Source organism: Aethalodelphis obliquidens, unplaced genomic scaffold, assembly GCF_003676395.1.
Source record: "Aethalodelphis obliquidens isolate GAN/ISIS:26980383/991018 unplaced genomic scaffold, ASM367639v1 scaffold1, whole genome shotgun sequence".
NCBI lineage: Eukaryota > Metazoa > Chordata > Mammalia > Artiodactyla > Delphinidae > Aethalodelphis > Aethalodelphis obliquidens.
In genome coordinates, this window is record NW_020837945.1 from 54,868,562 (window position 1) to 55,012,740 (window position 144,179).

A 144,179-nucleotide genomic window follows, 5' to 3' on the forward strand; every position below is an offset into this window, starting at 1 on the left:
ATAGGAAGCTGCTATACAATTAAATGGATTAATGATGCAGTGAACCGAATTAGTTGTTTTCTTACAGCCAAGTAATTGAACTCGTTGTGCATTCTACATATTTTTAGTTGTACAAGCATGATCTTTGAATCTATCATGTAAGAAGATGCTTGGGCTGCTTTAGCCTACTGATTCGAGAAGCAGTAAAAGGAACTGGGTTTAGTTAGGAAGGCAGTAAAGTAACATCAATAAAATGGTGCAGGGGATGCACATTTGACACACTCAGTAGGTTTATGGAGACAATGATTTTTGAGAACAATTTGCAAATCTGGTCTAATTCAGTTAGTACTATAATAATCTACCTTAAAATATGGTGGAACATTCAGTTGTCTATTCACTGCATTTGGTTCTAGTCTATGGAACATTATAATACTTACTATCAGCGGTGTGCTGGTAAACCGGATCTCTGTTCTGTTTTCTTTTTGTTTTTTAAAGCCCTGCTTTTTAGTGTTTTCCTATTTCTATGGTGTAAGTACTCCCATTATGGGCTGGTTTTAAGCTACCAAGTTTAACAAATGCCCTCAAAGTTTCTGAATCTCTGACAATCAGCTCTTAGGAGATGGTACACCATTGTAAGTTATCACAAACAGTGGAGGAGAGCCTGTTAAAGTTTTAAAATTATGCAGTCTTAGGACTAGAAGTATCCAAAATATTCTAGTCCTACTGCTAACTTTTCAGAAGAAGAAAATTGACACTAAGGAGAAGTAACATCCTAAAAGTCATGCAGGCCATTACTAGCAAACTTGGGATTGGAATCAAAGTGTCTGGACTCCCCATGCAGTATTCTATGCAAAAGCCTTTATATAGGGAGTAGAGAAAAAAGTAGTCATTGGATATAAATGGAAATATTACTGTATAATCTTGCATTGGGATGTGGATTGGGACAGGATGAGTGACAGGGGCTGTGAACGAGAAGTTCCCTCAGAGCTGTTTCAAGCCGTGTTGAGAATCACTTAGGAAACCGTGAAGTTTTTAATCTTGGTTTGTTAAATGGGCAGGCCACTTAACCTTTGGGGGCTTAGGTTTTATGATTTTTTTAAGTGACAGTTTTTGATATTAGTATGTCTTAAACTCTAGTGTTTGTTACATAATCTAGGGTACTTATTAAAAATCATTCCAGGCAGGGCAAATTTTGAGATTGTATACAGGCCATACTTTAAAAAACAATAATTTAGATCCTCTTTAAAGACCCTTTTCGATCTAAAATGGTTTACCTGTTTACTCGCAGCCAGGAAACATTTCTAGAGTGGTAGCTCCTTAAAGTAGTTCTTCCATTAGCTGCATCAAAGTCACATGAGGAGGGCTTCCCTGGTGGCGCAGTGGTTGAGAGTCCGCCTGCTGATGCAGGGGACACGGGTTCGTGCCCCGGTCCGGGAAGATCCCACATACCACGGAGCAGCTGGGCCCGTGAGCCGTGGCCATTGAGCCTGCGTGTCCGGAGCCTGTGCTCCACAACAGGAGAGGCCACAGCGGTGAGAGGCCCGCGTACCGCAAAAAAACAACAAAAAAAGTCACGTGAGGAGCTTTTTAAAATTTCTGATCACCCAAGGTCCCACCAGAGACCTGTGAAGTAAGAACTGAGGGAGAAGAGGGCTGAAAAATTGGGTATTTTTCTAGAAGTTGCCTGTTTGATTTTGATTCCCAATTAGAGTTAGGAACTTCAGCCGTTTCTAGCCTAGAGACTGCTGTGTAAGGTAAGAAAGCAGTAATTAGTTGTTAACTACTGACCCATACAGTAGGGGCTATGTACAAAGACTTTATCCAATAGGTTCTCAAGTAGGGGATGAGAAGAAGCAGGTGGGCTCTAGGGTACTGTCTGAGGGTCAACTGGAAAATGTCCTTGTAGTACTTAGCAATGCAAGGACAAAGTATGGAGGGGACCAAGGTGGGCCTAAAATAAAGCACTGATGGTAAGTCAGCAAATCACAGGTTTGAACTTTGCATGTCTGTATCAACAGCACCCAATTATGGAAATCCAATGCTTGAGACCTGCTATTTAGAACATATTAAGATGAGCATGGTTCTTGCCCTTCTCTTCCCTGTATTTTTAAAAAGACTTGTCAAACAACAGCAACAACAACAACTAGTGAACCCCAAATTGTTTTTACCCTTTAGAAATGCCATTACACCTCTTCAAATATAAAGTTTTAGGAATTACGACCTGGCTGTTGGGCACACTCAGTTTTAAAAAGGTAATGCTTTGACAATGGTTGCTATTTGATCACAAAGTAGAGGGGTCCTTTCTAACTACTATAATTGCATTGTTATAATGAAGACTAAAGAAAACACAAAAAGCCTTTTGGGCTGGCAGAGAAGAGTTTTAAGAAGAAAAGCACTTGGCCATTTAATCCCATGTTCTCTACAAAGTTTCCCAAATCCTCAGTCTACTGACATTCCGAGAGCATCCATCCCATGCTTGTTAACCATCCACGCAGCAGAGCTTTGAATCAGAATTACATGTTTTCTCATATTCCTACACAGGTCCACCAGTTCTAATAAAAGGTTGGAAAATAATCTCAGATTTGTATACTGATTTTCACATACCCATTTAATTAAATCTGCATTCTTAAAGCATGTTCTGAGTGAACAGTGTCTGTGATTACATATTTGCAAAAAGAAGGAATTACATTTGTTGCTTGCAGATTCACAATGTAGATGAGAAGTCCTGAAGAAAATGAAACTTGTTTCACGTTTCTCAAATTTACTGGTTACAGAGAATTTTGCTTTTGTTTAAACTCATGGGAAATGCTGACCTAGATAAATTAAGAGGGCAGTAGAGAAAAACTTCCTTAGAGGTGTCAAAAAATTGTTCCTACTTGGTCAGTGAGTAAATGATTATATAAGCTTAAGACATGTTCACCAGGCCATATAATTTTATTGGAGAGGTTATATGATTTACACAGTTGATTGTCTATTTGATTCAGAGGGGGACTAAATTCTGTATAAAGCATATCATTTCCAAGAAACATCATTTTTTTTAACCTTTGTATTTTGTAATAATTTCAGATTTATAGAAAAGTTGTAAAAAATGTACAATGGATTTCTATATATTCTTCTCTCAAATTCCCCAAAATGTTAACGGTTCACATTTTAAAAATCATTCTCCCTTTCTCTCTATATGTGTGTGAATATACAAACACACACATATGTATATGTACATTTTTTTCCCTGAACCATTTGAGAGCAAGTTGCTGACATGATGCTCCTTTACCTCCAAAGACTTGTGTGTATTGCTAAAAACAAGGATATCCCTTTATATAACCACAGTACAAATATCAAAAAATTAACATTGATTTAATACTATTATCCAGTCTACAGACCTTACTTGAATTTTACCTGTCTCAATAATGTCCTTTTCTGGGACTTTCCTGGTGGTGCAGTGGTTAAGAATCCGCTTGCCAATTCAGGGGACACAGGTTTGAGCCCGGGTCCGGGAAGATTCCCACATGCCGTGGAGCAACTAAGCCTGTGTGCCACAACTACTGAGGCTGCGCTCTGGAGCCCGCGAGCCACAACTACTGAAGCCCGTGCGCCTAGAGCCCGTGCTCCGCAACAAGAGAAGCCACCACAATGAGTAGCCCGCCCACTGCGATGAGAAGCCTGCGCACTGAAACGAAGAGTAGCCTCTGCTCGCCGCAACTAGAGAAAGACTGCGCGTAGTAACAAAGACCCAATGCAGCCAAAAAAAAAAAAAAAGTCCTTTTCTAACAAACAAAGTTTTGTTTTGTTTTTTCCTGGCCCAGGATCCAGTCTGGAATCACTTGTTGCATTTAATTATGTCTCTTTCACCTCCTTTAATTTAGAGCAGTTCCTCAGTCTTTGAGCTCATGACGCTATCATTTTTGAAGAACACAGGCCATTTTGAACAGTGTCCCTCCATTGGATTGTCTAATGTTTCCTCATGACTAGATTCAAGTCATACATTTTCAAGAATGTGTGCTCTTTTCAGGAGAGACACATGATGGCTATTTGTTCCACTACTAGTAAGGTTAACTTTTGATCACTTAAACTGATATCTGCCAGGTTTCTCTACCATAAAGTTACAATTTTTCTTTTCATGTAATATCTTATAGGCTTTGAGATTATGTAAATATTCAGTTTTTCATTAAACTTTCACCTACGAGTTTTAGCATCTGTCACCCTAAATAAAGAGGTAAATTGAGGCAAGCTCAAATTACCAGAAATATGGGTGCCATTTTTCCATTTGCTCATTTTATTCTCTGTGTCCGATTTTGGTAATTATTGCAATATTTCACTTTATTATTAATTATTATTATATTATTATATGATTGGTGATCTTTGTTGCTACTACTATGACTATGACTCACTAAACCTCAGATGATGGTTAGCATTTTTTAACAATAAAGTATTTTGTAATTAAAATATGTACATTGTTTTTTAAAGACAATGTTATTGCACAGTTAATAGACTACAGTATATTGTAAACATAACTTTTACATGCATGGGAAACTGAAAAATTCATGTTACTTACTTAATTGTGATATTCACTTTATTGTGGTAGCCTGGAATTGAACCTGCAGTGTCTCTGAGATATTCCTGCATGGTAGTTTCCAGATGGTGATTTCTAAACGCAGTATTCCTTTTACTTTAACTGTCATTCTATTGTAAGGAAGACCCTTCTCTTCTGCTGTTGATTCATTTATCTCTATCTGTATGGACTTGTGGTTTCTTGTTTCATTCTGTGGGTTATAATTTATTACTATAATTATTTGTTTTGACACTCAATTATCTCAGATTGGCTGGTGGGATACCCCTCAATCTGTGTCCTTTAGTCATATCCCCATCGTTCTCTGAGCACGTCCTTACTATCTGGCAGAGCAAGGTATTCCAGGCTTATCTTGTGCTTTCCCTGCCCCAGCCCAGGAATCAGTTGTTTTTCTAAGAAGTCTGGGTGTGTTTGTTGGGTTTTTTTCTTTAAGTAGAAAATTTAGAAACCAGGATGTGTTAGGTATTCTCATTGTTTTTGGGCTGTCACTGCTTCTAGACCCTCTTAGAGGACAGAACTAGTAAATACATGTATATGTGTATATGCATATCTGTATCTATAAATATTTATATTTTCTATTCATCTATATGTATGAAAAACCTATGAGTTCATACTGATGCTGCCAATTCCAGTCCTGGACCCACCATTTATAATTACTATCTTGAAACTGTGTCAAATCTCATAGACTTGAAGACATTAAATTCACCTGCTGTAGAATAGCAGCTACGAGATATTCTGGAACTGCATAATTCCAGTCATCTACCCATTCACTTACTAAGTCATACCCTATGTGCTAGGACTTGGCTAGGAATATGGAAATGAAAAAGACTTTCTCCTTGTCCTCAAGCAGCTCAATCTACTAGAGACAGTTGAGGAAAAAATAATTACAATATAGTACAATAAGTTCTGTATTAGAGTTATTCACAGTGCTCTATGGAAACAGAGAGGAGGGCCCCCCAACCCAACCCGAGTAAACTGGGTTATTTCAAAGGACGTAAAAATAGGTTGCTTACAGTAGTTATTGGAAGAGTTCTTAGATTACTGAATTTGCATGAAACGAAGAGTGCACTTTGCTTCCAAGCAAAAGTACATTTTGTGGAGAGCTCTGATTTATCTAGAAGGGTTCTCTGCATCGATTGAATTCATCACAAAACTACTCAGCCCTGACAATACCTATGCAAATAAGTTCCACGGGAATCACTGTTAGTTTGTGGGTCCAAAGGTTAGGTTTCACACTTTCTATTCTGCCCCTTCCTCTGACCATACAGGAAGGGAAAAATTTTGGACTTTTTCAAACTGCCTGTTATCCCAAATTAAATAAACTGACTTTGCCATTGTATCGATTGCCACCCTCTTGTGTAATAGTTTACACATACTGATTTTCTTTTATCTAAACTCAGTCTTGAACTAGAGAGAGTATGAAGGAAAGAAAAAGATTTGTGTGTGTGAGGGTATATATCTAGAAGGTAATGGCTAAAAAAAGAAATTGGGGTGGGGATAAAATATTAAGATAAAAATGAGAAAGGGATTTTATTATTTTTGTTGTATATATATGTATTCTTATCAAAATTTATCACATGGTAAATTTATTTTCCCCTTCTTTTCAAAAAATAAATGTGGACTATCTTGTGGTTTGAGTGCATCTCACCAGTTTCCCCCAGTTCCAAGTTGGTCACTCTAATATTACTTATTTCACCAATTTAGAAATCCCAGACTAGAAAGTTGCTCAGTAATACGTGTAAGTAAAGATCACCAGCATCAGGAGGTTGATCTTGACATGACTTGCTGTCTCTCCTTCTGCTACAACATGATTCCTTAGTATAGCTGATACCATAGAAAAAAGTAGAACTGAGAAATGTATATACATTTTCATCACTATAGGAGCAAAGCCAAACACGACTGAAATGTTTATTTTTTATTAGGTGGCCTTAGATCATAGAAGATATAAAATCAGTTTAGTCATGAAATGCTTGTGATAAATAATAAACTTCAAATGTTAATAAAGATACTGAAGATTTTTCTGATGCTTTCTTTTTAAAAAAATGTAATTTTAGGTAACCATAAAGCTGAGGCAAGGGTAGTTTGGGTTCTTGGAAAGAATCCCCAGCCATCACTGGGTGCTGCCTCTGGGTGCAGAAGTACTTGTGTGTGGATCCAGTGGAAGGGGCCAGGCTTATGTCAAAGGTCCATGTGCTGACAGCAGCGGCAGCACCTGCAGAAAGCACGGGTCCTACACATTTGGCATCATGTACCTCTTCCTCAAGTGCACGGAACCATAAGGACAGTGAGCCACCAGGTGGGGGCTTTAACACATGTAATGATTAGTGAAAGCTTCTTTGAAAGTGAGAATTTTTCATTACTTTATTAAATATTATATTCAATTCAAAGGCTTTGACCATCCATAATCATCATTGTATGTATACACACATACAATATGTGTGTATATATGTAAAAAATACCCGTTCAACATGCTTTTAAAGGAATAACTGTGTTTTGAAGTCTATGCAACATGAAATATGATTTGATATAAAAAAACTAATCAGAAGCCTGAAAAACGATATGTTTTAATAAGAGCCTATTGCAGATTCTGGAATGATTGTGGCATGCATGTCCCTGGTCATGTTGGACTTCTCCTTCAGTTTTGACTGGAGTAATGTGTGTTCCACAACACCGATTCTAATGTCCATCTGAATAGTTTCTTGCTTTAGCTTCGTTAAGCTCTGTTTAATCTTCACCAAAGGAGCTGCAGAATGAAAATAACATGGAATAAAAATGTTCATTTGGAGTATCAGTGTATTACAAAATGGTATGACATTTTCCTCACTTTGTCTTAAGCCAAAAGTGGGGTTAAAAACACAGCCAACAATTTACTGACATTCACACAGTTTTGCTGTGGCATTTTAAACACCTGAGATTTCTAGGCTGGGAAATGATGCAGCATTTGAGGTACTGAGGCTGAACTTCCTTTCTTTTCTAGAGGAAGAGTTGCTAAAGGTGTGTTTAAGAATGTCTTCTATATATGTATATATATATATATATATATACACACACACTTTTTTTTTTTTTTTTTTGCGGTACGCGGGCCTCTCACTGTTATGGCCTCTCCCGTTACGGAGCAACAGGCTCCGGACGCACAGGCTCAGCGTCCATGGCTCACGGGCCTAGCCGCTCTGTGGCATGAGGGATCTTCCCGGACCGGGGCACGAACCCATATCCCCTGCATCGGCAGGCGGACTCTCAACCACTGCGCCACCAGGGAAGCCCAAGAACGTCTTCAATATTTTTTAAGGGGCTAGTATATTTATCTAAAGGAAAAGGGGATACAATGGAAGAAAAAGAGAAGGAAGAACTACCTTTAAGACATAGCTAATGGCTCATTCAAACATTCTACAAACCCCCTATACATCACCTTCTGAAAGATCACTCAGTATATTCTGTTAGAACTCTAGAAAATCTTTCTAGAGCAACGAAGGGCCTTAGGCAATCACCACTGGGCCATGTCAAAGTAACTAGCTCACAACAGAGGATGATTACTGCAGGATTATTAATTCTTCTCTATTTGACCCTTGCCCAGTCTTTGACCCTTCCCCAGGGAAGAGGGGAAAAAAAGGTCATCACATCACCACCTTTGCGCTGTTTGGGCGTACACTTAGTGCTTTTTTTGTACATAAAATGGAATAATGAAGCTCATTTGATGAAAACAGAACAAAATATTATTTTTTTAAACTGGCATAACAAAGTGCATATTTAACTATCTCCTACTCTATTTCTGAATTAATACAGTTTGAATTTTTTTAAAAATCCTAAATGATAGTAAAAAAAATTATGACTCTTCTCAGTTCATTTATAAGGAAAACAGTATACTGATTATCAGACCTCATTTTTGCACCATGTACCTCCCCTTCAAACAAATTCATTTTAAAAAGCAGCCTTCCTATTTATTAATACCTCTTTAAAAAATAGATTTCTTAAAGATATATTCTTCTTTTGCTCATTTTCTTCTTAAAATGAGTGTGTACTTACCACCATCAGTCATACTGCTGCCTTTTTCTTCCATTTCTTGTTTTACCTTTTCTAGCTCTTCTGTAACCTTTCATTGAAAACAAAAGTTTTCATGAGCACTGTATTTTAATAAACTTTCAAAATTTTTGTATGATGTATTAAAAAATTAATTCAGATATAATACATACATAAAGGGATACAAAGATATTAGCAGTATTCTGGACATAATTTGAATAATAAAGTATGCAGACATGAAAAGCTTTTTATCTTCTGAGAGTGCTCCTATTGTTAAACTTCACCAAATTATTCTTTTATTGACTGTCTCAGGTTGTAACATGATAGAATAAAAACGATCAAGTTGTTTTTTTAGGCATCAAGCACTCAAGCTTTGCAGTTATCTCATAGCATCTACCATGCCAGTCTCTAATGATCAGTTATTAACTAAAACAGCACAAACATCCTAAAAAGATTTTAAATTTCTAGAAGTTTACTACGTATCTTTAATATTACAGTTTTATAAGAGAATATGCCACCTTTTCCTCTACAGGACACTAAAAATAACGTTTATACCATATGGGTATATATAAAAATATTCTAACTGCTTTACTTTATCTAATCCATGAACTCCAAGAGGCACACTGGGCTGTTATATTGGCTCTAATCTGTACTCTATATCATACTCAAAATTATACTCCTATAGCCTCTATAAATTCCAAACTAGCATAAATGTAGGTAGAAAATATCTTTTAAAAATTGAAAAATTTTGATATGATCTAGAATGAAACCATAATCGTAACTTAGTAGGCTTTATTTTTATCATGCTGGTGAGTAAAAACTTCCTTGGGAATAAAGTGCTCATCCAAGTAAAAGCAAATTAACTTCTTTCAGGCACCTGAAATGTTACAACTGGGGATAACTACATACTCCAAAAGAACTAAATGGTTCCCTGGACTCCCTTCAAGTGTTAATTTACCTAACATAAGTGAGCACTTTACTTCTGTATAATGTTTTATCTGCCTAGAAGCACCACGGGGTTAGAGTCTAAATATTTCTAAAGTTATATTTTTAGTATTTTAAAATAACTATTTACTCTTCAAATAATCTCCATAAAAGAAGCTTAATTCTATTATACAGAAAAGTTTGTGACAATTATACTTGATTGTATCCAAAGATAATCTTGGACTTTAGTCCCATATTGGCTACTGACCTTGTTGTAAGGTTTTTTTTCCTCTCAGCTCTTCAGTGAAAAATGGGAGTATATATTATTAATATGCATATATAAATATACATGGGTAAGATCTAATATATAATATATATGTATTACTAATATAATTCATGTAGTATGTTATATGTTAGGTCTTACATCTCCTGCAAGATGATGAAAATAAATACACTATATGTAAATATTCCATAAGTTTTTAGAAGGGAAAGGGTTACAAGCCATTCCCAATTTGTGGACAGAGAAATACGCAGGATCACACACAAGTTACTAACAACAAGCACTAAAAACAAATCTTATATCTTAAAGACTAACATTAAAATTTATTATAAGACATTTAAGTCAATGCTTTACCTACTCTTCTATATATTAATTACAATTATGTTTTAAAAAAGATTAAGGAAGATTATAAATGTGCTAATATTATGAGCATGTGTTATGTTACATTTAGTAAAACAACTTCAGGCATTTTTGTGGAAACAAGTAGTATATAAATAGGTAATTGATTCACTGATAAGACAATTTAGGGATTTTCTCCTGAAGGAAAGGATTTAAGAGCCACAGGAGGCAATTACTAGAGGAAACAACCCACGGCAGTAGCAGATTAAACCATTCATGGCTCTGAACCATGGTACCCCGCTGACAGGTGAGAATCTGGCAGGAGCACACAGTATGTACCTCAGACAGGAGTCTGGTCCTTTCAGTTACTCCACCGTTTCCCTGCTGGTAACGCTCCCTTGCCTGAGGGAGAAAACATTTTGTTTAATGGCAAGTTCAAAACAGAAGCCCATGACTTAAATATGACCTCGTTGTGTTTGTAATTTTTGCATATCATTTTATGACAACGCCCCTCCTTGTTTGTGAATACTATTGTGAAAAGTGACATTTTAACGGTAGCTATTTTATGTCCCTCATAGGCACCATGTATTTAACAAGAGCCCTATACAACGATGAACTACCTTAACCTTCATATAATAATTGTGTAACTCACAGGGGCATGGTTCACAATAAAAACTGTCCTCAGCCACTCCTAAACAGTTTAGACAACGGCTCTTGGTCGATCTAATCTGCGTGCTATGCAGAGAAAACATGTTCTAAAAAATAAATCATAATACAGCATCAGAGTCAGTAAGTAATAAGGATTAACAAACAGTATGACAATATGGAATATGTCCTTGGGAACGAACTTAATCAATTATTTAATATCAATGTTTGAGAGATACAGGGTGGCTTTAATCAGAGACTTTTTATAGCATTTTAGAAGTAAAAACATTTGCAAATAGACGTGTATATGTGTGAATAACTAATTAAACAAATAATAAAACAGTGAAGGTTACTTTCTGCTTGGTCTTTGAGAACTTCTGAAAGTATGGAAGTATCTCAAGTTTATTTCCATTTTTTTCTCCTTCTAACCTTGTCTGCTGAAAGAAAAAAATATGCCTTCAACTGACATTCGCAGTTGTTGAGGAAGACATTAGTAGTCTTCCTCAACATCAGGGAAGAGGGGGCATAAATCCCAAAGGAAAGCCTTTAGATCCCTACTGTTGGAACAAAGCACTGCTGCTTTCAAAGGCTGAAGGTTTTATTTTATTTTGGTAGAATTTCTAAAACTTTGAAAAGATTAAAAAATTTGCTCATTTAATTAAACTGCTTGCCTTCGAACGTGTCTTGCTTTCATATTCCTTATTATGTGGTTGTAAGCCACAATGGCAAGGATGTCTTTTCTCCCTGACACATGTAAATGCATACTATTCCACTTCCTCCTACTCAGACAGTAAATTAACAGCAGACTTAGAAACAAAACCAGGTGTCCTGACACTCTGTTCCTGTTCTAAGCCATGTTTCTCAGCAATATGACTTCTTTTACTTAAATCAAATGAAGAAATACATTTAAAGACTTCTAGGAGATAATTTCTATCACATGTAAAATGGAGATGACAAGTTGTATTTGCTTCCTAAAGTGGGCAGAGAATCAATGTGCTGCTGTTTGTGAAAAGTATTTCATGATTCTCAAATGAAAGGTCCTGTGTCGGGACTTCCCTGGCGGTCCAGTGATTAAGATTCTGCCTTCCAGTGCAGGAGGCGCAGGTTCAATCCCTGGTCGGGGAAATCAGATCCCACATGCAGTGGGGTGAGGCCAAAAACTTAAAAAAAAAAAAAGTGCTGTGTCAAGTTTAGGGATTAGGGTCATTAATTGGAATGAACCCTGGATATCATTCCTCAGTTACCTCACTCAGCTGGGCTTGAGCTGCACGATATTCCTGAACCAAGTGCTCAAGCTGATTGTTGATGTACTTTTCCCGGCTGCCAATCTTCTCCAGAGTCCTGCTAATTTCACTATGAAGTTTGTCCAAAAGTCCCTAGAAATTTTAGTAGACAGAGAATTCACAAATATATTCTTCAAAAGTAGTTTTAAATGGGTTAAATCTCCCTCAATTCATCTCACAAATTCTCAACCACCAATGAAAAAGTAGTTTGAAATTTTCAGCAACAAAAAAGTCTGTAATGAAAATTATTTTAGTCACACTTTGCAGAATGTTAAAATAAAAAAGCACCTGGTAGTGTTAGTCAATTTATTTGTCCTTACGCAAATCTAAAATATATGTGAGTGGAATGTGCTTTATATAAAGTCCACAATCAAAGTAGGTAAGGGAATAACACAATTTTCTTATAGCACAATTCAAAGATGACTGGAATATTCCAGTTGGAAGTAGATCATTAAACTTATAGTTCTAGGCTGGGACCCATAACTTCTTACTCCAGCTTTGCTTCTTTGTGGTATTCTCCAAAAGTCCCTATTTCTGGCAGGGCAGCAAGCCTGGGAAGCTGTAGGTTCTAGGCGTTGCTGGGCTGATGCTGTTATCCCCTGAGATTCAGTGCGGAAAGAATGATGAAATGATTCTAATGTGCCTAACCTATATATCTAGAGTATGTAATAATATACTAGGTATATATCATATTGCTTTTATACAGTTACCTTTCTTTAGTTGGTTTAAGTGTTAGGGCTGTTGAAACATAATATGGTACATTCAATCAGGAAACTCCTCAAGGGCAAGGATTGGGTCTTTTTTCCTTTCATGTTCTCTCTTAATAGGTATTACACAGATGAGTAAATGTACTCATGTACTCATCTGAAGTAATTCACATACCTTGGTCTCCTTTAGAGCAGATTCAATTCCACTTTTGTGCTGGTGCATTTGGTCAACATGGATTCTCCAATCCTATAGGCATAAGAGCATACAGGAACGAGTAAAACATACTACATTTCCACTACTTTTTTGAAGTTGTATCCTTTATTTTAATTACTTTGGTTGCTGCCCTATTTCAGGTAGGAGAGTCCTATATATAGCTTGCAATCAGATTGTAAAGAAATGTGTGTAGAGCACTTTACGATAAAAGGTTCTAAATAAATCTAAATTATTTTATGTATTCACAGAGTGATGTCTCACAATTTGAATGTAAATTATCCCTGCACTGCTGGTGGTTAATAGTTATGACTACCCATCAAAATGAAAAAAATTCTAATTGCTAGAAAAAAATACCTGTTTAAACAGTAACAATTATGTTTGCCAGAAGCAACTCTGGAATCAAGTAACATATATCAAATATTAGCTTGTCCCTTGAAATTAAAGTGGGACGCTTCTTTGGACTTTGGAATCTCTTTCTTAAGAAAGGAAGTCTGTAATGATAGTTAGAGTTCATATATTTGAGATGTATTGTACTACTGCTAGACCGATCTGAATTTGTGTGCATATATATATATATATATATATATATATATATATTTTTTTTTTTTTTTTCGGTACGCGGGCCTCTCACTGCTGCGGCCCCTCCCGTTGCGGAGCACAGGCTCCGGACGCGCAGGCTCAGTGGCCATGGCTCACGGGCCCAGCCGCTCCGCAGCATGTGGGATCTTCCCTGACCAGGGCACGAACCCGTGTCCCCTACAACGGCAGGCGGACTCTCAACCACTGCGCCACCAGGGAAGCCCTGTGTGCATATTTGAACTCTCTAATCTAACATTTTAATTTCCTACAAAAGATCCTCAAAATGTTTTGGTTTACATTACTAAAGGTAACAATTTTAAGACTTGAGAAATACTCATCAGAAGAGAAAATATATTAAGGTGAGTTGGAGTAAGTGATGGAGCCAGGATATCCCTCAATCACACACATCTGCTTGCATGCCCTGACGCTCCACTTTGCTATCTACACTATTTAGTGAAGGAAAAACAATTTTGTGAATAATCCCATTCTACTGACTTCTTAACTTTGCAACGTGGGCCAGTGACCATAGGGTAAAAAAATCCTTGGGTACTTCACACATACCAGTTATACAATTACATTACAGCTGCAAAGAACCTCAAAGAATATCTAGCCTGACCTTCATCATTGCAGAGATAGGCAAACAGAGGCCCAGCGACAGAAAGGGGCACACCCAAGGCCACAGAGGTGGTGGTACACCTGGATCAGAAGCCAAATGCACTAATTCCCATGCAGTACCTTTTGGCAGTTCAGAGTTAATAAAAGGAGGAATTGGCTGCGTGACACCAGTGAAAGAGCTAGAGCAGAGAACAAACAGCACTTTCCTTTGTCCTTAAGCATTTTTCTGTCTCATGAGCGGAAAGTATCTCAGAATACAGAGCGTGGAAAGGACCTTGAAGATCACCTACTCATCCGTCTAACAGTCATCTAGAAAAATGCCTTCATTTTGCAGTTGAGGGGACTGTTCACCACCTGTGACTACGGCTAGACAGATGCGGCCAGGAAACAGGCCCCTCCAGTTCAGCCAGTGAGCACTGAAACAGGAAGGAGAAGCAACTGGCTGGCCTCCTGTGACGAGACCTAATATGGTTAAGCTTCAAAATGGAAACCTGCTTAAGCCCAAGCAAGCATCTTTATGAAAGATAATAAACCTAACAAGTATCATTATGTTAATCTTTTAAAGAAGTACTCATCCTGCCTGATTCCAAAAAGACTTTTAGAAGCTTAATAAACACCAAACTCAAGTATTCCTATCGGTCTCTGTCTCTGTCAATCGATATATATGTATATGTGTGTATATATACATATATAAATGTATAAACATACACACATATATATATATCTATACATATATTATATAGTTTTAAAATTTATTGTAATTGATGTGTTTAAAATAGTTTGTGTTCTGCTTTTTCTACGCAGCATTATTTTCTATCCAGCAAATGTAAAAAATGTATTTTTTTCATGTTTTGATATCCAAAGTACTTTGAGAGAAGAAAACATGCCTGACTCATCTAAGAAGTATAACTATGATAATTTACATTGATGGTAAGCTCCACGGAGGAGCTGGCATTTCAGTGGCACCTTGAAGCATGAGTAGCATTTCAACACACTGGAAAGGAGGGGGAGAGTAAGGGTATTTTAGGCTGAGGGAGTAACAAGAACAAAGAAAAACAGGAAAGTATATAGGGAACAGGCAGCCTAGGCTGGCTAGAATATAACACAAAAAGTTCTTGGGGTGGGGTGTGGAAGGTGAATCACAAGGAAACAAAGCTGGAGAGGTAGGTTGAATTAGATCAAGGGCTTTAATTAAGGAGTGTGGATTTTATCCTGTAGATAATGGAGAGCTATCAACGACTTTTGGTTTCAGTTTTAAAGACAAGTCTGTGTTTTGGGAAAGTACAGAGTGAAGGACTGATTAGAAAGGCAAGAGACTGAAGACAGATAGCAGACCAGTTAGGAGGTTGTGTCACGGTCCACATGACAGATTAGCAGGGGTTAATTAGAGCAGCGCTTGTAAGAATGGAAGGGAAAGGATGGATTCGAGGGACATTGCAGACACAGACTAGCAGCACTTGATTATTGACTAAGGGGAAGTGAGGGGTGGCTGAAGTGGAGGTGGGCCAGTAGAGAGAAGATGTTTGTAAGGTTTCTAGTCTGAGGAACTGAGAGGATAGTAATATCACAGTGTGACAAGAACAGAGTAGATTTCAGGGAGTCTGAATTATTGAGGAATTTGGTTTTGCACTTTTTAATTTGATAAGCCACTGGAACACTGTGTATTCTTATTGCCTTTCAAAGTGGAAAGCTAGTAATGATTTATAATTATCCATCAGGCAAATCTGAATGTTTGTTTCATTAAAATCTTCTAAGTGGACACACTTCCTGATGTACAGCTATTTTTATATAAGCTTTAAAAGTGTTCTTACCCTTTAACCCAGCAATTTCACCTCTAGAAATTATTTCCAAGGAAATAATTGGGGATACACACAAAGATCAATGTACAAGTTCTGTGTAAAACAGCAGAAGACTCTCTATCTAACAGTAGAGGACAATTTCAACTAATTTTGTAATGTTCATTTCATCCCTAAAAATAATGGGGTATGATACCGTTTTTATAAAGCTCAAAGTAAAACTCAAGGATACACACTATTTGGAGATACACACATATGTGAAAACACACACACACACACACACACAAACACGAAGAAGAAGAGGCAGCAGCAGCTAATGACAGTACACAAACCAGGGGACAGTTGTTACCTAAAGGTGGGAAGGGGCAGCCGCAGAGCAGCACATAGGTAACTTCCAGGATGTTGTAATGGTCTAGTTCTCAAGTTGGGTAGTGGTTTCATAAGTGATCGCTTTATTACTGGATTTTATAATTCTATATGATTGCATATTAAATACATTAGTATTATATATTGAAATGTTAAATTCATGTTCCCCAAAATATTTCATAGTCAGAAAAAATGCATGTTAACAACATACAGTAATGTGGAAAAACACTGCCAAAGAGTATATTCATTAGCTGTCTAATTTAGTAAAAATTAATATTTGTGTATATCTGTATGTGTGTATTAACACAGGGATTTGAATACTGGTGTTTTTAATTTCTTCCTCATCCTAACAACATTTTCCAAATTTCCTATAAGAGAATTTTGTCACTTTTAATCATCCGGGGAAAAAATGTCAAAAACTTTCTGGGTGCCCAAGACGTTTCCTAAAGGGGTTTAATATAGTTATAACAGAGAACATAAATGACTGTACTTGTAACAGTTTAAAGACATGAATACACAGCTTTTAAAAAACTGCAACTGAGATGGTTAAAAACTTTACAAACGTTTGTGGTAAGAATGGAGAATATAGGTTTTAATGATATGTAAGGATTTGATCCTCCAAATAAGTAACAGTAAAAGGAACTGTTAATAATAACTATTCTTAAATAAGAGAGAATCCATTGGGTTACAATGCACTTTTAAACATCTTTCCTTACTTGAGACTCACAAAGATTTGGAGCACTAAGTACATATTCTCATCCCTTCCTTTTCACCACTATCCTTCCCTGTAAGAGGGTTATGTGACTTGCTGGCTGGTTGTGGGAGGACTGCACTTCACTGCTCCAGTGATGCCGGCCTTGGCCATGTGCTTCTCTTTGGCCAGTAGAATGATGATGGACATGGCCTATGCCAGGACTGTGCAGAAGCTGTAAGAGGCATCCACCAGCTCTCTTGCCCTTTCTTTCAGCCATGATAATAGGCATGCCCCACAGAGGGGTTTATCCTTTAGGTCTGGGAATATGAAACATGGAACATAGCTGGAATAGAGCCACAGCTGTGCCACGCTTTGGCAGATGTGTATCTTGAGTGAGAATAAATGTATGCTATTCTTATTGTAAACCACTGTGATTTGGGGGTGGTTTGTTATACCAAAAAACTGAGTATATATACACAATTTAGAGGGACAAAAAAGAATCAGATAGGTTAAATGACCTTTCCAAAGTTTTATGCCTGGAAAGCGGAAAGCACTCCATACCAGTGCTTTTCCCACATATTATATGCTGCTTTTCTTTATGATAAAATGAACTACCAAAGAGTATCTAAGGTAAACCAAGAATTCTTTTTGTTATATATCAAGTGAGACCACATGGGCCACTGGAGGTTACTAGTCACCTATCCCAAAGTGCTCTACGTGTGTGTCTATTAAGCATCATTTCTGATCTCTGTTGAAGTTGAGTTTTTCACCTAATCTAGCACATTTCCTCTCTATGGAAATGAGAAGACTAATAACGATATAGAATATCATTTCTTTAGACTTTCTATTTTTAAAAATCCTTTCATACAAACTCTCATGTGTAATTCTCTCTGTCACCTGTGAGGTAGATGGCAAAGGTATTGTTGAACTATAACTCCCCTCCTGGCTCCAAATTCTTTAGCACCAAATTATATATCTCCCTTTTTCAGAAACTGGAGAATTGTGATGACATCTCTGCAGATGGTGATTCACAGTATACTGTAAAATCACAACGTATGAGATCTTTTCGCAGAAGTTAAGGTGACTGGAAGACTATATGGATCTCTGGGTTTTCCTTCAACAGAACAGCACCTGAACAGTTTCCTTTGCGGACACAGAGACATTTTGTTTCTTTGGCTGGATCTCCAGCTCAGTGCTTAAAGTACCTCTCTGAAACTGCAGGGGAAAGACAGACTGAAACATGAGCTAAGCATGGCAAATGGAACTTCTATCTGTGTATAAGTTACACTAATTTACAACTTGTGAAATGTCAAACTCTCAGGGTTTTTTTCACCCAAGTTTGAGCTTCTTTATGTGTGGAGAGGCAGAGTGCCAAAGGACTCTTGATACAGAAAAGCTGAGGAAGGCACCTTCATGTGTACTGGGATGGTTTTCTCCTGGGCTCACGAAAAGTCCATGCCAGAGCACAGCTGACTCTGGCAGCAGGGGCCCTGCCTCTCTCCCAAGGGCAGGCGCAGGGCCCCAAGGCTCTGACGTGCCTTGAATTGCTGTCCATCACAAAATGCAACTTCTGCCATATACCCCACTTTTCTCCTCTATTCTTACTGCTCCTCCCTCAATTCTGTTATGAATAATTAGTGATGAAATCTTAATTCATTGTTCTGCTTTTGCAGTTTTATTTTAATGAATATAAAAATATTTACAAGGGCTTTTATGGGCTCCCTCCATTAAAGGTGCCTAACCCATTTTTTTCTTAATCATCTTAGGCCTTTTTTCTTAATCATCTTAGGCCTTAATTTTCTTAGGCCTTTGTTTCAGCTCTGAATTCACTTTCTCTAGGGATTTTCAAGATCACCCTGGGGAGGAAATCCTATGTACTTCACATCCATTTTGATATCTTTTTAAGTCTAATAACAACAACTTCCATGTTAACATTGAAGGAAGGCTTCATAAGTGTCAGGCACTATGCTCAGCACTGTTCGTACATCATCACATACGATTCTCTTAAAAACTTTATGAGGGTATTGAGATGCAGCTACTTTAAAGTAGGCTTCCCAAGCCCACACAGTGGTAGAGCCTAAACCTGCAAAGACCACTATATCATATTATGTCATTCCCCTGAGGAAATGCAGTAAAGCCATAACTAAAAATTTTAATGGGGCAATGGTTAAAGGAGACTTTAGTTTTATCTTTAATATTTGAATTTTTATAAGAATGTATTTATATATCAACTGTATAGTGAAAAAATATATTTAAAACATTTTAGGATAAACATATATATATAATTAAAAACTTTCTCACAAAGAAATAGCCACACCTACATGGCTTTATCAGTGAATTTTCTCAAACATTTAAGAAAGAAATAACAGCAACCTTGTATGAATTCTACCAGAGAACAGGAAAAAAAGGGAGAGCAATTGCCAACTTGTTTTACAAGAACTGCATAGTGTTACACTAAAACCTGACAAAGTCACCTAAAAAACAAGAAAATTAAAGATTAATATCTTTTGTAAACAGATATAAAAATCAACAAAATACCAGGAAATAGAATCCAATAATATACAAAAAGGTAATATAACATGATTAAGTTGCATTTATTCCAAAATGCAAGGTTAGTTTAATACTCAAAAATCAACCATTATATACAGTATTGTAAGCCATATTCATACTGCTTTACATTAGATCTCCAGAATGTATTCATCTTGCATAATGGAAACTTTGTATCCTTTAATCATCTCTCTCCATTTCCCCTTATCCCCAACCCCTGGCAACCACCATTCTACTACATGCTTCTATGAATTTGACTATTTCAGATTCCTCTTATAACAGAGATCATACAATGTTTGTCTTTCTGCGTCTGGTTTATTTCACTTAGCATAATGTCTTCTAGCTTCATCCATGTTGTCACAAAAGTCAGGATTTCCTTTATTTTTAAAGCTGAATATTATTTCATGTCTGTATAATATTGCATTGTATGGATATACAATGTTTACTTTATTCATTCATCAATTGATGGACATTGGTGTTATTTCTGCCTTTTGGCTATTATGAGTAATACTGTTATAAACCCACGTATCTGTGGTCAACTGATTTTCAACGAGGGGGCCAAGACCATTCAATGGGAAAAGAACAGTCTTTCCAACAAATAGTCATGAGGCAACTGGATATCCATATTCAGAACAATGAATTTGGACCTGTACTTCACACAAAATGTAAAAATTAACGCAAAATGAATCAAAGACCTAAATATAAGAGCTGAAACTAGAAAACTCTTGGGAGAAAAAATGGGTGTAAGTCTTCATGAGTTTGGATTAGACAAGGCCTTTTAATTATGACATCAAAAGCACAAGCAACAAAAGAAAACACAGATAAGTTGAACTTCACTGGAATTAAAAACTTTGGCTCAAAGGGAACCATCAAAAAAGTGAAAAGGTAACCCACAGAAGGGGAAGCAATGTTTACAAATCATATAATTGATAATGGGATAGTACCCATTATATATAAACAATTCTTATAACGCAAGACGAAAGACAACCCAATTTAAAAAATGAGTAAAAGTGAGTAAAATGAGTAAACAGACATTTTTTCCAAGGAAGATACGCAAATAGTTAACAAGTACTTGAAAAGATACTCAGCATCATTAGTCATCAGGGAAGAGTTTTAAAACCACAATGAAATACCACTTTATATCCACTAGGAAGGTGATTTTTTTAAAAAAAGGAAAAGGAAATTAACAAGTTTTAACAAAGATGTGGAGAAATTGGAATCCTAAATTCTTTGCTGGTAGGAATGTAAAATGGTACAGCCCCTGTGGAAAACACTTGGTATTTCCTCAAAAAGTTGATAAAGTTACCATACAATCTAGCATTTCCACTTGTTGGAATTGCTGCCAAGTACACGAAGACAACTGAAGACATATGTTCATACAAAAACCAGCACCATAAACTTTCACAGCCAGTGACAAACTGTGTCTGCTTTAAGCCTACCTCCTTCTCCTTCCTCAGCTTTTTTCATGCTTCAATTTTCTTTCTCATTTGGGAGTAAAAGTTCTTTTTGTGGAAACACTTTGCTTTTTTATTGAATATATTTAATATATTTTGTTCTAACAAAAATTCATTTATTTGTGTTTTGGTTTTGCCTTGCTATATTGTAAATGATAACATTTATGGCCTGACATACAAACAATACATGTTATTGCATAAAAGTCAACTGCTTGTTAACAAATATATTGATTGTTTAGCAATAAAATGGAGAGAGTAAAAAAAAAAAAATCAACCATTATAATCCGCCATAACAAGAGAGTTTAAGAGGAGATAAGTCAAATGGTCATCTCAATAGAAAAAAAAAACAATCACTTGAAAAAATTTGACACCCATTCATAACAATAACTCAGCAAACTGGGAACCAAAGGAAAGTTCCTTAATCTACCTTATGATATTTGTGAAAGTCATAAAGCTAACATCATCCTGAATGGTAAAACTGAAATACTGAAAGCTTTCCCCCTGCTAATGTCACTTATAACCAACACAGACTAGGTATTTCAAGCAAGATAAAGGAAATAAAAGGGATAAGCTTGTAAAGAAAGAAATGAGATTGATGTTATTTGCAGATGATATAATTGTATACACAGAAAATGCAAAAGAATCTACAGGCTTACGGTTAGAATAAGTGAATTTAGCAAGTTTGCTGAAGATGTATACAAATATACACACACAGAGAAATGTATTTTTGTATAACAGCAACAAATAAACAGAAAAGAAAATCTAAAAGATACCACTGAAACAAATAGCCCGATGTAATAGAACAGAATGTCCAGATACAGACACTCACAAGCATGTTCTCTTTTTATGACAAAGCAGAGCACTGGTAAAAGGATAACCTTTTCAATAAACTGGGTCAACTGCATATACATATGAAAACCAAATAAATCTTGAGTTCTACCTCACACCCTCATACTGTACACAAGAATAAATGCTAGATGGACTGTAGATCTCACTGCAAATGGTGAAACAATACAGCATCAAAAGGAAAACAGGAGAATATGTTCATAACACCGGGCGAAGCAAAGATTCTTAAACATAGACTTAAATAAAGAGTAAACGAAGATTCTTTAAACAAAGATTAAAACATAAATATTAGCCATACTCCACTCCCTGCAAAAGAGATCATTTTGAGTATATTAAAATTAAGCCGCCTTTATCATAATACACCAATAAGAGTGAAAAGGAAGCTAAAGAGTAGATATTTGCAATACATATATCTGACAAGGGACTCATATCCAGAGTATATAAAGAACTTCTATAAATCAAAAGAAAAAGCAGATAAGCCAATAGCAAAAGACAAAAGAGAATATCCAATTGCCAGATAAACATATAGAAAGGGGCACAATTTCATCAGTCATCAGGAAAATTCATATTAAAATGACAGTGAGACATCACAACAAACCTACCAGGATGACTAAAATAAAAACGACTGAACCAATACTAAATGTTGATGAAGACGGGGAGCAACTGGAACCTTCAGATACTGCTAGGAGTATAAATTTGTGTAACCACTTTCAAATATGCAGACACTATGACCTAGCAATTTCACTCTCAGCAGAAACTGCAGGAGAAAGGTGTACTTACGTTTCCCAAAAGACACTTCAAGACTTTTCAAATCAGCATTATTTAAGTCACAAACTATAAACAACTCACATAAGCCAGATGTGGGCTCCCCTGGAAGGGCACAACCTTGAGTTAGGCAGCTCTGCACTGAAGGAGCAGACAGCTGGAGGTTGTCTGCTGACCGCACTCTCTGCGGCTGGGCGGCAAGTCCTTGTTTGGAAGGGGATCTGGACAATTCATCTCTGTTTTAACCACAGGGAGACAGACTTAGTTATTAAAATGATAACTGTAGCTGCAGTGGTAGAGAGGTAGGGCCAAGGGTGAGCTGCAGTCCCAAAGCGATCAGTCTCAAGATTTCACTGTGGAATACTGATGTTCCTGTGACATGTTTAATACTCCATCCACAGTGAATGATAAAATTCTCTGGAAATCTGATGGCAAGAAATCAGGCTAAATGAAAGAGGCAGAGAAGACAGCTTGATAGAAGGAGTTGCATATGTCTAAGCTCACTGTAGCAAATATTTTTGGGACAGGTCAATAATTTATCATTCTCTTTGCAAGGATATGAGCAGCATATTTCCCTCCTCTACCCAGAACACTCCTTTCTCTAATGACAGAACATTATTTGTATTCCCTCCTTTTGCCACTTTGCACAAGCAGTTTTGCCATCTCTTCTTCCTGTTCTAATTGTTCGATTAATTTGCAGCTTCATCACTGCTCACATTTATGTGTGTATTTGTGTGTGTGTACGTGTGAGAGAGAAAGAGAGAGACTGTCCATTAAATTAAGTAACTTTTTCATGAGATTACTTTCTTAATGAAAAATGCCCATCAGGTTGCAGGATAGTTGCAGAGTGTGGCTTTCCTAAATTTTTAAATGTGACATTTTTCTTTAATTGTCAGCAGCTTAAAGTCTTCTGTGGTATACACCTTTGTGGTGTGAGAGCATGATTTTTCTTCATAAGTGTTCAAATAACTAGACATACGACCTAGGAAGAGTTCAGTATGTACGTGTGCTGTATGCTGTATGTGTGTGTTTGTTGCAGGGGGTGTGGCAATCAAGCTGGAAACATATGTTTCCTCGGGAAAGTTCTTGCTTTCTAGATATTGTTCTTGTAGACAAAAATAATACGTGTGCATAGAGGGTAAGCAAAGGCTATCATAACAATCACTGGGATTCTCACACCTGCCTGTAATTGAACTGAAACTGGAGATCCATAATCTCTCCATAAAATACCTTGTTAGTAAAATGATTACATTTCTAATGTGTGCTCAGAAATTATCTTTACTACCATCTGCTACTAAGCATTTTCACATGTTGACTCAGACTTATTATTCATGCTTATTCTATCCACACCCCTTTTCTATGGGCCACACAAATCTTCCGAGCGAGGTTTTCCAGACTTTAGAAGGCATTGCAAGCCTTGAGAAGAGATTTGGCAAGGCAGAGATTGGGGGCCTTCTGAGAATGCAGGAACACCCTTAGGCTAACTCAGAATGTCACTGTTTCACAGGATGCTGAGGAACCATGGTGGAGAGCTGGAAGAGATGACCTCGCCGGTCCCTCTCAACTTTGAGAATCTACTAATCAAAACTTTGATCTCATACTGATACTCAAAAAACAAAAACTGAAAAAATGGAGTCATCTCCATATCTGAAGAACTAAGAAACATTAAGTCACTACCTTGGCCTAAAGAAACAATCACATATAATGGGAAAAAGACTATGGGGGTAACAATTTGTCCAAATATTAAGAAATTTGTAATAAAACACTCTGATAGTGAGAACCGCTCTAATACTGTTGATTGGAAAAATGAGTCAAGGCAATTAAAAAGTGCAGTTTATAGGGAGGTCCATACGATACATGGTTTCTGCTTCAATTCATATTTTATATTAAGTAAAAGGAAACATGAAATTATACTTCGTAATAATGATGTATTTAGGCTAGAAATTTCAATTATAATCAATGTATATTAACTCAATGCTCTCAATCACAAATGTCTATTTGAGGTATATCGACCGTGAGGCATTAGTAACTTTCCTCCTTAGCATTTACATAACATGCAGTCTTTATTGGTTATTTCCTTAAAAATCTACCACTGTTGATGCTCTTTAGTTAGAGATGATGGTAATCTCTAAAGCAAAAACACTTGTTCTCCTATTTCAACTTGTGATAAATGAAACCTTTACAGATCCAGCTGAAACATTTATCATGCTCAGGGTAAATAGGAAGAAAGGCATCATCAACTAACTTTAAACACAAAATACCCTGAATGTTCAACAAGACTGGGACAGAAGCAGCTGAAAATCATTTCCAGTTGCTTAAGGATGGCTGGGTTTTTCTACACCCCTATGCAGTATTTTCAAATGTATAATTTAAGCATAGTATTCTTTCCCACAACCCTGTCCATGACCTACATGCTACAAAGGAAAAAAAAAAAGTTGACCTTGAGAATACAACTTAAAGTCCACCAAATAACACCATATTTTAAAAATAACACAAAAATCCAAAACGGTATTCTGTTTTGTGTAGTCTCCCTTAAAGAAAGCTTGCCTGTAAAAGTCCATCAGTGAATACTTCCCCTCATTCTCTGAGACGACGTGGCAGTTGAGTAATCACACCGGCTGCTCTAAAAATGTATGTGTGTCTAGTTAATTTAGGCAGTTTATTTTGATAGCATTCACCTCTTTCTGATTACAGCAGGTGTTTCAAGGATAAATTTGCTGAAAATTGTATTTTGTTTAAACAACAGCAGCATGTACATTTATGGGCTTACTATATTAAAAAGCATTTACTGTCTGGCAGCAATGGATACAATTACAAACATTTGTGACAGTAACTGGAGCTATTACTCCTGCATGGAGTCTCATGAAGACCAACTTATTGCCACCTGTATTTACATGTGTTACTGGTAATTGCAAAAGCTGATTTTTAAAAATTTGGTTCCTTATTTTTTAGAAATTGTGTGACTATGTTTCAACAAAAGGTCTGTCTACCAGAACATCTGTAAGAATTATAAACGTGGTTTCTCCGTTATTTAAATAACAGGCAGAATTCCATTTTATGAGGAACATATATGTAAAAGGTATTCCTGTATCCTAGCCCACAGAATATATTATACTTTTTTGCTCATGACTGCAAGAAACCTATCAATATAGCCTATCCGGCAACCAGAGTACAAGTCTTGGGAAATGCTCTTTACTCCAAAACTATAATAATTTATAAACCCCTACAGGTCAGAAATATTTAGAAAGCTAAATTTTATTACTCTGCATCCAAACACAGTGATGGCAGAAGGTCAAAGCAAGTTGACCTTCCACTGCTTCGGAATGAAAGAAAATACCCTCCATTGCTTCCAGATACAGATTTGTCTACAAGAGTGAAAAGAGGAAGCCTACCATTGTCCATTTATGCATGATTTGGCTTCCAATTTCAAGAGACTTAGATCTAATATGGCAATTCTGTGGTCCTCCCAGGTTCATTTAAATGGAATTCCACCTGCTGATTAATGAAGGCCTCTCTATTCCCTCTTAGGTTTTAGCTCTCACAGTGACTAGAGAGCCCAAGGGCTCAAGACTATTGTCATGATTCCATCCTTAGCAGAAAGACTCCCAAAAGGTTTCCTGCTGTGAATTACCCAAGGCAACACCTGTACGGTTTATTTACATTAAAACGAAATCCAATTGCTTAGAGTTGAAATTTTAAGTTTAAGGTTCTTTTTACAACTGCAACCTTCAGAAAGTTGGACACTGAAGAACAGTTAAGGATGTAAAAAAGCAGTTCAGTGAAGCAAAGGCTTGAAATAATTAGACACACATGCTGTAGTACTTCCTAAGCCTTAAATAAAAAATAATCTCTTTATCTAAATTCCTTGTAATGAACCTGAAGATTTACATAATTACTAAAGACATTTTGGTGGAATGAAGGGGGTACCTAGCCAACTATCTTTTAAAACAACAAAGCAGGAAACATTTAATTATAATTTGGAAAAAAGTCTATTTAAGTCATTAATCAAAATTCTAATTACAATATCCACAGGGCATTAAAGCATGATAGAACATTTGTTCATTGCATTATATACCTAATATTAAATCATTACAATATACAATCTTTTAGGAATAAATACTGCATAATTGAAAAAAAAGGGCCTATGTAAGGTTTCGTTGAAAACTGATTTCACGCTTGCTGCTCTTCTTTAATTCTGGGGAACAGAAATAAATATTATTAATGATTACTTAGTTTCTTTGTAAAAACCCCTGACTTGAAAAAAATCATTCTCCTGATAAAGATTAATAAGAGTGACCATTTTAAGAAGACACTTTCCCTCGGTTCAATGAATGAAGTTGAGAAACTGAACATACAAATGGACAACAGATAACAGCTAGATCATTACCCAAAATATTTAGAATCCTGACCCACAATCTGTGGCACCTAGTCCAGGAAGCCAAATATAACCTCTGTAGCAACTGACTTCTGTAGCAAGGACTTTGTAATTGTCAGCTTCCCCAATTTTTGCTCAAACCGCACTCTCCCGCCCCGCATTTCCAATGTAGGACCAATTAGACAAAGCCAAATGTCCTCCCCTAACCAATCACATGAGAGGCCCTGCTTCTAGTGAGCCCACCTCCAAATTTCTAGTCACATATGAACATACTTGAAGCCTTCCCTTTTTTCCACTACACGTCTTTCAAATTCTCCTGCGTGCCTTAAGTTCTCTGCCGACGCAAGTAGTGATGGCTGACTCCCTTGCTATGGCAAGCTCTGAATAGCCTCTGCCTGTTCTCATTTAGGCGGCTTCTGTTTATTTCCACAAAGCCAAATAAAAGCTTGCTGTTTTTAATAGTAAAACAGAAACTAAAAAAGATAGAATAATTTTCCTCAAGAAACGGCATTAATTATTTATTTAGCAATCAAAATTAATCAAAAATACAGAGAGTGAAATCTATATGAATATGCATTCACATTTTCTTTCTATTCCCCTAGAAATAGAGGACATGCAGAATTCTTTCGCAGCTCAGCTTCAACCATTTTATTATTCAACTCAGCAACTGTCAACTGACTCACTTAAAAGTTTAAAAAATTACTATTATGGAATTTAAAATATTTCAATCAAGTAGGAAATATTACCCTTCAATAATTATCATAAAGTACCCTGAGGAAGAGCCCCTCACACAGTTAAAAACAGGTAAAAGCAGCTACAACCTACAGGCTGGTCTGACTGTACATTCTTGCAGCAATGAGTAAGTATACAAGATTTCTAAATTTCATTTTCTATTTAATCTTCATTTCTGCTTCTTGCTCTCCATGTTTTCTCTTTCAGCTGGATTTCCAAATTCAACAATCACTTGTTCTCTAAAATGATCCACTGGCCGATCCATTTCTTGCTAGTGGTCTGTGTTCTCAGATCTTCTGGTCCTTAGGCTTGCCCATATCCTAAGCATCAGTTCCTGCAGGACAATGCCCTGTCATTTCTCCACCCAGATCCTAGAGCTCCTGGTTTGACCCCAACCTGCTGAGCTTGGCCAAGCCATCTCCCTACCAAGCACTCAGCTGGAGACTGACAGTAACCTTCTAGCACTACAGACAGCCATCTAAAGGTATGGTTTGTAATTTTTAAGGATATGTGGAAAATGCTCATGATGAAATGATATGTTAAAAAAAGAGGTAAAATCTCAGCACCATACATAAAAGCCCACAGAAATAGTGGTCAACATATATTAAGTGATTCTTCTGGCACCATTCTAAGTGCTTTAGATATGTTAATTCATTTAATACTTTTTTTTTTTTTTTTTTCCAGTACGCGGGCCTCCCACTGTTGTGGCCTCTCCCATTGCGGAGCACAGGCTCCGGATGCGCAGGCTCAGCAGCCATGGCTCACAGGTCTAGCCGCTCCACGGCATGGGGGATCTTCCCAGACTGGGGCACAAACCCGTGTCCCCTGCATCGGCAGGCGGACTCTCAACCACTGCGCCACCAGGGAAGCCCCCTTTTTTTTTTTCATTTAATACTTTTAATAACTTTGTTGAGGTAAGCTTTATAATGAATTCCATTTTACAGATGAGGAAACTGAGGCACAGAGTGGTTGCGTAACCTACCCACAGGTTCCAACCGCTAATAAGTGTTAGACTCAAGATGAGTACTCAAGTGTCCTGAGTTTAGAATTTGTGCTTTTCACCAGTATGCTATATTGTCACTAATTGAATAGGTAAGAGCCTGGGTTGGAGGTTCAAATATCATATCTGTCACTTACTAGGCAGAGGCAAATAACTTCTCTGTGTTTCAGTTTCCTCATCTGTAGTAAAAGGTACCTGCATATCATAGGGCAGTGGAAAGGATTAAATGAGTCAATGTACGTAGTGCTAAGAACAGCACTTGGCACAATGCAAACACTTAGTAAATATCATTTATTATTATTATTTTCATCATATCATATATACCTTTACTAAGGAAAAAATTAGAAAGATTTACCAAAGTGATACTTATATGAATCCAATTACACCCTAGGTAAAAATATAAGGCTGATTGTTATCAATATTCCCTTAAGTGATGGAAGCATTAGGGCATGAATTTTGTAAATTCTTCCTGAATACCGATACAGATACAAACCTAAGAGAGCTATCATAGAATACAATAATATTACAAAACAATATTGTAACATAACAATAATTAACATTTATTAGGCAGTAACTATGTGTCAGACACTGTTCTTGTTTCTTTACAACTCCTCCATGAGGTAAGGAATATAATTAGTCCCATTTTACAGATGAGGAAAGGAGGAACAGAGAGCTATAGTAGCTTGCCCTAGATCACACAGCTAGTAAGTGGTAGAAATATGAATTTTGGGTGTCAAGGGAAGGTGTGTGAGATAGGCTCCATCCTCTCTGGGTCTTTATAGCTACCAAAGTTCTACTAAGTTTCTGAAACTCTGGGTCAATAAATCAGGATTTGATGGTGGGACTAAATGTGTAATCCCTAGCTTCTAATTCACAGTACACTACCTGCCTCCTCTCCCCTTGAAATATTACTTCTGTATTATTTTTATAATTAACAACAAAATTGTGTTTTAAAAAGACTCAGAGATTAGGATAATTCTTGACCAGTTACAGATTTAAGTCTAGTGAGTATAATCACAGATGTTTGCTCTTAGTGTTAAATTCCACCAGCGTAGTTATATAACACTTGTGGGCACTACTATGGGGTCTAATAAAGAACAATAAAAAAGAGATAAAAAAAATCAGAAAAGGAAAGAGTTAGAGAAATAAAGAGTAAAAAAAAAAGAAAGGAAAGAACAAAAAGTCCAGGATGTATTATACTCGTAGACGATTTTATTAGGTGGCACCGACATCCACTCTAGTTTAGGTGTCCTCAGACTGCCCTTCTAAGGAATTGATGCCTGAGCCTTACTCACTTGGTCAGAACTGAGGCCTTAACGAGGATTGGCTAATGACCTGGTTAATGACCCAGGATTTTGCTGAATTTATCAACTCTCTTGGCAAAACTTCTGACTGTCTTCAGATACATTATTCCAAATTGAGGCAGATCTGAGATGGGTATATAGCTACTCTAGAAGTAATCACCAGGAGCATTCTCTATACCCAGCTCTAAAAAGGGAACTGCTAATACAGTCCATTCAAGCCAGCATATGACAAAAATCCTTTATCTTCAGTTGTGGAATGTATTATTTGCAGTTTTGGCAACATACTTATTTTCCCAGTTGTAATTTGTTTAAGCTAATATTAAAATTTATTTGCATTCTTTGAGAACTGGTAATAGTAACAAGTAGTGCCAGAAACAAGAATAAGCTAGCCTAGCAATAAAAACCTGATTACATTATGAAGAATATACAAAATAAAATACTGGTGTATGACAGGATGTCATCAAGCATACAGACTATAATATGCAAAAAGAACGGAAAAGAAGATTTACTTTTTTAATATAATACACTGCTGGGAAGCATACAAGGACTAAAATGAACCTGTGAAGAAAAAAAAGCAAAACATTTGATCCAGTGCCAAATAAATATGGGACTTTTTTTTACTTCTAACACAAGGTAATTTTAAAGAAATTTATCATTGTTTTAAATAGTGCTGACCCTATATTACTTATCTCCTACATCTCTATGCTACTTAAAAATTAATGTAACAGTGATCAGTAAAACACATTGATCTGAAAGTAATTAATTCCTTTTCTTCCCCCTCAAACATGAAGTTGAAATCTTGAAAGGTCCTAAATGCCTGCAGTGAGTAAGAGGTTATTGTTTTGTCCAAAAGTAAAGGAGAGGGTTTGGTTTTGGTAGTTAGGAGTTGAGGAAGAATGGGATCAACCATGATTCTGGTGTCAACACTTCCTGATTAAGGAGGATAATGAGTCCGTGAGAAACCACATGTATAACCAGATTACTTTATTTCTGAGACATGAAAAACATTTCTCTATTCATTAGCCCCTTATTTTCTCAAATCAATGTATAATTTTATTTTTCTTAAGTAAGCTGAATAAAGAATTGACCCTAAAGCTGTAATTCCCATTTGCTACAGCTGAAATACTTAGGAGAAAGAAGGGTTTACGAAACACTGGACACAAGGACCAAATTATCTAGAGAAGAATTCTGAAAAAGCAATCAAATAGGACTCTATGTCAGTATTTTTACCACAAAAATCTAAACTCAAAATGACATTCACATATTCGAAAAAATACCAACCCCCCCAAAACTTTATCTGACATTTTCGAATGTTGCCTGTAACATGGACTGTATAATTAATGACACAGTATATCCTCATAAGGTCAAGGCTGGTAATGAATGGCATGAGACTAAGAGTCCAACCCTGAATTAGTTAATTCTTCCCCAAATCAGGAGAACATTGATTCTTTAAGAATCTAGGATTTTGACTACTGCAGTATTGGTTTATAAAACTGTATAGGTTAGCAGTTACATTTATATTCTCTCTTTCTTTATTCAGTTACTTCTACTATGTGGAGATCAATGACAGTTCTTAAAAAAAACACACACACTCGTGTGATCCTATTAGATTTTAAGTGAGATGTTTGATTTCAAGAGTTTACTTATCTTGAAAGTAAACAAATTAAACTTGCTTCCTCACGGGACTAAGATGTACTTGAGAGTTCCCAACTACACAATTATTTTAACATGTTGTTCTAACTACAGTCGCAATAATAGTGATGTTTAATTGTATGAAGAAAATTTGTTCTGACAAAACTGAAGAATCAGAAATTACATTTTCACAAAAAAATTCCATTTTTGAAAATTATGACTTCCAGCAGAGATCAAATCAGGAAAGAAATTCTTATTAATATGTATTTACATATGAGAGATACATAAACAGAGAATTTACCCCCAATGTACTCAAATAATAGCTGTCCTCCATAATGACTGGGTAAATATATTGTAAACAGGCTGTAGGATTTGCCCACTTACTCCAGATAAAGCTTGTTCCACAGCTGTTCACAGTCCAGGAAGACCTCTGTTGTCCTTATCTTATTTTAGGACTGCCCTAGGAGTCTAGGCTACTTCTTAGCTTCTCTAGGATACAGTTCTACATGCCCAAATCCAGGCAATTGAAGTATGAATTAGCTTCCAAGGCACTGAAAACAGCAATCTTTGTATAGCTGCTACTTTGGGGAGCAGACATACAACCACATTTGTAGAGTGACAAGTTTCCCTAGAACCTTGTTCCATAATTCTGGGGCTTGTCTCTAGCCTCCAAGGATAAAAATCCTTGAATTTTTTTTACCTAGATGTCTCTCTAGCCCCTTTTATAGAGATTATTATAATACTAATAAGAGTAGTATTGTCTAGTCACCTATTAGCTTGTTCTGAAGTTCTTACTCATAAATTGTAGGAAAAAAGTAAGCAGAAACTTGATTAAATGGGCCAGTTCATCTGGCCTAATCCCCAAATCTTTATTGCATATGATTTCTTGATTATGTTCTTAATATTAAACTTTTAATCATGTGTACTGAGTAGATTATGTAACGTAGCTTCCAGGATGTCTTCTGTTTTGTCAACCAGCAGAGTTCTAAACCATTTTTTAACTCTACTCAGTTAGTATACAGTCACAGAATTCCAATTTCATTCACTATTCACCTAAACAAAATATGATTGCCAAGAAAATATATCAAAATGTATTGAGAAAATACGCCTTAATCCTAGGGAAATGTGATGTGTTCCAAATCATTTTAAAGATACACTCCTTGCTTTGTGGGCCATATTACATTATTTATTCATTCAACAACAATTTATTAAATCTCTATTAAAATAAAACATTGGAAACTGAATCCCTTCTTAAATCACTTTTGTAACTGGGAGTACCCTTGACCCTGAAATGGCCTTATAAAAATCTATCTGAACAAAATGTGTTCTCTCTTCTATACCTTATTGTCAGTCCTGATCGTGACTTTCAGTTGTGGTAGTACACGTTCCACTTCTAGATTCCATTCCGCAGCATCTGTTGTGGATTCCAAAATATCTTCTTGTTTGGCAGACTCGTTCATATCCTAAGAAAGGAAAGATATCACAGGATTGAGAGTTTATAAAAAGAAATGGTAAAATTTTGAGGCATTTTAGCAGCACTGCACAATTTATATCAAGCATGGTAGTATTAAAATTACAGCGGCAGAAGAAATTTTTTTCTGTCCTCTTATCCATGTTGAAAGAAAATGATGCACCAACCTGGTAGAATAGAAAAGTTACTATTTATAAAAGAAGCAAATATGTGATTTAACTATTTTTACAAAGAATAATTTTTTTGAGATATCAGAGTGAACTCAATGGGAATACTGTCAAATGAATAAGCCATTTAGGTATGTTAATTGGTAATGGTAGAAAAGATGCAAACACTCACATGTTTGGTAACAAAACATTGCCTTAGTTTGAATTCACTGTACTGAAATACAAACCCAAAATCTGAAAGACAAAAAAGATAAGATCCCAGAAGTAAAGGGCACATTGTTTACAAATTTTGTATTTATAAGATGATATTTTGGTTAGGTCAAACCATAATATAGCTTAAAAATGTGATTTAATGCAGACCTATTTGAACTCAAATAGGGTAGAGGTCGACTTTCTTGCATTTGTTTTCTGCTGTTGAGTAATAAGCTCAATTCAGTCCTGTCTTTGAATCAGAAAAGGAAAATTTTTTTTTTCCATTTTCTCAGCCCTCCACATTTCGGCATTAAGTATGTATGGATCTGAAAACATAAAGAACGTAAAAATTAATGATTTAAAGATAAAGTTTAATGCATTAATTTTGGTAGTATTTTTCCTTTTATGCTCCCTTGAAAAATTATTTAAAAAGTAAGAAAAATATAAAAAATTATTAATATAGAAAAAAAGAAACCTGAGAGATACAAACAGCCAAATACAAGGTATAAACCCTACATGGATTCTAACTTAAACAATCTGTAAAAAGTTGTTTTTGAGACAATTAGGGAAATTTGAATACGAAGAGTATTAGATGATATTAAGGAATTATTATTAATTTTATAGATATGACAATGGCATGATGGATACGTTAAAAAAAGGCTTTATAAATCAGAGATAAATGTTGAAATATTGACAGGTGAATTTACATAATGTCTGAAATTTACTTTAAAATACTATGGGGCGAAGAGAAAAGGAGGGAGGGGCTTTAGAGGAAACACAATCAACCAAAGGTTAACTGTTAAACAAGGTACTGTTGCATAAGGGTTCATTATCTCATTCTAATTCTGTATATGTTTGCAATTTCCCATAATACAACATTTAAAAATAAAAGACTATATAAACAACCTCATGGTGAAATTACATTCTCATTGTGAATTTATGTCACTAAAAGATACTTCTTGTCCAGTATAACACTAAGTAGAAGAATAACCTTATATTGGGATTTAATTTTGGGGGGAGCTTGAGGTCTTCAGGGGCTTTGAACTGACTCCCGACTGAATCTCTAGGTCACTGCTGATGTGAAAAAACCTCTCTCTCTCTCCTACCTCCCAGCTCATATTAGCAAGTTCTAAACAGACTCAGAGCCTTAAAAGGAGCATATATTGCTTTCTGTTCAGAAATTCAGGGGGCTATACAGTTCTAACCACGCAATTAGAGAATGGGTAACTAATATATGCTTTTTGCATTTCACAATATGTGGTCTGAATTTATTCAGTTAGTATAAAAAATACAAGCATTAATTTAAGAAAAGTAAAATGTGGAAACTCCAAATGAAAAATGTCCAAGATTCTATTTTAAGCATTAAAGTGCTCATTTAAATATAGAAACATTGTATTATTTTGAGCACCTAATATAATGCTATAGACCTATATAAACTGAATCCAAGGTAGCACAATAGCATCATAGGGGACGGGTGGCAGTATTCACAAAGCAGACATGTGTGAAGTTATATAAGAATGTATGTGATGGCATGAGAAGAGATACTGGGTCTCCCAGTGGAAACCTAAAGCCACAGGGAAAATTCTCAGTCATGAAACTCCACACTGACATTCATTAATGTTCATATACTTGCACACTCACTGGCACATCCCAGTACCCATCCCTGGCTCTAGGAGGCCCAATTCTGACTGGCTCATTTTCTATAAAAAACCGGGTAGACTTATGAGGATGACAGTGGGGGTGGGAGGATGTACACACTACCAGTGGGATGTGAGCGCTGACATTTGGAGCGTGTGTGTGATATATACACAGGCTTGCTCCTTCCAGGGTTATGAGCTCCACATCCCAATCGCACAGAGCCAGACTGAGTCGAAAAGGGGCACGTCCTTTTAAGCAGCAGTTCTGTATGATTCCTAATAGAACGCAGGTGTTCTGGTCACTGATTTAAAAATAAGTTTGACTTACAGAACCACTGTTTGGGTGAATTGAAACTAGTGCTACTGATTAAATCCTTGAGCCACTCTTCCCCAACCCCATCATCCCCTCCATCCCATCCCCCCTTCTTCCCTTCCTTACAGGAGGGTGGAGTCCAAAATCACCAAACAAAGCCAGAGAGGGTACCCATCCACATTCCCACCTTCTTCAGGCCTGAACATCAGATTGTTCAAGCTGTGCATAACATACTTAAAATTTTCACTCAAGGAAGGGCACATTTTTCTAATTTTCATGAAGGCAAATGGTCAGTATTGGCTCTGTTTGAATCGGACAGTAGAGTACATGGAGATCAAACACCACATCAAGACAGCCCTGTGCATAAGCTATAATACTGTTTGGTTTTATATTGGGCACTTCAGTAAGTTACATTTACCCTTCTTAGCTTATTATTTGGTTCCTTCAGGCAATAATTTGCTAATTCCTACTCCCAATGTCCTGAAATGATTTAATGTAGCAGCTCAAAAATTTTCACTCATTCCTAGGCTATAGTTAATATACTGGGGGAAATGGCCTAGTTACTAAATGAAGAAAGGGCAAAAAAAGAGAACATTAGGCTTGGTAGAACAGCATTAACTTATTCAAACTATACAGTCCCTTTCTACTTCCATCTTTGCACATCTATTTCATAACCTTGTTCCTCACTCAGAATTTCCTAATGCCTAATAAGTGGATACATTAACTGAGCAAGCCCTACATATGAAGTATAAATCATTTTAACCACACCTTGGTTATAATACTTTGAGAAAACCTTTCCTTTCCGATTGTTTCTCTAATAACAAATGGTATTTTATGTGGAGCTATTAGTTAAAGAGAAATAAACTGCTGTTTCCATTTAATCAAAATTTTACATCATCATGACAAAGTTCCTTTCTGAAACAACATTAACGAAGATAAAGCATGGCTCCTGGGAAACTGCATTTTCCAGTTAATGCTGCTGAAGAAACAATTAGAAGCTCAATAAGACACAGGTTATCCCGAAGTCTCATTTATAATTAATTAATTTACCAATAAGCCATTTGTTAAGCTCCTACAACATTCAAGGTAAGAGTCCAGGCACTGTGCTTGGTATGGAGAGATAGAAGGATTTAATCCCTGCCTGCAAAGAGTTTACAGCCTATTAGGAAGAGTCTGAGGCTAGTTAGTGGGGGTAATAATTGGTCCTAAGAAAAAGAAACTGATGAGAACTGACCCTAAGACTGCCAAAGGGAGAGCTGAAGATAACAGTCCAAGGCATCCCCTAACGTAACCTTGAGGCATACTACCCAGGGTCAGTTCAAGGATCGAACATGGAAGGTTGGCGCTCCGTACTGCTCCCTCCCCGGGAGCCCCTGCCTCCCTACCTCCCTCCCGGAATGACTAAGGGCAGAGGGGCCCCACCCCCCAACCCCGCCGCCCAGAATGGAGCCCGCGTTTATGCGGAGCTGTAACTCCTGGCTCAGGATCTCTTCCCTCCACTGCTGCTGAGCCGCCCCAGAGCCCAATGGGAGGGTGGAGCGACTCCCAACCCCGCCCCCACCCACGGCTGCAGCGCCGCCAGCTCTGGAGGGGCCCCTCCGGCCGAAGCCGTGACCTTCCTGGGGACCGCGGGCCAGGAAATTAAATTATCAGTGCCCGAAGGAGACTGACCAGAGGCCCAAGAACACAGGAAATACCAAAAGTCATCACACAAACATCAGCCCCACAGAACCCCTAAAGCCCAGATCCTGAAGAAGCAAAAGGGGAGACAAACTGCCTCAAAAGGGATGTTAGTCATGTATACTCCCTGTAAGAGTACATCAAAGGGCTTGTTTCCACTGAGGATGACAAGAGATGCTACAAAGGCACTTTCAGTTTTCAATATAATGGAAATAAAAACTATTATACTGGCATTGTAATTTATTTTCCCCATACCATCATTGAGGTTGGGTGCCTCTTCATATGTAAAATGATCATTTTTATTTCTTTTTCAGCGAAATTTAATTTCATAGGCTCCAAATATTTTTATTTGGTCACTTCTATTTCTTCTTTTGATTGAGAGGCAATTCAAATATACTTTATATTTGTGGTGTCTTCTCCCACAGCATCCTTCCAAGCTAATTACTGTCCACACGGTCACTAAAAAATTTGTCAAGGAACTTGCTTTCACAGGTCATCCACCACTCAAGACACTTGATGTGAGGGCCATCTGCCTTGCACAGCCTTATATCAAGAGCTCTGTATGGAGCTCTCTGCACTCTACTTTTGGACCAGATAAAGGACAAGATGACGATATCATTATTTCCTCACAACCAGGTCAATGCTCAAACATCATTGACAAGCTGACAGACAACAGGCCTGGGATCTTCTCCTATGATTTTTCCCCAGCTTGCCACCAAGACATTTGATCTGAACCATGTCACCATCACCTTAGTCCTGAGAAGTTTGTTTCTAAAATGAACCTGAGGGACTTCCCTGGTGGCGCAGTGGTTAAGAATCCGCCTGCCAATGCAGGGGACACGGGTTGGAGCCCTGGTCTGGGAAGATCCCACATGCCCTAGAGCAACTAAGCCCGTGTGGCACAACTACTGAGCCTGCGCTCTATAGCCTGCGAGCCACAACTACTGAGCCCGCGTGCCACAACTACTGAAGCCCACACGCCTAGAGCCCGTGCTCCGCAACAAGAGAAGACACCGCAATGAGAAGCCCGCGTACCACAACGAAGAGCAGCCCCTCCTTGCTGCAACTAGAGAAAGCCCTCGCGCAGCAAAGAAGACCCAACGCAGCCAAAAATAAATAAAATTAATTTTTTTTAAAAATAAAATGAACCTGAAATACAACCCCCCCCCAAAATGCAATGTTACTTGCCTGCTCAGAATCCTGTTCCAGAAAGTAGTCTCCCCTTTTCCCAGGTAATATTAATGGGATAGTTAAGCATCTGAAGAAATACTGTGTTCTCTGTGTGTGTGTGTATTTATACACACACACACACACACACACACACACACACATAAATATACATAGTTGGTTGTGGTTGGTCTTATGAAGATAGGGGTGTAATAAGAGAAGGCCCTGCATTTCAGTAAGGGAGATCATGTGAGGATATATAAAGCCCTTTGCATTGGATAGCGTGCATAGTGCTGCAAAGCTGTTCTGGTCAACTAGGCTAAGTATGACTACAAAACCTGATACATTTTCAAAGTGCAAAACCTCTTACTTAACTCTGGGGGCTACAGGTAGGCCACGGCTACCAGTAGGGGGAGTAATGTATTAACAGAGAGAGACGGACCTATTAAGTATTAATACAGAAAACTGTTACAGTGGAAGCACTGGTCATGTTTTTGGTATACCTGTTGAGTTGCCATCTTAAAACAAAGAACTTAAAACTATCTCTTCGGGGAGAAACTATTCCTAATGGGTACTGCACACACATTACTGGAAAACCCAGTAAGAGAACAGGGACTAATCAGGTTACTGGCCAGAGAAATGTTGACTATGACTTCCTGATGTCAGCAAGAGTTAACTCCACTCATTTCAACTCTGCTAGGTCCATAACAACAAAAGCCTGGTACTACAGGATCTTTTTGATCCCAAGGGTCCAAGCCAGATTGGGCAGTTGGCTCTGGTTAAGACATCCCCCCATTGGGAATAAAGAAGAAAGCTGGGAATAGCGTAAGGCAGTATTTCTAAAACTTGACTAATTATGGCCACCCTACATCCCTTGATCACTGACTGAGACCTCGTCTGGTAAAGGGAACATATATGCCTGCATGGGCAGACCCAAGAGTGAAGCTCAAGGCTCAGGCAAGGAAATGAGAAGACATTTCCTTGGGAATGGAGTCCCCATGTCAGACATTACAGAGAGATCACAAGTTCAGATGGGAGCCTGCTGGGAGGACCTAGATCGTAAGGGCCTGGACAGAAGCTGGATTCACAGACTTCCAGGTGAAAACGGGAGATGAAGGGAGAGTTAGAAGATCCCAACACCGAACTAGTAATGAAATGAGAATAAGTGGAGGTGCTTACGTCTACAATTACCAAGCCAAAATCCCTACCTCTTAGGAAGATCAGACACCACTGTCAGACTGGATTCTGGATACTGGTAAATGCTGACATTTACTGGCTGTAATTTTTTTTTTTTTTTTTTTGTGGTACGCGGGCCTCTCACTGTTGCGGCCTCTCACATCGCGGAGCACAGGCCCCGGAGGCACAGGCCCAGAAGCCATGGCTCACGGGCCCAGCTGCTCCGCGACATGTGGGATCCTCCCGGACCGGGGCATGAACCCGCGTCCCCTGCACTGGCAGGCGGACTCCCAACCACTGCGCCACCAGGGAAGCCCTACTGGCTGTAATTTTTAAAAAATATTTGTTTATTTGGCTGCAGCGGGTCTTAGTTGCGGCATGCAGGATCTTCGTTGCTGTGTGCGGGCTCTTAGTTGCAGCATGCGGGATCTAGTTCCCTGACCGGGGATCAAACCCAGGCCCCTTGCATTGGGAGTATGGAGTCTTAACCACTGGACCACCAGGGAAGTCCCTTACATCTTTCTGATGTCTCGTATTGTATGTACTATTCCGTAATACAATGATGCCCTCAGGGCGGAGAAATCTGGATACGACTGATCCCACACTAAATGATCCCAGATAACTAAAGTTGCTCACATTCTGCCTGTATACTGTTCCTGTAGCTTCCTGTTATCAAGATGCCAGTGATCACCTGCGGCTGTCTCCCTGCTTGCCTGTATTACCCCTTCCTCCTCCTAGGCTGCTGTGGGTTTAGAAACCTAATAACCAAGCTTGTTAGAACGTAGGCAAAGTCAGAATACAGGGGAAAAAAGTGGGCACTCAGGGACAGGGGGCAGTGAGGTTAGGTCTCTTCATAGAATATTTTTAAATGGAAGTGTTTATACTTATTTTGGTTGCTCAGAGGCCTTTTTTGCATTTTTCCTCATCTGCTGTTTTTTCAAGATATGATAGGTGGCCAAAAGGCTAACATAGTATATACGGTCTTACTATGAATTAAACAGGGTTTCTCCTAAGGATATCTAGTGTCCCTGTTTCCTTACAATCTATCAATAAAGCTAGATAGAGGGATAAGTTATTTCAATCAAGAGTGTTCATCAAAATCCAATGATTTTAACAAACTATACTTAAGGCAGAGTTAAAACCTTTCATGTCCCTACAAGCCAATTCTTCTTCATGATTAAAGAAGCACAAATTGTGATTTTGGTTCATTATTTTCTTTCCAAATTAGGTTTTACATAATTTAACACTATATTACTATGAAGAAAAAAAATGTTTAATACCATAAAAAAAGTATCTTCAGATTTGTTCTGAATAACCAAATTAAACCCCGGCTAATCTATCAAAAGAAATAGATGGTAGCCTCTATCTTTAAATATATGAAGTTCATAAAAGGTTTTCTTAAGTTCAATTTTAAGACTATCAAAAGAAATTTTATTCTAAGTTATAATGTGAACCAAGACGAATAAATTATGCTCCAACAAATCAAAAAAGGTAAAAAGAAAGCTCCCCAAATTAACACAAAATAAATTTAATTTTCCAATAGGAAATATGAAATTATTTTTGAATGACAATTTAACCTCCTATATTATTTCTATTTAATACATCAAACTACCTTTGCTACTACTTTACTTTAGCTACATTGGTACACTAAGTGCTAAGATAAAACCATCTCTGACTTTTTATTTTCTCAAAATAAAACCAAAAGAAAGTATCCCTGGAAGTATGTCTGGAGGAACTAATGTAGACATTATACTTGGTGTTGCAGAGTATGCAAAATAAGTCTAACTTTTTATGGCATGAATTTCTAAAAGGCTTCTTTCCTTCGAGATGGCAACCACATAGATATACCAGTGCTCAAATACCATACTTGGTCAATATCAAGAGAAGGGGTCCCCAACCCCCGGGCCGCACACCTGTATTTGTGGCCTGTTAGGAACCAGGCAGCACAGCAGGAGGTGAGCAGCTGGTGAGTGAGTGAAGTTTCATCTGTATTTACAGCCACTCCTCATTGCTCGCATTACCACCTGAGCTCCGCCTCCTGTCAGATCATCGGCAGCACTAGATTCTCATAGGACCGTGAACCCTACCGTGAACTGCGCATGTGAGGGATCTAGGTTGCACACTCCTTATGAGAATCTAATGCCTGATGATCTGAGGTGGAGCTGAGGCTGTGATGCTAGCGCTGGGGAGCGGCTGCAAATACAGATTATCATTAGCAGAGAGGTTTGACTGCACAGGGACTATAATAAATCAATTGCTTGCAAACTCATATCAAAATCCTACCAGTGAGTGGCAATTGACTTTGTCCGTGCTAGAAGAGGATCAACTGCTTGAGATCGCAAATGACGGTGGCCTTAAAAGTTTGTTTGAGACAACTTCAAATCTCCATACGTTCTGGATTAAAGTCAAGGCGGAGTATCCTGAGATTGCCACAAAAGCACTGAAAAGCCTGCTTCCGTTTCCAACACCCTATCTTTGTGAAGCAGGGTTTTCTGCAGTGACAGCAACCAAAACGAGATCACGGAGTAAACTGGACATAAGCAACACACCTCGGGTGTCACTGTCTCCCATCAAACCCAGATGGGACCATCCAGTTGCAGGAAAACAAGCTCAGGGCTCCCACTGATTCTGCATTATGGTGAGTTGTATAATTATTTCATTACATATTACAATGTGATAATATGAGAAATAAAGTGCACAATAAATGTAACGCACTTGAATCATCCCGAAGCCATCCCACCCCCGCTCCCGGTCTGTGGAAAAATTGTCTTCCATGAAACCGGTCCCTAGTGCCAAAAAGGCTGGGGACTGCTGTTGTAGAGGGTGAAATAAGTCTAACTTTTTAATGGAACAAATTTCTATAAGGTTTCTTTTGAGATTGTAACCACATGGATATATCAGTGCTCAAATACATCTGAAGAACTCGATTCATATACTTACTGAGAGGAACATGAAAGTCCACTTAACTGTCAAGAGTAAATATTCCCAGGACTCAGGGAAAAGGGAACTAAGTTGTCTTGAGAATCACCACAGCATGATGTAAATGTTAAGTGGATGAAATCAGGAATGCCGTCTCTGGTCAAACCCCCCCTTCATCACTTACTAGCTGTCATTAAACCTCAGGGTTCCCATCTGTAAAATGGGAATAATAATAGTACCCTCTCCTCATTGGAAGGGTTGATATGGTGATTAAATTAAATGATGTATTTGAAAGGCTTTCACAATACTTGGTACGTAGTAAGCCCTCAATATATGTTAGCAGCTATAATTATCATTATTACATGCCACGCTTGGTACTAGATACCTTTACATATGGGTTAAGTGCCCAGTAATAACACCATGAATCAAAGGAGACTTATTCCTATTTTTTTCGAATGAGAAAAATGAGGTAGAGAGCAGTTAGGTAATTTTCCCAATGTCACATCATTAGTAAGTGGCAGGGCCCAGGCAATGTTACCCTAGAGCACAAGCTCTGAAACACCTTACTGTACGCCTATCAATCCTTTGTCATATAGGTAACAACTATATCCGCCCAGTTTATTACTTGTTTTTTAACTTTATGGTGTTCCCCACCCCTCCATATATAAGGTTTTAATTTTTATGTGTTCAGATTTATTAGTATTTTTCCTTTATGGTTTTTAGTTTCCTTGCCATGCTTTATCATGCCTATTTCAACCCATGAATATTACACTTGCCACTCATATTCTTGTGCCTCATCATTTTTTAATTTGTTGATCCATGTGAGGTTTATTTGGGTGTAAGATATGAGGGAGGAGTCCATCTTTTTTCTCCAAATGAATAGCCTGTTATCCTATCACCATTTAATTGAATAGTTTTCCTGATTGATTTGCATTGCTTCATATACTAATATAACTGTATATGTGGATTATTTTATGAACTCTGCACTACTTCATTAATCTATTTTTGTGTCAGTATAATTTTTTTCAGACTTACACAAAAAATTACACAAGTAGCACAAAGAATTCCCATATACCTTTCATCCAGATTCATTAAATGTTAGCATCTTACATGACCTCAGGGCAATTATGCATAAAAGGATATAATGTTTATATCCGGGAGCTGAGATTTGAAGAAATTTTTTCTTTGTACTCTTTTGTGCTTTCATTAAAAAAAAAAAACCAGGGCTTCCCTGGTGGCGCAGTGATTGAGAGTCTGCCTGCCGATGCAGGGGAGGCGGGTTCGTGCCCCGGTCCGGGAAGATCCCACGTGCCGCGGAGCGGCTGGGCCCGAGAGCCATGGCCGCTGAGCCTGCGCGTCCGGAGCCTGCGCTCCGCAACGGGAGAGGCCACAACAGTGAGAGGCCCGCGTACCGCAAAAAAAAAAAAAAAAAAAAAAACCAATGAATATACTTCCCTTTTAAAAACAATAAAGTTTTTTTCAATAAAAACAAGTAAAAATATATGTTTGATTAACTTCCAAAAACTAGCTGGTACAGGTGGTAAATGCTTCAGGAGTTGGAATAAGAGAGAGAAGTGCGTTTTAATGGCGATGGTGAGATTTAAGTTTAACTTTACAAGGAAGTTTGGGATGTAAACAGGCAGAAAAGGCAAGCCAAGGGTTTATATAGCCAGGAAGGCATCATAAGCCAAAATATGAAATATTGAATGAACACAGCTTGTGAAGATCACACGAGAAGAGAGACGAGGGGCTTAAAAAGGTGAATACTGGGGAGCAAAAAATATTGAATATATTGTGAAAGACCTTAGAGGACAGGCTGAGGAATGTGAATTCTGTCCTTTAAGCCAGAGGGGAGGCAAAGTAAAGTTACAAACAAGGTAAAATAACTTAGCCCACCAAACTTTATTTAGTACCTACTGTATACCAGGTACTGTGCTACTCCAGGGACAGTGAATAAAATGATAAAAAATCCTCATAAAAGAACATGCTAGTTGTGTTTTATGAAGATTTGTGGGTTGTACATTTGTGGATCATAGGATTAAATGGGGCTGGGTTAGAAGGGAAGGTATCACTAAGAAGGCAGAATTTGAGCTGAACCTTGAACACTGAAGAGTCAGGTAGAGAGATGATGGGAAGGCATTTTGGGTAAGAGACAAAGGAAGAGAGGATAGGATGAGAGCAGATATACTCCTGAGGTGTTTCAAAACCTACGAGAGGTCCTCTTTAACTTAACCTGGAAAAGTTATTCCAGTGAAAGAAAATAAAGTTGGCTATGTGGACAGTTGTCAAATTGCTAAGGGTTTTGAAAGCCAGACCAAAAATGTATTGCTTTATAATCTGTATAAACTGTCCTGAAGGCAACGAAAAGCCATCAAAAGTTACTGAATTCAGAATGATCTGACTAAAGTCACGTTTTGGTAAGTAAGACTGAGGAGCGAGATGAAAACTATTTTGGAAAAGGGAGGTGGGGAGATGAAGATGAGAGAGATTTCAAAGGCAGCATCCAGAGGTCTTAGTAACTAACTAGATGTCCTGGATGAAAATGAATCAGTCAGATATTCAAAGCACTAACACTGTTGGGGGGATGGGTGGGGGTGGGTGTATTTAAAGATTGTACGTTTGCAGAGGAGGACTGAAAAAAAGCACACATTCTGGGTATGCATCTAATATACTGAATTACATAATAAATATAGGCTGTTAGTGTTGATTTAGGAAATACAACCTACCCGTTTATAAAAGGACGGCTTTCAAATGATTCCTGGAAAAAAAATCATTGTATTACTTTTCATTAAATTCCCCTTAGTCATTTCCGCAGGGGAGACCCTACGTGACAGCAGATTGAGTCCAGTGGGACTTCAATAATAATTCACGTGACAGATTATGAAAATAAAGCCATGCTATCACCAGAGCTTCCTAATTTACAACAAAATGCAACCTTCTTGATAACTTATATGCTATGTAAGCTTTTTATTCAAAAATACTCATGGTGATCTAGAAATTTATTTGTATTGAGAGACTGGGGCTTTCTCTATTCTCCTACAGCACCTAAGAATGTTTGTAACTAATTCCAGTCTCTAGGAGAGGTAAAAAATTATACAAAATAAGAAATGCATCAAATGTATACTCTAGGCCAGCACCATGCTAGGTGTGGTGCACAAGTTCTATTAATCTTAAAATAACCCTTGGTTGAATTGTGTCCCCATCTTACAGATAAGAAAGCTGAGTTACAGAGAGGATAAATCAGTATGGCCACATGGCTAGTGACATGTGGTCAGGATTTTATCTAAGGCTGCTTTTCCACTGTAGCATTGACCTTGAAGGTATGGACTCAGAGCTAGAAGGGACCTTGAAAAGTCCTTGCTTCCTACTTCTTTCTAGGGTCACAGTAACACCATGAATGAAAATAAGGATCTTTCCTATTTCAAGTGTGCGTTCAAAAGCTACACTAAAGATCAAGTAAAAGTCTCTTTTACACCCAGCAAGGACTGCTGTTTGAGCCTCCTCTGAGCAGTGAGGAGTACAGCATTTTTCTCTAACCTACATTTCCTATTCACCTCCAGATGTAAAACTGATGGGGTGGTACGGGCTAGCTACCAGAGAAATAAAAGCATTTACTCAGCAATGTGTTCCATCACACTCGAACATGTGGCGTTTTAATTGTTTCTTCTGTGAAACACCAACGATAGACTTCCCACAGTCAGAGCCCAGATAGGAGAACTCACACCCAAATGTTTCAGGAAAAGAGAAGAAAAAACATTTTCCTCGAGCAGGAATCAGAACCAGGGGCCTCCTATGGGGCACGTTGTGTTGTAGAATGGTATTTTTTTCCTGTATTAAGAAAGGACATTTTGTTGAAGAGTAAAGTGTAAATCATATGTAAAATGAGGAAAATGTAAAGTATTTAAGATATTAATCGAAGTAGATCCATCTTCTCCCCCTTTTGATCACAATATTGCAGCCTTGCCACAATGACATCCTAAACTAAAACTGAAATGATGATTTTTATTCTACGCCCAGATTTTTACTTCCTTACAGCTTCTGCTTTTTAAGCTAAAAATTCTCTCATTCTTGGTACAATGAATTTTTTGCTAAGTAATTAGAAACCAATTGTGTTTAAACCTTTTGAGATAGTTGGTTTTATGCTGTATAACTCAGGATTTGGTTTCTAAAACCTCAAATTTAGCATCTCAAGTAAGAATGGTGTCTATGGCATGTTTGAAAAAAATGTTTTGAAATGAAGTGATGGGCATTTAAAAATAGAATTCAGAGAGCACACAGCTTCCCTCCCATCTTTTTTTTTTTCCACTGGGGGAGAAGAATGACACATCTGCATCATGCTGCCAGAACACTACTGCTGTGATTCTACTGAGCTTCAGAATGGAGGGGAGCTACAGAGACCACTCATAATTACAGCACAGTTACCATGAACATACAGGTACTTTCCAATCAGCATACTCAAGTTTGAAACAGAAATGACCCAGAACACCTGCCGAACACCTTGCCACCAGAGCCTTCCTTCCCTGCTCCCACCCCTCACATCTCAGAACATTCTACCGCACCCCTAACCCTCACAGGCTCTGCCCAACTGTCAGAGCTTTAATTCCACACCAGTGTCCCTCCCACCACGGCCACTCTCAGGGACGCTTCCGCTCAATTTCAGATTTCAAGACCATTCAGAAATCAGAGGGACAGAAAGAGTGTAGAACTTTGTGGGCTAGCTTCAAAGACTAATATCCATCCATATTTTTTTCTTTCTAAGAAAAAATTCAAAATTTCAATAACTAACCTGCAAATCAAACTCTGGAAAAATAAAGCAATCCTTCACTAATTGCAGAAGTTATTGTCTTGCAAAGTACAGGCATACCTCAGAGATATTGCAGGTTTGGTTCCAGACCACCTCAATAAAGTAAATACCACAATAAAGAAGCAAGTCACGCAATTTTTTTGGTTTCCCAGTGCATATAAAAGATGTATTTACAATACACTGTAGTCTATTAAGTGTGCAATAGCATTATGTCTAAAAACATAAGGTATGTGCTAATTTAAAATATTTTATCATTAAAAATGTTAACCATCATCTGAGTCCTTAGCAAGCTGCAGCAGTAACATTAAAGATCACTGATCACAAATTGCTGTAACAAATATAACGACAATGACAAACATTTTGAAACATTTGAAAACAATTTGAAACATTTCGAGAATTATCAAAATGTGACACAGAGACACAGTGAGCAAATACTGTTGGAAAAATGGCACCAGTAGACTTGCTTGATGCAGGGTTGCCACAAACCTTCAATTTGTAAAAAATGCAGTATCTGCAAAGCACAATAAAGTGAAGCGCCACAAGATGAGGTATGCCTGTATTATTGGTCAAACCACAATGGGGTAACAGAATTGGAGGAAGAAATCACAGCAAAAATGGCTTTAAAATACTTTTAAACCTCAAAGTAAATAACTATTCTGAAAAACACCTGCTTCCCAACAAACCAGTGCCAAACAATCACTATAAGCGTTCGTGATTGATAGGAAGCGCCATTTTCTTAGAACACCGGTTTCAGTGCTCATGAAATACTGCTGCTGCGTTAGTCTGATTAGGCAGACATCTTAAAGTTTAGTCAATGGGCACACAGCATCTCTTCACAAATTCTTCAAATTAGCGGTTACAGGCTTCAATTATGCAGTGGGAGTCAGGAAGCTAGACCTCTAGGGTCTCCCTTCAAGGAAGGACTTGCGCTCAGTTGCGGGCAAGGTGGCCAGCAGCCGGCTTCCAGCTGTCAGCTCCCTCGGGCTCTGTCCCACCTGCAGAGCCACCTTACCTGGGGCCGCGTCCTTCCCAGGGCAGACCGCCTCCAGCGACCGGCCCAGCAGGCAACACTTCTCACCCCGGCCTTTCACCATGAACATCTTGCATCCCAAACTCTGTCTCAGTGTCCACTTCCAGAGAACACAATCTGCAACATATGTCTCTTTCATTTACCTTTTCTCGTGCTCCATTTACCACAAATCTCAGGAAAATGCTCATGTACACCCAGCTTCTTGAGTCACCATGATACTTAAGGGCACACTTTTCAGGGCCTAGACTTTGCTTTATTTAATGAAAGAAAGGAATATAAGTAGATTTCTCCCTGTATTATCCTACACAGTACATAGAAGAGGACCCAATTATTGCTGAGTTCTTTTCTCTATGAAGATTAAACTATACTTTCTCATAAAGCTATAAATATAAAATAGCATTCATTCACGTGTGTATTCATTCAACATTATTCAGTACTGAGCACTTCCTACACACCAGGCACAGGTACAAAAGCAGTTAAAAAAGCTTCTGCTCTAGATGAGTTTGCATCCTACTGGTTGAGATAGACAATAAACAAATCAGATGAATACAATGCCAAAGTCTGTGAAGAACAATAAAATGGGGAGGATTAGAGAATGACTGGAGAAACATCTATTGTTTCAAAACCACAGGTAGAGGGGGACTGTTGTAAGCTGCACATTGCTAGGCTGGCAGTCACGTATACATTCAGTACATCAATTTCCTAGATAGTATCCATCATTCTTGCTCTAGTGCAGAATTCATCACATCAACTTTAGTAAAATAATATTTCTTCTGCATTGTGAGCCCACATGCTGCATGAAACACAAAATCTTAAATTTGTGTTACTAACCTATAGCGCAATTCTGTCTTGGGGAAAGAGCAGCCTGAGCCATCGCAAGCTGTAGTCAGATACAGCTGTCTCAGGCAGATGGCTTTAGTGGGCAACATCATAAACTTGCCAGATTTTTTTAAATATGAAAGGGTTTTCTGCCTCATTAGTACTTCATGGCTGACCATCCACAAACACCTGGTGTTCAGACTTCTTCCTCTTGTGAAAATGAAACTATACATAGTCTTAGTTCAAAAAGGTATATGTTATATAATCATTGTCCAAAGGATCTAATACCTAGATAATTATAAAGTCATACGTAGGGGGAAAACCCATCCTTACACAGCTTAATTGAAGTGAAAAATTGAAATCAGGACCAATAGGGACTTAGAGTAATGGTAAAGGCAAGTTAAATCACTTTGCTCCTTCCTAATACTCAAACTACTTAGCCCAGAGGGAATTACAGGTGGCCTTTACCGACCTCTATTTATATCATCAACATAAGAATGAAGAGTACAAATATCAGCTTCTTTCTAAGAATAACGGTGTATGCATCTCTACTTATGCTTTTTTCTTCATACTTTAGAACTCTGTCATCACATCTTCAACACATACAGGAACACCAAGCACCACAGTGTCCTTGCTTAAGATAGGAATCTACCCTGTTGAACTCTTGTTTTAAGGTAAAGGAGAAAAAGAAATAGAATTGGGAGTCTGGAGAAACTGAGTTCAAATTAAGCCACTGTAATTTATTAGCTTTTTAAAAGATCAAACTGTCCCAAGGTGATAAATTTCAGTTTTTGTATCTGTAAAATGAAAATAACATCTTCTCAAATGCCTTACAAGGTCACTAAAAAACGTGTTTTAAAGTACTTTGAAAACTACAAAGTGATGTGCAAATGTATTGTTACAACTGGAGTTTATCTGTTTGGATTTAAATGTTAACACATTATTCTGAAATAATTTTCAATTGAGCAACAAAAAATACATTCTTTCATTTAAGAAGCATTTATTCAGAATCTTCTGTGTTATACTATGGAGAATATAAAAAATGATAGTTATCCGTGTTAGCAAGAAGCTTGTACAAGTCAGATTTGAGAGAAGGAATGTGGGGGGAAGGTGTGGTTTGGTTTTTGCCAACACCTTTTAAGTACTTTCTATGTGCCAAACATCATTATAAATGCTTTAGATGTAGTAACTCTTTTAATCTTTAAAAACTCTACATAAAAGCTAATATTTTTATCCTCATTTTACATTTGAGGAAGATAAGGCACAAGAAGGTTGGTAACCTGCCAAAGGTCAGACAGCTAGTTAAGTACTGGAAGTCTCAAAGTCAACTCACACACTCAGTCAATTTTACAGATGAGGAAGATAAGGCACAAGAAGGTTGGAAACCTGCCAAAGGTCAGACAGCTAGTTAAGTACTGGAAGTCTCAAAGTCAACTCACACACTCAGTCAAATTAGCCACAGCATTATGTTATATTACATCTCAAGTTGGGCAGAAAACGCACACATATCATTAATAATACTGACTAATGCTGACTAACAATACTAAGGCAGTGAATGATAAGTGAAGAGATTAGCATGGGGTGAGGTGGCCAAGGAAGTCTTCATGACAGGAACCCAAAACTAGATCCAAACTTGTTGGTAGAATTGAGATAAGAATAATTAAATAAAGAACAAATAAGACGGTGTTTCATACGTACTTTTTTGAGCATGCAATAGGTATCACTTTATTGAAATATAACATACATATAGGAAAACAGAAAAATCCCAAATGTACTTTTGAAATATCTCATTGAGTGGGTTCTCTTTTATAGACTGGATTTATTTCCTAATTAAAACAGAGCAAAAACTGACTTGAAGCAACATATGACTACCTATCCATATACCAGTCTTAATATAAACCATTTTATTTCAAAGAATTACCATTTGAGTATTTCCTATAATCAAGACCATTCAATACTGCCCATTATAATGGAAAATAACTTGAATTATATATACATAACATATATATATATGTTTTTCCATAATAAAAAAAAAATATATATATGTTTTTCCATAATAAAAAAATAACATATATATATGTTTTTCCATAATAAAAAAATAACATAAGGCAAATCAATTATTTCCAGTTTACATGAGAAGCCCTGAGTTGATATTCCATGGTATGGACAGAAGGCTTTCCCACTTGCCCCTCTGATTTGTATATTTGCTATAATTATAATATTGTATATATAGAAAAACAGCTTCGAGAGCTACTTTTCAAATGACACACAAAGCAATGGCCAAGAATGATTTCTACTTGTTTCAATTTCTAGCAGAATATGTGTACTGACTGCTTGTTGGTCCTGTGTGTATCCCATGTAACTTACCAAGCGATAGGTCTGGGCCTTCAAAAGGCTGAGATCAATAAAGTTTTCTTCATTGTCTGTCTCCTCTTCCTTAGAAAAATAAAAGAGTTTAAAAGTTAATAATTATAAAAGTTGTAATTAAAAAAGGTATTTTCAGATTTCACATACTTAATATGCTAAGCTCTATAGAAAGACTAATGCAGGAAAGGGTATTTAAAAGCCTAGTAGTGTGCATAAAGTAGGGCATAATGTTATCTGTTTTTTGATGATGCCATTTAAAAATAGGACCTCTTTTAGAGTCACTGAAGAAAAGAAAAAAAGAGAGAAAGATGCCACTGCTGTGAAACTGGGGATAAATAAACATAAAAACATAACAAGAAACAGTCCCAAGTGGCATATCTGAAATAAAGAGACACTGGAAGGAGTTAATGGAAATTTTGAGTAACATGACTAAAATGGACAAAAATAAGAGGCTGACAGATATAGAATACTCTCACCTACTCCAGGGACCAATCACATTAACGTATATTTTTGACATCTCATCTTTTATATGCTCAAGTTTAAAGATATTAAATATTAAATGTATATAAGGATGTAAAATATATACATGTAAAATACTAAACTTGTATCTTAGATATTAACTATCTAAAAGAAAAGTTCAGGTAGATTCCAAGCTGGTCCTGATTCCTAGCCCAACTGATATGGGGAATGGGGTCAGAAGAGACCCTTTGAGAATCAATTCCCTCTCCAATATACAGTAAATACAGAGTCTGAGCAGGCTCTCTAAGCATATACAACAAAACTTTAGTTCCCCTTTCTCTTCAAATGTCTTTGTGGTGACAAGTGACATAGTGGGTGAAACAAATTTAACAAGAATATCCAAAGCTTAAAGACATGGTAATAAAGCAAATGGAACTTGGCCCTGAAGTCTTGTACAGAAAAACAAAAAAAATAAGTGGGTGTTGTTTGGTGGACACTTACACATGTAGAGTTGTACAAAAGCTGCAGTGGCAGATTTCAAAGATAACCCTTATCTTTAAGCATTTAGAAGTATCAAGCTTCTTTTCTGACCACAACACTATGAGATTAGAAACCAATTACAGGAAAAAAACTGTATAAAACACAAACATATGGAGGCTAAAAAATATGTTACCAAATAATCAATGGATCACTGAAGAAATCAATGAGGAAATCAAAAAATACCTAGAGACAAATGACAATGAAAACACGACAATCCAAAACTTATGGGATGCAGCCAAAGCAATTCTAAGAGGAAAGTTTACAGCAATACAATTCTACCTTAAGAAATAAGAAAAATCTCAAATAACCTCTCATTACATCTAAAGCAACTAGAGAAAGAAGACAAAACAAAACCCAAAGTTAGTAGAAGGAAAGAAATCATAAAGATCAGAGCAGAAATAAATGAAATAGAGACAAAGAAAACAATAGCAAAGATCAATGAAACTAAAAGCTGGTTCTTTGAGAAGGTAAACAAAATTGGTAAACCTTTAGCCAGACTCATCAAGGAAAAGAGGGAGAGGATTCAAATCAACAAAATTAGAAATGAAAAAGGAGAAGTAACAACAGAGATACAAAGGATCATAAGAGACGACTACAAGCAACTATACGCCAATAAAATGGACAACCCAGAAGAAACGGACGAATTCTTAGAAAGCTAAAACCTTCCAAGACTGAACCAGGAAAAAATATGAACAGACCAATCACAAGTACTGAAATTGAAACTGTGATTAAAAATCTTCCAACAAACAAAAGTCCAGAACCAGATGGCTTCACAGGCGAATTCTATCAAACATTTAGAGAAAAGTTAACACCTACCTTTCTGAAACTCTTCCAAAAAATTACAGAGGGAAGAACACTCTCAAGCTCATTTGACCACCATCACCCTAATACCAAAACCAGACAAAGATACCACAAAAAGAGAAAACTACAGGCCAATATCACTGAAGAACATAGACACAAAAATCCCCAACAAAACACTAGCAAACCAAATCCAATAACACATTAAAAGGATCATACACCCTGATCAAGTGGTGTTTATTCCAGGGATGCAAGGATTCTTCAATATATGCAAATCAATCAACATGATACATCACATTAAGAAACTGAAGAATAAAAACCATATGATCATCTCAATAGATGCAGAAAAAGCTTTTGACAAAGTTCAACCCCATTTATGATAAAAACTCTCCACAAAGTGTGCTTAAAGGGAACCTACCTCAACATAATAAAAGCCATATACAACAAACCCACAGCGAACATCATACTCAATGGTGAAAAAAGCTGAAAGCATTTCCTCTAAGATCAGGAACAGGACAAGGATGCCCCCTCTCGCCACTATTATTCAACGTAGTTTTGAAAGTCCTAGCCATGGCAATCAGAGAAGAAATAAAAGGAATCCAAATTGAAAAAGAAGAAGTAAAACTGTCACTGTTTGCAGATGACATGATACTATACATAGAAAATCCTAAAGATGCTACCATAAAACTATTAGAGCTCATCGATGAATTGGGTAAAGCTGCAGGATACAAAATTAATACACAGAAATCTCTTGCATTCCTATACACTAACGGTGAAAGATCAGAAAGAGAGATTAAGGAAACAATCCCATTTACCATTGCATCAAAAAGAATACAATACCTAGGAATAAACCTACCTAAGGAGGCAAAAGACCTGTACTCATAAAACTATAAAACACTGATGAAAGAAATCAAAGATGATACATATGGAGAGATATACCATGTTCTTGGATTGGAAGAATCAGTATTGTGAAAATGACTATACTACCCAAAGCAATCTACAGATTCAACGCAGTCCCTTTCAAATTATCAAGGGCATTTTTCACAGAACTAGAACAAAAAAATTTTTACACTTTGTATGGAAACACAAAAGACCCCGAAGAGCAAAAGCAATCTTAGAAAGAAAAATAGAGCTGGAGGAATCAGGCTCCGTGACTTCAGACAATACTACAAAGCTACAGTAATCAAGACAGTATGGTACTGGCACAAAAAACAGGAATATAGATCAACGGAACAGGATAGAAAGTCTAGAGATAAACCCACACACCTATGGCCACCTAATCTATGACAAAGGAGGCAAGAATATACAGTGGAGAAAAGACAGTCTCTTCAATAAATGGTGCTGGGAAAACTGGACAGCTACATGTAAAAAATGAAATTAGAACACTTCTTAACACCATACACAAAAATAAACTCAAAATGGATTAGAGACCTAAATGTAAGGCTGGATACTGTAAAACTCTAAGAGGAAAATATAGGCAGAACACTCTATGACATAAATCACAGCAAGATCTTTTTTGACCTACCTCCTAGAGTAAGAAAATAAAAACAAAAATAAACAAATGGGACCTAATGAAACGTCAAAGCTTTTGCACAGCAAAGGAAACCATAAACAAAACGAAAAGACAACCCTCAGAATAGGAGAAAATATTTGCAAATGAAGCAACTGACAAGGGATTAATCTCCAAAATATACAAACAGCTCATGTAGCTCAATATCAAAAAAACAAACAACCCAATCAAAAAATGGGCAGAAGACCTAAATAGACGTTTCTCCAAAGAAGACATACAGATGGCCAAAAAACACATGAAAAGATGCTCAACATCACTAATTATTAGAGAAGTGCAAATCAAAACTACAGTGAGGTATTACCTCACACCAGTCAGAATGGACATCATCAAAAAATCTACAAACAATAAATTCTGGAGAGAGTGTGGAGAGAAGGGAACCCTCCTATACTGTTGGCTGGAATGTAAATTGGTACAGTTACTATGGAGAACAGTATGGTGGTTCCTTAAAAAGCTAAAACTAGAGCTTCCGTATGACCCAGAATCCCACTCCTAGGCATATATCTGGAGAAAACCTTAATTCGAAAGGGTGCACACACCCCAATGTTCCTTGCAGCATTATTTACAATAGCCAAGACATGGAAGCAACCTAAATGTCAGTCATCAGAGGAATGGATAAAGAAGATGTGGTACATATATACAATGGAACATTACTCAGCCATAAAAAGGAACAAAATTGGGTCATTTGTAGAGGCATGGATGGACCTAGAGAGTGGCAGACAGAGTGAAGTGAGTCAGAAAGAGAAAAACAAATATCATATAATATCGCTTATATGTGGAATCTAGAAAAATGGTAGAGATGAACTTATTTACAAGGCAGAAATAGAGTCACAGACGTAGAGAACAAACGTATGGTTACCAAGGGGGTTAGGAGGGGTGGGATGAATTGGGAGACTGGGACTGACATATATACACTGCTATATATAAAATGGATAACTAATGAGAACCTACTGTATAGCACAGGGAACTCTACTCAGTGCTCTGTGGTGACCTAAATGGGAAGGAAATCTAAAGAAGAGTGGATATATGTATATGTATGACTGATTCACTTTGCTGTACAGCAAGAAACTAACACAACATTGTAAGGCAATTATACTCCAGTAAAAATTAATAAAAGAAATTTAAAAAAAGAAGTATGTAAGACAGTGGTTCTCAAAATGTGGTTCTTAGACAGGCAGCATCAGCATCAGCATCACCTGGGAGCTTGTGAAAATGTAAGGCTCCATCCCAGAGCTACTCAGAAAGTAGAATCTCTGGGAGTAGGGCCACTAAAATAAGATAGGGGAACTCTGCTAATCTTTGGGGAACTGGAAAGATTTTAGTAAAACATGAAACAATATAAATGCAGATTCCATACACTCAACTAACGTTCATATTTTTGGGGATGGGGCAGTGGGGCATAGAGGTGTAGACAAAACTGATCTGTTTACATGTTAAATCTTAAGCATACATGCAGAGCCACACCTTTGAGAAACAGCTCAGTCTATCCTGTGTTTGCACTAGTGATGGTCTACTTAACCAGAGCAAATGATTGAAATGCCAGTGACTTAGTGCCCATGGGAGAAGAGACAAGTTTATAATGTTTTTATAATAACCTAATCAGTACTATTAATATAGGTGATCAATAAATACTTGTTGAATTGTGGTGGACTGAACATTCATAGGCAAAAAGCTTTAAGAGTAGGTACTAGAAAAAGGATTTAAGTTACTAAATATTATTAAGAAAGCATTCGAAAGGAATTTGAATATAAACAGACTCAAAAATAGTTTTAAAATAAATTAAGAGGATTTTAATCTCAGTAATTTAGAAGGCACTCAACAATTTCCTGTCATTTCTTTGCCTAATATGTATCCTCTTAATTCTTTTATTGCCAATTACTAAGGATATGATTATATACTGTGAGAACATTCTGTGAGAATATTCTTTGAAAATATTCTGTGTCATGATCCCAATCCTCCCTCCCTTCCTCTCTGCCTCTCTCTCTCCCTCCTCCCCTCTCTCTCCTCACTTTCTTTCTTTCCAATGTGTCCTATCTTTATTTGGCCAGTCTAAAACTGAAGGTTTTGAGTTCCTTGTTGATTATAGACTAACTTTACTCTGTCAGAAATGATCTTTACCATCCTTGAGCTATCCCACAAACTGGGAACAAAATGAAGTACTATCCCACCAGCCAAAGGCTTTTTGGCACTGATCCAGCTCTCCTTAGCAAGAGGAATGGGAGAGGTAAGAGAGGGTTCCTTAGGATAATATAATGACAATAAGGAAGAAAGGAAAGAAAAAAATTCAACAGACATGACAGCCTCAGAGGCAACCCCCTGAGGAAGGCCTTCAGCTTGATCTTATGACAGCAGAAGGTCTCTACTTCACAGTTGGCAAGAAATGTGTGAAGAGGCTGCTTTCTAGTTTATTTCTCTAATTTACACAAACAATAATGCTGCTTTGAACTTTAAATGGTTCTCAGAAAAAAAAAAAAAGCTATAATTTCTAAAAGTTACAAGCAATATGCTGACAGGTGAGTTTTGGTCAAATATTTAATGAACACTTACTAAGGCACCAGGCACTGCATAATAAACTGGAGATACAAAAAATGTGCAAAATTGGTTTCTGCCCTCACAGAGTTTTCCTTCTGATTAGTAGGTTTTCTTCCTTTTTTCCCCCTGACGAGCAGTTTTGAGTTATAGGTCTTTGAAGCTAATTTTTTTTTTTTTTTTTTTTCCCGGTATGCGGGCCTTTCACTGTTGTGGCCTCTCCCGTTGCGGAGCACAGGGTCCGGACGCGCTGGCTCAGCAGCCATGGCTCACGGGCCCAGCCGCTCCGCGGCATGTGGGATCTTCCCGGACCGGGGCACGAACCCGTGTACCCTGCATTGGCAGGTGGACTCTCAACCACTGCACCACCAGGGAAGCCCTGAAGCTAAATATTGATGCACTAGGACCAGGTATCTGTAGATAAGCTATTAACTAATAACTAATAAACAGTAACTAAGAAGACAAGATGAGGAAGATACCCGAGTAAAATAAGTGAGATGAACAACTGGGACTATGTGAGGACTTAAAATTTTCTGAGCCTGAATGGAAAGATCTATTACACAAAGTATAAAGTCTAAACTTAAAACGCCCAAAATGATCTGGACCTGGTCTATCTTCCCAGTTAATCTTAAGCCACCCTCCCGCTCACTTAGGAGATACGGCCACTGTGGTTTTCTCTCAGTTCCTTGGTCATGCTAAGCTCCTTCCTGCCTCAGAGTTTTTGTACATCCAGCACCATCAGGTTCTTGCCCAGTGCCTGCTACATAACAGATGCTCAATGAACACATGAATGACTACATTTTTACCTTAACTTTAAAAATTTATCACATTAAGAAAGATACCTTTTAAATTGATTTGTTTTATAGTGGTCTTTTTCCTTCTATAAATAGCAGTCATCTTTTTAATACATATGGTTTAAAATATTTCTACTGCTAATAAAATACATGTTAAAAACTTTGAAGATATAAAGATGTATAGAAGAGAAAATAATCATCCATAATCCCTCTACCCATATATAACTAATGTTAATATATTAATATTTTTTCTGCATATTTTATATAGTTGAGTTTATGCATATAGTATAAGTTGTCATCCTCATGTCACTAACATTTCTTTTTTTTTTTTTTTTTTTTGCGGTACGCGGGCCTCTCACTATTGTGGCCTCTTCCGTTGCGGAGCACAGGCTCCGGATGCGCAGGCTCAGCGGCCATGGCTCACAGGCCTAGCCGCTCCACGGCATGTGGGATCTTCCCGGACCAGGGCACGAACCCGTGTCCCCTGCATCGGCAGGTGGACTCTCAACCACTGCGCCACCAGGGAAGCCCTTCTTTGTAAACAATTTTTAATGGGTATATGATATTCTACTATCTGATATAGTCTAATTTATTTAATGGTTATTTTCATCATTCACTATAAAATAATGCAGTGATTAATATCTTTGCAGCATATAGTACCTTAATAAATTACTTTAAGCTGAAATATAGAATATACTTTCTGTGGATTCAAAAAAATCACCTGAAAAATTTAATTGGTTTATGACAGTAAAATATACTACAAAGTTTTTTTCCCTGCCATTTTAATTTCAAATCATATGTACACTTCCTAAAACACCAGGGTCAATCCATATCTGGTTCTGAAGAAAAGTTCTTTTTCTCCACCATTTTCCTAGTCTAGTCTGTTGTAGAGACGTGAACATTTAATTTCACACTATGGATAGAATGTTAAGTATGTGGATAGGCCCAGATGCTGCCAAACAATTTAAATAATGTTGGTATGTATAAGTATTTTTTAAGTTCCTGCAGGGTGGTCTTCATCCTAATTTTAGAAGCATAAAGGAGTTCCTGAGAAATGAATGGTGTTCTTATGAAGCAGAATGTATTAATCCTAAATTCTATTGCTCTCTTCTAAATTCTTTATTATTTATGGCCTATTTAAGATCATGAATGGTTGTTAATAAAATGTTAACCCATATAACTAGTGGTCTACTACTTCCTGTCTACATTTGAAGAACCTCTGCTAAAATTCAGACCTCAATCATTACAGAACATGAGTATTAACTTAACTAAAGGTCTAAACAACTGATACTGATTAAGGGAAATGAATCCAATGGTGAAAATGAACAAAAAGTTCCGCAACACACATACCACAAATTCTTCATCCACTTTATTTAATGTTAATTCTGCATCATCTTCTGCAACAGTTTCTTCTTCTAATTCTTCCACTGGGTATGTTGGTCTAAAATAATAAAGCTTAACATGAGATGAGAGTAAAAAACAAAACATTTCAGCAGAGCAAAAAGGCATAATGTGAATATTAAGGATCCCCCCGCTACACCAGTTCTGGTCCTTTTTCACCTGCCCCCTTTTCCAGAATCACTGTTAAATGTTTCACGTATCCTTCCTGAAACCTTCTATGTAAAGAAGCAAAAATGTTTACCTCCAAATTTGAAGAATCAAGTACATAAATGGGATGATACCACGCATACTGTTAGCAAACCTACTTTCTTTACTTACTAATATACCACACTTAAGTATATATACAGTTGACTCCTGAACAACATGGGTTTGAATTGCATGGGTCTATTTACACAGAGATTTTTTCAATAGTAAATACTACACTGCTACACGTTTTGTGGTAGATTGAATCTGCAGATGCAGAACTGCGGATTTGGAGGGATGACTTATAAGGCAGGCCTACTACAAGTTATATATGGATTTTCCACAGCCTTAAGCTCTGCATCGTTCAAAGGTCAAGTGTACAACTTCTCCTCACCGCCCCCAACATACCTGCACTGTATTCCACTGAACCATAAGTCATATGACTAGCAATCTCTGGCTGAAAATTGACGTTGTTTCTAGTTTCTTTACTAGACAATACTGAAAAGATCATCCTTATACATTTATCGTTTATGTATATCATTTAAAATAAATTTGTACAAGTATAAGGGCTGGGTCGACAACTTTGTACATTTTATTGTTTTGCTCGATATTGCTAAAACCAGCTTCCAAAACGTTACCCTAATTTACACTCGCACAACAGGGACTCTGTTTCCATACATTCGCCAATATGGTAAACATCTGCCAATATGGTAAACAAACTTTAATCCTTTCCAATCATCTAAGTGAAAAAACCTCACTCTTGTTTTAACTGCATTTCTTTCACATGAGAGCGGTTGAATACCTCTTCATATTTCAATTGGTTATGTGTGTTTTTCAGTGAAATGCATATTTATGCCCCCTGCCCTTGTGTGTATATTAAGAAAATTAATGCTTTGCTTAACTGTGTTAAGAATATTTTTCCTATTTATTTCTTATACTCTTAGCTATTCAGGACTGTTACAATTCTTATTACATAGACTTAGCAACATTTTCTTGCATGGGTCCTAGCTTTAACATCATATACATAAGGCTTTTCCATCACATGACACATCCCACATCCCTTTGGTCTTTCAGCACTCCTATAGTTTCATTTTTCACATTTACGTCTTTGATCAATCTGAAATTTATTTAAAAAAATTTTAATGTATCTATTTATTCATTTATTTTTGGCTGCATTGGGTCTTCGTTGTTGCGCACAGGCTTTCTCTAGTTGTGGTGAGCAGGGGTACTCTTTGTTGCAGTGCGCAGACTTCTCATTGCAGTGGTTTCTCTTGTTGCAGAGTACAGGCTCTAGGCGTGTGGGCTTCAGTAGTTGTGGCTTGTGGGCTGTAGAGCGCAGGCTCAGTAGTTGTGGCACACGGGCTTAGTTGTTCCGTGGCATGTGGGATCTTCCTGGACCAGGGCTCAAACCTGTGTCCCCTGCACTGGCAGGTAGATTCTTAACCACTGCGCCACCAGGGAAGTCCTGAAATTTATTTTGATAGAGGTAATAAGAAGGACTCCAGCTTTGTTCTTATTTCCAAAATCTAAACAGTGGTCCTAACACTAAGTATTGAGCACTCTTTTCTCCATCAAGATTAATGACACACATTTCCCATACTGAAAATACTCAAAAGTATTTGGGGACTTCCCTGGTGGTCCAGTGCTAAAGAATCTGCCTTCCAATGCAGGGGATGGGGGTTCTATCCCTGGTCAGGGAACTAAGATCCCAAATGCCACAGGGCAACTAAGCCTGTGTGCCACAACTGCTGAGCTCGCGTGCCTTAACTAGAGCCCGTGGGCTGGAAACTACAGAGCTCACGCGCTCTGGACCCTGTGTGCCACAACTACAGAGCCCACACGCCCTGGAACCTGTGCGCCACAACTAGTGAAGAGAAAAAACCCGCACACCACAACTAAAGAGAAGCCTGCATGCCACAAAGAAAGATCCTGCATGCCTCAATGAAGATCCCGTGTGCTGCAACTAAGACCCAATGAAGCAAAAATAAATAAAATTAAAAAAATAAATAAATCTTTAAAAAAAAGTATTTGCATTTATTTCTGGAAAGTTATTTTAAAAATCCATACCTCAGGTTAACAAAATACAAAAATCGACATTTAATATTAAGGAAGTAAAGTACTACAAACCAAATCAATCTTCTTAAAGAATAATTCCCTTTTTTTTTTTACTGGTTTGTTTTAGCATATTTAGATATATAAAATAAGAATCTATAAACATGTAACTTCTACGTCACTTACATATCACATAGTTGATATATTCTCTAATCCCTATTTTCAATGTTTCCCCCTACTTTCCCCCCATGTATATACGGTCCCTATAAATTATACAAATCACAATCCGTGGCCAAGAATAAGATATGCTAAGAAACAAAGGAAGTACCAAATTATCTATTTAATTTGGTACTTTGTTTCTTAGCATAGCTTATTCTTGGTCACGCATTGTGATTTGTATAATTTATAGGAACCGTATATACATGGGGGGAAAGATACCAATTGGTTATCTTAGTGGTTAAGATACCAATAATTTCTGGTGAATTTAGAATTCATTAGGCAATAGATTTAATAATTTTTAAAAAATGCCAAATGCAGGATATCTCATAACATTTCATGGAATCTAATAAAGAAGTAATGTAGATTATGTACTCATTCTTCACACTGCACTAAGCGGTACTGTTTGGGTTGGAGCGTATGAAATTACCACTTTTTTTTAGTTCAAAAATAGATGAATATCGGTAATTTCATATGGTTCAACCTGATGATAACCTAAGCCAAGTACGTTTTTAAAAGTATTCATTAATAGAGAGTAGATAACTTTCCTGAGAGAATGTAACTGAATATACATTAAAATATACAAACAATATATACACCTTTCCAAGAAGGTAGTTCTAATCCAAATTCACTGCTTGCTCATGTTTTTAACCTGAATAATGCCTTCCACAGTCTCTAACCTATCAATAATCCCAATCTCCAAAGGACCAAATTTATATATTTTCTAATTATAACCTATACAAATTGATAGTTTCTTAATATTTTATTCCCTTATCCATGTGGTCAACATTTATTGAGCATCTATGATATATCAAATGCTATGTTAACTGCCATAGAGTACATACAAAGATTTCATAATTTCTAGCAAGAAAGCCAGACCTGTAAACAAATGACTTTAATACCATGGTATAGATACAACAATAGAAATATAAACAAATCACAGGTCAGAGAAAGAAGCAATGAACAATGTCTAACAGAGTGTCAGGTGGCTTCTTCAGTATTATTCTTGCCCAGTCACTATAAACAAAGGAGAAAATCCCACTTAAAATACTATATTAATTTCCATTTTTTCCTTAAATCTGTAGCTATCATTTACCCCCATGTATATACTATCTTTGGTTGTATAAATAAACATATGCAAAGAAACTTTTAAAAAAGTCCTAAATTGACCAGGATATACAGTTACAGTTAAATCCTTAATAATTATATATCTGAACTGGGAAGGGGCACAATATCAAAACTGGTTTTGAAGATACCAGATATTCCAATTTTGTCTATACTAAGTTTTCTAATTAAGTGTGGCATTTTCAGTTTAGAACAGTCAAGAAGAAATACTTCCTATCAGTTCAACTAAACAGCTCTGAACCCTTAGAACAAAAAGCTCCGCACATAAAATTACTGTTGCCAGGTGGGGTAATTTTTACCTTTTCCAAGTGAAACCAATATATTTTAATGCTTCTTCGGCTAAACAGTCAAGAACATAGCATACATGTGCTCCATAACCCGATTTTAATTTTGAAGGAGCAAAATCTGCAGTTCTCCCCTGAAATACAAAAGATAAACAGGGTATAATTTGTTATTTATATTGCAAATGTCAAAATATTTTAAGCAAAGTACTGCTGAATAAATGTATCACTTCTCTATTCTTCAAATATGATTTAAAATAACTAATTACATTGCTTCTTAGAAATCCATCTCTTTAGTCTTTTTTTTTTAATCCATTGGTACAGAAATACTAAAGGAAAATGAATATGTTTTACTGTCAAAAGTATCAAATTAAAAGGCAATAACCTCATGACAGCAGAAAAAATCATCGATCTTGTTAGGGTGAAAATTCAGTATAACCACTAGGTTGGTATCATATCATTAAACAACCATGCGAAGGATGAAGTGATTCACTTGTCAAAAATCAATAACATGTGTGCCAAAAATTCTTACTGCTTGTCCCCAGGAAAAGTCAGAAAAGTACAACTGTTATCATGGTCTATTAAATCAAAGTTCCCTTTCAAAATACAGTGTTCCAGCTTCCTAGTTTTTAGTCATTTTTTAGAAGGAGAACTAAGTATCCATAAATTTATCTCAGAGACATATCAAGATTAAGAAAAATATTATTACTTTGGGCTATAATGTGTGCACACTAAACATGTTTAGAAGTGGCATTAATGTTATAATATCAACCATTCTGAGACGATTTTACCTGAAAAATAAATCTAGATATAATTATATATATACATATATACACATATATATGCATGTGTATATAGTTATTCAAAGAGAATTCTTCTAAAAGGCTAGCATTTATGTGGCTGTATTACCAATATTAAAAATGTCCTAACTTGAGAACATGCAGAAAGAAGAGAGTTGTTTACACTTACGAATGATCGAAGTTCAGATAATATGTTAGAGATTGTTGCATTAGGGTCATCATATTCTTGAGGCTGCTCAAAGGGGTGTCCTGCTTTATTAATCAACCAAGCAGCAAGAGTGAAAAACATGTAGAACTGTTCCCCAGGATTGGTAGGCAGTGCAAAATAGTGTCTGTTTCAAAAGAAGGGGAGAGGGTAGAATATGAAATATTTCAAACAAGTCCATAGTAGCTAAAGGAGCTAAATCCAAAATTGCCAAAGGATTTTTTTTTCCAAATGGCTTTAACAACAAAACACATTGATAATTCACTCTTTGAAGTTTCTAGTAAACCACAACACTCACATTAAAGTTTTTAATCAACAGGATAAGGGCAATTACTACTGGTCACAAAATATTAGATCAAAGACTTTACATCCAGAAAGTGCAGGTCATGTTAAAAAACCGAGCATGTAGAACTTTGGCCAAAATCATTTATGTGTCAGGAATAATTAATAAGAGAGTACCTCCAGAAAATGGTCATTTGGGATTAAGAGATGCTCAGAGTTTAAAAAAAGACCTTAATGATTATTCACTATGCATTTTTACATTTTTTACAATGTCACTGTTATCTTTGCTTACTGATTCTAACCTATCCTCTAGGTTAAACAGTTGTTCTCATCTTGGCTGCATATTGAATCACTTGAGGATCTTGTCAAACTATTGCTACCTTACTAAACATTGCTTCTTCCCTCGCAGATTAAATCAGAACTTCTGGGAGTGAAGCTCCAGTATGGGCATGTTTCAAAAGCTTCCTAGGTGGTTCTAAGGTGCAGCCAGGAGTAAGAACCACTGTGTTTTATCACATCCCCAGTCTAACAAACATTTGTTAACTTTAGGTTAAATCCCCAGACTACTAAAAATAGCCCTATGAGGGTCAACATGATTTGTACCTAAACATATCAGGAATAAAACCTGCTAGCAACAGTATTCGTCAGTTTGATCAAAGATCTTATTTTGCTTTTATGTGTAGCCATCACTATTGTGTTTACATTTGGATTTATAGATATTATAACTATTTTTCATAAGAATCAGCAGTCTACTCCTTCCTGTTTCCAAAACTTTTTCCTGCAGGGTAAGTGTAAATGTTCTCAAAGATAACAGAAAGCTGGAAAGAAAAAAAGGCCATGAAGTCCTTCCAGGTAGGTATCAATATATGTTCACCCACTACTAACAACCCATCTTTTCCGTATCAGCTGCTAACAACTCCAAGACAGAGGAATGGATACTGTTAAATACTGTAGACCTAGGACAGTGGCTCTCAAACTTTAGCAGGCATCAGAATCACCTGGAAGGCTTGTTAAAACAGACTTCTGGGCCCCGGCCCCACCCCTAGGATTTCTGATACACTAGACCAGGGAAAGGGCCTGTGGGACTGCACTTCTAATAAGTTCCCAGGTGATACTGATTCTGCTGGTCTGTTGAATGCACTTTGAGAACCATTAAACTAGGATATTTCCATGCAAATCCATGACTCAAAGTACCCTGCTAACCTGCTGAGGAAATAGTATACAGATTATATCTATAGAACCTTAAGGCCTTTCTTTTAGTTTGAAAAATATACTTGGAGAAAAAAACCACATTTTTATTAACATAGAAGATGTTGGTTGTTTATATTATCCTATTCATTTAAGTAAAAACTTCCAATCCTACAATTTCTATCATGAATCAAGCAACAATGATTCTTCCTCTAACTTTTCTCCTATTATGGACTGGCTTAGCAATATGGGCAGTTTACATGAAGCCTACATATCTTCTAATGTGAGTTACTGGAAGAGAGCAAGAAATGAGATTCAAACTGTCAAGGGAAATTATTTGAGACTAGCTGTAGCCTTTAAGAGAAAGTACTACAAATTCTTGATCTAAAATAAACACAAAAAATTAAGTAAGTACTAATGTGAAGGAAAGCTATAAAACTTATTTATGAGGCTATCACTAAGCTACACTGACTGGAAGAGAAAGTGCTGGCTGTCCACTACCCTCAGTAACTAATGCCAGTGGCTTCAGGATGATGGACTTATTCCCCACCAGAACAGGGCAGGCCTTTGGGTTCTATGAGAAAGAGACAATTCCAATAATTGTCATTTCATTTGTCTTTTTCACTTCTCAGTTTCCGAGAATACTGTTACTGCAAAGGCGGAAGTCTTTTAAACCATAGCAATTAGTGAACAAGTTTACTAACTGCATACAAAGTGCTCAGCAAGGTCCAGGTACCCACAGTTACAAGTTGTAGGGACAGGCTCTCAAAGAGAAAAACAAAAACTAGAGATAGATCTAAATTGATAATGGCATTCATCTTTCGGGATGAGATTATGAGTGACTGCAGTACTATTTTTACACATTTTCTTGTTTTTTCTGAGTTTTCTATGAGGTTGTTTTATTACGTTTATAATCCGAAAAAAAAAAACTGTGTTTTATGGAGCTGCGTGTGTGCTCTAGGCAAGCTGTCTTCCAATCCTATCTGTAGTTCCAAACCTTTACTCTTCCTACAAAAATACGAAGCCTAAGCTCCGTGAGTAGTCCGGCCCTCCGTCGCCAAGTTTGGGGTGAAGTGCCCTTTCCTGCGAAGGAAGACAGAGGCAAGTGTTCGCTAACCCGCGCTTGGCGTTCCCCCGAAGGCCGGAGGAAGGCATCTCCCCAGAGCCCAGCCCGTATCCAGGCGCTCGGGGGACGAGGGCACCCACCTGGACGGGGGCTTCAGGTTGTTTTTCCGGAGGAGATCCTCCTCATAGCGGAGCAACTTCAGCTTCTCCACCAGGTCCTCCATCACCACGAACATGTGGTAGGCCGCGCCGGGGCCCCGTTCCACGACCGCCTCCCCTGCCCCTTCGCCACGGGACCGAGAAACCCCATCCTCTAAACCCGACGGCGTGACCACTGCCGCTGCCATCGCGGAACAGACAGAAAGAGCCCAGCGTCAGCCCCGGCCCACAGACCTCCGCGGCCTGCGCTGGCTCAGCCAAGACCTCCGCGGCCGGTTACCAGGCGACCGCCGGGCAACCCATCACCAGGGAAACTAGACTCCGCCTCCTTCCCACCTTGTCTCTTCTAAATTCCCTCCAACCAGGGAGGGCTCCATGGATGACGTCACGTGTGGCCCCCGCCCCTTCCCCGCCTCTAGGGAGACGGTGGCTGTGAGACAGCCCCGCCCCGTGGGGGCGTGGCGTTCTCCTACTCACGTTAGGCCACGCTTCCTCCCGCTGAAATTTAAACACCGAGGAGGGTCTGCGGGCGTTTCCGCTGTGCTCTCTTGGTGGTCCTTAGCAGTCTTTAGGGGGCTTGGGCTGTTGGTTGCCAAGGGCCCCTGAGTCGGAGTGTGAGTCAGCTGGTAGCAGTTAAAAAGAGTAAAGGAAGACGTGCTGCAGTATTGAAGGCTACGCTAACCTGCTGGTATCTTTTTTACTTTTCTTTTCAAAACTGAAAGTTTTTCACAGTTGTAAAGATAGTCGATATCATAGGTTTCCCCTTACCTCAGGAGCTTTCCAACGAGAGTTTTCATTAATCTTTCTCTCATTCGGGAATGCTGTGTTTAACAATATATTGTAAGATTTGAAGTATTATAATTCTCCTCTGTTATTCCAGGGCTGGGAAAAGTTGTTGGTTGGGAGGGGGTGGGGAAGAAGAAAGGCTGAGGATAAGCAGAAAGGAGGCATGAGGAACGATTTGTTCTACCTCAGAAATAAGAACTCTAAACTCACATCCTGCTGCTTAATCTGTTGCAAGCCCATTACACGTAGTGTAAAGTTTGGGGGTTCCTTGTTCAAAATCAACAAAATAAAGGAGATAATCTTGAAAGGAATTTCCCTGCGCTATAACTCTTAAGTGTGGCTAAAGACAGAGTGTTAACTACTGTACTGCGCAGCTGTTGACCTGGAAAATACAAGAAAGGGCATAATTGACCACAGCTTTACAGTTGTCAAAAAGAGTTTGTGTATCAAGCAGATTTCCTACCAGCTACATAAAAAATGAGGTAAGTGGTGGATGCTGGAGGTTTCCTGGGAGAAGAAAATGTATGGCAAGAGGTTGAATGTATGTATTTATGTGATTTTTGATCTCTGATCTCCTGTATCTGCTACTAGAGAACATAGAAGAGGCCCATTTTTTGACAGAACTGAAGTTTAAAATTTATTTGTAGTATCTTTTTGTTAGAAAAATGGGCAGAAGAACACTTCTCATTTTAATATCAGTCTAGACCTAACTTGCTTTTGATACCAATAAAGGATCAAAGTGAAAAACCAGAAAGGCAAATACCTTTTTCTATTTACCAAAGAAAAGGAATATGTAAAATGACTGATTTATGTAGAAAATAACCCAAAGGGGAAGACCACTGAAAATTTTTTTAGATAAATGACATCATTTGCCTACTGCAGGTCATTAACAGCTGCTTTTAATAAAAACGAGTGGAAAATTTGGATTTGATTCTGCACCACTGCCGAACTGTTGTTTTTCTTTGCCTCCGTAGAACAGTGTTTCTCCCCCATACATACCAACAACAACCACCATACCTGTGGGTAAAGGGTACTGTAGTATGTCTATATAACTTTCAGAGAGCAAGATAGATGCATAGCTTTTTAGGACTGAAAAAAAAAAAGTATAAGCTCAGTTATATGCTTTGAGGTCCTTGATTAATCCACAAGTAACCTGTGGCTTTTTAGATGACTCTCAGAACAGTGTCAGACTTTACAGGTAAATTGATTATAACCAAGGAGATGTTCACTTGAAATCAGGCTGCCTACATAAGATATTCTGACATTTTCAGAAAGTTATATATAACACTCAGAATGAAATAGTCAAACATTGTTTTTTGGCTGATGAGAAATCCTCCAACAACATATGTATTTTGATTGGGGGGAGAAAAAACCTTTCCCAGAATCTACCCATTTCCTTCCCAGGTACAATACTGATGCAGCCTGGCTTGAAACCAGTATGAATAATTATTTTCCCCTTTAACTGTGTGAAGAAGAAAAGATGAAATTAAAATATAAACTGTCCCCCAGTAACTGGCACAGAAGAAAATGAAAGAAACAAAGGAAAAACCAACTGTTCAACACTGCATATTTTCTCACAGAAAGAAAAGATGGGAAAGAACACTGAAATGTCATTTTATTTTTATAAGACCTAGGGATTATTTTTGCTGAAGTTTTGTTTACCCATAACAGTTTAACACTTCAAGAGGTCTTTTGCCTGATGGAGGTAGTTTCCTTCACATGTGTGAGAGTACACGCTCAAATCCTCTTCCAGCTTCCTCAGCCACCCAGGAGTTTTGGGGTACAGTTGTGTTAGTATTTTGGCAGGACTTGCTCACTGGTTGACTAAGGAGTTAAATAAGAGCTTGAAGAGAATGGAATGTTGAGGCATGTGTATGCTTTCAAGAATCTTAAAGATTTATCCCTGGCTCTATGTGTTGACCACAATTGATAGCTGGGCTTCTAACTCTTTTATCTCTTGCAAACTATCTGTGAAATGATAGGAGGTAGTTTTTAGGGCCCTTAAGATATTTCTGTGAATGGATTAATCTCTGAAAACTAAAGAGCATCCCAATCAAAAGTGATTTAAGCTAAATAGATTTTCCTGGGAGATGCTGAGCAAGGCTAGGGGTGAAAAGGAGGCAGGTTCAAAGATGGAGGAAGGCTTTCCAGCTGCATCTCCTAATATAAGAAGTCCTTCAGGAAGACTGGGCAGACTTAAAGAACAAAGCTGCTTTGTGTTATAAATGGTCTAGTACCACCCATTTGGGATGTTAAAAACTTAGAAAACCACTAACTGAATAAAATTTCCTTAACCTGATAGAAAGTATTGGCCACAAATCTAGAAAGAAAAAAATGTTTAAATGTGAAGCATTAGAGGCAAAGCCTTTTAAAGTCAAGAACAAAGTGAAGACATCCACTCTTCAAAACTGTGCTAGAGATCAGAGCCAGTACAATGAGACAAAAAATTAGTAAGTATTGCAGAAGAAAAAACTGTTGCAGGTAATATGATTAAGTGAAAAATCCAAGAGAATGTACAGACAAGCTATTAAGACAGTTCAGCAAGTTAGCCATATATAAGATCCAAACTAAAGAAAAAATATGTAAAAACCAAAAACCTCAAAAACAAACCATATATAGCACCCAGGAATAAGTCTATCATTATGATTACAGAGAAATTGTTAAAGTCATGGAAAATCCAAGTAGGGATACAATATTCATCAATGAGAAAAGTCAGTTATCTTTACCTAATCCATAAACAATTTCAAGTATAATTCCAAGAGGGCCTACACTGAAATTCATGTAAGAGTAAATTTAAAGAAGCAAGAGAAAGGAATCATATCAGGTAGTAAGTTCCCTAATAAAAGTATAACTTAATAGCATCACAGGAATAAATAGAGAATAGCCTGGAAACAGCTGAGAGTTTACATGGAAACTCAGTATATGACAAAGTTGGTGTTACCAACTAGTGGAGAAAGATGAACTGTTCAATAAATGCTGTTGATGCTATGGGTTATCCATATGGAAACAAAATTACATCTCTGAATTCCAGCACATAAATTCCATATGGATTGAAGACATAAATGTGAAATACTTGTAGGATGGTTAGAAGGAAGCAAAATAGAGTATCTTTAATCTCAATGTAAGGAAGGATTTCTTGAAGGAAATAAAGAACAAATTTTAAAGAAAAGAGAAACTCATCAAAATTTAAGAAATTAAATACAAATGAGGACTCCATAAACCATGAAGAAAGGAGATACTTGTGACCTATTTAATGTAATGGATTAGTTTCCAGGATACACAAAGATGATAGATCACTGTAAGGCCTCTGTGCCGTGTTGGAGGGTTTTAGATGCATTCTTCTAGGTCAGGATTTCTTGGCCTTAGCACTATTGACATTTTAGGCTAGATAATTCTTTGTTGTTGGGGGCTATGCTGTGCACTGTAGGATTTTAACAGCATCCCTGGCCTCTACCCACTAGATGCCAGTAGCACCCACCCATACTTGTAACAGCCAAAAATGTCTCTAGACTTTGCCAGCTGGCCCGTGGGTGACAATATGCCCTCTGGTTGAGAACCACTGCTCTAGAGACATGGGTTGAAGTAGCTAATGCCTATGTAAAAACCAGGAATGTAAAGGTAAATGAGTGACTGAGCGATGCGTGTATGTGTTATGGGGAGGGACTGTGGTGACCTAGAAAACTCATGAACCATCTCAAGGAGGGGACATTTTTGTCATGCAGGAATTCAGCTCAATTTTGTGATGTTTTATGATTTTGCAAGGATCTGAGCTTGGATTTATATGTCACTGTGAGATCCTAATGACTTTGAGGGTGACCTTTCTAACCCAGAAAATACTATTTCAGGGGCTACTTTAGTTGTTAAATGTATTTAATTTATTAATGCATTGAAGTTCAAAATGAGAAACCTTATTCTTTTATTTTGATATTCAAATCTTATTCAATTTGTAAATATAGTAAATTTGTTACAGTGGAGTTTAATGAGGGGATTTACAAAAATTCCTATAGAGGTTTTAAACTGTTCATAAGCTTATTATATTGTTTTAATATTATCTGACAAACTATTCTAGATACTATAAAATCTCCTGACTCTAAAAGTAAAAAGTGAGAGAGGAGGGAAATAAGTTCTATTAAATATTCCATTACTGGTTGTAAAGGTAGATTTTAATGTAAAACCAAAAGTCTAATCAGTTACTCAACTGTGTATTATAAATGGGAATCACAAGTCAGTCTGTTTCTCTAACAGGCAAAACTTTCAAACATTAGATACTTAAGTATCTATAGGCACACATTATTCTTTAACATAATTATACTACTGTAGGTTTGACTTTCATCATTAGTTACCCACTTAAGAACTAATCATCATCCCAACCTTAACCTGTGAAATTTCACATCCAATGTTCCAAGAGATTCCTGGGCCAGAGGTCCAGGAGGTTATTGCCCAAAACACCAGTAGGACACACTCAGTCCTAGCTTACTGTAATAAACTCCCTAACTTAGAAAGGGAAGTGAGTGGTTTTGTAACCCATGGATTTACTTAGTCTTTTAGTTCTTCTCTACTAAATGGAAGTCTTCTAACGCCTCCAAGATTATAGTTAACTGTTTCAGCTAACTTTGGCTCTCAAGGTAGATAAATGCCATCAAGTTGCATTGTGTTATATGTATATCAAGGCTTTTCTTTGCTCCATGGTCTCATTTTCTTGGAGGAGAAACAAAGTGCATGGGTGAACTGAGTTCCATTTAATACCTCTGTGTAGGTGATGGCGATGGTTATTGAAGGATTTCAAGTAGAGGCACCTGTTTCGTGGGAGGGGAAGTGGAAGGTGATTAAATTTGCATCTTAGAGTGTTCTGACAATATTGTAGAGAAGGGACTATGGAAAGATGAACATTGATTCAGAAGGCAATTCAAATAGTCAGGTGAGAGATGCTCCTGAACTGGGATGAGAAACAATTAGAATGGTGAGAAAATCATAGATATTCGGAAGGAGATTCAACAGAACATAGTAATGGGCACCATGATATGTTCTCTGGGACATGAATGGCACCATAAGGTGCCCCACTGTGGGGCAAAATGGCTGGTCTTTATACCCTTGTCTTCCTGGGTCATTGGCTGTGGGCTGTCCCAGACACCTCTGGGTGAGGTGGCCTCTATTATCAAGGGTAATTTTCTGGAAAAGGATGCAGCTGTGAACACTGAGTCCCCAATATTCATAGCAACTGGGGAATACATATATCAGCCTGGTGAAAAGGGATCTGGGCAGGCACTGGCAACTTTTACTACAACAGTTGACATTAAAATGCAACACTTCTGAATTTCTTATGTGGTTCTGAAGTAGTGAAGACAGTCTTAAGCTTTTGTTTTTAAAGAGTCTGCTAAAGATTGATCAGCTGTAGTATATACTGTCAGATGGCAAAATAGGTAACTCTGCAAATATTGAAACACTCATTCTAGTTTCTTGATAAAGTCCTATTCCATCATATACGTTAGTAACACTTAATTTGACACATGTTGGGTACTAACAAGAAAGATTGATTTTTCAGAGTTTTAAAGGTTAAATAGAAATAGGTTTATTCTTTAAGGTCTAGATTGAGAAGATTCAGTTTATTTATGGGACAGCATTTTTTTCCCTCAAGGAAAAATTAAATTCAAGATGGAGGGTAAATAATAAATGTCCTAAAATCTTTCTTAATGGGGGTCCCTAGAACCTAATAAAAGCAAAATCTGCTAGATGCCACACTTTGCATTGCAATACACAGTACACCAGGCTCTCTGATGGCCTGTTTTTCAAATGGTTATTGGCACCTTGTCTTGAGGTTTTGGAACCCATTGCTCAAACCATTACGTGGTAATCAAACATTAAATCCAAACACCTTATTTTTATTCCTAGCTATTTAGCGGAGATGATTTCCTACACCATACCTACATATTTTGCTTCATGAGTAGAACAGGTAATCCATTCTGCCTTTGCATCTAGTGAGATTTTGACGAGAGAATTTTTTTCTTTCTTTCTGGAGGTGTGAAGGAGAAAGCCCAGACTAATAGGTCCAGAGATCAGTATTTTGCTTTTGACAGCCACAGAGTATTTTCTGAATTTTTTTTCGCAGTAAATATTTGAGTACATACAATGCGTTAGGCACTATGCTTGGGCATGGTGATACAAAGACTTATGAGCCTCCTCTCTGTGCTCAAATAACTCATACTCTAGCACGGCATACGTGTGTAAATTGGCAAGTGCAACCTAGGATATAGAAGAGTAGAGTGTATTCTTTTCTCGTACCCCTCCATAAGACAGTTGGTTGTGCCTCCTCTGTACCCCCATGGCCTGTGATACTTTCTCTCTCTGGAGTCCCATTTTTCTCCTATGCTCTGAAGGGTTGCGAAGTTTTAGGGGAAATTGGTAGGAGAATTCATATGATTGAGGTAGATCTCTTGCTTGGAGAGCTAAACTTCAGAATAAAGGTGATGGGTCCTCTCCTTTGTGTCTAGTATGGGGGACAATGCCCTTTAGCCTTTTGCTTAAGGGTGCAGGGGTGTATGAGCTGACTCTCTACCTAGGAACTTTAGCAAGGGGTCTGCCATTTAGAGTCAGGTATTTCCAGAATCTGGAGAAGAACATGCACCTATGTCCCATTCACTAAGAATTCGAATTGGAAAGTGTTTAAGTGCATTCCAAAGAACTCACCCCAATGTAGTCCTGAATCAAGAGCATAAACTAAAAATGCTTTTGACTTTCTAACAACTTATTTTCAGTATGTCTTTGTGCTTGATCTGCACACCCAATATACATTTCGAAAACTTGTAGCTACCGAGTTCAGAGGAATACTCATAAACTCTGTATAAAACTTTTCTTCCTTCTCTGCAGTACCCCAAGGCAGAGTATGGATTTGTCACAGTAACCTTCTGGGAGAGTAGACAGTTGTTATGGTACATAGCCTGTGTGATTGTCTAAGCCCTCAGGAGGAAGGAGAGACCTTCCCCACAGCTCCCACATAGAGCAGGAGTTGCTGGTTTCCCAGAGAGCTGTGAAGAAAATGGCTAGCCATCTACCAGCCCATTCTTACCCTATTAATGTGAAAGATTTATACTTGGTCCATTTTCAGACTTCAGACTTTGAACAGACTTCTCCTTGCTTATTCTCATGCCTGTGAAGAAAAACTGTTTTTGTTTTTGTGGCTTTAAAATAAGATTTTCCCTCAGGTAGAACAACCCACCTCTAATTCTCTCAGTCTTCTTGACTATGATATATTCTTCTTCTTCCAGATGAACTCTAAAATGTATTCAATGTGAAAATATGTACTCTTAGGATATTTTTTGTAATATTAAGTTTATCATCCAGGGATATAGCATATACTCTATTTGAATCTCTTATTGGGTTAAAAAGGTCTCTGAGAATCTGTTATATTTTCAATTTTTAAACTGACAGGTAATTTTAAAACAAACTGTTGCTGTTACGTTACTTACTTTTGCTAGTAGGTTAACACTGTTGAGTATGGAAACTCCATATTTTACTTTCTGAAGGCAAGGAAAGATTGTTATACTGCAGAAGGTTTGAATCTCCTCAGCTTCTTGGAGGAAGAATAATACTTCTGAAATGGGAAGCCAGAGCTTTTATATGTAAAATTAGAAATGCCCCAGAGGATCTTGCTCTTTCAAAAGGAACATGAAGTCCTTTCACAAAATAAAAAGGAAAAAGGTCTTTATTCTTGCTTGAAATACAATGACAGCTTCCTTCTGTTTTCCCAGCAGACCTAGTCCTCTTTCACACTTTGTCTACATTGTTCCCAGAGTAATCTTTCTAAAATGCAAATATGGACACATCGCTGTCCTGCCTGACATCCCTACATGACCCTGCATTTGGGACAATGTCCGCACTTTTTAGCCTGCTATAGAAGCCTCTAGGGGCACATCCTGACTTTGTGGGGCTTGAAGCTTATGCAATTCGGGGGTGGGGATCCTTCCTAATATAAAATTTTGAATTCAAAATGAGCCTCAGGGTCTTAGAAGGGGTAATACAAGGGGCAATTCTCCTTGAAACATAAATTTTACTAATTTCCTAGGGTATCTGCCTCTACTAAGGGAATTGCTTTATTATCTCAAATGAGTTGCAGTTACCAGGTTAATAAATCATGACTAAGGTAAAGTGTCCAATAAGCTAAAGTTGAAAACTTTTTCCTCTGCCCTTCTAGATTCTTTGGCTGAGGCTCTGTGAATTAGACTGAAAAGACAGATTAACGAGAGAAAAATAAACAGTTTATTAACGTGCAGTGAGGTCACATGCAGGAGAGAAACTCAGTGGTGAGTAACTCATACGGGTGGTTAGAACTTGGGCTTATGTAGCATTTTAACAAAGAACAGTAAATGTGTAGAGAAGAGACAAGACAAAGGAAAAGGGTTTTAAGCTTCCAAGGTAAATATATGGGGGAACCAATGGAAGATGAGGGTTGTTTTGGTAAAGCATGTTATGTAGATTCCTCTTAGCGCTGTCTCTGGGCTGGTAAGAGTCTCCAGTGATTTACGAATCTAAGTTTGTTTCAGGCAAATGGGGAGGGCAGAGCACATTTTTTTTTTTTTGGCGTCTGCTATTTCTCAACTGTCTTCAGCTCAAAATAATCCTTATGCTGAAGTGGCTTATTTTTGTGTGTCATATTCTGATCCCCTACAGACTTGAGATCTGACTAGAACTCAAGACCCAGTGGCTGCATATGGCCAGGATGGTTCTTCCTAAAATGAGACGTATTTTGAGCCTTTTTAGAGTCACCACAATAAGGAAAATATTAAGCGCATAGTTTTCATACTAGGTTTATTTCAAATAGGTTCCAGTTCAACCCTTAAATTACTAAATTAAAGTTAGTTAAATTACTTCCCTCTGATTTGAGATTGCAACTCTCTACACGGTAGTAACTAACTTCCTTCGCTAATCCTTAGCTACATGGTTGAAATATCTATTTTAACAGTCTTCTTGTCTGACTGAGCCACCAATCTTAATGATGTTTTAACAATGGCTGATTGGATCCTATATCTCTTCTGCCTTTGTCTGGCTTTGTATTCAACACCACCAAAGTCGTGCTCTGATTAACTCTTCCTCACACCAGATGATGGTTCTGGTTTCTTTTCAGTTGAGACTGAGATGGTGGAATGATGAGAACGGCTACACATACTTTCATTGTTTCCTACCCCATGTGACCATCCTCTCTTCACTCAGTAAATTTGGTTCCTCCCTTTTCTTTCCTCTAGAGCCTCTTTTTAAAGATGGCAGTGATTTCTTATTCTTTAGGTGACTTTTCTCTAAAGCACTTGTGTTAGTTTGAGTCTTCCAAGAATCAGAGGCCAAAATGTGATTAGACATGCAATCTCATTTATTAAGCTATATACCTGGGATGGAAAATGGGAAGGGAGCTGGCAAAGGCTGGATCAACAGTCAGATCTTGGCACAAGAGAGACCCAAGTGAAGAATAAAGGGAAGAAACTGTGTATGGAAGTGTTCGCTCCTCACTGCCATGCAGTCCAAGGACCTCAGTCAAAGCTGGCAGCCTTTTGTATCACCCTGTATATGGGCAGGGTGAATATTCCTAGGTTTCTGCCAGAAGCTGAAGAGAACTTCCACGTGTATTGCTTCCTTCTTTGTGCAGGGAATTCGAGATACAGTGATTTGTCTTCTACTTTGGAGCATGTCCCAGCATACCTATGATCACTGGATTCTTAAAACTTCACTGAAGGGACTGGCACCTGAAAATTTGTACTCTCACCCTCTAGAGTGCATGCATTTTACCATGGCCTCCAGCCTACCAACCACCTGTTGTTCCTGCTCAGTCAGTATTATATCATGGATATAATGGATAGGTGTGATGTTCTGTGGCATGTCCTGAAGGTCTAGATCTCTTTGGACTATGACAAAGGACAGGAGAGTTAACATAGCCCTGAGGGAAAATTTTAAATGAATATTGTCGTCCATCCACGCAAATGCAAACTTCCTGGTTCTCTTTCCTGACTGGGATTGATTAGAATACATTCACTAGACTAATGGCTGGGTATGTGTACCTGATGCCATATTAATTTGCTCTATCAAGCATACCATGCCTGGTACGATAGCTGCAATCTAGGATACGTCTTGGTTGACGTTGTGACAGTCTACAGTCATTCTCCCAGAGCTATCTGGCTTTTTGGAGAGGCCAGAGTATCAAATTAAATTGAGATATGATAGAACCCACCATTCCTGCATCCTTCCGATATTTATTTAATGCTGGTACTCATCTTTGCCACACCCCTCCATGGGATATGATAATGCTTTTTTTAAATTATTTTGGGAGGCAGTTTCAGAGGTTTCCATATGACTATCCCCACTATGACAGCTCTCACTCCAGAGGCCAGAGACAATGTGGAGATTACTCCACCCGCCAATTGTATCAACTTCAATCACACGTACAGGCACTCTATTGTCATGGTACATGCTTGCCATGGTATAACAGAGTCCTTCCTCCTGGACCCCCAGCCCCTTCTTTAGTCAGAGGGTTACAGATGTGAACATCTGGTCTGGGAACTGAGTAAGCGATTGTGACTTTGTTGGTCAGTCACTTTCAGCATCCTGCTCCTCTGTTCTTTATTTGGTTGTAATATTAAGCAACACCCTTGTTAGCTGCCCATATGTTTTGCCCCTAGAGACACCATGCTCTGTTAACCATTTTTACAACTCCCGGCAGGTCAAGCAGCCTTGGCTGCCCTCTGGCCTTGCCAGTCATTATGATAATTACAGCCTCCTGGCTCCTGACAGACAAGTGCTGCCATCTGTCCTCTATTACTTAAAGCCCCTTCATCTCCATGGATGGTAACCAGCCTAGCTATGCAACTGCCTCTAGTATCAACATCCCTGGCTTGTAGAGGAAAGCCATCACAGAATTTCATAGTGGTACTGGTGCCCCTCTAACCAGTGCATTCCTGATGGTGTTGGTAAATGGAGTGCTCTTTGTGCCCTCCTACAGAGCTCGATCTTCTGGTGGGTCTTTTGGCCTTACATATCCATACCACATGCCCTCTTTCCTCAGCTACTTAATTCCTTCACTTGCCTTCTGTTAGGGTAACCTCTTTGAGAATTAGCCGGGCTTTTAGGAACTACCCCAGCTGCTAGTTTACCTACTCTCTGGGGTCCTTGCTAGGGTGTTAAATCCTGGGTCTTGATAAAGTGTCTCTAAGTCCATGAATTCTGGCTTATTCAAATGTACATTCTGTCCCCATTGATCAAGCACTGCAAAATCCACTTCCAGCAATAATTTCCTGGCTCCTACTAGTGTATCCCAGGTCATTCATGTAATTCTTTAGGTGTATAGTCTCTTTGCTTCCTTATAAGGCCCAGCCCATCTTCAGCTGGGTTAAGCTGAGATTTAACCCTGTTTATTGTCCTGGCAGCCAAGACATATAGTAGGGGTAGCCCGTGTGTATATCACCTACTGCCTTGTCAGGGTGAAATTCTTGCTGTGCTGGGCTTGTTCTTACTGGGGAGGATTATGCTACCTCTGCAGTCCCAGAGGGTCTGGAAGGTTGCAGAATCAACATCCTCAGGACAACCACTCAGATGTCCCTATCCAGTTTCAGGGTTCTGGGTTTTCCCCACCAGGGCCCTGACCTTCACACAACTGACCTGCCTTGGCTGAGAATTAAAATGTTTCTTAAGCTCTGGAACTTTAATAATCAAGTCTTCAGCCTGCTGTTTAACTGTGTCTACCCTCCTAGCAAGAGACAGGCCTCTTAGTAAGCTACCACCAAGGCTTTCTGGCTCTTCTATTTAGTTTCTGAGTGATGTTTACAGCCCTCATCTCTCATTATCCTTCTGTAAAGTGTCAATGCAACTTAGCAGTAACCAGCCAACCCCTCTATCTTTGTAAGCATTGTTCCCCCCAGTTTTTTTCAAATGCCAGTATCATCCCTACCTGTCGCAGCATTCACCTCCTGAACATTTTCCAGAGAGCATTTACCAAGGCCATCATGAATGCACTGGTGAGAGGTCACTAAAATCTAGCAATTTAGCCACTATCTTTTGCCAGAAAGTGTGTGATCCACCTACTAAGGAGGATGGTGTCCTCTGTCTGCCTGGTGGTGGGTAAGCCAGTACCAAACCCCCATCTTACTGTGTGTTTTTTCGGACCATTTCTGGTACTACTGGTGTTTGTCTGGGTCCTCTGAAATCAGACACCAAGACTGGGTTAAGTGTAAAAGGATTTTATTAGAGAAAATGCCTATATGAGAAAAAATGATGAGGGAGATGGAAAAGGCTGGAAGAGCAGTCAGACCGTGGGCAAGTCTGAATGTGAATGAGGAAGAGATGGAAGGAAGGTTGAGTGGAAGCATGCCATTACAGTCTAAGGAAGGCTCAGCAAGGCCGTCAAGGAAGTCCAGTCAAAATCGCCCATCCAAGGAGGTGCATGTCTCCTACAGAACTCAGTCATTGCCTGCAAGCAGCCCTTGGGTGTGTTGCCTCTGTCCAAACATGTAGTGGTTTTTCAGAGCACAGCTGTTGGAGCCTCTGGTCAATTCTGCTCATTCTCATGACCCCCACAGCTTAATCAGTGTTCTAGTTACCATTTTTGCATCACAACATACACCAAAATTTTGCAGCTCAAAACACCATTCTATTATATTTATAGTGTTAAAGAAAAAACAAAATGGAGGCCATAGTTTGAATATACCCCTAAATCAAACACTCATATCACATAACCAAAATAAGCTGTGCTGATTTCCCTGAAATGCTGACTCTGACCTTAAACAAATCTTAAGCTTTCTTCATGTCTGTGTGACCTTACAGCTTCCTAGCCAATAAGCTACAAATTAGTAAACTTATACAGTGCTATTACCCTAAAAGGAATGTAAGTTTCTAGTAACCAGTCACAATAGAAAACAATCTACAGTTGACCCTTGAATAACATGGGTTTGAACAGTTTGGGCCCACTTATATGTGTATTTTTTCAATAGTAAATCCTATAGTACTACATGATCTGCAGTTGGTTGAATCCAAGGATGCTGAACTGTGCTGGAGGTTGGTGTTCCTAACCCTAGGGTGGTTCAAGGGTCAACTGAACTCTTTCATTCATTCGTTGTAAATTGAGGTGTAACTGCTGAGACCTGAGCTTCGTGTTACTTTTGGTTTTGAAGTCTCTCTGTTGCAAAAGGTTTGTCTCTTGCTCAATAAAATATTTATATCAAGTAATGCTCTCTGAATTTTCTTTTGAGAGTAGATTGGTCCAGAAACTCAAACAGAGCATAACAAGCATGTCTTGTCTTTGCTCTGTGATGTTTGAGGCCTCAGCTAGGAAGACTGGAAGGCTAGGGCGACTCCATGGCTGAGGACTGGGTTCCTCCGAAGGCAAATTCACTCATGACAGGCACCTCGACTGGGATGGTGTGACGATTAGGATGTCCAATAAGAGTTCGTACACATGGCTTCTCCATGTGGCTTGGCTTTCTTACAACATGATGATCTCAGGGTAGTCAGAGTTAAGAGTTTTCTTTTCTCCCTCATCTGAATTAAATCCAGGTTGATGAAAACCAGGAATTATCCAAATAAACAAACTACAGGGAGCTATTTCAAGATTCTTCCTTTTTCTGAGGTGGTTGATAAACATTTCAACTGTAGTCTGATATTTAATTCCAAAATAATAAAATCCTAACTTGCTTCCTGAAATGGCCTTTCTAAACTGGGAATTAGGGAAGAGTTCTCATCCAAAGGTAATTAAATGGCCTTAATAGGTAACTAATGACTTCTTAAGGACCTTCTCAGTGTATTCAAGTGCAGTGTTTACCACAGTAAGAAAACTATAAGAGAACTGGGAAGAATGACAGGACTTTGTCCTGAAGGACATATATCTTATATCTCCCTTTAAAAATATTACCAAAAAGTAAATGACAAATGTTAGATAATAAAATGGATTAAAGTATTTAATCTCTCTCTGCACAGTGGTTAAAATGCAAAGTAACAGAAGAAGCAAGAGGGAAATAAATGAGACCAACCAAAATACATCTTATGGCTGACTGTCAAATTACCCCTGAGTTTGTTTAATCTCTATGTGATTTATACATGAAGAGCTAGCTAATTTGTGATATTGTTTGGAGAACTCAGAGGTATCAGAGTGAAGGCAGTTTTTCCAAACTAAAATGAGTTGGGAAGATAAGAAAATCCGCCATTTAAAATAAATTGGCTTAGGGACTAGCAAAACTCAGTACAAAGCTCTATCACTAATGAAATCCTTATTGAAAACTTAGCTTTGACCTATCGCTAAATTTAAAATTCTTATTTTAGTCTTGTGTAGCAATAGATATCATTTATTTATAAATTTGATTTTGCCTGTGACAATTTGCATAGCCTGGTAACTTAAGAAATCTACACAATTTTAAAGAGAAAACAAACATCTACTGAAATTAGAAAAACAGTTTTCCTACCAGTCCATGCTTTTCATTATGTATTTGATAAAGCAATAGGTTTACCTTGAGTTGTACAGAATCTAATTTTTGGACTTGGGCCTGTCTTTCTCGAAGATTGGTAGGATTACACCTTTATCTTTATTATATTCCCTTTGTTTTTGTAGTCAGACTAGCATAGAAAAAAGTGGGTTGCTTTCTCCATGGTCTCTCTGGCTCACTTCTGATCAAAGAGAGAATATTTATTTAGAAATGGGGGGTAGTTCTTTTCATTTGTTTTAGCATAAACTACTGGGTTTTGAAAGCTTAAAATAATAATGAAAAATACCATGAATCCAGAAAGATCTGTTTGGGTAGTTATATCCTGATTAGAGATCAATTCTAAGTGTCTTGGAGAGAGGGGAAGTAGGGCACCTATGTTTGACATTAATTAAGGCTACAAAACTAGAGAGGAGATTCTTTTAGTCTGAGAAATTAATTGAACTTATCTGAGTCTTAAGATAATCTTTCAATATACATCAATAAAACATGTATTTTATAATACCAATTTGTCATTGGCAGTTTCTGGCTATAAAGTCAAGGTAATTAAGGATTAACATTTTAGATTACAAAAGTAACATTTGTTGAGAGTCTTCTTAAATATTTAGGGTTGGCGACCCTAATCTGCTAAAAACTAGTTCACTGAGCAGCAGTTATGCTGCTGCTCTGCAGATGCCTATCCCCAACCAATAAGGATGTTTTGATTTACTGCATTTGAAGGCGCCTGTACATGTACATGGTTAAAATCTCTACAGTTGAATCTGACATGCAGCTAGCAGCTATATCATCCTCTTGGGAAAGTAACGTTACTGCTTCTATCTTGCATCATGTTGCTGTGGATTAAAATGCGGAACTCCCTCCCTTTTCATGAAATACCGCTTGTTGGATTAACTGCACTACCCTGTGGCATTTTGCGATGTGAAGTTTCCTCCCTCAGTTATCACTTTGCTGTATCCATCTTGGGCTTCAACTTTCTATCAATATTGTTCTACCATACAATAAAGATTTTTTCTCCTTTATAAAGAAGAAACACAATCAAAATTAAGCAGTTCTGCCTCTTTTTACTGGATGATTTTTTAATCCTATTCTTCAAGTAGTAGGGTCTATCCTGTCTTTATTGCTTTTTCTTTTGAAAACTTAATTTCAACTTCCTGTTGCAGTCCTTTCTTGTTTTTTGATTATATGCCTGTTCCCTGAAACTATAATGTGGGTTGTTGAATTTATGTATATGTTTCCCTTTTTTCTTTCCTCTGTCACTTCCTAAATGATTCCAGAGTTTAGTTTGAGCCTCCGTTGCAGGCCTGAACTGTCTTTCACAATAATAGACTGTCTGGCATTTGAATGCACTAACTGCTTTGAAATAAACCTTCCCAATATCTGGTGTACTTTTCACAATGTACTTGACATTCTTTTCGTTGATTGTAATAGATTCTGAGGTGTTTTCACTTTCTTCCAAAGTTTCTATTACTTCTACTTTAAAAAGCATAATATACGTTGATCAAAGTGAAACTAATTCGAGTGGAACAAATACTTAACTTCCAAAAAAGCATCTTCTTAAGAATCCTGCTTCATTCCTCTCAGAAGGATTTGTCACGCAAATCAAGAATTTTATAGTACAAATTTCCCCCACTACCTGAAAGTAGAGCATTCCTATTAAACTTTTCGTAAGCCGAAATGGTGGAAAGCAAAGAAGCAATTATCTTAGGACACATTTTGCTAACGGATGCACAAAGTAAATCAAGATAAAGCACAGATGCTCACAGAAACAGTTCAAAGCTATGGCAGCTTGATGCTGAGATTCTGAGTGTAGTTCCTGGGGAAGGAGTTTAGCGGGGCCACTCTCACTGCCTTTATAACAGCCCCCTGCAAAACAAATGCTGAATGTAATTTTTGCTTTTCGCCTTTTTTTTGTAAAACCCAAAATCCTTTTTGGATTTCCTTCCATTAGCGAAAACAGGTACTAATGTGGGTAATTTATAAAAATGAAGTGGCGTAAAGCAAACTTTCAAAAAGGGGGGTGGTACCTGTATATTCTTTTTCTTAATATCCCCTCTATAGGAAGCATTCCTTTATCAATAGCCAACTTAGACAAAGTTTTATGTAACTAGAATTTTTCTGTTAGTTTTTACAGTAGAAAAAAATTGGAATCAACTAACATGTCCATTGGTACATAGTTAATATTCCATTGTATATATAGGCGCTAATTTAGGCAACATTGAAAAAGATGTTTTAAGATATTGGATGACATGGAAAAATATGCATGCAATCAAAAAGTAGATTTGAAAATGGTATATAAGCAGCATAATATCAGTGTTCTAAAAATATATGCATATAAAAATAAGGTTAGTCATGTTATTCTGTAATGATGATTGCATTATCTGTGTTTCTTTTTTAATTTTTCCAGTCTCTGTAATCATACACTCTTTAAAAATAAGGAAAATTTATTAGACAGTTTTTTAAAAGATCACATATACACTTCTGTTAACACATGTTTGCTTAGTTGGCATTCTATGTCTCTTTTATATGTTGTTTTATAATCTAATAATCCCTTGTCAAGTTTAATACAGGGACAGGGAAACAGTTGCTTGCTAAACAATTGTTCTGATTCTTTCTCCTTCATGATAGCTAACGTTTGAGTACTTACTGTGTGGTTAGACACAGTGCCAAGGGTTTTAAGTATACAGTGTTTTATGTATCTAATTTAGACACTACCTTGCTTAAGCCTCAAAAGGAATCTAGTGTTTTATAGATTAGGACACTGAAGGTCAGACTGTCTAAGGTCACACAGCTGATATGTGGTAAGCTATATCTCATCCAAGGTCTCTAATGACAAAGCCCATAGTCTTTCCACTACAAAGTGAACATTACCATGCTTTGTCCAGAGTACGTGGGTAATATAGCAGCCTCTAACAGAATTATTTGGATATACAATAAAGCTTCTCCATTGCCCTGATTCTCAATTAGATTTTTTAATTGAGTTAAACTTTTAAGATAATCGTAGATTCACATGCAGTCATAAGAAATAATCCCGAGAGATCCTTTGTCCCCTTTACCTAGTATACTCCAATGGCATTGTCTTGCAAAACTATGTGCAATAGCATCAGGATATTGACATTGACATAGTCAAGATACATCACCACAGGGATCTCTCATGTTGAACTTTTGTAGCCATATCCACCTCCCTCGCACCTCACTTAACCACTAGCATCTGCAAAACTGTTCTCTGTTTACATAATTTGTCATTTAAAGAATGTTACTTAAATAGAATCAAACAATATGTAGCCTTTTGGAACTGGTTATTTAAACTCAGCATAATTCTCTGGAGATTCATCCTCGTTGTTGTATGGTTCAACAACTATGTATAGTTGGTACTTTTTTTTTTTTTTCTGAGTAGTTTTCTATGGTACAGATGTACCACAGTTTGTTTAACCATTCGCGCATTGAAGGATAGCTGTGTTGTTTCCAATTTTTGACTATTATAAATGAAACTGCTCTGAATATTACAGGTTTTTGTGTGAACATAAGTTTTCATTTCTCTGGGATAAATGCTCAGGGGTGCATTTGTTGAGTTGTATGGTAGTTGCATGTTTAGTTTTTAAAGAAATTGCCATGATGTTTTCTGGACTGACTGTGCCGTTGTGCATTCCCCTCAGCAATGTATGAGTGATGCAGTTTCTCCACATCCTCACTAGTGCTTGGGGTTGTCATTACTTTTAAAACATTTTAATTATCATTTAAATTTTTTAATCATTTTTATTTAATTTTTTAATTAAAATTTTTTGTGATAGTTGTGTAGTGATTATCTCACTGTAGTTTTAATTTGCATTTCCCTAATGTCTAGTGATGCTGAACATCTTTTCATGTGCTTATTTGCTATCTAAATATCTTCTTAGGTACAATGTCTGCTCATGCCTTTTGTCTATTTTCTTTTGGATTCTTTGTTTTTTTACTTTTGAGCTTTGGAAGTGCTTCATATACTTTAGATACTAGTTCTTTACCAGATATGTGGCTTACAAATATTTCCTCTCAATCTATAGTTTTCCTTTTCATTGTAAAGAAACAAGGTCTTTCACAAAGTAAAAGTTTAAATTTTTGATGATGTCAAGTTTATAAGTATGATTATGGATCATACTTTTAGTGTCAAATCTCAGAAATTTTGCCCAGCTCTGGTTACTAAAGATTTTCTCTTATTTTTTTTTTTTTCTAAAAGTTTCACAGTCTTACCTTTTATTCTAAGTTCAGGCTGATTTTCTGCGTCAGTCCTAGAATCAACTATTCTAGCCTACAAATCAAAGAAATATGTGTTATGCTAACTCATACACTAAAACGTGCATGTACATATCTAGAAATATTTTTATATGTAACCATCTATATCTATAGTTAAGCTAAACTTGAGTTTATATTGATGTCTCAAACTCTAATCTATTACCATATGGATCACTCTAGCTTCCTTCCCTTGCTTATCTGTAAATTCCCAACAGTGAGAAAACTGACTCCTATCATCTGCCATCTATTTACTTAATTGCTCGGCTCCAATGTACATATATAGTGGTGTCAGAATTGTTAACCTGTACCCCAGTGGGAACAACTTTATCAATGAGAGTACAGTGCTTACGTACAATTTCTTTTGCTTTACTGTTAGAGACTCCACTCATTTCCAGAGTTACTTTGCTCAACACCTTTCCCCCACTTTCCACCTTTTCAGTAAAGTTGTTTCATACATTTGTAGTACAATTAGATTGTTTTGTCACAGTTTGCATTCCATCCTAGAATCCCCTGAGCTCCTGAATGATTTTTTTTAGTTTGCATGTATTAAGGTTTACTCTTTGTGCTATGGAATTCTGTGGGTTTTGAAAAATGCATAATTTAATGTATCCACAATTATGTTATCATACAGAATGTATGCCTTAAAAATATCCCCCGTGATTCACCTATTCAACCTCCCTCTTACCCCTCCTTCTTAGAAAACACTGATCTTTTTACAGTCTCTACAGTTATACTTTTCCAGAATGTCACATAATTGTACAGTATACTGCCTTTTCAGACTGGCTTCTCTCACTTTGTATTATACATTTAAAATGGTACTGGCACAAAAACAGAAATAGAGATCAATGGAACAGGATAGAAAGCCCAGAGATTAACCCACGCACATATGGTCACCTTATCTTTGATAAAGGAGGCAAGAATATACAGTGGAGAAAAGACAGCTTCTTCAATAAGTGGTGCTGGGAAAACTGGACAGGTACATGTAAAAGTATGAGATTAGAACACTCCCTAACACCATACACAAAAATAAGCTCAAAATGGATTAAAGACCTAAATGTAAGGCCAGAAACTATCAAACTCTTAGAGGAAACCATAGGCAGAACACTCTATGACATAAATCACAGCAAGATCCTTTTTGACCCACCTCCTAGAGAAATGGAAATAAAAACAAAAATAAACAAATGGGACCTAATGAAACTTCAAAGCTTTTGCATAGCAAAGGAACCATAAACAAGACCAAAAGACAACCCTCAGAATGGGAGAAAATATTTTCAAATGAAGCAACTGACAAAGGATTAATCTCCTAAATTTACAAGCAGCTTATGCAGCTCAATAACAAAAAAAAAACCCAATCCAAAAATGGGCAGAAGACCTAAATAGACATTTCTCCAAAGAAGATATACAGATTGCCAACAAACACATGAAAGAATGCTCAACATCATTAATCATTAGAGAAATGCAAATCAAAACTACAATGAGATATCATCTCACACTGGTCAGAATGGCCATCATCAAAAAATCTAGAAACAGTAAATGCTGGAGAGGGTGTGGAGAAAAGGGAACACTCTTGCACTGCTGGTGGGTATGTAAATTGATACAGCCACTGTGGAAAACAGTATGGCGGTTCCTTAAAATACTACAAATAGAACTACCATACGACCCAGCAACCCCACTACTGGGCATATACCCTGAGAAAACCATAATTCAAAAAGTGTCATGTACCAAAACGTTCATTGCAGCTCTATTTACAATAGCCAGGAGATGGAAACAACCTAAGTGTCCGTCATCGGATGAATGGATAAAGAAGATGTGGCACATATATGCAATGGAATATTACTCAGCCATAAAAAGAAACGAAATTGAGCTATTTGTAGTGAGGTGGATGGACCTAGAGTCTGTCATACAGAGTGAAGTAAGTCAGAAAGAGAAAGACAAATACCGTATGCTAACACATATATATGGAATCTAAGGAAAAAAAAAAAAAGGTCATGAAGAACCTAGGAGTAAGACGGGAATAAAGACACAGACCTACTAGAGAATGGACTTGAGGATATGGAGAGGGGGAAGGGTAAGCTGTGACAAAGTGAGAGAGTGGCATGGACATATATACACTACCAAACGTGAAATAGATAGCTAGTGGGAAGCAGCCGCATGGCACAGGGAGATCAGCTCAGTGTTTTGTGACTGCCTGGAGGGGTGGGATAGGGAGGGTGGGAGGGAGGGAGACACAAGAGGGAAGAGATATGGGAACATATGCATATGTATAACTGATTCACTTTGTTATAAAGCAGAAACTAACATACCATTGTAAAGCAATTATACTCCAATAAAGATGTTAAGAAAAATTAATCCACGTTCTTTCCTGGTTTGATAATTTGCTTCTTTTTTTATAGCTGACTAATATTCCATTTGTACCACAGCTTGTTTATCCATTCACTTATTTAGGAATATCTAGGTTGTTTTTAGTTTTCTGTGATTGTGAATAAATTTGTAATAAACATTCATGTGCAGATTTTTGTGTGAACATACATTTTCATATTAGTTGAGTAAATATCTAGAAGTATACTTGCTGGATTGTATGGTAAGTCTATGTTTAGCTTTGTACTAAGCTTTTAAACTGTCTTCTAAAGTGATTGTACCTTTTTGCATTCCCATCAGCAATGAATGAGTGTTCTTGTTGCTCTGCATCCTCACCAGAAATTAGGATTCTCAGTTTAAAAAAAAAATTATCCATTATAATAGATGGGTAGTGTAAATTACATTTTTATTCTTAAATATATACTGGAAACAGATTATTTTGCAATGCAGAAGAATTTCTTTTCTGTGTCTTTTTTTTCTCTTTAAATTGGAGTATAGTTGATTAACAATGTTGTGTTAGTTTCAGGTGTGCAGCAGAGTGATTCAGTTATACGTATACATGTATCTATTCTTTTTCAAATTCTTTTCCCATTTAGGTTATTACAGAGTATTGAGCAGAGTTCCCTGTGCTATATATTAGGTCCTTGTTTGTTATCTGTTTTAAATATAGCAGTGTGTAGATGTCAATCCCAAACTCCCAATCTATCCCTCCCCCACACCCCTCCCCCCGGTAACCATAAATTCATTTCTAAATCTGGGAGTCTGTTTCTGCTTTGTAAATAAGTTTGTTTGTATCATTTTTTTAGGATTCTGCATATAAGTGATATCATATGATATTTGTCTTTCTCTGTCTGATTTACCTTACTTAGTATGATAATCTCCAGGTCCATTCATGTTGCTGCAAATGGTATTATTTCATTCTTTTTAATGAATGCAGAAGAATTAATTAAAGGAAATGATACTCTTCAAAGACACTGATAACCATAGTCTTTACCTCCTCCTCACAGAATAAGGGTTGGCCTCACTGCTAAGGAATTTTCTTGAAGACCCCGGAGAGCCCATGTTTGTAAACATTCCCTGGAATCCATGATTCTCAGCCCTATCAGACCCAGTGCACCCTTACAACAAATGTTTGTAATGCCTTCTTTTCTATGCCAAAATGAAATGAATCAGTAATATAACCTAACTGCATAGTTTTAAAAAATCAATATAATTGTTAAATACAGGAGAAATTTTAAAAATTAAAAATTAGATATTCAAGCATGTAGATGTTCAGTCATAAATATATTAAAAGACAATGAAGTAGTCAGGTATTAGTACTTTCTTCCCAAATAAGTGAGAAGATCAGAAGTCACTCCATGCAAGACACAGAGGGAAATTGAAACATTGGTATGAGTGGACACTAGAATAAAATCTAGTATTACTCTTGTGCATAATTGAAAGAGAACTTATTTATATGTAATGAGGAGGAACAACCCCAGTTGAAGTAGGACTAATATGCCAAGATAAATTACAGACTGTTTTTTTTTTAATTTTTAAAAATTACAGACTGTTGAAGTGAAAGCAATGGTGAGATATTCTTGCAAATGAACTCAGTATTACAAGTATGGTGTTAAAATTTCATATATTGTGACATAAAGTGTTAGTGACAAAGTACACGTCTCCTGCCATTTTGAAATCCCATTACATGTTGGAACATACGTTCAGTCTCAGCTAAAACAGCCTGGGAGGCTATATTCTTCCATAAACAATAGGGACTATAGAATAGATTGGAAAGAAACTATAAATAAGAGGCTACATGTACCCCAATGTTCACTGCAGCACTATTTACAATAGCCAGGACATGGAAACAACATAAATGTCCAATGATAGATGAATGGATAAAGAAGATGTGGTACATATATACTATGGAATATTACTCAGCCATAAAAAGGAACAAAGTATACCAGAAAGAGAAAAACAAATATCGTATATTAACACATATATGTGGAATCTAGAAAAATGGTACAGATAAACCTATTTGCAGGGCAAGAATAGAGATGTAGACATAGAGAATGGACATGTGGACACAGGGAGGGAAGGAGAGGGTGGGACGAATTGAGAGATTAGGTTTGATATAAATACACTACCATGTGTAAAATAGATAGCTATTGGGAACCTGCTGTATAGCACAGGGAGCTCAGCTCGGTGCTCTGTGACGACCTAGATGGGTGGGATGGGGGGGGAGGTGGGAGGAAGGTCCAAGAGGGAGGGGATATAGGTATACACATAGCTGATTCACTTCACTGTACAGCAGAAACTAACACAACATTGTAAAGCAATTCTACTCCAATAAAAAATAAAGGCTGTAGAGAAATTATGTGATGAACCATAAGGGACAATATTGTAGTAAGAGCTGAAAACAGGCAACCCCAAAATAATGCCAGTGCTAGTTTCCCAATATAAGTGTTTGTCCCTGTACTACAAAGAAATAATGGAAGATGATAAGAATGTGAAATTTTAAAAATATTTTTATAATGAAATGTAGTGTTCTGCTAGTTTTATAATATTTGGCATGAAGTCGCAAAAGGAGTCCCAAAGCTATCATATATTTGCAATCTGCCTTGTCGTTTTTGCAATAATTGCATTTCTACACTGAAACCCTTTTTAACTAATATGCATTTTAAAATGCTGTATAACATTGAGTAGATAGAAAGTAGAGAGATAGTAAACTATTCAATCGTTTTAAAAGTCTCTATCCCATTTAAGCTTTTCTCTCTATAACATCCTTCTCTTAAATTATGTTGACTTCTTGCATAAATATATGAAAAATCTTTTTAGTATCTCATCTACTGAAGTATCATTAGTTTGTACTTATAGTGGGTTTGGCACTCTGGGATATTAAAACTGTGTTCAGGAAGATACTCCATGTGTGGGATTGTCCTTTCTGTTTAGAATATCTAACATTCTTTGCCCCTAACCACTAAATGCCTGAGCCTCCGTGTCTCTGTCCCCAGTCGTCAGAAAAGCAAAAATGCTCCCACATTTCCAAGATGTACCCTAGCCTACAGTACCTCCCTTGTTGAGAACCTCAACTAAATCTACGGTTCCTAACCTTTCATGAGGAATATTGTAAGTTTCAGCTGCTTGAGCATAGTGAGTGAAATCTGGATAAGTAGATTCTGTAACAATTTCGTGGTGACTGGAGAGGCCATCATGTGTTTGATGAAATGGGAGTTTCAGAACAGAGTTCAAATGATAAATGTCAGATTTTGCAAAGGTACGTGCAAAAAATGTCCTTGAGGAGGAAACAGGGTATTACAGAAGAAGAAAGCTAGGTCAGAAACTAATGTTGCTAATTTTTTGTTGTTTTTTTTAGTCCACAAAACTGGGTGAGGACATGGGAAGAAAGACGAAAAGGAAACTGACCTACCAGTGTGTACCAGGTACCAAGAGCTGTACTGACACTTCCAAATCTAATCTCCATAAAACTCTGAGGAGGCTACACTGTTCTCAATTAATTCTCAGGTTATGGTAGAGGAGACTGGGATTCTAAGAAACTGTGTAACTTTTCCTACCTTGTTTGAAGAACAGAGTCTACCAAACAAGAGGAACAAGAAGAAAACTGGATGTTGGAAATGGAACAGATTGGCATACTCATGCTGTTGAATGGGAAAGCAGGCTTGTTAGGTGACATCAATGTTTTGGGAGAAATAGAAAGCCTTTGTGAGATGGTAGGTCCAGACACTCTGTATTCCTAACCTGAGCTAAGGTCTTTTGTCCAAGTGGTAAGAACATACCACTGTTGTACTTTGTTCCCTGTAGGTAGGAACAAAATACACCACCCAAGCTTCAGGCTTTTTGATTCAGGTCTAGCTGTGGCTAGACCCCATTAAATATTGTGGCCTGTGATTTTACAATAATTAAACATTTCAAATTGAAAAATGGAAGAAGTTCCCATTAGCTCATGTTAAAGATTGAATGTGGGTGAAATGTGTTGCTTTCTACAAGTTTATGGACAGAAAACCTCTAAGTGTTTATGTGCCATTCTTGGTAAGATCTACATTTAAATCAGTAGGTCTTGTGCTTTAATTCTGGAGTCTCAAAGGTAGTGCTTAAAACATGCTCCTACCAGCTTGTGAGGACCAGTTGTTAAATTTTCAGGAGTTTTGCCATCTGTTTATTAAATCCTTGATAGTTTGAAATCAACTGTGATGGCAATATTTACATCTCAAAATCAGAAAACCCTACAAATCCAGCCCCTACTCCCTGCTTCTGAACTAACTGTTAAACATTGTATAGGTATACTAGTCTAAAGGTTATAAAATGATTCACCTGTGGTCATTGGCATTTACTTGTACTCAAGGGTATCTTTCTATGGCTTACAATCACTGGCCATATGACAACTACTGAAAAACTTATTTGCTCCTTTTACATAACACACTTTTGGTTGGGATGAGGTAAGTAACAAAGTTACTTATTTAGGGGGAGATCTCTAGTGCGGATAGTGGTGGTAATCAGGTTGTGCCTCGTTATCATTAAAGCTTTTATTATTTCCCTTCATCCTCATTCTTTTTTTCCCAAAGCCCTCTGCTGTCATTGGTAAACATTCTAATCGATTTACTGTCTATATTTTTGAATGTGTTCTTATAAAATGTGTACAGTTCTGCATACATATATTAATTTATAGAAATGGTTCATCTCAATCTGTCTTACACTGTTCCATACCTTTTACACCCAGAACTAGTATTAATGATTTTTAATTTGACTATGTTGTAACCAATTGTCCTCTGGAAAGACTTCACTAGTCACTTTCCCATCATCCATTCTTGAGGATCCCCATATTCTCACATTCTTGCCAATACTTGACAATTTTCCAACTTTCTATTTCCAGGCTAATAGGTGTAAATAATATCTTTTCTCAATTTACATTCCTTTGATTACTAATGAGTCTGAGCACCTTGTTATACAGTTGCTAGCATTTGAATTTTCTGTAAATAGCTTGTGGGTATATACTTTGCACAACTTTTTTTCTTTGGTGTTCCTGTCTCTTTATTGTATATTCTAGATATTAATTTCTTGTCAATTTCACATCCTGCAAACTTCTTTGGAAAAACAAATTTAAGTTCCTTTACTTAAATTAGGAACCCACAATCTCATATTTTTTGGTGAAAGTGTACTGAGAAGAAAATTGTGGCAATTGGTTCTTTCACCAGTCAAGATAGATTAGATCATGTTTCAGTATCAAACATTTTCCATATCTTTATGGTTTAAACAGGCAGCATACCTGAGAGAGAAATAAATATGTCAACTGTGGATCAGCAGAGGGGCTCCGCTTTTTACAGTAACACAGGGACTGTCAGATCAGCCACCACCTCAGCATTGCTGGTTGCTAAGACAAAGGGAAAGAGGGAATTCTGAAGCATTTAGCACCAGCAAATAAATGCTTGGCCAGGAGTTGGTCATGCGGCCTTACCCATTTCCAAGAGGTCCAGGAAGTACAATCCTGCCATTTTATGAGAAATAACCAAGATGCAAATAGTCAGCAAAAATCACTATTATCTGCCTTTCTGGCCATCAGATATGCAGGTTACCACCTTCTTTCCTGCCACCAAAACCCATTCCATCTTTCTTGAGAGATACAATCCAAAAGTCACTTAAAGTCAGTGCATCAGACTCAAAGCCCAGCATCTCTAAGTAATAAATAGCATTCTTTACATCAGGTCCAGGTGTGGTCCTTCATTATCTGGAAACCTGTGAATTAAAATGACAAGTTATTAGTTTCTCACACACCCAGTATACATCGGTGGAATAAAGGAATGGTAACTGAAACAAATAGTCCTGTTCAGATTGGGAAAGAATGGGAAGTCAATTTTAAGATCACCCCAGGAATGTGTTGTCAGGATCCTTTATGCTATGGGTGGAAGATATATATATATATATAGATTTATTATTTATTTTGGCTGCGTCGGGTCTTAGTTGTGGCACGCGGGATCTTCGCTGAGACATGCAGGATCTTCCATTGTGGCGCATTGGCTTCTCCCTAGTTGTGGTGGGTTTTCTCTTCTCTAGTTGTGGTGTGCGGGCTCCAGGGCACATGAGCTCCGTAGTTGTGGCACGTGGGCTCCAGAGCTCGTGAGCTCTGTAGTTTGCAGTATGCAGGTTCTCTAGTTGAGACGCGTGAGCTCAGTAGTTGTGGCACCCGGGCTTAGCTGCCCCGCATGTGGGATCTTAGTTCCCTGAACAGGGATCGAACCCATGTCCCCTGCTTTGGAAGGTGGATTCTTTACCACTGGACCACCAGGGAAGTCCCAGATATATCTAATGAGGACTCAATTCCAAGTTCACTGTTTTCCAAGTTCACTGTTTTCCAAGGTCCTTGGCTTAGGCCTTGGGAAGTTTCTCCTTTCTCCATTATCTTCTGTGGCTATAGTTCAGGAGAGGGTTGGAGAATATATCTGCCTTAGAGATTAAGAAACTTTCTCAGCTTGTGCTTTCAGGCCAAGAATCATTTTAAGTTTCAAATAATCATCAAATTTTGGTCTCGTCTTGTGGTTTCTTTGGACTAAAACAACATATTTAATTAGGTTCTCATCCGTTTGATTTCATTCATCAGCATGTGCCAGTAGACATCCACAATAGTTTTCAAGACTGGGCTAAGTTCAATTAAGTGCACAGCTTGAACCTATGAGGATTTGGTGGGAGAATCATAGCCTTTGTCTGTTTTCACTGAGTCATTTTGTCCTCTTTAAATGACATAGTGGATGCCATAACCTTAACTAGATCTATGCTTTCTGATAACAGAAACCATTCAGAAGTTTTCAGTTTTAGTCATGCCTTTGATTTGGTTCTTGCTGTAAGGCTAAATTTTAATAAGCCTTTTTTTTTGTATGAAAAGTCTTCTTATCTTTTACCAGTTGGGGTTGAGAAGTATTTCCCTTCCCAACCCTGCAAGTCCTAGACTTCCTGGATCCTCTCTGTTCCCTTTCATTCTTTCTTGTAAACCAGCCAACTCTTTCCCCAAGTTAAATGAGTTAATCTATTTCTTGTTTGTTGACAAATATAACCAATGGTAATTAAAATTCTCTCTTCCAAACTTTTCCCTCAGAAATGCAAGTTTATCAAGAAAATACATTACATACTTTCCAAGTGTCACAGATGACAACTTAACCAAATGTTTCACCACTGTATAACATGGATTGTTATTCTTTCAGCCTCCAAAGTTTATTTTCTTGCTACCTAGCCCCTAGGCCAATGCCAAAAAAATTGATATTTTTGTTAGGTGATACCTCCTTTTCTAAATACTTACTTGTATAATGATCCAGGCATTCTTCTAAGATGGGTGATGAATGTAGCAGGTAACTGTGAGGTTCTGCTGCTTACTGGACCATCTTCCTCTTGTTACTGAATTAGAAGGAGGGGACAATTAATTGGTTCATTGTCTCTTAAGTTCTAATATTTCTAAGTCAGTTACCAAATATAATGTTCAAGTAACACTAAATAAATATAAATATATAAATCATCAGTATCTAAAACTAATATATTGAATATCTCTTTTCCCCCTTGTTACAATTGTAGCAAGCCTGAGGATATGTCTCATATGATTTACCTTCTTGCCTGATTCTTTCACACAGGTACAGAGAATAAATGGGTAACTTGGTATTACCTGTCTTTGCATAATCAGAAATTTTTGAGGAATTGTGTTGAGGATACTCAGTCTCCAGCTTTGTGGGTTTGTCCTTTCAAGGGATTCTTGAGTAATTTTAGACACTACTGTATTGAAGTACTGATGTGGGGGAGATAGAGAAATGAACGATGCTCCTCTACTCTGGGGGGATGGGCAACAGACTCTTCCATAAGACTTGAGAGAGCTGACACCAGCTTCATGTTTAGAGTTTGTTGAGCAACAGATCTTAGACCCATCCAGAACTGCCAGGGCATAAGAGGTGGATGAAGAGGGTAAAGAAGTCTTGATAGGCTAGAGAGGGTCAAATATGACCCTGAATTAATCACACCACTGAGCTTGACATCAAGAAGACTCAAACTCCCAATGAACCCAGGTGGTTAACACCTGATTATTGGGTACCAGAGTATCAACTCTGGAAGATGGGCAGATGGAAGAAAGTGACTGCGTCAAAGAGAAATGTAGGCCAATTCATGAAATCTGTATGTAGAGAAAGGGTTGAAAACTTCCTCTAAAGAGCCAGATAGTAAGTATTTTAGGCTTTGCAGGCCATATGTGATCTCTGTCACATATTCTTTTTCCCCTCCTTCTCTCCTAACCCCTCCTCCTTTTCCACCACCACCTCCTTTTCCTTCTTTTACTTCTCCTCTTCCTCTTTCTTCTGCTATAACTCTTTAAAAATGAAAAAAAACATTCTTAGTTCTTGGATCATACAAAATCATGCCTGCAGACTATATTTGGCCTAAGGGCTGTCGTTTGTCAGTCCCTGGTATAGAGAAATTTGTCCAGATATCTATAGGACCATGGATACTGGGATGCTACAAGGGAGGTTAGGGGACATCTGCAGGAAAAACTCATGTCATATAATGGAGTCATTATTGGTCAATGACTATGCTAAAACACCAAATCCCTAGGCACCAGCAGTTATGCATAGAAAGGTGTGGATATGCCCTTTCTCCCTACAGCTGCATTGACATAATTACTGAACAAGGATGAGGAAGAAGACTGAAGAAGGATCTTTAAATAGGAGTGCAATTAAATGATTTTGAACTTAGCTGGAAATAATTATTGAATTGGACCACCTTTTCTACTGCTAAGCATACGTAGGGCTACAGAGCTAAGATGAAATTGGTTATAGAGATGGATTTTCAATTATGTCCTTAACAATTTGACTTTCTAATCTATACCTGGTTTATGAAGATGTTTGAACAACCACCAGTGAATTTGTACAATGTGGTTAAAAATAATTGGGGATTCCAAGATAAATAACTTTATCTCTTATCAGAGGTTTGGATAGGCATAGAGGGAAAGGAGTACAAAAGCTATATTCACAGACTAAAGGAGGTCTTGAATGTGCAAAAGATGTAAGATGTAATTTTTAAACAGTTTATTTGAGAAATTTTGTAGAATTTGAAAACTGGGTACTTTTCAAACCAGTTCTGACAACACCAAATTTACAGATACTATCAAAGTTTACTTGATTAGAAAAAAGTTTAGCACTATCTAGGCTATAAGAAAAAAAGGGGAAAATTCTGAATATTGGAGTCATTTAGGTTTTAAAAGCATACCAAAAGTTCAATTATAAAAAGAAATTTTAAAATGGCCCCTACGCTCATTCTTTGTGATTCCTGATGGGAAGATCTGTAGGACAAACAAAAAAGTCCTCAAATCTTGAGCTGATATCTAGAAAGGGTTACTTAGTTCTTTTAATGCTCTGTATGTTTTGGCCTAAGGAATTGCAGGTATCATGCCCACCTTTGGAGCAGTTAAACTCTTCTAACCACAGCTCTTGCGCAATAATCCTGGGAAAAGACCTCTTATGATCTTGAGAAAATCTAGTGCATGTGCTTTTGGTCTTTACATCTCTCCTTTTGAAGGTCTTACTGAGGTTTTGCATGGAACATGGCAGGTGTTTTGCATGGTACCTGACAGGCGTGTGCCAGGGCAGAGTTGTATAGGGTCTGAGTCAGGCTGGTACATGGTAGTATAAACCAGGTCAGGCATCATAGAATCCCCAGGGCCAAAACAAAAAGGAATCCCAAGGCTGGTGTATGGCTGTCGAGAACGTATGTTTGCATCAACTTCTTGATGGCTTTTGCTGTCTTTAACTCCAAGGCAGCCCAAGTCCCCTTGCCCAGTTCTATACTGCTTTTGTAGTACCTTAAATATTGGACATAAGGAGACTTCAAATTGTATTGCATTTTATCTCTTGGTCTAATGTCCAGCAAGACTATATTCCTGGAATGACCTGGGAGTCTTCAGAAAGTCTTGAGCCAGCCATTTCTCAGAGGTGGGTTATTGTCTTGGCCTAGTCTCCGTCCATGGGATAGGCAGGAACTCTGTTAAGAGGTCTATAGTAGGTACTAATGGGGACAGTTCTGTCCTGATAAGTCCCCAGTCTATCCAGTTGTCCTTTGTTTGCCCAGTCCTTGGGCAGTGGAGAGTATGGCAATCAATGGTTCTGGATATCTTGTTCGGATGATTTGGGGGCAGAAATAGCTACTTCATTCAGTTGTCTGCTTCCTCTGAGGATCTTGAATCAGCAGTTGACTTACAGTTGAATGTCATTTTAAGGTCTCTAATAGTTGTAACTTTCTAATTATGTTAAGAATATTTCTACTTTTACAGCGAATTGGGGATTAATAAGGACAGTAAAGTTTCTGAATTAAGGACAAAGCCTTTCATAAACCATGAAAAATTGCTCTCCACCAAAATGTCTTTCCCTGTCAATGGATAGGGATAAATGTTAGGTTGACCTAGGTAGAAATCATGAAGTCTTACAGTCTCTCTTTTTCAATTCTGCTCACTGCAATTGCTGTGTCTTCAACCATCCAGAAAATAAATGTTCGATTACTACTACATATTCACCTATGGAGTAAACAATTTGAGAAAAGTTATTTGGAGATGCTCAACCAATCCTGTCATTCATAGTTTCAGTCTGTATTAACTTTACAGTTTTTTTCAGCATTATGTAAATTACAGATTGAGGCGTAAACTGAGCATATCCTCTCTTATCCTAGAAAAGTTTCCCATTAATATTTAATGTCAGAAGCAATTTGTCTCAATTATAATTAATTGTATCATGGAGGATTTTAGCAAGGTTCTTTGGAAGTTATCTGGTGACACCAGGCATCCTTCCTCGATTCCATAGATCTTACTTTCATGAATTTTAAAACTTGATGATTTCCATTTTTGCCCTGATTTGAGGGTCTAATATTATGCTTCTATTGTGGACTCCTTGAACTTCTGCATACTTTTTTTCCTCTCTATTCTGTAAGAGAGTGTATTTGTATTAGAACTTTAGTCAACGCAATCTATTAAGAATGGTGGTCTGCTATGGCTATCTCTTTTACTGTAGGCCTCTATCTTGATGATAACAACTTTCTTGGGTAGAGAATCTTTGTGTTTCTATAACATTTCAAATTCATGAACTACTGAACTACTAATGAGCTATTCCAAAATCAAATCAGTGATGTGTGTGTGTGTGTGTGTGTGTGTATGTGTATCATTTACTAGCAATTTAACATGTCCTTTGTATGACCACAAGTTCAAGCATTTGAGCTGATTTGTCTTCTGTTAAGGGATTGGGTTCTACAAGAGAGTCTAGAGTAGTAATTGCATATCCATTTTGGTATTATTACCTTTCACTTTTAAGATAAAACCTATCAATAACAAAAAAGTCTGAATCTGGTATGGGCATGTCCAGAAGATCTGTTCTAGGATAGGCACTTTTCAAAATATAGAAAAAGAACCACGAGGTTGTCTTTCATTAGGTAAGGTTAATCATGTTGCTGGATTAAGAATGTTAATCAGTAGATAAGAATATGAAGGGAAGAAAATAACAATATTTCATAATTAGTTCAGCATCAGCAGAAAATGCTAGATGTTTTCAGTTAGCAATAGGGACTGTGCTGCATGTGATATCATCAGATTTATAGATGACTGTGTTAGTTCAGAACTTCTGGGAAAACAGATGTCAAAAAGAAGTTAGGGGCTTCCTTCGTGGTGCAGTAGTTAAGAATCTGCCTGCCCATGCAGGGGACATGGATTCGAGTCCTGGTCTGGGAAGATCCCACATGCCACGGAGCAACTAAGCCCGTGCGCCACAACTACTGAGCCTGCGTTCTAGAGCCCGCAAACCGCAACTACTGAGACCACGTGCCACAACTACTGAAGCCTGAGCACCTAGAGCCCATGCTCTGCAACAACAGAAGCCACCGCAATGAGAAGCCCGTGCACTGCAGTGAAGAGTAGCCCCCACTTGCCGCAACTAGAGAAAGCCCACGTGCAGCAACGAAGATGAAACACAGACAAAAATAAAAATAAAATAAATAAATAAATAATAAGAAGTTAGAAGTGCAAGAGCTTCATTGGAAGAAATGAGCTTGTGAAGTATAAAAGTAAGAGGGACAGAGGAGTAATCAAGTACAGTCTTTAGACTGTGATGCAGGTCTGATACTTGTGAAGGAAGAGAAAGAAGGAGAATTAAGAACAAAGCACCTCAAACTAGATAAATCTCAGAGAAAGTCATTTGGTTAACCCAACAGGGACCTCTAGAGCAAAGATTGCCCTTTCAGGAAGTCCCGTGTTAGGAAAAATGGCCAGGACCTTATACCAGAGTGACTGAGCACAACCTGCCTGGGGAGATTGTGTTCTCAATTTGAATGCTGTGGCAGATCTCAAAAGCACAGCTGTTGGAAGTTGTCAGCTAACTGTACTCCTTGTGGCAGGTTTTCTCTTTATAGGAGGCCCTAATGGAACATTACATTGCTGCCCTAGTCCATACTTGCACTACACAGATCCAGTGAACACAAGTTCAGGAAGCAGCTTCTCCAGAGTTCCCATGGGCCTCTACTCCTGAGTGGGGACTTGGAGGGAGTAACCATAACTTTACCACTGCAGTGGATCTTGTGGCTGTAACTGATGAGATGAATCCTAGATGACAGTCCAGATCTCTTGGACTGTATTAAGACAGAGAGCCTTATTAAGTGAGGACATTGTTAACTGTCTTTTAGGCAAAATTGTAAAGGAATTTTGTCTGTTTCACATGAATGCAGGTGTTCTGATTCTCATTCCTGATTGGATCAGAAAAAAAAAACTGTTAAATCTCTGGTTGCATACCATGTACCTGAGGCCTTACTAATCTGCTCTAGCAATGATACCACATTCAGCACAGTGGCTGTGACTGGGGCTACTAGTTGGTGAGCTTGCAGTGGACTATAGACACTCTCCAAGGTGCACTCGACTTCTCTAGGATCGGAGTGACAAATTAAACGGAAATATAATAGGGACCACCACTCTTGTATCCTTTTTGGAATGTGATGTTGTGTTTTCCTTACTCTTGTATCTGGTGTGAGAGTATTTCAGAGACTTCCACTTGACCCTCCTGATTCTGATAGCTCCTACCAATAAGGCAGGGACCCATTATGAGGGTTATGTCAACTGACAAATATGTCAATCCTAACTATATGTCTGAAGACTAAGAGACTGATGATGTGTAGCTCTACAAACCAAATACATGCACTCTAAGGCAGTGGAATCCATTTATTACCTGGTCTCTGCATGCCCCCCTCTAACAGGGGAGCCTTAATTCTGTTCTGTGGGTATCAGTGTCAGGAAGACCCTATGTCCCAAAGTCCTTGAATTGTCTGGGTATTCCCCTTTCCCCTATTTTCAAGTAAATGGCCATAATTCTCATCGGAAAAGAACTAGAGGAATCATTACAGTACATACCTACCATGTTTTTTCTTTTTTCTTTTCTTTTGTTTTATATCTTTTTTGGAGTATAATTGCGTTACAATGTTGTGTTAGTTTCTGCTGTACAACAAAGTGAATCAGCTATACATATATATATATATATATATATATATATATATATATATATCCCCATATCCCCTCCCTCTTGCATCTCCCTCCCACCCTCCCTATCCCACCCCTCTATGTCATCACAAAGCATCAAGCTGATCTCCCTGTGCTATGGTTTTGAAAAGTCCTTCATCATGAGGACTCAGCCACCTCTTTAGTCAGTGAGTTCCAGGTCTTAGAACAGATCAAGTCCAGGAACTACACAAAATAATGTGACTTTTAAATGAGATGACCACATTCAGCTTCCTGCTCTTCCAATCTTACCTTCTTTTGTTCGTATGAACTAGCAGCATCCTCACTAACTGCTGGTCTATTTTGTCTCTGGAAATACTACAACTCCATGTGGGCTAAGCCCCTTGGCTGCCCTTCTAAACTTGCTGGTTGTTAAGGGAATTTGGGGCCCCTGCCTTATGGTATTTAAGCACCACCACCTCTCCCCTATTATTTCCCACTAACCCCATTGCTGTGAATAAGCCAACCCTAAGACCACCTTTCCTACTCTTAGCCCTGGCCTGAAGAAGAAAGCAAACACTGACCCTTTTAGAGATGCTGGCATCATACTCTCCAGCACATTCCTAGCAGCCTTGTTGAGTGGCACATTTTCTAGGCCCTTGTGTGGAACATAATCCTGTGGTGGGTATTCTTTCTGGCCTCATATAATATATCCATTCCAGCAAGCCCACTCTCCTGAGCCCTTTCTCTACTGTCTGTCTCAGCAACTCAGGCATTTTTACTCTGCACGGTGTGGACCAGCACTGGGTTTCTAAGGCCACTCTAGCAGCATGTTCACTCCAACCCCAGGGTCCTTGCCATATAATAACCATACGTGCCCCCAAGTCAATAAACTCTCATTTATCCAGTCTGGTGCCCTTCTTGTGCAAACACCCTCAAAATCCTTTACAGTGGATTTTGTTCCTGTAAGTACGGGCCGACTAATTTTTGCAATTCCTTTAGGATCTAAACCCCAGCTGTCTTATGCTGGGATTTAACCCTAGTTATCAGCCTTAAAGCTAGGAAACAAAATGGGGGCATTTCTTAGGGTGGACACGTGATGCCTTATGAGGAAGAGCCCTTCAAAGTGTCTTCCTGTATGAGGTCAATATTAGCCTTTAATAGGGAGTGTTGGGCCACCTTTCTAGGCTCTGGTTCAGGGTGTCCACAGAGCCACAGTCCTCAGGGACACTCATCCAGACACCCTCCTGCCATGTTTCCCCAAACATGGCCTTGTCTTTGGCATAGTACCCTCTGTTTTGGATGAGCTTTCATTAGTCTTTGAATTTTCCCAACCTTACCTGTCAGATTTGGAGTTTGTTCTTCATTTGTACCTGCTCTCCTTCTGAAGAATGTAAGAGCCTCTTTGTAAGTTACTAAACAGGCCCCTATGGTTCCCATACTTAGTTCTGATCTTTTTAGCTGCCCTACAGTGTCTTGTTTCCCTTCTGTCATTCATCAACAAAACTTAGCCCTCTCCCCTTTTTTTTTGATAAGTCTGGCTAAAGGTTTATCAATTTTGGTTATCTTTTCAAAGAACCAGCTTTTAGTTTCATTGATATTTCCTGTTGTTTTTTTGTTTGTTTAGTCTCTATTTCATTTATTTCTGCTCTGATCTTTATGATTTCTTTTCTTCTACTATGGGTTTTGTTTGTTCTTCTTTCTAGTTGCTTTAGGCATAAGATTAGGTTGTTATTTGAGATTTTTCTTGTTTCCTGAGGTAAAGTTGTGTTACTATAAACTTCCCTCTTAGAACTGATTTTGCTGCATCCCATAGGTTTTGGATCATCGTGTTTTCACTTTCATTTGTCTCTAGATATTTTTGATTTCCTCTTTGATTTCTTCAGTAGTCCATTAGTTGTTTAGTAGCATATAGTTTAGCTTCCACATGTTTCTGTTTTTTGCAGTTTTTTTCTTATAGTTGATTTCTAGCCTCATAGTGTTGTGATTGGAAAAGATGCTTGATATGAGTTCGGTTTTCTTAAATTTACCAAGGCTTTCTTTGTGGCCTAGCTTTTGCACAGCAAAGGAATCCATAAACAAAACGTATTTTTTTTTGTCTTGTTTTTTCCCACTCCGTAAACAAAAAGTTTAGGGACTGGGAGAAAATATTTGCAAACGATGCTACCAACAGGGATTAATTTCCAAAATATACAAATAGCTCATACAGATTAATATCAAAAAAACAAACAACCCAATAAAAACATGGGCAGAAGACTTAAATAGACATTTCTCCAAAGAAGATATATAGATGGCCAAAGGACACATGTAAAGATGCTCAACATCACTAATTATTAGAAATACAAATCAAAGCTACAATGAGGTATCACCTCACACCAGTCACAATGGCCATCATTAAAAAGCCTACAAATAACAAATGCTACAGAGGGTGTGGAGAAGAAGGAACCCTCCTGCACTGTTGGTGGGAATGTAAATTGGTGCAGCCACTATGAAGAGCAATATGGAGGCTCCTTAAAAAACTATAAATAGAACTACCCTATGATCTAGCAGTCCCACTCCTGAGCATATATCTGGAGAAAACTCTAAATCGAAAAGATACATGCATCCCAATGTTCATAGCAGCACTATTTATTTATTTATTCGTTTTAATATTTTTATTGAAGTATAATTGATTTATGTTATGTTAATTTCTGCTGTACAGCAAATTGATTCCGTTATACATATATACATTCTTTTAAAATATTCTTTTCCATTATGGTTTATCATAGGATATCAAATATAGTTCTCTGTGCTATACAGTATGACCTTGTTGTTTATCCATTCTATACATAAAAGCTTACATCTGCTAACTCTAACCTCCCACTACATCCCTCCCCCAGCTCCCTCCCCCTTGGCAACCACCAGTCTGTTCTCTATGTCCATGATTCTGTTTTTGTTTCATAGATAGGTTCATTTCATAGATAGTTTGCACCTATGTTGCTGCAAATGGCAGTATTTTGTTCTACCTGAATGTCCATCGACGGATGAATGGATAAAGAAGATGTGGTATATATATATATGTGTGTGTGTGTGTGTGTGTGTGTGTATATATATATATATATATATATATATATATATACATACAATGGAATATTACTCAGCCATAAAAAGAATGAGCTAATGTCATTTGCAGCAATATGGATAGACCTATAGATTATCATATTAAGTGAAGTAAGTCAGAGAGAGAAAGACAAATATCATATGATATCACATGTGGAATCTAAAAATATGATACAAATGAATTTATTTACAAAACAGAAATAGACTCACAGATACCGAAAAGAAACTTATGGTTGCAGGGGTTGGGGGAGATAAATTAGGAGTTTGGGATTAACATATACACACTACTATATATAAAATAGGTTAACAAGGACCTACTGTATAGCACAGGGAACTATACTCAACATCTTGTAATAACATTTCATGGAAAAGAATCTGAAAAAGAATATATATATATGTGTATATATATATGTGTGTGTGTATATATATATATATATATGTATGTGTATATGTATATCTGAAAAAAAAACAAAATTTAGCAATAATCAGCCAATTCTACTTTCCTTATATGTATTGTTACTCTTATTATATTTAAATGCCTGAATAGTCCCACTGGCAAGATTATCCCTCCATTGAGCTGTTTTTGTTGTCCTAACCAGTGACATTTTTTGGCAATTGGGCCTCCACATTGTGCCAGGGAGTAGCCTTGCCTCACATGCCACTCAAGATGGAATCCTTCTTGCCACCCAGCTAGTGACTGAATCAGCCCCCAGACCCCATTTACCACCTACTCTCTTGGACCACTCAAGGTACCAATTGTGTTAGGTTGTATCTTTTAGGAAGCAGTCACCAAGACAGAGAAATGCGTGAGTTTTTGTTTGTTTGTTGTTTTGCTGGTAATGCCTGGACACATAAAGAGGAAAGTAAGCAGGAATAGGGAAAGCTTTCTGACTATGATGAAAGTCTGACATTTATGAAATAAGGCAGTGAAGAAAGGACAGTTTGGATAGGAAGAGCATGAGACTGAGATGTAGCTTTGAGAGTCTTTTCTAAAAAATTTTTATTGGAATATAGTTGCTTTACAATGTTGTGTTAGTTTCTATTGTACAGCAAAGTGAATCAGCTATACGTACACGTATATCCCCTCTTCTTTGGGTTCCCTTCCCATTTAGGTCACCGCAGAGTACTGAGTAGAGCTCCCTGTGCTTTACAGTAAGTTCTCATTAGTTATCTATTTTATGCATAGTATCAATAGTGTATATATGTCAATCCCCATCTCCCAATTCATCCCACCCCCTGCTTCCCCCTTGGTATCCATGCATTTGTTCTCTACGTCTGTGTCTGTATTTCTGTTTTGCAAATAAGATCATCTATACCATTTTTTTAGATTCCACATATATGCATCAAAATATGATATTTGTTTTTCTGACTTGATGGACCTGACAAAGAGCTCCAGAGTAAAGACAGCATATCACAAGATGGTTGCATTGGCCAGAAATGATTACATTCCAGTATCACTGTTTGTCTAAGTCACTGGCTGGGAGCTGTTTGGGGAGGATTGTCTTTGGCTCAAATACAACAATAGATTCTGAAGATGCTACAGCTGGAGGTTGTCAGTGGCTTGCACTCCTTGTTATAGTTTCTCCCTTAAAGGGAGATCTGAGCAATGTGCTTTTATACTTTTATGCTGCCGGATTAGATATGGGTTAGAGGTTAGACATTACTTTCTACATTTCAGACCCTTTATCTGAGATCATTTCCCTTCTCTTTGAATCGCATTCATTAGAATTTACTTAGTGAATTTATTGTGGTTGTAAAAACCAGAATAATTTAATGTCTTTTTCTTCAGAATGTCTTTAGGTATAGAATGATGTTATCTTATCTTACATGTATCATTTCTCTGTCTTCTGCCTTCCATGATACTCTTTTAAGTGTTCAACCATCATTCTAATTGACTTTATTTTATAGGCTATCTTTTACTTCTCTCTGACTGCTTTTACAGTCTGTCTTTCTTTAATATTTATGATGTGTCAATGTATGGTTTTATTTTTTACTGCTTCAGACTTCTAGGAAATCTTCGCTTTTTAATAATTATAAAAAATTATCAGCCACTATCTCTTCCTCAGGCTCTCAAGTCCTTCTGGACCTCCAATTAGACATGTGTTAGACTTTTCATTTGATTCTCCGTGTTTCTTGCCATCTCTCTTATATTTATATATCAATCCTTCTAAGATGCATTTTGGATTTCTTTTTCAAATTATACCTCCAGTGTACACAGAGCAAATATAAAATTAGTCAGCTTTTTCATTCATACTCTGAATTTTATATTTTATGCACTGTATTCTTCTGTTCTACATATTCTATTTGGTTGTGTTTTAAATCTCTTCGTTTTTGTTCTTTAAAATCTCTTGTTCCTAGCTCAGTCTCAAACATCTCATTTCTTTAAACATATATGCTTTTTATTCTTATTGGTAATTCAGATATTTGAAATGTTTATGGGTCTATTTCTGCCAGTTCTTACTCGTAATATGTTGTCATTATTATTTTGTGATTTGTCTTTTGGTATGTGTATGGAGGCGCTCAGTTTTCTTGGAGTTTTATCTGTGGTAATTCTTAGAGTTCTGGGTTATTGTTAGGTTCCTAAAGAGGATTGATATTTTCTTTTCTTAGTATCCTGGAGGTTCAACTAATCCAGGACAACTGCAAATTAAATTCTGTGCTTGGGATTTCCTTGGACCACACAGGTAACTTGAATGTAGGCAGTAAGCTTGAGGACTAGTTTATGTTTATGTGTTCTCTGGGAAACATTTATTTTCTTTTCCCTTCCCCTAGCACCAAGTTTGAAAAGGCATGTTTTCTTGATGTGATCTTTTGGGGGCAATGTTCTTTTTTTCCCTTATTTTCTGAAGGAGTCAAAGTTTTATGTGGGGATTTTCTATAAGATTCCCTAACTAGATGGACCATAGGATTTAGTTTTTCCTCATATTAGCTCACAAAGAAGATGCTTGAGAATCTCTAGGGTTCCGCAGAAACTGACAGGTCAAGAAACTGATTTGGTGCCTATTTGTCCAGCATTCCTGGCTTTAAATAATTTGAGGGATTTTTTTCATATTCCTTAATCTTGTCTATTGATATTTTATAGAAGATTTAAAAAATATTTATATTTATTCTCTTAGATTCAGTTGGGAAGTGTTGTTTATAATATTAATCCACCATACTTCTCAAACTATAAATAATGATAGCTCTTTATCTATTATGTGTTTTATTTAATCCCAATTTTTCCCCAAATGTTCCTCATTCAAAAGAAAGGTTGCGTATTTTAGTAACTGGATAATTTAAATAAAACCAACTTTCAGTAAAAATCTAACTTACCCAAAAATACTCCTGGGAGAAAACCTCCCTGTTGATGAGAAGGGAAAAAGTTTAACTGTAGTCCAGGAAGAAAAACCTATTTGTCTCCAAAACATTTTCTTTTTAAAAGCCAACTTGCTGCTTTCCTTTGCTATCTAATACAATCTTTATGTTAACAAAACTTTTATCCCTTTCTGGTTTATCCATAATCTATGCTACTTCTAGGGCCTTCATGTTTCTTTCTACTGATCTTCTCTCTTCGTCTCCTTTCCATCCCCACAGGATATTTTGAATGCTCATGGTAGGGCAGCATTCAATCCATTGGAACGTAGCAATATGCATTCCCAAGATTCCCATTTACATTATTTTTCCTGTGAAAGACACTGAAGGACTAAAAATTTTTCACTGACCCCTGAAAGACCTTAGCCTCAACTGTTCCTCTTCACCTCTTCCTAAACCAAATTGTCCCATCATTGGCTGCTAAACCATGGCCCCAATTTTGACGTCCCTGCATTTTGTCCTGTGATTAACACAACCTCAGTTTTCTCATACCTTTCAATAACTTATACAATGAAATTTGACTTTCCTTAATATAGCCTATAAAATCTTTAAGTGTCTTTTCCCCCCTAGAACACTCAACTTGAGCACTCATCACACTGTAACTTTTAAAATAAATGCTTCAGTTAACTCCTTTTGTTTTTCTTCTCCTTTCACTCCCCTTTGTTTAATAAATGCTTATTAGTTTCCAAGCAATGTGGACCTTAGTTGCTATGGTGACAAAGTGAATAAATATGATACCTGTCCTCAAGCCTTTTTAAAAATTATATAGGTAAGTAAATAGGTTCCATGTGATTTGAAACTTCTTCACATCCACTGGTAACTGAAGAAATACAATCTAAGTCTGGGTAAACTTGGCCTCTACAGATGAATAAGAGAAAAACTATGAGGGAATATCTGATTCATATGGAGATGGTAAATCTATGTTTCTGGGGATGGGAGTTCCTTGTATAACATGCAGGGAGAAAATACATTTCCACAGAGGAAGACATCTGATCTTCATATAAAATAGGCTCCTCTTAAGGAATTTATCCTTCAACTCTCTTCCAGAGTGGGGTAGGAGATCCTGGCAAATTTACATCTTCCAGAAAAATTTTGAAAAATGGGTATGTAAAAGTCAGATGGATTCATTTACTGTTTTTTAAGGAAATGTAAATATTTTAAACAGACCACTGGGGTGGCAACCAAATTGACGTATCTGAGGTTTCTCAAAACACATTAGAGAATCTTCACCTTCAGATTACTTTGATTGTTAGAACCTGGAAGCTGAACCAATTAACCTCAGGGTTATTGTCTCCAGCTCTAAATAACTATTTAATAACTTAAAGAAATTCTCATTGTGTACTCCATTGTTTTAGAATTCTAAAATTATTTTAAAATTAGTGTTCTTCACCCAATAACTTATATGCTTTTGGAATGTTATAGTTTAAATTTGATTATGCATAGCTCTCATCCAAGAATTTAATATGGAAGAAATAAGACTCTATTTATTACACTAGCTATGTCCTTATATTGCTGTTCTATAATGAAGGAAAGCCTGGTTTGTGACTGCTAGAAGAGAGGCCTGAGTTTTCCCTTGTGGTGGCTGTATGTAACTTCCTTACACGATAGTCCTTGACTCTGCTGGCAACTGTCTCCACTTCTGTTTTGCTGACCTCACTATAATCTTACTTCACCCTGCTGTGGAACAATGGGGCAACTGGGAATAAAGACAGGGCAAGACTGGTGATAATGGCAGGATTTTATTGCATTATTGCAGTAGTGTGCCTTTTTTTTTGTAAAAGGTGTGGATATCGTGCAGAAGAGAGGGTTGCCTTGTCTAACCACTCTGTTCCTATGAGGTAGATATCTGGTGTCATCCCCATTCTGTTACTGGGGAAATGGCCCTGTTGCGAGAGAACTGTCCCAAAGGCACTCTTAAAAATCACAATAATACAGGAGGAGCTTGCATTTGAGTAGTCGTTTGAGTGTCTACTATGAACAAGGGGCTTTGTTAAGGAAATCACGTTCCTGTACAGAGCAAAATCGCCAACTCCTAGGGGGAAAGTCAGGAATAGTCTTATCGGTATTGAGAGGATATAAGGGTCTGGCAGATACAGAGTCTCTCTGGAAATAGAAGATTCAGAGGAAGTCTTGTAAAATGCACTTGAAAGATCAGCAGACTGGTAGCATAGTTTCATTTCAAAGAGGAGCAATTCAATATTTCAGTGTCTACAGTGAGTCAAGCACCTTGTTTAATCTTCTGCACCACCCTGTGAGGTGGGTGTTTCCCAGGTCTCACAGATGAGGTAACTGCAGTGTAAAGGTCAAATAGCCAAAGAGACAGTGAAGGACTTCTGCTTCTAGGAAGACCAAGTGGAGGTACTTGTCTCTTTTTCTCCCACTAACTATCAATACAGTGAAAACACTGAACACTGTATGTAGAACAAATATAAGGCTCTGAAAGGTAGAAAGAGGAAGGACAACAGGCTAGGAAACCCAGGACCCAAGGAGCTACAGTTTGGAGAATTCCCTGAGTTTTCTCTCAGCCTTTTGTATCCTAGACTTAGCACTGAAGAGACTGGCAACCAGAAATGCCAACAAGCACAGAGCAAAGGGCCCAAATAAAAGCCTGATCTCTCTACAAAACAAACCAGAAAGGGAAAATCTAGCAAGACAGAAAACTTTTAGACAGTAACCTCTCCAGTCATACCAAACATCACAGAAAAATGGTGGTGGAAAGCCAAGACTTGCACCTTCTGGAGGCTGTAAGGAAGTGCCACGCCCTCCCTCAGGGGTGGTGGCAGAGAAGGCTGAATAGGAAGCTGGGACTTTCATCCTTTCTATGCAGTAAGGAGAACTTTGCCCACCCCCGCCGTAATGAAGTGACGTCCCTGCCTTTCCCCATTGAAGCTGTAGCAGAAAAAGCCAATTAAAATGTAAAAGTAAGATCTAGAGTCTCATAAATTAAAAACATTTGCTCTGCACAAGTCTCTGTTAAGAGGATGAAAAGACAAGTTACAGATAGAGAGAAAATATTTGTAAACCATGTATCTGACAATGGACTAGTATCTAGAATATATAAAGTATGCTTAAAACTTAACAGTAAAAAGACAAATCATTAGAAAATGGGAAAAAACATGAACAAACGTTTCACTTGAGTATATAAATAAATAAGCACATGAAAAGATATTCAACATTGTTAGACGTCAGGGAAATGCAAATTAAAACCACAATGAGATGTCACTACCTACCTATCAGAATAGCTAAATAGTGATAGCACCAAATGCTGGTTAAAAAAATAGTGACACCAAATGCTGGTGGAGATTTAGAGAAATTGGATCATTCGTATTGCTAATGAATCACTCATACTGCTGGAGGGAATATAAATGGTACAGCTATTCTGGGAAACAGGCAGTTTCTTAAAAAACAAAATATCCCAGCAATTGCACTCCTGGGTATTTATCCCCCCAAAATGAACAACTATGTTCACTCAGAAACCTGTTCATAGATACTTATGGCAGATTTATTCATAACAGCCAAAAACTGAAGTCAGCCCTGATGTCCTTCAACTAGTGAATGGTTAAACTAGAGTACCCACACTGTAGAATATTACTTAGTAATGAAAAGGGATGAATTACTGTTACATGCAACAACCTGGATGAATCTCCAGAGAATTATGCTGAGTTTATAAAGCCATTCCCAAAAGGTAATATACTCTCTGATACCATTTATAAGACATTCTCAAAATGACAAAATTAAAGAGATGGAGAACAGATTAATAAATGCCAGGGGTTAAGTAGGGTGAGAGGAGGGAGGTAAATGTGGCTTAAAAGGTCAATATGAGGTGGTGATGGACATGTTCTGTATATTGACTCTATGAATATTAATACCCTAGTTGTTACAGACTGAATTTTATCTCCCTCAGCAAAGTTCATATATTGAAATCCTAATTACCAGTACCTCAGAATGCAATCATATTTGGAGATTGGGTCTTTAAAGAGGTACTTAAGTTAAAATGAGGTCATTAGGGTGGGCCCTAATCCAATATGACTGTTTTCCTTATAAGAAGCGGAAATTTGGACACAGACATATACAGAGGGGAAGACATAAGGACACAGGGAGGAGATGGCCATCTACATGCTGAGAAACCAACCCTGACATCACCTTGAGCTGTTCAGCTCACCTGAACTTTAGCTTCTGAGGCCAAGAGGCCTCAGAAGGAACCAATCCTGCTGACAACTTGTTCTCAGACTTCTAGACTCCAGAACTATGAAGAAATAAATTAATGTGGTTTAAGCCACCCAACCTGTGGTACTTTGTTATGGCAGCCCTAGCAAACTAATACATTAGTTATGATACTATACTACAGTTTCACAAGATGCCACCTTTCAGGGAAACTGGGTAAAGGGTACATAGGATCTCTTTGTATTATTTCTTACAACTTTACATTAATCTATAATTATCTCAAAAAGGGAAAAATGAAAAACAAAAGTGGTTCTGAGGTTCAAATGCAGGTCTTTCTGTTGCTAAAGTTATGCTAAAAAACTGACACAAACTTTTGATACAGTTCTGTGTCAAAGGGCCATCAATTCTGAGGCTGAGTCAAAAATCCAAACTATGAATTCAGACTTAGGTGATTGAAGTGGGTGCTGACCTAGAGTCTTAGTGGTGACAGGTCAAAGGTAGCATTTTGCACTGGGGTTTTCCGATTTTCTTTATTGTGGATCAATACTTACTGACTACTTTCTTCCATATAGAAAGGACTCTATTTCATAGTCCCATATCTGAGAGTGGGGAGTGACCTCAAGCTCTGTTGCTTTCATATATAAGTGAATCTACATCACCAGATCTTAAAGGTATTTGACACCACACAGTGTTCTGTGACTTTCCAAAAGTCATACTGCATAGTTCTAAGTGCAACTATTTCATAATGATTAGGAATATATCGCTTGTTACAGACATTTTTGGTACCACATAGACCTGAAATGCATGTCAGCTACATTGGGTCTTCGACTGAAAATAGTAATCTGAACTAAAGAAATAGTAGTCTGTTTCCATGCTTAAAAAATAAAAATCTAAAAGACAAAATCTCTCTGTTGAACTCGGGATGCTTCTGTCTGTTTATTATGCAGTTAAGGGATTTTTGTAAGGATTTTCAGAGGTAATTTTGACTTTGTGAGTGTTTTGCTTTATCTGCTGACTTTAGAAATTAACCTCCTCATAAAATCCAATCCTACTTTGCTATTTTGACACTTCTTTTGTCTGAAAGTATTCATTAACATTTCACGTAATTGCCCCGTTTCAAGAGCAAGTATATAATTTCCTACAGAGTGAAGACTTCATAATGCATACCCAATAAAGTCCATCCCGTCTGCCAGTAGTTGATGCCTTAGTCTTACTATGGACTTCAAAGAGATTTTTCTGCCGTGGATCCTGTTGAATCTTGTTAAAAGGTTACCACCGTTAGTGGCTGTTTATAATATCTATTATTCCTCAGTCATTGTTCTTCTGTGAACTTCTGGCTCTTTTCTATATACTGCTAGTGATTGTTGCCAAGTCAACATATAAGATTTTAAGCAAAATTGATCAGAGTACTTTCAAAGCTTTGTTTTTACCAAGATAGCCATGTAAATATGAATCTAATTTTGATAATAAAATTGAAGAATAGGGAAAGCCGTGATAATGTACCTATGAGAACCTATTTTTTAGTGGAATATGAAGTCAAGGATGGGCTCATTGAAACAAAGATATTTTACTTTCTGACTAAGGAGTAAATTATATAGCACTTCAAGAAGAATTTTTTTTAAGCAGGTATACATTTTTTTTCTCAGAAATTAAAAGCAATCATGGAAACAGATTTCACTTTATTATTTTTTCCACTGACATGACCTATTATTATTTTTATCAAACAAACTACACTTTAAATGCTTTTTAAAAGTTGTAGTATTATTAATCATATGGATAATTCTGGTGTTCATAGGCTAGTAACTGATACGTTTTTATAGGTTTCTCTATTTCAGACTTTGAGAGAAATAGATTCCTTGGCCCCTCTATATAGACTCTATGTGTTCTTTAGGAAAACCCTGGAAAAAATTCAGTCAGTTTTTCCACATTGATGAATGTTTCAGCCAGTATATCTAAGATCCAGAAGCTGGGTCTTCATTTCTTTTTTTCATGTTTATAATGTAACACACTGGATCTCAATCTTTAGTGACAAACAATCACAGTAATGTTTACATACAGGCTGCTTGATTTCTGGTATCTGTCAAATATTATAAAATGAGCTTTGTTGGCTCTTAAATCAGAAGCACTGTGGCTAACTGATCTGATAGTCTGCATAAGCTGCATCGAATTGTTCCTTTTGTATTACTATTTATACTTAGATTTGTCCTTTCCAAATCAAAAATAGTTTCACATTTGGCAGTTGTTTTTTCTTAATCCTGTGCTGGTATGTGAAGTTGATAGCAATACGGTACTTCGTCCAAGAGATTTCATTAATTTTTTGTACCAGAAACAAATAAATATGAATGACCATGTTCCATCTTTATAAAATTAATGAAAGCAAATCCCCATTAATACATATATGTATATATAATTACAATGGGTAAATGTTGATATTATTGCTATTATAAACCTCAAAGCTATAAGGACATCATTGTATTTTCTCCATTCTGTGAGACTGTTTAAATAAGCCATCAATATATATAAAATCAGAAGCCATAAGAATAAAAATTTTACTTTTTAAAATTTATTTATTTATTTTTGGATGCGTTGGGTCTTCACTGCCGTGTGAGGACTTTATCTACAGCAAGTGAGGGCTACCGTTGTGGTTCATGGGCTTCTCATTGCAGTGGCTTCTCTTGTTATGGCTCACAAGCTCTAGGTGCACGGGCTTCAGTAGTTGCGGCACACAGGCTCTAGACGGCATGTGGGATCTTCCCAGACCAGGGCTCGAACCCAAGTCCCCTGCATTGGCAGGTGGATTCTTAACCACTGCACCACCAGAAGTCCTAAAAATTTTACTTTTTATTAGAAAACATAGGATGAAAAGAAAACAGCCAGAAAGGTTTATAGACATGGAACTCTATAACTGTTCTAGGAACTGATCCTATAAATGTCATTGGGTACAGATAGCTACTTCCAGCTCTTTTAAATCATCTGCAGAAGGGCAATTTATGTATTTCTCTTCATATTTACATATACATCATTCTTCTTAAATAATCACTACCTTAAAAGTAACCACAATTTTCCATTATTAAGCACCTAATGTGTTCAAGGCTCTATAGAGCTTATAGAAGTTATACTTGATATTCATATATTAAATCTTATAGCTGTTTGTGATTGTAAGTGGAAAAAAAAATGAGTATTGAGTTTTAGGTCTGGTGATTAATAGGGTGATAAGAAGAATGAACCAGAAATTGAAAGAATGTGTTTATAGCCTCTTGTAACTTGGGTTCCTCCAAGAAGCAGAGCCTGAAATAAATCTTTCATGCAAGTAGTTGATTTGGGAAAGGGACCCAAATAACAGAGGGGCACTGAGAAGAGTGAAAGAAGGAAGGAGGGAGGGCTAACCCAAGGGTGTGTTCTTGAGTTAGCTATTCCTGTGGGCAACTGGGGCTTAGTCTTGGTGGGGATGTTTTAAGGAACCATGTAGATGACCCTTCAGAATTGTCAACCAGAGACACTGAAGAAAGGAGCAACTTGGCCCCTACAGGCTAAAATTAACACTGGAGGGTGTTAATTTTTTTCTCCTTTGGGATTCTCTCTAGGAAGCAGAGAATTCCTGGGACAAGCAAGACAGACACACAGACTAGCTGAGATGAGGCACCGTCAAGAACACCTATGCACAGCTAGTGGTTGATTCAACAGTGGCCAGAGCCAAAAGGTGGGCTGATGGGATGCGAGAGGGGAATGTGATGCCCATCTCTGACATTTATTCACTAAGTGCATTACTTGTTCACTCTTAGCACCTGTTTCCTCATCCTTAAAGAGTCAGGGGGTAACCTACCCTGCCCCTTTCCCAGGGTTAAGGATTTGTGAAAGCACATGGAAGCAATTTAAATGATAATGCACTATAAAACTGAAAATAGTTGAGGCTGTTCTAGACATGAGACATGTAAAAATACAGGGAAAACAGAGAACAAAGTGGAGGTCACAGAAAGAATCTAGAAGGACACGAGAAGCCCCTGCATATGATGTGACAGTTGTGTAGCAACCATGGACCAGGACAGGGAGACACGCACAAATGATGACAAACGTCACATTTAGTATCTAGGAAAATAAGTGTGTGAATTTAACAGATCAAATTTTCTACTAGCTAGTATTAGGAGATCGTTTCTTGCTAGAAATAAATATTGATTGAATTGATTTAGCAAATGCCTAATACATAATGCTTAGTCTGCCTCTCAGACCAATTTAAGATCATCTACATTTTATTCATGTCTGTCTACCCCTCAGCTTTAGAGCTCAAATTCACTTTATTCTGCAGTGCTTTGACAATTAAAAGACTCTAGCTGGATTATTAATTTCAGTCCTGTTTGATCTCTGAGGATTCAGCCAGTAGCTACTCTCCCATCCTCAAGTTACATGACAGTTACACTTTATTTCTTCAGAACTTTTGCAAATGTAATAAGTGTTAAATGCCAGTGTTACTTTAAATTCTCTTCTGAGCCTTAGTGTAGGTGCACGATAGATATAATCAGTGTTAACCATGTCCCATGTGCCGTTTCTCCTCCCATCAACTGGAAGGCACTATGGAGGAACCAGGCAGAGGAGAGCCTAAACTGGTGCATACTTGAATGGCTAACAGATCTCAGAGCCTAACAGCTGAATCTCTTCAAGCAGAGTCCCTATGGGCTTCCCTAATCTAGGTTCCTAATGGCTCATCCTACTTCCTTCCAGGTACCCTGTCCTGGAGAGGTGGTGACAAATACATCCCAAGGGAAAGGTACATAACCTAAAGCTGTTAATCTAGTCTTCAGTCGTGGTGTAAATGTTGAGGTAACTTCATCTGTGACATCGACCTCAGAGCAAACCTCATCTCTCATCTACTGATATTCTTAAAAACCTTAATTCTATTTTTACTTCAGCTTGAACAGTCTCTGCATAATAAATATCTATATGGTATTTCATCTTAAAACTTCAAAAATGTTCAAAGAATATCTAGTTCTTCTATTTTGAGATTCTGTGAAAGTCTGTTCTCCCCATGTGTGGGCTTTAGGACCTTAGCTAATTCCTTAAACTAATATTAGAGTGGCTGTGATGTACTGGGAACTATGTGGCCCTGGGGATTCAGAGGTGAAAGCTGGGATTGGCTGCATCTTTAAAGGCAGTCCCAGTTTGATCTTATTTCATAATGGATCTTATTAAATAGTGATAAAAGGTGGCACGAGTGACTTTGGGGATCCTGGGAGGGGAGCAATGACCAATTCAGCTTCCAGGGGGTAGTAAAAGGCTCACTACTGATGAGTACTGAGTAGAAGGAGGAGGAGAAGAAAGAGAGGAAGGAGTTTTCCTCAATGTACCTGCCTTCTCCTCCAAGTGTCTCCACTGGCAGGAGGCTAAAGTGGATATGGGCAGTAATGCACGAAGGCTGGAAAGCTAGGCAGGGCCATAGGATCAAGGGCCTTTTTTTTTTTTTCCTGGAGCATAATTGCTTTACAATGTTGTGTTAGTTTCTGCTGTACAACAGAGTGAATCAGTTATATGTTTGTATTCCTTTTGATCCAGACAAAAGAGTCCTGTTGAAGTCCTGTTGAAGAGTCCAACGTTCTCGTGAAGTAACAAGCAAATACTGACCACCTACTACGCACTAGTGTGTAGTAGGCACAATGCTAGTTGTTGAGATACAGGGGTGAGTAAAGCATGGTCCCTAGTATCTACCACACATGTGAGTGTGTGTGTGTGAAAGAGACGGGGAAGGAAACACCCAATAATTATAATAACGATATGTGATGTGATGTGATAGAATAAAGCAGAGGCACTGCTAAGCTCTCCCCGATGGAGTCCAGGGAAGTCTTTACAAAGAAGCTATCCTCTGAAGCTGAGTTTGTTAATCTTGGGTATTCTAGCAACCAGAAGTGCAATGAGAATAGTAGGTGCGGATAAGCTATGACTCTGTGTACGGTTATGGCTCTTTTTCATGGAACCATCAGCATCCACTGCAATCAGCAGCAGAATTATGTTTATGACTGTGTAGCAAATTAGAGAGGCGTGCTCTGGACCTGGAGGTCAGAGAGCAGTCTGACCCAAGGGAGCTGCCTGAATCATACTGATGTTCAAGGCTGGCGTGCAGAGCATGGAAACCGGAGTGCACTAGCTACTCCATTATATTATCTGTAACTAGGCATTCTGATTTATGGACCTTAAACATCTGTACTGACCCTGACCTGGGTGGGGTCAGGAGTCCTGTGTAACATCATTAGTTTCCTTGATCTATTAGAGGTGAGTAACAAATATGCCTTTGACTTTACTTTCTGACTCAGATTGCATTCATCATCACAACCTCTCACACCTGAATTCAACCTGTATTCTTATGGACTGCTTAGCGTTTGGCTGGAAGGCATAAATTTCTAAGTAAGGTAAGAAATTTTTTCTAAGCTGCTTATATCTAAAACTGAAAATAGGGCATGAATGAATAAAAAAGTGTATGGTTTTACTTAATGCCTTATTTTTCTGTTAGAAAAAAACTGTGACTGGTTATGTAAATTGATTTAGTGCAAATATCTACAGTCCATACATGCAAAATACATGCTTACTAAAAGGTTGTCTTGAGGGATCATGCTGAAATATTTCAAATAAGTTACCAAAAATGATAAAATGCAAAGGATGGAAGTCATAGTGTTCTGATAAAATTGTGAAGGAAGGATGAGAAATGTTTGTTTTGAAAAGTATTCTGGGAAATTTATGTCTGAGGGTATATTCTTACTTCTAATTGTTCATCTAGTTACACTACAGAGGCTTGTTAGCTGACCCAGGAATACATTTTTCCCCATATGGGGGGGGGGGGAAAAGGACTGGTTTTCCAGCAGAATCAAGTGACCTTTGAATTCTACTATAAGAAGCTGAAGTCGGGTAGAAATTTACACTGTCTCAAGCGACAGTCATTAAGTAAATCTCATTTTTAATGCCTAAGAAAGGATTCAAAAAATTAAGATTTAATTCTCATTAGGTTTATGTTATTTGGGAGTTGGGACAATAGAAAAAATACTAAAAGGTAATTTAAGTTTTCTGTGTTATTTGTAACCTGACAAAGAAATCTAGAGTTTCCACATTTCCCCAAAACTTAGAGGAAATCATTTCTGTTAAAACAGTAAGCTGGTGTCATCTCCCACATTTATAAGCATATAAGCATGTTTTAATTAAAAGATGTAATAAGTTGTAGTGGTCAGGATCATAGTCTCGGGGTCAAATAATCCTTGGTGTGAATACCAGCTCCACCATTAAGCAATTGTGTATTTTTCTCTGAGCCTTAGTTTCCTAATTGGTAAAATGAGGTAGACAGGACCTGTGAGGTTTGCTGTGAAGAAATGAAATGTATTAAAGCATTTAGCAACATGCCTGGTATGTAGAACATGTTCAATAAATATTGATTATTATTATTTCAGAATATAGATATAAATGACAAGTAATTTCCTAATCATAGCGTTAGTGGGATATTATGATATACTATCATAATACTGAGTCTCCTAAAAGTTTGGTGGTTCTTAAATAAGAGTCCTTGGGGGAAGGCTCTGCTCAGTTTCAGTGTGCGGCCCCCCAGCATGCTCTAGCAGTGGTCTGTGCTGGGGAAGCTACCGATTCCTGGATTTAGTTTTCCTCCAGACACTTAGACAAGACCAAAGCTGTATGAATATTTTGATCAATAACTGGGGATCCTGGGTGGCCCGTCCCAGCTGTGGTCAGTAACCAGGTGTACATTGTATAGTAAGGAAATTATAGATATCTTACCTCCTGAAACTGGCCGATCAACTAGAAATTCCCAGACACTTGCCTAGGAGGGGAAACTGTTCTAAACTGTTACATTACAGCATCCTCTTTGAGGCTTTGAATGAATCTCTGTGACTGACTTCCAACTCCAGACATGCAAAGATTTCCCCAGCAGCAGCTCAGGGGCTACCAAAGTGCCCAGTTACTTCTTGACTTATTTTAAGCCCTGGGAAGACCAAATTGCCTACTCAGGAAAACTCTAGTCTTTCTCAGACTTCTCCCAGGTGAGACTGGCCCTTGGGTATACACTCCCTAGGGCTCTAACCTGATTTGCCTAGAAAAGAAAACTAGGGTCCAAGTTCATTCCACTTACTTGGAGCTATAAACATATGTCATCCTAAAAATCCTGCTATTCTTGTTTTCTTTAACTTTAGGTCCTCCTAACACCATACTCTCTTTCTCACATGTGTACACCTTTCATTGGTATTCAGTTGTTGTGTTAATGCATTCAAAATCCCTCAAATTTAGCCTAAAGCGAAGTTCCCAGTAAACATTTTATGGTCTCTTTTATGATTTTAAAAAGTATATGTATTTCTTTCTTTTGTGATAGACTTTACCCGTGGAGGCTTGCTTTTCTCTGGATTTCATTTCTAGCAGGTCTCTGTGATAATGCCCTTTATTGCACCCCTTTCTGTTGAGGAATAAGATGTGGCTAGCAAGGGCAGCTTTTTATCATCTCTTCAATTTCAGAATTTTTCTCTGTAAAGACTGCTAAATGTCCCTTCAGAGGTTTACTTTTAAATTCTGAGTAATGGGGTGGGTTGGGGGTTGCTCTTCCTTTGCTCTTGATCTTGGAACTTTGTAGTTTATAAATTGTACATCACTCCTTATCAGCCGTTTAGAGTTCAGACCACTAATCCCCAACCTACCAGATATTAAGATACAAACCAGAGGTACGTAAAAGTACATTTCCAGCTTTATTAATGTAATACTTTCTGTTTCAGATGTGTCTTTGCCATGGCCACCCAGATTCTGTCCTACGTACCATCTTTGAATAATGGGGTCCTTTTTATCTAATTTAATGTAGATTAGAGGCAATGTGGAGACCACTTTCTAAAGAGAAAAGCCTTCTCTTTCTGACTCATCTTCTATCTGCCTTAGCTGAAATCACTGGAATGTCCTGTCAATTATACAAGTTCAGTGTTACTAAGACTGACTTCGCTAATATTTGTATCTATTGGATGATAAAGTTTGACATCATTTCAAATTAGGGAAATAAGTATTTCTTCTCTTGGAAAATATCCCTGTCTTATACAAGTACTTCATTAAACATTCCATTCCCAGTAATATGTTTAAAATTTTATTCATTATTTTGGGACTACCTTAGCCATATTTTTTCTTTTAAACCTATTATGGTTTAACTGGGCCTTCCTCATCATGATGTCCCAATTCACCCAATCCCTACCTCGGTCTGCACTGAGTATTTTATTTTAATTAATTAATTAATTAATTATTTTCGTTGTGTTGGGTCTTTGTTGCTGAGCATGGCTTTCTCTAGTTGCGGCGAGCGGGGCTACTCTTCGTTGCGGAGTACGGGCTTCTCATTGCGGTGGCTTGGCTTGTTGTGGCACATGGGCTCTAGGCGTGCCGGCTTCGGTAGTTGTGGCATGTGGGCTCCGTAGTTGTGGCTCACGGGCTCTAGAGCATAGGCTCAGTAGTTGTGGCCCACGGGCTTAGTTGCTCCACGACATGTAGGATCTTCCCGGACCAGGGTTCGAGCCTGTGTCCCCTGCATTGGTAGGCGGATTCTTAACCACTGCACCACCAGGGAAGTCCCCGCATTGAGTATTTTTTATTTTTTATTAATTAATTAATTTATTTTTGGCTGTGTTGGGTCTTTTCTGTGCGAGGGCTTTCTCTAGGTGTGGCAAGCGGGGGCCACTCTTCATCGCGGTGCGCGGGCCTCTCACTATCGCGGCCTCTCTTTTTGCGGAGGACAGGCTCCAGACGCGCAGGCTCAGTAGTTGTGGCTCACGGGCCTCGTTGCTCCGCGGCATGTGGAATCTTCCCAGACCAGGGCTTGAACCCGTGTCCCCTGCATTAGCAGGCAGATTCTCAGCCACTGCGCCACCAGGGAAGCCCTGCACTGAGTATTTTTAAGAAGATTTTTCCATATTTAAAATGACTTTCTTAATTTATGTATTCTTTGAATCATTTCATCTAATCATCTGATCTCTAGAGAATTTATTATACCTCTTTTAAAGCTGTGCTATATTTTTAAAACCCTAAACATTTAATGATCATTTACCTATAATTATGTAAGCAATTTTTTTTTTTTTTTGGTGATACGCGGGCCTCTCACTGCTGTGGCCTCTCCCGTTGCGGAGCACAGACTGGACGTGCAGGCTCAGCGGCCATGGCTCACGGGCCCAGGTGCTCCGCGGCATGTGGGATCTTCCCAGACCGGGGCACGAACCCACGTCCCCTGCATCGGCAGGCGGACTCTCAAACCACTGCACCACCAGGGAAACCGCCCTGTAAGCAATTTTTACAATAACTTTTGATATAGTTGCCCAAATCCCCTCAAGCTATGTTTCTAAGAGACACAGGCATCAAGCTAAAATATTTAGCAAAGATGTCTCATTTGTTTAAAGCATTATAAATACAAATCAACACAAAACCAAGATGCCCCTTTTTATTAGCAAAGTATTTAAAATACCTAATGCTGGTGGTCTTGGGGTATGACAAACACAAACATAGCTAGGGTATATTACAAAAGCCTGTTTGAAAGCAATATCTTAATAAATATAGAGCATGCAGAATCCTAGAGTCAATTTCAAATTCGTAAAATGCTAACACATTGTAAAAACCACCTTATACCGTCAGTTACTGGGAAGATCATCTCCTGGTGGGTATATTGGAATAGAGTCCTAAGAACTAAGATGCTACTGGTTATTAACTTTTTTCCTCTGAGATACATTTATTTGCCTGTGGGACCTGTAGAGAATAAAAATATGTGTATTTTTTATTCCCAGTATTTTTATCCTTTTTGATTATAAGGCAAAAAGCCTTTGGCATCTTCTAAACTCCATTTGGTAATTGTGAGTAAGGGGGTCTCATTTCTGAGTTCCAAGACTTTTATAATAGTTAAAACTTTTTGTTTATATACTATATGCTAAGCATTGTTCTAAGTACTTTTATACACATTCATGTTTAATCTTCCAAACCACCTAAGAGGTTTTCCCCATTTCTATCCAATGCCACAGAGCCAAGTATAAGATCCAGGATCTGTGTCCCAAGTCTTATTCCTTATTGGTCTTTCTCAGTAAGATCAATTACGTTATGCTTATATCCCTTCTTCTCAGCTATTATCAGACACAGATACCTAGTCATAATGTGACAAACTGTGGTCTATCCTATAATCAGTTGCCATAATTATGTCTAGAGGGTTAAGTGCTAGGTTCCGTTTTCATCTATATAGTATGTATTTAATATTTACCCATGAGCAAGGGTATATTCAAAAAATTTATTAACCCTTAAGGCAGGGGCAGTAGGCAGTCAGTGGGGACACCACCCAGTCAGAATACACACAACATTAAACAACCAGTAGGGTCATATAAATGTAAAGTGAATAGGTATCAATCAATAGGTAAAGTGAATAGGTATCAATCTACTCCATGACTTGGTATCAACCAAGTCATCCAGGGATGTCTGTGTACCTCAAGAAAATGAGCAGCTAAGTTTACACTGACAATGTACATTATGTTTAAAGATACCATGTGGGATCAACCTTTGGAATTTGATAAGGACTCCATAATTACAACTGCAAGGCAAGCTCTTTCTACATCTTGTGTTGTTTCATCTGGGCCTAGGAATTGGAGATCCTCATTCTACTTGGGCCTTCCATTCACCTTTAGACATTCTTTGTTTTATTACTTTTAGTTTAAAGAACCATCTTTAAGAGGAATATACCAGCAAAATAAGAATTCTACTATCTCTTAATTGTTAAACACATGCTAAACAGTAGAGCCCATCCTTCCTCCAGTATAAGCTCCAAATGTGGCTGTACAAAGTTTTGTTCTTTCTCATACTTAACTCTTCTCATTAGCTTCACCTCAAACTGGAATTTATCTTTTCTGATATTTTATTTTATTTTGAATTTTATTTTATTTATTTTTTTATACAGCAGGTTCTTGTTAGTTATCCATTTTATACACATGAGTGTATACATGTCAATCCCAATTGCCCAATTCAGCACACCACCATCCCCACCCTGCCCCGCGGTTTTCCCCCCTTGGTGTCCATACGTTTGTTCTCTACATCTGTGTCTCAATTTCTGCCCTGCAAACCAGTTCATCTGTACCACTTTTCTAGGTTCCACATATATGCGTTAATATATGATATTTGTTTTTCTCTTTCTGACTTGCTTCACTCTGTATGACAGTCTCCAGATGGATCCACATCTCTACAAATGATCCAATTTTGTTCCTTTTTATGGCTGAATAATATTCCATTGTATGTATATACCACATCTTCTTTATCCATTCATCTGTCGATGGGCATTTAGGTTGCTTCCATGTCCTGGATATTGTAAATAATGCTGCAGTGAACATTGGGGTGCATGTGTCTTTTTGTATTATGGTTTTCTCTGGGTATATGCCAGTAGTGAGATTGTTGGGTCATATGGTAATTCTATTTTTAGTTTTTTAAGGAACCTCCATACTGTTCTCCATAGTGGCTGTATCAATTTACATTCCCACCAACAGTGCAAGAGAGTTCCCTTTTCTCCACACCCTCTCCAGCATTTGTTGTTTGTAGATTTTCTGATGGTGCCCATTCTAACTGGTGTGAGGTGATACCTCATTGTAGTTTTGATTTGAATTTCTCTAATAATTAGGGATATTGAGCAGCTTTTCATCAACTTCTTGGCAATCTGTATATCTTCTTTGGAGAAATGTCTACTTAGGTCTTCTGCCCATTTTTGGATTGGGTTGTTTGTTTTCTTAATATTGAGCTGCATGACCTGCTTATATATTTTGGAGATTAATCCTTTGTCCGTTGATTCGTTTGCAAATATTTTCTCCCATTCTGAGGGTTGTCTTTTCATCTTGTTTGTAGTTTCCTTTGCTGTGCAAAAACTTTTAAGTTTCATTAGGTCCCATTTGTTTATTTTTGTTTTTATTTCCATTACTCTAGGAGGTGGATCAAAAAAGATCTTGCTGTGATTTATGTCAAAGAGTGTTCTTCCTATGTTTTCCTCTAAGAGTTTTATAGTGTCCGGTCTTACATTCAGGTCTCCAATCCATTTTGAGTTTATTTTTGTGTATGGTGTTAGGGAGTGTTCTAATTTCATTCTTTTACATGTAGCTGTCCAGTTCTCCCAGCACCACTTATTGAAGAGGCTGTCTTTTCTCCATTGTATATCCTTGCCTACTTTGTCATAGATTAGTTGAGCATAGGTGCGTGGGTTTATCTCTGGGCTTTCTATTTTGTTCCATTGATCAATATTTCTGTTTTTGTGCCAGTACCATATTGTCTTGATTACTGTAGCTTTGTAGTATAGTCTAAAGTCAGGGAGTCTGGTTCCTCCAGCTCCGTTTTTTCCCCTCAAAATTGCATTGGCTATTTGGAATCTTTCCTGTCTCCATACAGAATTTAAGATTTTTTGTTCCAGTTCTGTAAAAAATGCCCTTGGTAATTTGATAGGGATTGCACTGAATCTGTAGATTGCTTTGGGTAGTAGAGTCATTTTCACAGTACTGATTCTTCCAATCTAAGAACATGGTATATCTCTCCATCTGTTTTTATCATCTTTCGTTTCTTTCATCACTGTCTTATAGTTTTCTGCATACAGGTCTTTTGTTTCCTTAGGTAGGTTTATTCCTTGGTATTTGATTCTTTTTGTTGCAGTGGTAAATGGGAGTATTTCCTTAATTTCTCTTTCAGATTTTTCATCATTAGTGTATGGGAATGCAAGAGATTTCTGTGCATTAATTTTGTATCCTACAACTTTACCAAATTCATTGATTAGCACTAGTAGTTTTCTGGTGGCATCTTTAGGATTCTCTATGCATAGTATCATGTCATCTGCAAACAGTGACAGTTTTACTTCTTCTTTTCCAATTTGTATTCCTTTTATTTCTTTCTCTTCTCTGATGGCCGTGGCTAGGACTTCCAAAAGTATGTTGAATAATAGTGGTGAGAGTGGACATCCTTGTTTTGTTCCTGATCTTAGAGGAAATGCTTTCAGTTTTTAAACATTGAGTATGATGTTAGCTGTGGGTGTATCATATATGGCCTTTATTATGTTGAGGTACGTTCCCCCATGCCCACTTTGTGGAGAGTTTTTATCATAAATGGGTGTTGAGTTTTGTCAAGAGCTTTTTCTGCATCTATTGAGATGACAGTATGGTTTTTATTCCTCAGTTGGTTAATATGGTGTATCGCATTGATTGATTTGCCTATACTGAAGAACCTTGCATCCCTGGGATAATTCCCACTTGATCATGTGTATGATCCTTTTAATGTGTTGTTGGATTCTGTTTGCTAGTATTTTGTTAAGGGTTTTTGCATCTATATTCATCAGTGATATTGGTCTGTAAGTTTCTTTTTTTGTGGTATCTTTGTCTGGTTTTGGTATCAGGGTGATGGTGGCCTCATAGAATGAGTTTGGGAGTCTTCCTTCCTTCCTGTGCAAATTTTTGGAAGAGTTTGAGAAGGATGGGTGTTAGCTCTTCTCTAAATGTTTGATAGAATTCACCTGTGAAGCCATCTGTCCTGGACTTTTTTTTGTTGGAAGATTTTTAATCACAGTTTCAATTTCATTACTTGTGATTCATCTGTTCATATTTTCTACTTCTTCCTGGTTCAGTCTTGGAAGCTTATACCTTTCTAAGAGTTTGTCCATTTCTTCCAGCTTGTCCATTTTATTGGCATTGAGTTGCTTGTAGTAGTCTCTTAAGATGCTTTGTATTTCTGCGGTGTCTGTTGTAACTTCTCCTTTTTCATTTCTAATTTTAATGATTTGAGTCCTCTCCCTCATTTTCTTGATCAGTCTGGCTAATGGTTTATCAATTTTGTTTATCTTCTCAAAGAACCAGCTTTTAGTTTTATTGATCTTTGCTATTGCTTTCATTTATTTCTGCTCTGATCTTTATGATTTCTTTCCTTCTTCTAACTTTGGGTTTTGTTTATTCTTCTTTCTCTAGTTCTTTTATGTGTAAGGTTAGATTGTTTATTTGATCTTTGTTCTTTCTTGAGGTAGGATTGTATTGCTATAAACTTCCCTCTTAGAAGTGCTTTTGTTGCATCCCAAAGGTTTTGGATTGTCATGTTTTCATTGTCATTTGTTTCTAGGTATTTTTTGATTTTCTCTTTGATTTGTTCAGTGATCTCTTGGTTATTTAGTAACGTATTGTTTAGCCTCCATGTGTTTGTGTTTTTTACGTTTTTTTCCCTGTAATTTATTTCTAATCTCATAGCATTGTGGTCAGAAAAGATGCTTGATATGATTTCAATTTTCTTAAATTTACTGAGGCTTGATTTGTGACCCAAGATGTAATCAGTCCTGGAGAATGTTCTGTGTGCACTTGAGAAGAAAGTGTAATCTGCTGTTTTTGGATGGAATGTCCTATAAATATAAATTAAATCTATCCGGTCTGTTGTGTCATTTAAAGCTTGTGTTTCCTTATTAATTTTCTGTATGGATGATCTGTCCATTGATGTAAGTGAGGTGTTAAAGTCCCCCACTATTATTGTTTTACTTTCGATTTCCTCTTTTATAGCTGTTAGCAGTTGTCTTATGTATTGAGGTGCTCCTATGTTGGGTGCATATATATTCATAATTGTTTTATCTCCTTCTTGGATCGATCCCTTGATCATTATGTAGTGTCCTTCCTTGTCTCTTGTAACATTCTTTATTATAAAGTCTATTTTATCTAATATGAGTATTGCTACTCCAGCTTTCTTTTGATTTCCATTTGCATGGAATATCTTTTTCCATCCCCTCACTTTTAGTCTGTATGTGTCCCTAGGTCTGAAGTGGATCTCTTGTAGACAGCATATATATGGGTCTTGTTTTTGTATCCATTCAGTGAGCTTGTGTCTTTTGGTTTGAATATTTAATCCATTCACATTTAAGGTAATTATCGATATGTATGTTCCTATTACCATTTTCTTAATTGTTTTGGGTTTCTTTTTGTAGGTCCTTTTCTTCTCTTGTGTTTCCCACTTAGAGAAGCTCCTTTAGCATTTGTTGTAGAGCTGGTTTGGTGGTTCTGAATTCTCTTAACTTTTGCTTGTCTGTAAAGCTTTTGATTTCTCCATCGAATCTGAATGAGATCCTTGCTGGGTAGAGTAATCTTGGTTGTAGGTTCTTCCCTTTCATCACTTTAAATATATCATGCCACTCCCTTCTGGCTTGTAGAGTTTCTGCTGAGAAATCAGTTGTTAACCTTATGGGAGTTCCCTTGTATGTTATTTGTCATTTTTCCCTTGCTGCTTTCAATAATTTTTCTTTCTCTTTCATTTTTACCAATTTGATTACTATGTGTCTTGGCATGTTTCTCCTTGGGTTTATCCTGTATGGGACTCTCTGCACTTCCTGGACTTGGGTGGCTCTTTCCTTTCCCATATTAGGGAAGTTTTTGACTCTAATCTCTTCAAATATTTTCTTGTGTCCTATCTCTCTCTCTTCTCCTTCTGGGACCCTTATAATGTGAATGTTGTTTCATTTAATGTTTTCCCAGAGGTCTCTTAGACTCTGTTCATTTCTTTTCGTTCCTTTGTCTTTATTCTGTTCCACAGCAGTGAATTCCACCAATCTTTCTTCCAGGTCACTTATCCGTTCTTTTGCCTCAGTTATTCTGCTATTGATTCCTTCTAGTGTATTTTTCATTTTGGTTATTATATTGTTCATCTCTGTTTGTTTGTTCTTTAATTCTTCTAGGTCTTTGTTAAACATTTCTTGCATCTTCTCAATCTTTGCCTCCATTCTTTTTCTGAGGCCCTGGATCATCTTCACTATCATTATTCTGAATTCTTTTTCTGGAAGGTTGCCTATGTCCATTTCATTTACCTGTTTTGCTGGGGTTTCATCTGGTACATAGCCCTCTCCCTTTTCATCTTGTCTATCTTTCTGTGAATGCAGTTTTTGTTCCACAGGCGGCAGGATTGTAGTTCTTCTTGCTTCTGCTGTCTTCCCTCTGGGGGATTAGGCTATCTAAGAGGGTTGTGCAAGTTTCCTGATGGGAGGGACTCGTGGTGGGTAGAGCTGGCTGTTGCTCCAGTTGGCAGAGCTCAGTAAAACTTTAATCTGCTTGTCTGCTGAGGGTACTGCGTTCCCTCCTTGTTGGTGGTTTGGCCTAAGGCGACCCAACACTGGAGCCTACCTGGGCTCTTTGGTGGGGCTAATGGCAGACTCTGGGAGGGCTCACGCAAAGGAGTACTTCCCAGAACTTCTGCTGCCAGTGTCCTTGTCCTCACGGTGGGACACACCCACCCCCTGCCTCTGCAGGAGACCCTCCAACACTAGCAGGTAGGTCTGGTTCAGTCTCCTATGGGGTCACTGCTCGTTCCCCTGTGTCATCATGAGCACACTACTTTGTGTGTACCCTCCAAGAGTGGGGTCCCTGTTTCCCCCAGTCCTGTCGAGGTCGTGTAATCAAATCTGCTAGCCTTCAAAGTCTGATTCTCTAGGAATTCCTCCTCTCATTGCCAGACTCCCAGGTCTGGAAGCCTGACGTGGGGATCAGAACCTTCACTCCAGTGGATGGACTTCTGTGGTATAATTGTTCTCCAATTTGTGAGTCACCCACCCAGCAGTTACAGGATTTGATTTTATTCTGATTGCGCCCCTCGTACCATCTCATTGTGGCTTCTCCTTTGTCTTTGGATGTGGGGTATCTTTTTTGGCGAGTTCCAGTGTCTTCCTGTTGATGATTGTTCAGCAGTTAGTTGTGATTCTGGTGCTCTCACAAGAGGGAGTGAGAGCACATCCTTCTACTCTGCCATCTTGAACAGATCTCCTTTTTCTGAAATTTTAATTCTAGCCTGTGACTATCCTAATTTTGAATTTATCCTTGATAATACCTTTCTAACTTTGGTTATTCTCTTTTTAAAATCTGAGTTTAGAGAAATCTTTTCAGTCCCAAAGTTTTCTTTGGCTTTTCTGTGTCTTTTTGTGGGCGGGGGGTGGGGTGGGCAGGGGGAGGAAAGATGATTTGTGATACTGTTATTTGTACTGAATTTGAGAGACTCATCCATTGTGTCATTTTTCATTTTAGGGACTTTTACCACGGAATCATAGCTAAATCCTTAGAACTGTTTAGAAGTTAGTCTTTTCTAAAGTCTATAGCAAATGTCTATCTGTACTGGATGCATATTTTGTGTGTGTGTAAATAGCACGATTACCTTATTATAAGTCTCTCCAATAAACAACCCATTTTGTTCTTCCTCTTTTCAGGAGAGTGGAGTTACGTTGTGCTTGATTTAAAGATAGGTGACGTGTGCTGTGTGAGGCAGTAGTTTGAATGTTAGCCTCAGATCTTGTCAAGCAAGGATTCTAGTATCTGAGCCTATAGAGCTTTTGCAGAGCAGAGGCTTTCAATGTTTGCAACCACATCTTCTGCCCCATTTTTCATGAATAGTGTTTGATACTGGAAGTTCAGAAATGAATTTTCTAGAACTCCCCTCTGTTTATACCTTCCCAGCAAAAAAGATAGCTCCATCATTTTGAACTATAAACCAATATTTTCATAACTTTTTCATTATAGCTTTGACATGAGTAAAGTTCTGTACTTCTTTGAGTATAAAAATCTTTTTCATTACAGCTGTGTATCCTATAATATAATTCAGAGACGCTGCGTACTTACCGTATTAGTTATCTATTGCTGTGCAGCAAATTAACCCAAAATGTAGTACCTTAAAACAACAAGCACTTAGCTCACAGTTTCTATATGTCAGGGATCTGAGTGCCTCAGGCCCAAGGCCTCTCAAGAGGTTGCAGTCAGTGTATCAACAAGGGCTGCAGTTTCATCTGAAGGCTTGGTAAGAGCAGGATCTACTTTGAAGCTCATTCTCATGGTTGTGAGAAAGATTCAGCTCCTTGTGTGTTGTTGGACTTGAGGGTCTTAGTTCCATGCTGGCTATGGGTATGAGGCCTCTCACAATTCCATGCCATGTGGACTTCTCCACAGGACAGCTTATAGCATGGAGTGGCTCCCTCAGAACAAGAGAGCAAGAAAGGGCCCAAGAGAGCAAGTAAGGGCCCAGTCTTTTTGTAACCTAATCATGGAAGTGATATCTCATCACTTCTGCTGTATTCTATTGGTCAGAAGTGAGTCCCAAATCCAGCTAAGATTCAAGGGGGAGGGAATTACATAAGGGTGTGAATTCTAGGAGGCAGATCACTGAGGCTCTCTTAGAGGTTCCCTATCATACTTACCAGGGGTGTCATGTGTGTGCACATATGAGTATGTGTTTGTGTGTGTGTGTGTGTGTGTGTGTGTGTGTAAAGAAAAAATGAGTCTCAGTAAGCCATGGGCTTAATCTAATAACTTATAAGAGGCCAAGCACAATAAATGCTACAATGGAAGTGATGACATTGCTATGAAGTGTAAAGGAGAGTAATTTGGATGAGAATCCCAGGAAGCTTCATGGAAGACATGGGGTTTATACATGACTTTGAAAGATGGAAGGGGCTTTGACAAGCGGGTGTTGTCATAAAGGGAATCCCAGTTTGGGACAACTTGGGTTGAGCACAGGGCACAGTCAAGAGACTGGTAAGTGACTATGACCAGAATCCTGGGGTGTATGAAGACTAGGGATAAAGGGGGAAATTTCAGAAAGATAGCCAGGGACTAGATTATGGTATCTTAAATTTCAGTTTGAGGAGTTTGTGTTGTAGGCAACATGATTCTTTTGGCTATTTGAGGAGAATAGACTAGTCAAATCATATATCTGGGCCATCTTTTCTGTCCTCCATGACATGTGGTATGAGGTTAATAGCAAGTGTTTTATATTTAGGCCTTGACGTTTGTTATGAATTTGTAATAAATTATTCAATTCCTTGCCCCACAATGTACGCATCTATAAAATGGTCATATTAGTATGTATTTTATAGAGTTATTGCTAGGATCAAGTAAAGGAATGTTTATAACATATTTAGCAAATTTCCTGTCACATCACCAACACTTACTGAGTGACTTCTATTAATTACAAAGCGAACCACAGAAGATCTTCTCATGTAACTGGGGGAAAGAGATCTTTCTTATTGCTTAATCCATCTTCCTGGCCAGCAAAAAAATAAGAGAGCTCTGTAAGATCAATTTTTTTCTAGTTGACTTTATTTACTTTATATATGTGAGTCTGAGTGCCCACCTGGAAGGCAAGAGCATCTTGAAACCACATCTCCCCAAAGATGTGTAGCTGAAATGGTCACATCTGGACACGCCACAAAGCTAATCAACTTCTCAGCCTCTTGATGATGCACACAGCACAGAGCAGAAGGAGGATGGCTTTGGAATAGGACTCGGGTCCACTGCTTGAATATCTTTGTGACTTTGAGCAGTTTACTTACTCTCTGAACCTCCACATTCTCATTTTAAATGGAGAGCAAATAGGGACTTAAATGGGGACTACTATAGCTCATAACTAATTATCCAGCCCTTTAACATCTTTTCAAAGATTTATCTCCATCGAGAAGGCTCCCTTAACTCCTCATCTTTTTAAGGCTCTATATAGATGTTCTAATTGAAATTTTTTTCTTTTCTATAGTTTATCCTCCATTACCCTGCCATCTAGAGAAGAGAAAGGGGTTTCTAAGAAGGGGAAGTCTCCCTTACTCGACTGTAGATTTTCTTGAAAAGAGAAAATGATTTGTAATTGATGAGTTTATTATAATCACATTTTCCAATTCTGCCTACTTAGAATCTTATTTCTCCTTTTACTCTTTTACTCTTTGGTCAATATCATAAAATATCTCAACCTCCATCTTCCTCCCCAATCCGAGCTGACAATATTGTTTTAGATTCAGAATTACTTGTTCCTTTGAACTTGCTTTAATCTAACTTTTTTTAAACCTAATCTCTTCAGATTAGAGGACAGCTATCAAAAACATACTTCTACTCCCTAGCCAACTTAAAATCAGTCTCTGTGGAGGACAGCTATGACCTGGCATGTGGTACATGTAGAGCATGTACAATATTACCTACTTTACTAGACTGGGGGGTCTGGTGAAAAAGAAAAATGGAAGTTCAGCTGGAGGCGTAGATAAGAATTATGACTCTGAAACCTGTGCCTCTGAAGATGCCCAGTATATAGTACACAGGGACATCATCTCTTCACCGTGTGCCTTCTGACCAGGGCTTGTGGTGCTGTTGAAGGGAGGAGACACATCAGCGGCTCCTACAGAATCACTTAAAAGGAGTTGTCAAGAGCTTCCTCTCTTTCAGGGAGTTCTGACAATTCTTATTTCTTTTCTTATGAACACAGGAATCTTTCTGAGGAATTGCTTCAGGATTAACCAGAAGGAACCCTGGTCTCACTCAATAGTTTCCTTCAGCCTTCCTCAGGTTCCCTAGAAATGGTGGGTCCACCCTCAGTATGCAGATCTTTGGGGCCCTAGAAAATCAGCATGACTTCTTACTAGTTTTCCAGCCTCAGAGGAGTACTTCCACTTTAACAACTAAATGATAGTGGCTCCTCAAACTGTTTATTAAGCCAGGGACATGTTGTGTGTTTGGAGTATGCTAATTCTGGAAATGAGACCAACCTTCTCTCTTTGGCCTCAGGATTGTGTAGCCCATTAAAACAAAAACATCCTAGCATTTCTTGGAGGAAGAACTGTCCAGATGATATCCACAGGAACCAAATTGCTTCAGTGGCTCAAGTGTTGTTCAAATGCCAGTGGTAACTGGATTAGTCTCCAATTCTAAATGTACATGGGAGAGAGTAGGTAAAGATATGGAAGGGGTGTGGAGAGCTTCCCTTCTTCCACTTCTTTAAGAGGCTATGCACTTAATGTTCTCAACTGAAAAGGATTTCTTTTTAATCTTCTCATAGAATTTAAAATAATAAATACTAAAGTTAATTGTAGGATAAATTCTTTAGGGATGTTGGTTTACCACTCCTTTCATCTTTGGTTATATTAAGTGATAATTACCAATAGGGGGCCTTTCTACCACATTTTTATCTTTAAGGGGGAAGAGAAAACCCAAAGCCTTTTTGAAATCTAGGAGTGTTGTACCTAGTGTTTTTCCTGTTCACATGACTAGTCTCATTGTGAGAATTTAAGTGTCTTCTAAAGTAACCACATCAATTGTTAAATATCACTCCGCTACAGATGAACCAGTTTGCAGGGCAGAAATAGACACACAGATGTAGAGAGCAAACATATGGACACCAAGGGGGGAAAGTGGCAGGGGGCAGGTGGTGTTGTGATGAATTGGGAGATTGGGATTGACAAATATACACTAATATGTATAAAGTGAATAACTAATAAGAACCTGCTGTATAAAAAAAATAAATAAAATTCTAAAATTAAAAAAAATAAAAATAAAGTGAAGTGGTTTTTTGTGTGTTTTGTTTTTCAACAATCTGGATGGAAGGACCTCCCTCCCCAGATTGAGAATCATTGCCATAGTGAGCCATTGTTATTGATTGGTGTGTGTTGTATCTTTTAGATTGCCTAAAACAGAAGAGTGGTAAAAAAAAAAAAATTGACAAACTGACAAATTATATTTGTAATCTAATTACATGTAAACTAAACTATCAGCTTTATAGTTATCAAGATCAACTCGGCAACAAGGAAAAGAAACCTGTTTACTCTTTTTGAAAAAGCTCAAAATGTTAAATCGTTTTTGTAAAAAGATCCAGGACGTATAGAATAGCCTAAGTGAAAATGGGAGCAACTGATGGAGTCAGGGCTTGGAAATCTTAAGATTGTTGGTAGTGGAGGGGAGAAAGGAAGTATCAGCATGATAGGGCTTTGTGTTAGGGTAGGATGCTCTGAGTTTGAGATTTCATGGGTGGAACAGTTCTGGGTGATGAGGGCAGGAATCCATCTATGGAAATGGCAGGGTGAGTGGAGAAGTGATTAGTTTTGGAGTTCCTGACATTTTCCTCATGGAGTTTCGGATTTGTTATTACATGGGCATCAAAATTACCCACAATGAAGTCTAAAAAAAGGGCTACAAATGAACTTATCTACAAAACCGAAATAGAGTTACAGATGTAGAAAATAAACTTACGGTTACCAGGGGGTAAGAGGGAGGAGGGATAAATTGGAAGATTGGGATTGACACATACACACTACTATATATAAAACAGATAACTAATAAGGACCTACTGTATAGCACAGGGAACTCTACTCAATGGCCTATATGGGAAAAGAATCTAAAAAAAGAGTGGATATATGTATTTTTGTGTAACAGATTCACTTTGCTGTACACTTGAAACTAACACAGCATTGTAAATCAATTATACTCTAATAAAATTTTTTAAAAATTACCCACAATGGATAATTTTGGAGAAGGGGACTGAGTTTTGGTGCTAGTTTTCAAAATCTATGGGAACTGATCAGGATTTAGTAGATAACACATGAGGGACGGGCATAGGAAAGCCAAGATGGATAACCCAAGTCACAAGGTATTTGTTAAAAAACACTTTATACCTATGAAAGATACAAAGAATACTATACCCAACCATATATGCCCCATCCAGCTTAATACAGTTAACACTCCCTAGGGGCCCTCCTGTGTAGGAACAAGGGTCACTTCAGAGGAAATTTTGATTCTCCCAGTGAAATCCAGAGGCACTGAAGGTACAGAAATGATGGTTTGGAAAGACCTCCTTGTACAAGGAGGATGCCAGCTTCATCTGCATATTCCAGTGTGAGAGAAGGTAGAAAAATGATACATCCTTTCTTAAGGCAAAAGAAAAGAAAGAGAAATGGCACCTTTGGGAATGAATCAGGTTTCAACTGAGGCTGGAAAACAGCAGAAATCTAAACAGGTTATAGGTTAAGGGCAGTTTACTGTGAAATGATGTTTTCAGAGGGCACAAGGGAGAGATTTGAGAGGGGCGGGAGAAGTAGGAGGCTGGGTCAGAGGAGGAGCAGCACAGAACCTGGGAAAGGGAGAATGTGAGAAGATGAGTGTCTTGTTCACAGAGTGAAATGCCAGCTTTTGCAGAGACGTGTAGATGAAAAAGAACAACTCAGGGTTTTCAAGGATAACCTGCCAGGGGTTTCAGTGCATTCATTTGTGTCTTAGGGAAGATTCTACTACAAGCAGCACCTTAGCTAAAGATTTAGGTGCAAATGATTTATTAAAATAGTGCCCCCAGGAGAAACCAGTTAGGGTGGCCAGCCTGATAGGTGGGATGAGAATGTAACCCAGGTGAGCCAATGACATGCAAAAAGTTGTTGGCTCAGGCTTCTCGGAAACTTCTCAACAAGAAGTGCTGGCTGAAAATCCTTTTATTTTCATTGGGAATTGGAGATGTGTGGATGTCAGGCCCGGGACATGATACTCCTGCATGATACTCCTGCATGATACTCCTGTATTATTACCATGAGGAAAGCCGGATTTGCATGTGGAGAAACCCAGAGAAAGCAAAGGAGAGGCACAGGACCTGGTAACATGATTCCTGGATCAAACTGGTCTGAGGCTCCCAAACTTTTCAGTTATGTTTTTCAGAAAATTTCTTTTGTTTTCTAAGCCAGTTTGTTCCAGCATTTTGTTGTTGTTTTTGATATTGCTTGCAACAGAATTATAAGTTCTCAAACACTTTAAGAAACCTATCATGTTTATCTAAATGTACTTTAATCATGGGACTGAGAGTAATCAAAAATGACTAATGATATCAAATATTTAGGCTTCTAACAGCACTGAAATATTTCATAGCATTAAATGAAAAACATTTTCTTGCCCATTGAAAAGGAAAGAGGAGGTTATACATCCACAGATATCTCTTCTAATTTATGCCTTCTGGTCTTGGAATTTGCCTTTTTACCATTTGAGAGCGAAGAGACCGAGGTCCTCCAAACCAATTTTCCCCATTGAATTTAGCTTTTTATTTTACATTCAAAACAACTTTATATCCTAAGTCTGCTCCATAAATTACATTTCTAATTTTTGTACATTCCTGTGTTTTTAGTGTTGCATCTACTTACATAGTTCTGCAAGTTATCTTTGAAGGGTTTTTTACCATTCGTTTGTCTGGCCTGTGGATCCCAAAGCTGTGACAGCAGAAATAAATGACTGAATTCCAAGGATACCCTTGCTCTATTTTCCCACTTTTATTTTATTTTCAAACACATCTGTTGTTTTCGGGGGCATTTTGCTTTCTTCTACAGCTATCTTCTTCCAGTCCTTTCTCTTGATGTACCTCCTATTCAACTCAAAATTCTCTCCCCGTATTTTTCTCCCACCATCTGAAGTTGCTGTATTTCTTTCCCCTGCCCCCAATTATTTCAGTGTCCTTGTCTCTTACATTCTTATTTTCTTCCTTAGGCTAATTTGAGAGACTGTGTTGCTCCTCTTTCCCTTTGGATATTTTAAGAGTGGCCCACAGTAGTTTTCATCTGTTTGACAAATTCTTGTAATCTCTCCTTGTAAGAATTCTACCTGTCTTCAGCCTTAAGGTCGTCTTGCCTCCTGTCTTCTTGGAACCAAGCAGCATATTTTACTTCCCACTTCTGTCTGCCTGCTACCTTACCCTTGCTCTCATCATTTCTCTTGTGCTTCCAAGTTGGTTTAATCTGAGTGACATATTTGCTGAGCACTGCGCAGGAGCTCAGCAGTCTGGGTGTTGCTTGCACATTATAAAAGGGAAAGCAAAATGAATCCACTTAACTGAGCCAAGGTGTTTGGATGGTATTCTCATTTCAGAAGAAAATTGAGATGTGTTATGGGTTTAGGAAATAAGGTTAGTAAGGATCTGAGATTTGATTTCTGTGTTAACACTTTATATTCACCATCTAATTCATATAAGAACGTATACTTACTAGTTACATAGATCTGCTTTTTCCAGTTGGGAAATGGATTTTAATATGAAGATTTAACAATCTGACCTGCTTATGGTATAGAAATTGGGTTCAAAGAGAGAATACCTCATTTTATTTTCTGTTTCACTATATAATAGGTCTGAAATAGTAAGCACTGGATTAAACAAAACCTGTAAGTATTTTACTGGGCAGGTGTCCACCTGTCTCCCTTTATTTTGCTCACAGTTTGTTGACACAGACATTATTTTATTGACAACATCTCCCCCAACTTTTCTGCCCTGCTAATTTACCTTGATTTGTTCAGGTTACAGCTGAGGACTTTTTGGCTCAGTTTAAGACATTCAGTTCTGTTCAAGGCAAGTAATAGAGTTTTTTGAATTCGCTTTTCAGTTCTTTTCTTTTCCCCAATTCAGTTGTGGCCACTTCCTTAGTGTTTCCTTTCTGCAAGGGATTTTCTCAGGCAGAAAGTGGCTGCTCCTTGAGGAAAGTGCCTTTACCTAGTTCTGCTCCTGGGGGCCTAACTCAGAAGAGATTATGCAGTAGTGCCTTCCTGCAGTTGAAGGGAGAGGAGGTAGGAAGAGGAGAGAAGGTGTTCCTTTCCTCTGCTTCTCCTTCTGATGCTCCATTTCCTTCCAGACTGGCAGGAAAACAGCACCAACTAATAGGAAATAAAACATCATGGGGCTTCCCTGGTGGCGCAGTGGTTGAGAGTCCGCCTGCCGATGCAGGGGGACACAGGTTCGTGCCCCGGTCCGGGAAGATTCCACATGCCGCGGAGCGCCTGGGCCCGTGAGCCATGGCCGCTGAGCCTGCGCGTCCGGAGCCTATGCTCCGCAATGGGAGAGGCCACAGCAGTGAGAGGCCCGCGTACCACAAAAAATAACAAACAAAAAAAAACCCATCATGGAATCCATATTTTCTGTTGTCTTCTGTAGAGAACTCAGAGTCCTCCTTTCTTCCTTTTCTCTACCCCTACCTCTTTGTTGCTTGATTGGTTTAGGCAAAAAAGTAAGCGTTTCTCTCCCCTCCACTTTTATTTGACATGCAGCAACTTAATTAGGATGTCTTGGTCCTGAGTGTTCTGTATCAACTTTTCCTGGAACACTGGATTATCTTTTAATCAACAATTCAATTTTGTCTTCATTTCAGAGAAATTTTTCTTGTTTTTTCATCTGATTTATCAGGATATATCAAATCTTTCTGTACTATGGTGTGAAATAATAGGAAATATATATATATATAGGACTCTGACCCCAGTTCCTGGCACAGAGCTCCTAAAATCCTTGTAATTTCCTTGTAAGTAATAGGAATACCTGGAGTATCTCTTATTCTTTCTTTTCTTTTTTTTTTTTTTTGGAGTATAATTGCTTTACAATGTTGTGTTACTTCTCCATAGCAGCAGTATCAATTTACATTCCCACCAACAATGCAAGAGAGTTTCGTTTTCTCCACACCCTCTCCAGCATTTATTGTTTGTAGATTTTTTGATGATGACCGTTCTGACTGGTGTGAGGTGATATCTCACTGTAGTTTTGATTTTCATTTCTCTAATGATTAGTGATGTTGAATATCTTTTCATGTGTTTGTTGGCCATCTGTATGTCTTCTTTGAAGAAATGTCTATTTAGGTCTTCTGCCCATTTTTTGACTGGGTTGTTTGTTTTTTTGATATTGAGCTGCATGAGCTCTTTGTATATTTTGGAGATTAATCCCTTGTCAGCTGCTTTGTTTGCAAATATTTTCTCCCATTCTGAGAGTTGTCTTTTTGTCTTGTTTATGGTTTCCTTTGTTGTGCAGAAGCTTTTAAGTTTTATTAGGTCCCATTTGTTTATTTGATTGATTGATTTATTTAAAAAATTTAGCTTCCACTTATTTTTTAAATTTTATTTATTTATTTTTATTTTTGGCTGTATTGGGTCTTCGTTGCTATGCGTGGGCTTTCTCTAGTTGTGGCGAGCGGGGGCTACTCTTCGATGCAGTGCGTGGGCTTCTCATTGCGGTGGCTTCTATTGTTGCACAGCATGGGCTCTAGGTGTGCGGTCTTCAGTAGTTGTGGCATGTGGGCTCAGTAGTTGTGGCTCACGGGCTCTAGAACGCAAGCTTAGTAATTGTGGCACACGGCCTTAGTTGCTCCATGGCATGTGGGATCTTCCCACACCAGGGCTTGAACCCATGTCCCCTGAATTGGCAGGTGGATTCTTAACCACTGCGCCACCAGGGAAGTCCCCCATTTGTTTATTTTTGTTTTCATTACTCTAGAAGGTGGGTCAAAAAAGATATTGCTGTGATTTATGTCAAAGAGTGTTCTTCCTATGTTTTCCTGTAATAGCTTTATAGTGTATGGCCTTACATTTAGGTCTTTAATCCATTTTGAGTATTTTTTTGTGTATGGTGTTAGGGAGTGTTCTAATTTCATTCTCTTACATGCAGCCATCCAGTTTTCCTAGCACCATTTATTGAAGAGATTGTCTTTTCTCCACTGTATATTCGTGCTTCCTTTGTCAAAGATTAGGTGACCATAGGTGTGTGGTTTTACCTCTGGGCTTTCTATCCTGTTCCATTGATCTATATTTCTGTTTTTGTGCCAGTACCATACTGTCTTGATTACTATAGCTTTGTAGTGTAGTCTGAAGTCAAGGAGCCTGATTCCTCCAACTCTGTTTTTCTTTCTCAACATTGCTTTGGCTATTCGGGGTCTTTTGTGTTTCCATACAAATTGTACAATTTTTTGTTCTAATTCTGTGAAAAATGCCCTTGGTAATTTGATAGAGTTTGCATTGAATCTGTAGATTGCTTTGGGTAGAATAGTCATTTTCACAATATTGATTCTTCCAATCCAAAAACATGGTATATTTCTCCATCTGTTTGTGTCATCTTTGATTTCTTTCATCAGAGTTTTATAGTTTTCTGAGTGCAGGTCTTTTGCGTCTAGGTAGGTTTATCCCTAGGTATTTTATTCTTTTTGTTGCAGTGGTAAATGGGATTATTTCCTTAATCTCTCTTTCTGATCTGTTGTTGTTCGTGTATAGGAATGCAAGAAATTTCTGTGTATTAATTTTGTATCCTGCAACTTTACCCAATTCATTGATGAGGTCTAGTAGTGTTCTGGTGACATCTTTAGAATTTTCTATGTATAGTATCATGCCATGTGCAAACAGTGACAGTTTTACTTCTTTTCCAATTTGGATTTCTTTTTCTTCTCTGATTGCCATGGCTAGGACTTCCAAAACTATGTTGAATAATAGTGGTGAGAGTGGGCATCCTTGTCTTGTTCCTGATCTAAGAGGAAATGCTTTCAGTTTTTCACCATTGAGAATGATGTTTGATATGGGTTTATTGTATATGGCCTTTATTATGTTGAGGTAAGTTCCCTTTGTGTCCATGTTTTGGAGAATTTTTATCATAAACTGGTATTGAAGTTTGTCAAAAGCTTTTTCTGCGTCTCTTGAGATGATCATATGGTTTTTCTTCTTCAATTTGTTAATGTGGTGTATCACATTGATTGATTTGCATATATTGAAGAATCCTTGTGTCCCTGGGATAAATCCCACTTTATCATGGTGTATGATCCTTTTAATGTGTTTTTGGATTCTGTTTGATAGTGTTTTTTTGAGGATTTTTGCATCTATGTTCATCAATGATATTGGTCTGTAATTTTCTTTTTTTGTGATATCTTTATCTGGTTTTGGTATCATGGTGATAGTGGCCTCGTAGAATGAGCTTGGGAGTATTCCTCCCTCTGTTATTTTTTGGAAGAGTTTGTGAAGGATAGGTGTTAGGTCTTCTCTAAATGTTTGTTAGAATTCACCTGTGAAGCCATCTGTCCTGGACTTTTGTTTGTTGGAAGATTCTTAGTCACAGTTTCAATTTCATTACTTGTGATTGGTCTGTTCATATTTTCTACTTCTTCCTGGTTCAGTCTTGGAATGTTATACCTTTCTAAGAATTTGTGCATTTCTTCCAGGTTGTCCATTTTATTGGCCTATAGTTGCTTGTAGTAGTCTCCTATGCTCCTTTGTATTTCTGCAGTGTCAGTTGTTACTTCTCCTTTTGCACATCTGATTTTATTGTTTTGAGTCCTCTCCCTTTTTTTCTTGATGAGTCTAGGTAAATGTTTATCAGTTTCATTTATCTTCTCATAGAACCAGCTTTCAGTTTCATTGATCTTTGATATTGTTTTCTTCATTTTTATTTCACTTACTTCTGCTCTGATCTTTATGATTTCTATGTTTCTACTAACTTTGGGCTTTGTTTGACCTTCTTTCTCTAGTTGCTTTATGTGTAAGATTAGGTTGTTTATTTGAGATTTTTCTTGTTTCTTGAGGTAGCATTGTATTGCTATACACTTCCCTCTTAGAACTCCTTTTAGTTTCTCTTGTTCTAATAGTTGTTTTGACCTCTTTTCTGACACAGAGCTTCTGAAACCCCTGCAAATTCCTAATTGATAAGAGTACTAGGAACATCTTTTGTTCTAATAAGGTGACTCTGTGTGGACTCTTAGATGACTTCTGGGTGGGGACTGGTCACCAGAAAGACGGTCATGACTAGAAGCTTGGAATTTTCAGCCCTGACCCCAATTCACTAAAAGAGGAGACAAAGGCTGAAAATGGAGTTAATCATTGATCATGATTAACTACTTTAGGCTACGTGATGAAGCCTTCATAAAAATCCCAATAATAGGGTGTTCAGAGAGCTTCCATATGGGTGACCACATCCACATACCAGTAGTGATGCATCCAAACTCTATGGGGACAGAGCTCCTGCACTTGGGGCCCTCCCAGACCTCTCCCTGTGTATCTCTTCATCTGGCTATTCATCTGTATTCTTGATCATATCCTTTAATGAACTGTTAAACATAAGTTTTTCCATGAGTTCTGTTTGCGACTCCAGCAAATAATCGAATCCAAGGGGGAGGGGTTATGGGAACCTCCAATTTATAGGCAAATCAGACAGAAGTTGTGGACTTAGGGACCTACTATCGTAGATTGGCCTCTGAAATAGGGGCAGTCTCATGGGACTGAGTGAATCCTTAACCTGTGGGATCTGACACTATCACCAGATGCATAGTGTCAGAATTTAGATTACAGGATACCCAGCTTGTGTCACAGAATTGCTTTGGTGAGGGGAAAAAAACCCCACACATTTGGTAACCAGAAGTGTCAGAAGTGAACTTTCCTGTGTGAATCATAAAGGAGGCACACAGGAGGAAAGCTGTAGGTTTTTTTTAAAAAAAAATGATAATTGGCTTTCAGTAGTATCTCTTTTGTGTTTAGCTAGTTCTATATTGTTATTCTCTCTAGGAATTTTCATGCATATTTTGCTTCCTTATACCTGCAATCCCATATTCATCTTATTCTTTCATTTATCTTATTTTTGTGTACTTAATTCTTTGTGTACATGTTTTGGGTATTACTTTCTATAGATATGGACCTAATA

The 144,179-nt window shown here is 37.8% G+C and overlaps 1 protein-coding gene and 1 long non-coding RNA gene across 3 annotated transcripts; one reads left to right on the plus strand and one right to left on the minus strand.

Moving 5' to 3' along the window:
* Window positions 1–6,881: 6,881 nt before the first annotated feature.
* IFT57 (intraflagellar transport 57) lies at window positions 6,882–67,496 on the minus strand. The gene is made up of 11 exons (XM_027104124.1): window positions 67,029–67,496; window positions 64,317–64,479; window positions 63,366–63,484; window positions 59,440–59,530; window positions 51,403–51,471; window positions 33,001–33,123; window positions 12,917–12,988; window positions 11,996–12,127; window positions 10,446–10,508; window positions 8,570–8,636; window positions 6,882–7,289 (listed from the first exon to the last, which is right to left on the minus strand). Exons 1-11 carry the CDS (start codon window positions 67,232–67,234, stop codon window positions 7,111–7,113), a joined length of 1,284 nt encoding a protein of 427 aa, XP_026959925.1. The 5' UTR covers window positions 67,235–67,496; the 3' UTR covers window positions 6,882–7,110.
* Window positions 67,497–67,541: 45 nt separating this feature from the next.
* Window positions 67,542–119,391, plus strand: LOC113619431 (uncharacterized). 2 transcript variants are annotated; one of them, XR_003432379.1, is made up of 5 exons: window positions 67,542–67,734; window positions 92,259–92,325; window positions 117,711–117,756; window positions 118,539–118,662; window positions 119,294–119,391. It is a non-coding gene; the product is annotated as an uncharacterized LOC113619431 (long non-coding RNA). The 2 variants fall into 2 exon arrangements; XR_003432380.1 differs by lacking the exon at window positions 117,711–117,756.
* The last annotated feature ends 24,788 nt before the right edge of the window (window positions 119,392–144,179 follow it).

What these genes read in the sequence shown, in the direction of transcription:
- IFT57 (XM_027104124.1), bottom strand. Translation starts at nt 67,234, where the DNA reads ATGGCAGCGGCAGTGGTCACGCCGTCGGGTTTAGAGGATGGGGTTTCT. An exon ending in TATCTGAACTTCGATCATTC is followed by an intron (nt 63,485 to 64,316) that starts GTAAGTGTAAAC and finishes TTTGTATTTCAG; the next exon opens with GGGAGAACTGCAGATTTTGC. An exon ending in CTGCTCTAAAGGAGACCAAG is followed by an intron (nt 12,128 to 12,916) that starts GTATGTGAATTA and finishes TAAAATTTCTAG; the next exon opens with GGACTTTTGGACAAACTTCA.